General features: G+C 44.8%; 2 protein-coding genes across 2 annotated transcripts; one reads left to right on the top strand and one right to left on the bottom strand.

Annotated features, from left to right (window-relative positions):
- Positions 1-39,952: 39,952 nt before the first annotated feature.
- AKR1D1 (aldo-keto reductase family 1 member D1) lies at positions 39,953-80,677 on the top strand. Its single transcript, XM_048501888.1, has 9 exons — positions 39,953-40,203; positions 64,274-64,441; positions 69,570-69,686; positions 70,116-70,193; positions 71,014-71,136; positions 73,915-74,024; positions 75,226-75,391; positions 76,564-76,646; positions 79,441-80,677. The coding sequence occupies exons 1-9, from the start codon at positions 40,111-40,113 to the stop codon at positions 79,481-79,483; spliced, it is 981 nt and encodes a 326-aa protein (XP_048357845.1). The 5' UTR covers positions 39,953-40,110; the 3' UTR covers positions 79,484-80,677.
- Positions 80,678-83,291: 2,614 nt separating this feature from the next.
- LOC125435629 (protein mono-ADP-ribosyltransferase PARP12-like) lies at positions 83,292-97,612 on the bottom strand. Its single transcript, XM_048501889.1, has 8 exons — positions 97,310-97,612; positions 95,103-95,299; positions 93,651-93,771; positions 92,853-92,949; positions 90,903-90,987; positions 88,918-89,048; positions 85,583-85,734; positions 83,292-83,835 (listed from the first exon to the last, which is right to left on the bottom strand). Exons 2-8 carry the CDS (start codon positions 95,184-95,186, stop codon positions 83,555-83,557), a joined length of 951 nt encoding a protein of 316 aa, XP_048357846.1. The 5' UTR covers positions 95,187-95,299; positions 97,310-97,612; the 3' UTR covers positions 83,292-83,554.
- Between the last annotated feature and the right edge of the window lie 3,751 nt (positions 97,613-101,363).

The following is a 101,363-nucleotide window of genomic DNA, read 5'->3' as shown; positions in this document are numbered from 1 at the left end:
TAATATACTCCACACCAGTGCCTCGTCTAATATTTTCCCCCAACAGCAGTTCTCTGCTCGTCACCGCCTCTCCAAAGAAAGAAGTTACATCTATTGCATTCCATGGGCAGAGAAACCTAGAACTGAGACTGGAGCTGGGATATATGTTATGCGCATGTCCATCTAGCTGTTTTGCTTTTCTTCAAGGAACTCAGGAATTGGCATACATGGCTGCTCCTGCCTCCAATTTTATCCTCATAACAACCTAGAGTTGACGCAGTGAATAGTTAGGTATTGCACCGACATGATGATATCACATCCCGTTTTTACACAGGAAGCGACAGCACTTGTTGGTGTGATGCCAAAGAGTCCTTCCTGATTTTTTTTTCACACCAGCTTATGGAGTGGTAGTGGGGAATGGGGGCCCAGCCATGGAGGTCTCCCCAGTAACAACCCAGTGAGATGGGAAGGTAAAAGTCAGAGGTGAGAATGACTGGCTCAAGAGTCCTCTCCAAGCGCTCCGCTGCCTGGGATTAGTGTTTTGAAGCTTCGGGACTGCTTTGAGGTCCTATAAAGTCCAGGGGTAGAAGGAACTGCAGTAATCTCCAGATGTTCCAGGAACCTTCTACTGGTATTCCCATCAGCCCTACCAGCATGGCCAATTGGCCATGCTGACCCAGAGTGACCGGGGTTAACAGTTCCCTGGCCTCTGGAAAACGCAGATTCTACAATCTAATCTGATCCCTCTAGCCATTATATACAACGGTGCGTATCTACTAGTACCATCCTGTGAATTCTTTCCTGGTAGTAAGCCCCAGTGAAAAGACTTGAACAGGCTTCTGAGTAGACCTGCTATTGAATGCTCTCTATGAAGATCTATGCATCTCTTAGATGAGACAGAATTTGATTATGACGTGTAATCATGGTGAACATTACAAAGGAAAGAACTGCGCACTTTATAATCAATTTATCTAAAAATATTAGAAACATTATTAGTATGATAATAGTATCATGATGAGAAATATTACTTCTTACATCAATTGGGTCCCTTCAGAATGGTCGCAGCTAAAGTTAATCAGTAAACTATTTATATACATTATTCCAATATTTTATCAATTAATATGACATGGTTTCAGATGACTGGGAATAATTTATAATGGTAACTAAACTCAACCTAGGTCTATATTAGTATTAAGTGTGTTTGGCTATTAATTTTATTTTTAAAAAAATAAAGATTTATTTACATATATTCAACTATTTGGCATACAGTTTCCTTTTCTCCAGCTTCAATGTGGAAAAAAATATTTTTTTTGAACAAGAGTTTCTTGTTTTTTAGATGAAGCAGAAGATGTCATTAAATGAAATGCTACTCTATTAGCATTGAGGCAATGATAAAGAGCTTCAGGAGGGATTGGGGATTCTGTTTGATGCTCATAGAGAAGTTCAAATAAAGAGATTCTTTATCCAGTTCAGTGGGTTTGTGTAGCCAGAGAACTAAACTACCCTTCCTGAAGCTAGCAGCTGCTTCTGAAGAAGAATGGGGGGAGGGAAAAATCCTGTCTCCATGGAAACATTTGAGGTGGACCAAGCATGGATTAATCAAAATACAATGAATTCCTTTTTTGCAAGATACTGGATGTTGGAGGGAGAGAGGAATTCATTCACACTTGAAAGAATGGGAAATCTACCGCAGATGCGTCTTGAACATACATTTCAGTGCATTTATAATTAGTACATGGCCATGGACTTCTCAGTGTAAAATGAATTTCTATAATCAAGAACAAAAAATAAATTGCTTCCCTCCTTTTTTTTCCCACCAGTGGCTCATGTAATAAATCCACCCTGTTTAATTTGTAAAATAGGTTTTGAAAAGCAATGCATAGCCTCACTAGTCTCCTGTACTGTTAATGAGTAGAGTCTGTGCTTACCTCAAGTAATTTCTGTTGATGATAGTGAAGTTGAACTTGCATTTTAAGGGATTCTGTTCTCATTGTTCAGTCATGTCTAAAATTGTTGTGAGGGCTAGCAGCTCTCAGTTTCCAAGTTAGCATTTTTACTTCTGGTTTAATGACTGTAGCACTGGAATGTTATAACATTATTATGTCATAGCAAGTAGCAATTACTGATTTTTTTAAAAAAGTCCTCTACCGGAAAATAGGGTTGCCAGGTTCCAGTGGGAGGAATGGGTAGTGTTGACTTAAAGGAGGAAATTCCCCTCCATCTCAAGTCTTCAGTGCCCCCTCAAGACATATGTACATGTCTGGAGGAATGTAGACCTGATTTTGCAACATCATCTGCACAGCCTTATTGATGTGATAAGACACAGCACAAGTTTTATAGAGCTGAGGTTGTATCTAGACCAAATTGGAAATTCCCACCAATTACCACTTCTGCAGTAGATGTCTCCCTCATCTGGTTTATTTTGATATTGTTTAGTACTGTAAGCTGCCTTGAGTCTTTTTTAGGAGAAAGGCAGGCTAAAAATACCTAAAATATATACAAATTGTGATAGCTGGAAATCCTATTTGGATTTTCTGGCTCAAGTGGCAAAATAAGCCGGGTTAGCAAACACTATTATGGTGCCATCCACTCCGGCACTATCATAAACTCTGATGAAGGAATATTGCAGCAAATATATGCATATAATCAGGCAGTGAATGAGAGCCAGCACGGTGGCCAGTGGATTAAGAACGTGAGTACCCTGGAGAACCAGAGTTGAATTCACCCACTCCACCTGAGAGCAATGACTCGTGACCCTTGGCCAGTCACGGATTCTCTCAACTCCTGGAGCATACTCTCAGACCACGCAAAGACAGGCAATGGCAAACCACCTCTTAATTTGAAATCCCTACAGCGGAAGTCCACCCATAAGATTGGTTGCTGACGACTTCACGCTGGCTTTATGGCTCCATCACAAGGGCAATGAACACATACATAACTTACTGCGCCACACTAAATCAGATCATAATGTTCTAGCCCATTGGTGGCGGAACAGCAACGCTCCAGCGTGTATAGGACTACAATTTCCCATCGGCCCTTGCCAGCATGGTGAGAAATTGGCCATGCTGGCTGGGGCAAATAAAGGAAGTATCAGCCTGCCTGAATGCTCAAATTCGCCACAAACTTTAAACCTATCAGAGACCATTAATGTCTGCTCCTGACTGGCAACAGTCCTCCAGGGTCTCAAGTGGAAGTTTTCACATGACCTTATTACTAGGTCCTTTTAAACAGGAGATACTGAAGAGTGAAGCTGTGACATTCTCAGTGCAAAGCAGATACTCTGCCACTGAGCCATGCCCCACCATGTCACTAACATTTTCAAATGTCGGAAATGGGAAAATGGGGGGAGGGAAGTTTGAACCAAGGAGCTGGTTTCCTGCTTAGCGAAAGATTCCACCGTTAAAGAGAGACAACAGTGGGTAATAACCCTGGTTCTTGATCCCACAATCCCTGACGAACCCACTGAGTCATGGAAAGCTGTTTCCTGAAGATGCCAAGGACCCGGCAGAGCATGAGTGCCCGAGGGGACATGTGAGGCTCCACATGTAATCCTAGAATGCTAGCCCTATGGGGCCACGAAGAATCAAGGTAAAGGTGGGCCAGGCGAAGCAGGGCATGGTGGAGGCCGGCGGGTAGATGGAGCTGTGCGCAAGGAGGGAAGGCAGCACACTGGGCCTCTGACTGTCTCCCGCATCTTTCTCTGGTGACCTCCCGGTCACTTCCCACTGGAGTAACTCCAGGTATTGCTGGGGAGGGGTGCAGGGTGGCAGCCAAGGAGCCCCAGAGTGGCAGGAGTCAGCCTCCCTCCAGCCTGTCCATAGGGGAGATGCAGGAGACTGGCCAAGACCCAGCACTGAAGTGCCAATGAGACGCAGGGGACGGGGAGGACTGGCCACTGGGGCCCAAGTGTTGCCCGAGGTAGCTATTCCCACGCTATGCCTCTCCAAGGAGCCCTCAGGATTGTACAATGAACCTGTCCACTGACTGATCATGGATGCAAACTAGGGTTTAGTAAATTTTAAAGTATACCTTCAGTTACCAGAATATGTAATTATTTCCCTTCTTACCCCCATTACACACGCACATAACAGGCTATTGATTGAATTCTGCCACCTTTTTAAAAATTGAATCTCACCTAATTTCCCTTCCTTCTACAAGCCCATCTCACATAGGGCTGCCAAGCCCCCCCCCCCCCATAGTGGGGAGGATCCCCTGCTCCCAGGTCCAATTGTGGGTAGCTTCCAGTTAGCTCCAGGAATCACCAGGAGCTCTATTGTAAGAACTTTGAAAAATAAGCAAGTCTTTTTTTCTTTTTAATGTTTTTTAATGTTTTAATGTTTTAATGTTTTTCCCAATATACTCCCCCCCCACACACCCTTCTCACTATTTCCCCCTCAGTGCTCAATTCTCACATGACTCTTGTTCATGTAGAATCTCTGATCCCATTTTGTATTTTGGATGGGCAAACAGGAATTGTGCTTTACTTTTCATAAGCAGAAAAGCTTTTCTCTTTCCCCTTTTCAGTGTTTATTTTTATTTATCTGTCAGTATCTATCTAATATATAGTCCTCTTGTATGGCGCTGTCTTTAGCATCCCGTTGATTATTCCTAAATGAATACGGCATATTTATGAATTTGTCAGTGAAAACATTTCTCAGCTGCTGAATGACACTGGAGCATGTAATATGGACTTTCATGAAGAGCCATCTACAGTGGTGCATTTATATCATCGGCTGACTACAAGCCTATAGAGGACCTAGTTCTTACCTATGCACAGAGACTTGTATAAGGTGGCTTAATAAGATGGGAGAGCTCCCATTTTGGAATGCTCCTCCTATGTATTGACTTCCTGTAAAAGCCTAAAACCAACAAGCTTGCCCAGCCAAAGGGAGGGAACAGTGCCTTTGGAAGGCTTTGCTGTACAGAGTGACTATTTGCATGCACTTTTTTAGGAAATAGAAGCAGCCTTCAGAGCTGGAATCCACCCCCTGAAGTCTGAAATAGTTCAGACCTTCACCTACCTCAGCATACTGCCATCATTCACATCTCATTCTACTCAAGGCTACTCACAAAATAAATACAAAACAATAAACACAACATAAAAATTATCAATAATAAGCTATTAAAACAAGCAGTTTAATCATTTCTCTGTTCCCTGCATCTCCATATGCTTTCGAACCTGGGAGTAAAGAAACTTGGTAACTTCTAGTTTGGTAACCATAAGGTGAGTGATAGATAGCGAGGTCAGAAATAATTTATTCCATTTCTGATCTTGTTTTTTAAAATAAAGATGGAACTTATGTTTTATTTTCTACTAACATATAGGTTAGGTAGGAACAAACTGTATTAGGTAGAAGAGTAGGAATTATAGCTATATTTTGTATTTGTGTCTGCATGGGTCCTCTTTGGCTCCATGGACAGAATCTCGCCTCCTATCCCTGGGACATGTCCCTTTCCGATTTGTAAAACCTTGGAATGGACGTTGACAAAAGGGTTTGGAAGAAGCCTCCCGGCTGCCTTAATCCCACCAGCAGGCAGATAAAGGGTGCGATGTCGTTAAGATTAGGTTTAGTTTCTGACCCCAAAGCACCCCGGGACTCCTTTCGCGTTTTTCCTGCCTGTACCCTACGTCATTGCCTCACCCTACTTCAACAGCTGGCGCGAAATTCCAAAAGGAAAGGACTGCCCTCCTGGATTCACTAGTGGTTTACCTATGTATTTGTAGATGTATGATTTGGTTTCCCATGTATTTGTGAATGATAGATGATTGTAGGCTGTCGTGTATGGCTTCCCAGGACTCCCGAGGCGGAGAAAGATAATATAAGAAAAGTGGTTGCTTAAAGCTGCTGGAGGCCAGTTCCAGTTGCCGTGGTGTGGAGGTGCTGAGCGCGTAAGGTCAGCCCATCTCAATAGAACTTCTTTTTAACCATATTTCACTATACTTTTCGCTGTGTTGGGTTTCCGTTTCTGTTCCTCCTGCGGCTGCGAGGAAGCTGGATTTGAGTCTGGAACTGCTATTAAAGTTACCCAGGCAGCCCACGACGGTAACTTAGTAGAGATCATTTCAATCACAAAGATAGGCAGCCCAATCCAAAGTGCGGGGAGAGTAGAGAGGCAACCAGGGACACTGCACCACCACCTCCAAAGGAGGAATTGGCAGCACGGACACCAGAGGAGAGGGACCTCTCCTTGGGTAGCCCATTCTGCCAATTGTCTTATGCCACCTTTCTTGGTAAAAGTAAGTCCCAACTTTACCACTAGGAGGGTGTTCCCCAGAAATGCCTCCCTCCCTTTACTGGTATAGAGAATTTGCGAGTGGCGAAAATATGCCATCCGCCCGCGGGGGGCCCAGCTTCCAGATTTGAGTGCTGCAGCAGCTGGCTGTTGGGGTAAGTCCCTCAGCACCATGCCAATTTACATGGCAGTGGTGACATGAATGCCACTGCAACCTTTCAATGCAGCTTCAGCCCTCCCCCCCCCCCCGATTACGCATACAAAACCCCTTAAAACATCTTATAGGCCTCAGACAATTCACTCATTCATTTTTAGTTATTTGTTTGCTCCATTTATACCCCACCTTTCTCCTCAACACAAACCCAAAGTTACTTACATTCTCTCCTCTTTTGCGTTTTCTCCTCACAACAATCCGATGAGGTAGGTTAGACTGAGGGACAAGCTAGACAATGCAGTGTCCCCTGAGGATGCACTGGGGACAATTTTACCATTTAACCACTGGAATTCCTTCACTCTACAAATTCCTTCACTCTACAAATGCTGAGGGGTCCAATTGGTGGAATCTTTTCACGTGATTGTATTGGTATACTGATTGACTCTTTTCAAAGAGTCAGCACTAAAATATTATTAAACTGACATTTAAGATAAATAGCATTTGTTCAAGTCAAAAGCTTCCGACGTACAGAAAAATACAAGAGTCATATAAGTAAATTCGTAGGTGAACAGACAACAGAAACTTGCAACAGTTGTGTGTTAGTGCCATCAGGTCCCTTTTGACCCTATGAATCAATATCCTCCAAAACGTCCCATTGTTCACAGCCTTGTTCAGGTCTTGCAAACCAAAGGCTGTGGCTTCCTTGATTGTGTCAATCCATCCCATGTTGAGACGTCCTCTTTTCCTGCTGCCTTTGCCTTTGCCTTTGCCTTTTCTTTCTTTTTCTTTTTCTTTTTAGCATGACTGTATTTTCTAGAGAATCTTGTCTTCTCATAATGTGACAGATAACATCTAGGGGATTCACTTATGTAACTTGTTCTTGCTTGCAACAATTTTGTGATAAGCCAAGTACAACCTCCCTACTCCATCAAGAATCTTCCAATTCCCTCACAACAGGGCTTGAATGGGACACCACAGAAACCAGGCTATAATCTTCACCTTGGGCTCCTATCATGACAATATGATTCCACTAATAATTCCAGTTATAGTGAATTTAACTCCTGCCCCTTCACAATTAATCCAGCATACATAACTTTCAGTTACCTTATGAAAGGTGATAAGAACCCAGGAAATCTTATCCCGCTCCCCAGCAAACAGGCTCTGCTGCTAACTTTCATTTGCAGATGGCCTCTTTGGGGCTAAACCAAGCAGTTCTTGGGAAGTTATATAGGCAAAGCAAATGTTAATGTTTGCCAGTTCCATTCAAACCAGATATTTCAAATGAGTTATGTTGTGCAATCCAGTTGCTATTGAATAGGCTCAGTTGCCAGCTGAAGTTTGATCAGGGGACAGTTGTCTATTTTTCAACAATCAAGAAGCCAAAACATTATTGGAAAAGTGCCTCAGTCCTCTTCTGTCTCTTTGACAAAGAGCCAAACAAGTGGATGGGAAAAAATAAGCCCACATAGGGTTGCCATCCTTCACGTGAGGCCTGGATCTCCTAAATGTACAACTGATCCTCGGACTACTGAAGTCAGTCCTCCTAGAGAAAATGGTTGCTTTAGAACAGGGGTCTCCAACCTATGGCCCTCCAGCTGTTCATGGACTATGATTCCTATCAGCCCCTGCCAGCATGGCCAATTGGAAGAACTGGTGGGAATCATAGTCCATGAACATCTGGAGGGGTCAAAGATTGGAGACTTTAGAGGATGGACTGTATGGAGATCTCCAGTTTCCACAGCTGGACTTCTGTTGAGTTTTGCTACAATAGACTAACATGGCAATCATATACAGATTCTACAATGATATTGTTTCCTGGTACAGTGATCCAGTGATGAGCACAAATTTTATCAACTGAATTTTCCTGGTTCAAGATGCCTGCCACAGGGAACTGAAAAAACAACAGCAACTTGACAACTCTAAGCTGATTTTTTTAAAAAAGAAAAATGATGTTGCAAAATGCTGAAGACTGAACATTCTCTGATTTTTCTACAAAGCAGAACCCAAAGTTCAGCATCAAAGGGGATGCTGAGAACTTGTTATCAGCCAAGCTGACCTGAAGATTAATCAAGATCTGCCAATGTCTTTGATGGATGTAACCTTGGTGTGGTGCACCGTTCCCTACATTTCTGACTGCTGAAAGACGAACTCTCTCTTTTTTAATGAAAATGTATATAACTGAAGGCTCAGCTTACCCCTCAACCCCCCCCCCCAACCAAAGGGGTATGCCTTTTGAACATCATGGTAGCCGCATGTGCGGCTTACAATAATAATTAAAATGTTCAAAGTTAAAATCAAAATAAAACAACAAATGCCAAATCACAGAATCATAGAGTTGGGAGGGGCCATTCAGGCCATCTAGTCCAAACCCCTGCTCAATGCAGGATCAGCATAGAGCATCTCAGGTAAGTGTTTGTCCAGCTGCTGCTTAAAGATTGCCAGTAAGGGGGTCCTACTGTTGAACAACTCTTACTGTAAAACATTTTTTCCTAATAACCACCCGTTACATTTCTGCCCATATTTTAAAACTACTCCTTCCAAAGATGCCATCTATTCACAGTACATTGTATTTATATTGTATTTTATTGGACTTTTTCCCCCTACTTACCTCTTCCCCTTCTCTTACATAGCCCATGAACAAGAAAAGAAAGTAAAAGGAAAGGGGTACATGTACAGGCAGCTGAGCATACAGAATTGTTTTAAAGGGCATGAATAGGGGAAGAGTCGAAGACAGATAAACAACAGATGAGGTATCACCGGTCAGATAGTTACAAGACATTTTGCCAGATGGAGGTAAAAATCTCAGGAACTTCTGTATATGACTCTGTCCTTATACATGATGTAACTTATCGCTAACCCAGTTATCTGCAGTAGGAGAAATAGATTTCTCCTACTGCAGGACTTGGCAACCAAGGTTCTATGTGTATTTATGTGTCCGTGAGAGAGCATGTGTGTATGTTTTGTGTGTGCGCGCACGTACATGTGTTGGTCAGCTGTTTTGGCCTACTCTGGGACTAAGAGTCAGAACAATCTTTTAAATAACCTTAACATTTTAATTTCCTTTCTTTTGAAATATGAAGTCTTTCACTGCACAATTTTTCAGTGCAAATTTGTTGGTGAGAAAGAAACAGCTCAGCTTATCATTGACTCATGACTGATTAAAACTAAATTAATCAGATCTTCTTAATAATTTTAAAACTTTTGTTGACTGAAGAAAAAATGTTTACCAAATTAAATCAATTTATTCTCTTTTAAAAGTAAACAAAAAGTATGGCATGGAGTTCATTCTGGTTGGGCAAGACTACATGGGAAATAAGGTCCACCGGCATCAAGTGGACCAATATATCCAATTCTCAACATGGCCAAATATTTAGATATTTAAATTGAGTCTTGAACAGACCAGACAATTGTAAGCCACCTCAAGCACTACTTTGAAGAGGTGGCATAGTAATATTACAAACAAACAAACAAACAAACAAATGCAGATGTATCTACACATGTGAAACAAACAAACAAATAAATGCAGATGTATCTACACACCTGAAAAAAATGTTCCAGGTTTGCACAAAAATCTGAAATCTAAACAAAACACACACACAAACAAAACACTGGGAATTAGTGCCCCCCCAAATAACAGAAGCAACACCTTTTGTTTAGCCAATAGAAAAGTGAAACAGAAATCCTAAGCAGAGGCGTTCCTCCTATTGGACAAAGTGGGCAGTTGCCCAGGGTGCCCCCTTGTGGGGGGCGCAAAAACTGCAGGTTCGTTTGTGGGATTTTTTGTATTTTCAGTGTTTTTCCGTTTTTGGCCTGCAGAAGATGCAATTTTTAGGCTAGCAGCACCAAAATTTCAGGGTTGTTTCGGGAGACCCTCCTGATGCTATCATCCAGGTTTGGTGAAGTTTGGTTCAGGGAGTCCAAGGTTATGGACTCCCAAAGGGGTGCCCCATCCCCATTGTTTCCAATGGGAGCTAATAGGAGATGCTACACCTTTGAGGGTCGATAACTTTGGATCCCCTGAAACAAATTTCACCAAACCTGGAAGGTATCCTCAAGAGAGTCAGTTACTGATACCACCCAGGTTTTGTGAAGTTTGGTCCAGGGAGTCCAAAGCTATGGACTCCCAAAAGGAGTACCCCATCGCCCATTGTTTCCAATGGGAGCTGACAGAAGATTGCGGCTACACCTTTGAGGGTCCATAACTTTGGACCCCCTGAACCAAACTTCACCAAACCTGGGTGGTATCATTAGGAGAGTCTCCTAAAGATGCCCTGAAAGTTTTGTGCTGCTAGCTTAACAATTGGAAGCATGCCCGTCAACCAGAGCATGCAGCTGTGGAGCGGAAAAATAAGACATCCCCTGAAAATAAGACAGAGCGCATCTTTGGGAGCAAAAATTAATATAAGAGACTGTCTTATTTTCGGGGAAACATGGTAATTACATGCTATCATATTGTTACTTCAGCCACAACGTGGTTCTTCTTTTGATGACTGTTCCTTTCCATATTGCCCAGTTGTGATTGCTCTGGCTTTAGGGGTTATGAGTAAATGGTGTAATACTTTTCACTTAGCAAGGAAGAAAGGGAACGTATTCTGGTAGTTTTACTCTCATTACTTGTATCTAATAACCTACCAATGGTGACTGGTCAAATTTTTTATTTATGTACGATTAAACATAAAATTAAGTTCGAAATGTATGCTGCATCTCTCACTGACTACAGTATGATGGCACACATCTCTCAAGGACGGAGAATTCAGACAGCACCTACCTTGTTTTCTGATAATGAGGAGTTCCAGAACAAATGGATTTTGATTCTTAATAGATGTTCATTTGAGCTTGTGTTATTAATTATAGACTTCTCCATCAAGGAGGCAGACAAATTAGATGTGGAAATCAATTCAGCTGAACAGCAACTTAAAAATACCATGGCCCCAGACTCCTTTGAGGGTCAATTTTTACATGGAAACACTATCAGGACCTGCTTTATTTCGCACCAGATCCACCTTTACATCTACTAGTGAGAATCAGTTTATCAAAACCATTTACAATCTTGTAATAAGGGATATTATAACAACTCAAGCCAATTATAAAAGGAAAGGGCACAATTTTTCCCATGAGGATTGGCTGGCTATTAAGAAATTAGCATCTGACACCTCTGTTATCATTAAGGAAGCTGACAAAGGGGGTACTATAGTTATTTTAGATGCAAAGAATTATGATGTGGAGGTCACACGACAATTGAATGACAACTCAGCATATTGTTGCATATTTAAAGACGCCACAAAGCATGTAGCATCTTTAATCCATATAGTCATCATAGGAGGACTTGATATGAGGTATATATTAGTGATCATATCTATAGATAATTGCATCATGATATCCCTGAGTGTTTTTTATGTTCTCCCCCCAAATCCATAAACTGAGGAGTCCTTTATCTGGCAGACTGATAGTATCTGGCAACAATTCACTTGCTGAGCACATTTCCTGATTTGTAACATGTCTGACATTTTTTTACCACTACTACAAGTTCATACATAAAAGATTGTCCTGTGCCCGGGGCAGGGCCCCCGCTGGGACCCCTGTTGCCAACCCTGCCCGGCTGCTGGAACTGCCGGCCTCACTCCCGTTCTTTGGGGAGTGGACTAAGTGGGACAGCCGCTTTCGCCACAGGATGGCCTGGCTGCCCACAGCTGCCTTAGGGCCCGCAGGACGTTAGGAAGGGAAAGTAGGGAAGCCTCCCTGCTAGCCCCTGGGTTGGTGGCTTCTCCCTTCCCCACAGCACCTGCCCCCTCTGACAGACTACCGCCCTTCCTCCTCTCCAGGGCAGTCACCCCTTCCGACCTCTCCTCTCCTCACCTTAAACACCCCCTCCGTTGGTCCCTTCCCTGCCTCTCTTGGTCCCTTTCTCTTTCCCCCTTCACACACATGCTCTTCCTCCTTCCCTCTTTCTCGTCCTTCTCCCCCTCCTTCCTGGGCTTTCCCCTTTTATCCCCTCCCTTGCCTGCCAAGCGGTTGAAAACCCCACCCCTGCTCCCCCATGCTCGCATCCGCCTCTCATCTTCAGCCCAACAGGGCTCAGATGTTCCTGTTCTCCCAGCTCGCCCCTTCTCCCGCTGCCGTGGTGATGGGGCTCCTTGGCGTCTGGTTCCCCCGTTGAAGGAACGATGCATCTTTCCCCATCGCCGGAGCTCTTGCCCGTCACGCTGGCCGAGGGGAGAGCGGAGCACCGGTCGAGTCTCCCGTCGATACAGCGACGGGTCTCCCCTCCAGCGTCCTGCATTGCTGGGGCACCACCCGCCGGCTGCGGGTTGGGAAGCAAGGCCGGGGAGGGGTTGGGGGCTACCCCCGCTCCTGGACACAGATACTAAGGATTTCATATCTAAAGTGGAAGAGAAACAAGTACTGAAAAGAGCAGTAATAGCAACCTTAAATGTCACTGCACTATATACCAGTATTCCTTTAGGTGATGTTAGGGTGACATTCTTGATCAGAAAACGTTCTTGTTCAAAGAGCTAATTTAATGCTTCTTACATACTTGTAAGTGGTTATTAGTTTTGGGAGTTATTAGTTAGGGAGTTAGTGGTTATTAATTTTGGAGTTAGTGGTTATTATTTTTGTTATAAAGATGTGCTTTATTTACAAGCAAATGTAGTGGTACTTGTATGCCATCGGCTGCCAACATTTTTTATGATTTATTTTGAAAACAAATTCATTTTTGATTCTAATACCAATATTTTTGAACACAAGGGGTACATTTTGTTTTTTATTTTTGATTCTTTGGAGAGGTCAACATTATTTTTGAATTGGCTTAATGTGGGAGACCCCAATATTAAATTCTCAGTGTTTATTAACACACATGCTATAACATTTTTAGACATGGAAGTTTACCTATGTTCTGATTCAAGAATTCATTTGCAACACTAAAGGAAACCCATGGATCAGAATTCCTCGTTACATGCCCATTCATTTCACTCTTCACATTTATTCCCTAATTTACCTTTAGGTCAGTTTTTATGCCTAAAAATAAATTCCACACAGAAACAAAATTATGCAAATACAGCTAATATATTACATGCTCAGCTCAAGTAACAAGGTTATCCTGAAAAAGTCATTCAGACAGCAAAAGAAAAAGTAAAACACATCTCTAGGAGATAATTTCTTTTTAAAAAATCCCATACAGTTAATAATCATGTTGCCTGTGCATAGATCACACTTTGATGTCTCAAAACATCAAGAAGTTTATTTTAAAACATTGGCATGTAGTCCACAATTTACCTGGATGTGGTTTAAAGAGAACAAGGTCTTTAAGGGACATTTTGATTTGATCTGATGCTTTAGCTACCTCAACTTTTAAGTCAGTTATTCAGGGATACAATAGATGAGCTGGATGCTCTGTTTGTCATTTGAGCTTGGAAACTAAACTATTTGTACATCCTAGGATTCAGTTCAGATTTGATATTAATTTTAGTAATTGTAATTAGGCATGAGCACCAACAAAAATTATCAGTAAATTTCAGACATCCGTCAGCTTTATTTGGCTATTACTGAAAATATTCAGATTTTAAAAAATTAAAAAATTAAGTCCCCCCTGCCCTTGGGGACTTGGGAAAGCATCAGTGGGAGGCAGATTTTTCATCAGTCTGTCTCTCACCCTTGGAGGGCTTAGAAAGCATTGGCAGGGTGTGGGGTGGGGTAAGGTGGAGGTAAGCTCAGTGTGGCATGGAGATTTCTTTCTCTCTCCCCCCTCCACTGGCTCCTAAATGCATGTGACTTGGGAAACAGTTTGGGGAGATTTAAAAAGCTGAAAGAGCTTAATGTTATTGAGATTTTTCAGCCTCAGGTGAATTTGGCTTTTCAAATACACCTGGGAATCTTCTGTGATTTAAAGTTTACTAATTCACCAAGCTAACTGTAATATCAAAAGAGCGATATGTATTGTGTTGTGCCTTTGCGACTGTATTTATGTGGGTATGAGCCAAAAATCTTTAAAAACCTGAATTTGTAAGCCTCAATTCCACATTAAACAGAATTGCTGATGCACCCCCTGTTAGTCACTGTGCTGAAGGAGGTTTTTGGTTGTATGGGTCCTTTGACCACACTTAATTCTACAAACATGCTATTAAACTTGACTTGCGCTCTTTGGACTACCATATAATAATATGGACGTCAGGAATATTCCGGTTTCCAACTACCCTTAACACCTCTCTCAGACTGACAGGAAAGGAAACTGCCTATTGGGAATTGTCTTAAAGGGGCAGGGGCTAACTAAAATACTCTCCCTTAGAAGACTTAACAAAGAACTAAAACCATGCTAACTATAGGGAAACTGAAGCTTAATGGGGAAATAACAAAAGCCTCTGTGGGGGCATAACAGTTATAGCTGTGTTATGTAAGAGCTTTATCTCTCAACTGATATACGCATATTAAGCAACTCAAATTCTATGTTCTACTAATTATATTTTACCTTATTGTTACTTCAACCACAACATGTCTCTTCTTTTGTTGATTGTTTTTTTTTTCATGTTACCCAGTTGTGATTGCATAGACAAATAGATGGCAGGGAGAAGTGCTCCAGCTTAGTTTTTTCCCTGGCATGCTAGTTTTCTATGCATGCTATATGCAAAGATGTTTGCACAGATGTTGATGCAGTGCTGTGCCCCCAAAGGTTGAATAAAACAGGAGAGGGGAACAAGCTGAAAGCATGTGACAGAAACTTACTTGAACCAGCAGCTGTAGCAAAACATGTACAACACTTAAACATGTATTTTTCATTCTGTCACTTGTCCCCTGGTGAGCACCATACGATCAGGAACACAGTGGTTTTGCTTTTCAAAAGTTATACATTACCACTATAAAGAAAACTGAACCTATTATCAGTTTTGTCACTTGAATTTCTACCTGCTGCATAACCATTTTAAACCCAGAAATTGTCTAGAGAAAAATGTCCTTTTAATTGAGGCCGAATAGGACCGTATTTACCATTAAAAGTTCAATTATTCATTTCCCAGTGTAAACCACTTTTAAAGAGACATGGTTTTTTTCTTTTTTATTTAGTATATATTAAATTATATTAAATATAATAAAATTATCTATTAAATAGATAGATAATAGATAGATAAAGAGCAGCAGTGGCGTAGGAGGTTAAAAGCTCGTGTATCTAATCTGGAGGAACCGGGTTTGATTCCCAGCTCTGCCGCCTGAGCTGTGGAGGCTTATCTGGGGAATTCAGATTAGCCTGTACACTCCCACGCATGCCAGCTGGGTGACCTTGGGCTAGTCACAGCTTCTCGGAGCTCTCTCAGCCCCACCTACCTCACAGGGTGTTTGTTGTGAGGAGGGAAGGGCAAGGAGATTGTAAACCCCTTTGAGTCTCCTGCAGGAGAGAAAGGGGGGATATCAATCCAAACTCCTCCTCCTCCTCCTCCTCCTCCTCCTCTTCCTCTTCCTCTTCCTCTTCCTCTTCTTCTAAATATAATAAAGATACTGAACACATTTGATAAAAAAATTGTCAACCAATGCACGAACAGGGAATTCTAGGGAAGAGACTTACTGTGTATATAGGTCGATAGTTTTTTTTAATCAAGTATGCATAGTATTTTTACTGAAGCCCTTGGGAAACCCTATGAGATAACATTGTGAGGATAAAATGGAGGAGATGGAATTATGTAAGCTGCTTTGGGTCCCCATTGTTGAGGAAGGTGGAGTATAAAAGAAATAAATAACAAATACAGCTGAAGATGAGGTACAGATAAAAAGGTAGGGGATGGGAAGGAGAGAAGTAAGGAAGGAAATAGGATGTAGGGATTACCACCAACAGGAGAAAAAGAGGAAATAGTGTGGGAAAAGGCACATTCTTGTGGTTTCCCCCACCTTGCAACAGGGCCTGGTTTGGGGCCAGCACCATGAAATTAGGTCAGATTTTTACAGGGAGAGGCTACCAGTGGGAGGGAAGGAGGGAAAGACAGGGAGGGAGTAGATAAAGATAAGTTATCTGGTGAGTGGGAAGGAGAGAGAAGGAAGCAGGAAAAGGGAACAGATATGGGATCTTTCAGGGAAGAGGCAGACAAAATAATGGGGCAGGGGAAAATGAAACTTTACTGAACACCTATGTGGGTTTGTGAAGAAAGGAAACCACACAATCCCATTGCCCAAAATGGCTGCCTACAGTATTTTCAAGATTCTCTTTAGCAAACTCTGCTAAGGACAATTGTGAACAATTCATCTCCATTCTGTTCTGCCCAAAGCTTCTGCAATGGCTAACCATTTCAGGAACAGCCTGCTAATTTCCTCTTTGTAGTGTGTATACCATTGCCAAGAGATTCATCTGATCAATGCTGCCAGTAATTTACACAATCCTTTTCTACTCAGTTCATATCACATTAATAATCTTTAAAGGAAAGAGCTGTGGCACAGCATCTGCTTTGCATGCGAAAGGTCCCAGGTTCAATCCCCAGCATCTCCAACTTAAACAATTAGGTTGTAGGTAATGTGCAAGATCTTTTCCTCAGGTCCCAAAGAGCCTCTGTCAATGAATTGACCTTGATGGATCAGTCATGTGACTCAACAGAAGGTTGCTTCGTGTATTTATCAGCTTGTTTTCCACACTGGTCAACCAAATGTCCTCAAAAGGCCTATAAGAAAGATATGGAGGCCAAAACCCCATATTCTTTTTGACCCCTCAGTAACTGATGTTCAGATGTAAACTCCAAGCAGGGAAGTTCCATTTAATTATGACAAATAATGAACCTGTCCTTCTTAAATTTGGCTAAACCTTTCTTAATGCAATCGATGATAGAGGCCATCACTACATACCATACAGTGTTCCACTAGTAAACTGTGTCAAGCTCAATGTATTGTCGAAGGCTTTCACGGCCGGAATCATTAGGGTGCTGTGTGGTTATGATCCTCTGAAGATGCCAGCCACAGATGCAGGCGAAACGTCAGGAGAGAATGCTGCTAGAACACGGCCATACAGCCCGGAAACCACACAGCACCCTTGTGTGAAGCAAATTCTTAATCTACTGCCTTCCCTTCTGGTTCTCCTTATGTAGTTCATCAATGTCTTCTCGTTTGGGACTGTCACTAATTTGGGACTTGCTCACTGGAACTCCAATCGTATAAGGGCTTTGAGGGTGTTGTCTCCTTTCAGTCAAACAAAATAACAAAGGAAAATGCTTGGCTCCCCCCCCCCCCTTAATTCTGCTGTTGTTTGGATGGGATATGGTGCACTGGAGCCAGGATTCTGCAGGACACTGTTTTCTATTTTTTTTAAAAAAAATCTTGCTGCTAAGGTGGTTGTAGTGTTGTTCTGGAAAAGTAAAGTAAGATTAGTAGTACATAAATGAAACTTTCCATGTAAACGCCACAGTTAAGGCAACATATGTAAACATAAAGTGCAGTATTTCTAGATGGAAAATGAGGTCACTTCTCTGCCTCCAGGCTTTTTCCACACTTCCTGTGGCCTCCTTTGGTTCTACATTCAAGGATAATGAACAGCTGGTGTATGTTGCTGGGAGTAAGGGAATCTGACAGTTGCTGGGGTAGAGTCAGGTACCACAGATCTCCAGAGGATTATTGGCACGCAAAGCCAATTTGCTTATTCAACCACATTGGCCAAACAATCCAGGCTAACAGATTTCAAGGACTACAAAACACAGAGAGAAGAGTTGATATGATATGCAGAGTTGATATGCAGCCTCTTTGATGTTAAGGAAGCTTGGGCATGAAGGCAACTGGGAGCTCAAGGCAGGAGTTTCATGCCAGAGTGGCTCCTTACAGGTTTTCTTTTCCTTCTGTTCAGAATTTGGACTTCCTATACATTTCTGATCCATCTCTTCCCTCAAAGGAAAGAAGGGGAGATTTCTATGGGGATATCAACAAGGCCAGCACACAACGATTAAGAAGAACATAAGAAAGAGCCTGCTGGATCAGAACAGAGTCCATCTAGTTCAGCACTCTGCTACTCGCAGTGGCCCACCAGGTGCCTTTGGGAACTCACATGCAGGAGGTGAAAACAATGTCCTTCTGCGGCTGTTGTTCTCAAGCACCTGGTCTGTTAAGGCATTTGCAATCTCAGATCAAGAAGGATCAAGATTGGTAGCCAGAGATCGACTTCTCCTCCATAAATCTGTCCAAACCCCTTTTAAAGCTATCCAGGTTAGTGGCCATCACCACCTCCTGTGGCAGCATATTCCAAACACCAATCACATGTTGCGTGAAGAAGTGTTTCCTTTTATTAGTCCTAATTCTTCCCCCGCAGCATTTTCAATGTATGCCCCCTGGTTCTAGTATTGTGAGAAAGAGAGAAAAATTTCTCTCTGTCAACATTTTCTATCCCATGCATAATTTTATAGACTTCAATCATATCCCCCCTCAGCCTCCTCCTCTCCAAACTAAACAGTCCCAAACGCTGCAGCCTCTCCTCATAAGGAAGGTGCTCCAGTCCCTCAATCATCCTTGTTGCCCTTCTCTGCACTTTTTCTATCTCTTCGATATTCTTTTTGAGATGTGACGATCGGAACTGAACACAGTACTCCAAGTGCGGTCGCACCACTGCTTTATATAAGGGCATGACAATCTTTGCAGTTTTATTCTCAATTCCTTTCCTAATTATCCCCAGCATAGAGTTTGCCTTTTTCACAGCTGCCATGCATTGAGTTGACATTCCCATGGAACTATCAACTAAGACGCCCAAATCCCTTTCCTGGTCTGTGACTGATAGCACTGACCCCTGTAGCATGTATGTGAAGTTTGGATTTTTTGCCCCTATGTGCATCACTTTACATTTTGCTACATTGAATTGCATTTGCCATTTCTTAGTCCACTCACCTAATTTATCAAGGTCCGCTTGGAGCTCTTCGCAATCCTTTGTGGTTCTCACCACCCTACATAATTTGGTATCATCTGCAAACTTGGCCACCACGCTACCCACCCCTACTTCCAGGTCATTTATGAATAGGTTAAAGAGCACTGGTCCCAAAACGGATCCTTGGGGGACACCACTCCCTACATCTCTCCATTGCGAGAATTTTCCATTACCTATTTCTGTTTGTTTGTTTGTTTGTTTGTTTGTTTAATCAAGCATCTCTATCTGGGGTCTCCTGGTCAACTCTTTGGGATGTGGCTTGTGGATTCCCACAGAGATTGATTTTATCTACTATGCTGTTCAAGATTTAAGATCTTTGATTGAAGACTATTCCTTTGGAGTTGAATGTCATTAATAGACTAATGACACCCAGTGATATATTTCTTTAGCTCAACCATCAGAAGCAGCTGTCTCTGTTCTTGACCAACTTGTAACCAACATGATCAAGTGGCTGAGAGCAAAACAAGCTGGAGCTGAATGTTGACAAGATTTATGTGACATTAGTTGGCAAGGCCGATACATTAGAGGGAGTTATGCTCTTCTGGCTGTGACAACGAGTGTAGAAATATGACTCGAGTCATAACTGGAATCCAGCAGAAAGAGGGCCAGAAGAATGATGAGCACAAGCACTCCATGGTGTAGTGCCGCACCAAAGCAAAAGCCCTGCTCCAGTAGTATAAGAGGGCTGTGGCACACAACATCAGGTTGGGCAACTCTCCAGCTACCTGCCCTTTCCAGGAAGAGCTCCATCGCATTTTGAGAGGAGATCCCGTCATTTGCCCAAAGCACAAGTTCAGAAGCCTCAATCTTTAATTTGCTGTTGAAGAGTGGAGGCCCGTTGTGGGACCAGAGGAACTCTTTACTTGTGCTCTGCACACTGTCAAGTCCAAAGACATCAAGTATTCCACACCTATTGGTAAAGGTAAATTTAGCAGCTTTGGCACAATTTTGAATGTAAACCTGCTTGTCTCCTATATACGGTAATTTTCATTCACAGCTGCCCTAACTCTGCCTCTTCCAGCCTAGCAGAGACATCAAGGCACCATTACAAGGAATAATGTTTTGCAAGAACAGCTGAAGGAGACTAGGATAATAGAAAACATGCCTCAAGAAGATTTGTGGGGATCGGGGTGGGGGCTTCCACTTGATTGCTTTTAAAAAGGTTAACTGTGGCATAGCAGGTAAGAACAGAGGACTCAAATCTGGAGCACTGGGTTCAATTCCACACTCTTCCATATGAAGCTTGCTTCCATATGACCTTGGACTAGTCACAATTCCCTCAGAACTCTCTCAGCCCATGTGGAGGAAGGGAATGGAAAAACACCTCCAAATGTCTCTTTTATCTTGAAAACCCTATGGGGTCACCGTAAATCAGTTAGGCAGCACTTACCGCTACCAGAAAAAATTGAGTTTCATATGCAGAACCACACCATGCATTATGCTCTCTTGTCTCTGCGGTCCTCATTTCATAAACACAGATAGAAATGTAAGACGTTGGAAACATAAACAATAATTTGGAAGTATTGTGTGTATCTCCTGGGCATCCCAAAAACAGTGCAATAAAAAACTGTTTGATGAAACAATGGAACTGTATTGCCCCAGCTAAGCACTCCCTCTCCAACAGTCATCCCCAAAAGTGAAAGCATTCCCACAGCACAAAGCCTTCTCAAGCTACCCAACTCTCTCCAAGGTCAGAACTCAGATAAGGAACAGGTGTTGTCTGGCTGGGCTGAGAAAGTTTTGTTGCTACTATTGTTGTGTCTGTTGTGGGGAGAGGAACATCTCTCTCTCCTTTAGAAAACCACATGCTCCTGTCTCCACTGTGCATTTGGACTGTCATATCTTTTTTTAAAGTTATATCAAAGCTACAGTTTTTGCATACTGAGTACCCAAATGAAATTAGTAGGAGTTACTTCTGAGTAATTAAGCATAGGACTGGGCTGCAATCTTATGTAGTTACCTGGGAGTAAACCTTATTGTATTGGCATTAACTTGGTTGGGAATCCCTTGCCATCAAACAGGGAATCCTGCACCAATCACACCAAATGCACCAATCACAATTCAGCACTCATCACTGCCAAATAAATGCCTGCAAGAATTTTAAAAAATTATTCCTAATAATACTAGTTTTCAAATCTGATACCATGTTAAAAACAACAACACAGAGCTCTTTGAAGAGATGGAGTTCAATGTTTCTCCTAACACAATGTTTCACTTCAACTGTGGACAGATTGTGAGTCTGGAGGCATTTTGTAACTGCTCCGAATAGCAATATGGTGGTGTGGTTTCTACCATACGCCTTCAGAAGCTAAAGGTTTAGGGATAGAACATATCACGAAGGCAGCTGCAAAACTTTGTAAATAGCAAAACTGAGTCATGGCTGCACTGTCATCAAGCCAAGAATATTGTCCAATAATTGCAGGCACATTACTTTCTGTGATTCACCCAGTATGGGTCACTTAGACTCAATACTAAAGCCCTTGTCTTGCCTGCAGAAAGTTCCAGGTTCAATCTCTGCCATTTTCAGTTAATGGACCTTTGGTTCTGAGAAGGACCTTTCTCTACCTGAGAAAGCCTTTGGCTATTTCTTTTTAATGTATTTTCCCCCACTTTAGGAGTATGGGACGAATTTAGGGATGCTGTCAGTTCTCCATGATCATCGCTAATTTCTTTCATCAGTTTAAAATCGTGGCGAGGTCCTCTTTATGTGCAAAATAGGGAAGCTGGATTTAATGACTTGTTATCGGTTGGTCTATTTGCAAGGTTGCAAGCTATCAAACACCCAATGAAAGAAGGAGGCAAATTTCAGGAATGCCTGTGTCAGCTGTATAAGATCAAAGCTGGGATTCTGTTTTCATTTTCTGTTGTCAGCATAAAAGCTTAGGCAAGACCAGAATCTCTTTCAACAAAAGGAGAATGTTGGGAGCCCTTTTGTCAGCTATATAAGATTCAAGCTGAGACACTGTTATAAGCATAAAACCCTTAGATGTGGCCAGCGGCATGAACCCTTTGTTAAGCATCTAGGTGCCCTTGGCTTGTAGTTGATAGTCTTGGTTGAACTTTCAACTGGATCCACTAGCAGCTCAAGATGCAGCTTATTATACCTTTTTATCCTTTGCCTGTTTATATTATACTAGCAGTAAAGCCCAGTGTGCAAATAAATACAATGAGCTCTAGAAAACTATTGGGGAGGGTGCTCATGAGCTTCCTGCAGGCCTGGTTGGGATGGATTATTGCCCAAAGGCCAATAATCAATCAATCCTTCCTTCCTTCCTTCCTTCCTTCCTTCCTTCCTTCCTTCCTTCCTTCCTTCCTTCCTTCCTTCCTTCCTTCCTTCCTTCCTTCCTTCCTTCCTTCCTTCCTTCCTTCCTTCCTTCCTTCCTTCCTTCCTTCCTTCCTTCCTGGTAGTGAAGAGGCCTGGCTGCATGCCCCCTTCCCCCATGTTTGCTAAGGATGGCACCTGGCCCTTCTCAAGGCAGTCTCCCCCTTCCCCATTTGCAGAATTGACATCGCTCGGGGTGGAGGAGAGCAGACAGATTTGGTAGATGCTGTTTCTAATGGTCTCCTTTCAAGCCGGGGATGTCAGAGGAGCGGATCTGAATAGCCACTGCAAGCAAGCCTGACCCCAGGCACTTTCCCCAGCCAGGGAGACTGGCAGGGGACTTTTGAAAGGGCATGTGAGTGGGGTCGAGACTTTGCACACAAGAGAGAGTTGCATTTCTTGGGGAAAGGGGAGAGAAGATGTATTGGTGATTACTATGTTGTTAAAACAAAGGATTGTGGGAGGTGTAGTCCAATAGGCCCCCTTTGCTTGGGAAACAGTGCCCTTTGGACTACATCTCCCAGAGTCCTTTGCTTTTAAGAAGTGAGTGGTCAGGAACACAGCTTGCCTTTTCTATAGCAGGATTTTTGTAAGGCACTTCAGCTCTCCATTGTGGGGAAAAACAGTAGGAAATAGATTAATAAAAGGAGACAGTAATTGGTTTCAATATTTTCAATCCATAAACAACATAAATATTTGAATAAGTCTGCAATCATGATGAATTCCCTGATTCTGAGAACATATTTATAAACAAAAGGAAAGCTGAAGGTATATGATTAAACAATTATTATTATTACTGTTATTTTTCTGAACAAAAGCATAAGAAGCCTTTTCAACAAAAGTAGGAAAAGATGCTTAGTTGTTTCAGAATCTGTTTTGTTTGAACACATTACTAAACATTCAGCAACTTCTGTCTCTGTGAGTATGAAAGAGAATTACTGACAGATACATTTAATGGTGCGGGGAAAACATCCTTTGTTAAACTGATGTTTCATTGGCCAGGATGACTGTCTAATGTTTTATCAGTGGATGAATTCCCAATGGTTTGTAATCTATTTCACTGATCAAAATGTAGAAAGACAAACCAACGTTAACTAGAGGGTAAAGGAGGGTCGCTTACATAATGAAAACAGGTGATAAACATGATGTTGATGCCAATAGGAAGAGGAAGAAGAAGAGTTTGGATTTATATCTCACCTTTCTTCTAAGGAGTCTCAAAGAAGCTTACAACCTCCTTTCCCTTCCTCTCCCCATAACAGACACTTTATGAGAGAGTTCTGAGAGAACTCTGATTAGCCCAAGGTCATCTAGCATGCTTCATGTGTAGGAGCAGGGAAACAAACCAGTTCATCAGATAAGAGTCCACCACTCATGTGGAGGAATGGGGAATCAAACCTGCTTCTCCAGATTAGAGTCTACCGCTCTTAACCACTACATCATGATGACAGTAAGGTATACTGTCTTAGAGTTGAACTTTGGCCAGAGATGTTAATTCAAATCCTCGCTCATCCAGTATGTTAGAAAACAGAAACCATTTGAACTAGTTCTGCTTCTTGAATTATGATAAGCTGGGAGCTTCTAGTTAAAGTTGGCTAAAAAAATGTGCAGTCTTAGATGTCCACAACTGCAGTAGCTGCTCTCTATTGTAGGGGGTAGTGGATTCACAATTTGTTTCTGGAATGCTTCTGTAATATATTGGGGGGGGGGAGGAAAAGACATTTGAACTTTCCAGTGCCATTTCACTCAAAGGCAATACTGTGCTACCACATTGCCTCTGGAGCTTGTCAGCACTGCAGGAATCAGACAGTCCTCAAGTGGAAGGTACCTCATATAAAAAACACAATCTATAACGGTGATAAACATGGTATTGGTGCCAATGAGCACGGGGCCCCAACCTTTTTTTGCACCTGTAGGCACCTTTGAAATTCTGACACAGTGTGGTGGGCACAGTGATAAAAAGACTTCCATAAAATAATTGCTGAAGGAAATAGACACTTATCTGCAGTCATACAATCAAAATCCTTCTGCTGTGGTGGCAGCTTCTACTAAAGCAACATTTTTTTTAAAAAAACTGCACAACCAATCAAATCTTGAATTTATTTATTTATTTATTTATTTATTTATTTATTTATTTATTTATTTATTTATTTATTTATTTATTTATTGTTTCGATTTATAAACCACCCCATCCCCTGGGGGCTCTGGGCGGTGAACAACATTCACGTATACAATTAATTAAATCGATAACAACAATATAATACTAAAATCCATTAAAAGCTACTTAAAAACAGCGGTTTGTATCATAATAGGTGCCCTATTATGGCCAATTCAATTAAGATCACCCCAGTAAAAAGAAAAGGGAGGGTTCCTCTCTGGGAGGATAATAGGTGGTAAAGTGCATCAGATGGTATGTGCAAAAAGATGCAGGGGGGAAGGAGAGGGGGAGGGGGAAGGGGGCGCCACTCAGCGACTGGACACTCCAAAGGCCCGGTGGAACAACTCGGTCTTACAGGCCCTGTGGAACTCACCAAGGTCCCGCAGGGCCCGGACAGCTGGAGGAAGAGTGTTCCACCAGGCTGGGGCCAGGGCCGTAAAGGTCCTGGCCCGTGTGGAGGCCAGCCGCATCATCGAGGGGCCAGAAACCGCCAGCAAATATGGGGTAATGCGGTCTCTCAGATACGAGGGTCCCAGGCCGTGTAAGGCCTTAAAGGTTAAAACCCACACCTTGAAGATGATTCGGAATTCCACTGGAAGCCAGTGCAGCTGGCGTAGCACAGGTTGAATATGATCACAGAAGGCGCCCCCTGTGAGCAAACGCGCCGCTGCATGTTGGACCAGTTTCAGTTTCCGAATCAAGCGCAAGGGAAGGCCCGCGTAGAGCGAGTTACAATAGTCAAGCCTGGAGGTGACCGTTGCATGTATCACAGTGGCCAGGTCTGCCTGAGAGAGGAAGGGGGCCAGCCGCCGGGCCTGCCGAAGATGGAAAAATGCAGTCCGGGTTACAAGGGCCACCTGGGTCTCCATTGAAAGAGACGAATCCAGGTGGACCCCCAGACTGCGGACAGAGGGGGCCGGCGCCAAAATGGTCCCCCCCACTCCGGTACAAGGCTGGAAATCCCCTGCCTCCCTCTTGCGTCTCCAGCTAAAGGATCTCCGTTTTCGATGGGTTCAGTTTCAGCCTGCTCTGCTGTAACCAACCAGCGACCGCCTTCAAACAGTGAGGTAGAGCTGCAGGGGCCGTGACAGCTCCCCCCTCCATCAACAGAATGAGCTGAGTGTCATCAGCGCATTGGTGACAAATCAGCCCAAAGCTCCGTACCAGCTGAGCAAGTGGTCGCATATAGATAAAGAATAATAGCGGGGACAGCAGCCCCTGAGGCACCCACATTGAAGTGGGCACCTCCAGAGAGGCTTGGTCCCCGCATCACACTTGCTGGCAACGGTCCCGAGAAACGAGGCAATCCATTGAAGGACAGTGCCCCGTATCCCGGAAACGGCCAGGCGGGTGGGTCAAAAGGTCGTGATCGACCACATCAAACGCCGCGGTAAGATCTAACAAAACCAGCAGCCGATCCGCCTGGTCAAGCTGCATACCGGAGCGTGCATCTGTGACGGGCGACGAGAACCGCCTCCGCCCTGTGCCCATCACGGAAGCCGGACTGGACGGCGTCAAAGGCCGATGTGTCATCAAGGAAGCCCTGAAGCTGCTCCAACACCACTCTCTCAATTACCTTCCCCAGAAATGAAAGATTCGAGACGGGGCGGTAATTGGCCAGATCCCCTGGATCTAACGATGGTCTTTTCAAGAGTGGGCAGACCACTGCCTCCTTCAACCCATCCGGAAAAACTCCTTGCTCAAGGGAGCTATTGATGATATTCAACAGATGGGGACGTAGCTCCGCCCGGCAGGTTTTAATAAGCCAGGAGGGGCACGGATCCAGAGGGCAGGTAGTAGGTCTAACAGCAGCCAGGGCCCTGTCAACAGCGGCCTCGGAGAGCAGGGAGAACTGGGCCAAACAAGGGCCGGAAGACGGCAAGGGAGCCTCCAGTTCACTCATTGTAGTCAAAGTGGAGGGAAGATCCTGGCGGAGCGACGAGATTTTGTCTGCAAAGAAGCTCATAAATGCCTCACAGCTAATAGCCAATTGATGATTTACAGAGCTTTCCGATAAGGAGGTCAGGGACCGAATTATATGAAACAATTGTGCTGGGCGTGAGCTAGCAGATGCGAGAGAGGAGGAGAAGAAAGTTCTCTTCGCCTCCTTCGTCGCCATCTCATAGGCTTTCATAAGCGTCCTATAAGATGTTCGCGTGGCTCCGTCACGAGATTTCCTCCACACTCTCTCAAGCCGTCTGAGTGCCCGTTTCATGTGGCGGAGCTCCTCCGTATACCATGGAGCCCGCCGAACGCGGGGACGAGGGCGCCGGGGGGAACAACATCGATGGCATCGGAAAAGCCGGGAATACCAGTCATCCACCTGCTCATCGAGTGTGCCGAGCAGGGCAGGATCCCGCAGAGCATTCAGGAAGCCAAGTGGATCCATAAGTCTCCGCGGGCGGGCATAAATCAGCCCGTCGCCTAGACGGGAGTGTTGTGGCAGGTCCAGCCGAACCCTCAGGGCGTAATGGTCAGACCATGGCACTCTATCGATAGAGGACACGACCATATCAATCCCCAGCCCGAAGACCAAATCTAGCCTGTGACCGGCTTCATGGGTGGGGCCAGAATTTACTAAGGAGAGGCCCAGTGTCGCCATGGATGACACTAGGTCCGCAGCAGCTGCACACGAGGCCATGTCGACATGGACATTGAAGTCGCCCAAGACTATAAGTCTAGGGTACCGCAATGCCCAGTCTGCCACCACCTCCAGCAGCCGCGGCAGGCTGTCTCCCGGTGCGCTAGGCGACCGGTACACCAGGAGAACAGCCAACCTCTCCAAGGCCAACCACTCAAAACCGACACATTCCATGCCAGAGATCTCCGGGACTGGGGCAGCCCTGAAGGGGATAGAATCACGGATGAACATTGCCACCCCACCCCCCCGGCCCCGGGTTCGTGACCGGTGGAGGCACATGAAACCTGGGGGCGCGACCTCGCCCAAGGCGACGGTCTCACCTTCGCGCACCCAGGTCTCGGTGACACAAGCCAGGTCCATCTGCTGGCCTCCGAGAAAATCTCGGAGTATAGCGGTTTTATTATTAATGGACCTGGCATTTATCAACACCAGGGACCTAAGCGGAGTATTCCTGAACCCTGCCATCCTCGCTCTTCGAGATAGGTCGGAGGTCAGAAGGCTTAACGAGCATTCCCATATCTCGTCCGGCCTATAATCTGGCCACCGCCTACCGCTATATTTACCCCGCCCCATTACCACCGGGATTCCCAGTCCCAAAGCAGGCGCCCCCATTTCCTACTAATCTCCCTCCCTCTAAGCAGCCCGACAAACTCCCACAAAAATGGGTCCAGTCTCACTAATACTAACTAACTAACTAATACTAGCCTACAGAGGCTGAGAAAGGGCCCAAACTACAACTAACAATATGGTATAATCTTACTCACAGAAAAACTTAACATTTATACAATGCGGTCTATAACAGCTAAACATTCCTATCCTAATGCTATCTACAAAGTTATAAGCCACACCAGAAATCAGGCACAGGAGGACAGTAGCGGGCGCTAGATGGTCATGAAGAAAACTGCTGCCACCAGATTCTTATGTGTCTTACTGAGACAGACTGAATAGATATCACACAGTTCTTACTGGAGACAGTAATGCAGTTGTTGTATTGGCCGAGACAGTAGGCATAAAATGTCGCTATTGCACAGACAAGGGCGGCCAAAGTGGGGTCCTTCTGGGTAGAAGCTTTCTAAAAACATTTGGTGGGCATGAAGAAAGGTGCCGCAGTGCCCAGACACACCATGTTGGGGACTCCTATCCTAGAATGTTGAATGGTGAACAAAGAGGCATTGTATTGTCGAAGGTTTTCACGGCCAGATTCAACTGATTGTGGTGGGTTTTCCAGGCTGTGTGGCCGTGGTCTGGTGGATCTTGCTCCTAACGTTTCGTCTGCATCTGTGGCTGGCATCTTCAGAGGTGTATCACAGAGGAAAGTCTGTTACACACTGTGTCCAGTGAGAAGGGAATGTTTTAGTGATGTATAAATTGTCATGTCCCCAGGTGGGGAACCAATCAGTATGTGTTTGGGTGGAACTTGCTATGCAAAGGTGTGGTTGATAGTATAGTATTGCAGGTGGGTTTTTCAGTCCAGGGAATGATTCACATTTCTTGGCTCCTGAACCAAAATGAATCCTTTTAGTTACGTCTGGGGTGCAGGTGGGGAGTTACTAAAAGAACTCGGGTTGGCTTCTGAGGAATCCTCAAAAGCCAAGCTGAGTCCTTTTAGTTAATGGTGCAATTGAAGGCGGAGTACAGTGACCAAGTGGCCAGGAAGAGAATAGGGGTGAAGACAAGGCCAGGGAGGGCACCCATTTCCTGGCCTTGTCCTGACCCCCAATCTCTTCCCAGCAGTTTGCCTCACTCTAAATTAAAGGTAATTGAGCAGCCTGGGGAAGGCGGCGGCAGCAGCAGCAGCAGCAGCAGGTGGGTGGCAGTCAGGGTGCTCCCAGTCGATTGGCACCTGAGCAAGAGCCTTGGCTTGCCCCATCCTCATTATACCCATGCCCACTGAAAAGCCTGTCCATTTTCCCTGCCTCTGTGCCATCACTCAACTTCTCCCTTTGTTCCTGTCCCTCACCTCTTTATTTTTGTCATTTTGCGCAGGGATTTGTTGCTGTTTTGGTAGAATCAATGAAGCATTGATTAAATGGATCTACAGAACATCATTTCATCGAGTAAGCAAAAAAAAAAAGGTTTAGAATCTCTCACGGCAGCCATGTAACATTTGGAGGAGGTGAGTGGAGGCAAACATATAGCTTGCCCGCTATATGAAAGTCCATTTCAAGCATTATGTTATTGATGCTTGTATATTTCATATATGTTTCAGCGTATCTGGGCTAAGCTTCAAATTGCTGCATGTCAATTGACAAACAACAATGACATCTCAATGACGAAGTAGACAAGTACCAGTTCCGTTTTAAGTTACTGTTCCTGTTTAGACTGTTTTATACACTACAGTGGACTTGGCTTGTATTGTGTGTACTTACCTGGGGCATTCATCATTCTAGATCTATTGTTGTTGCTATGTTTACATGCAGTTTGCTTTGTTTGTAGGTATCATGTCTTTGTGCATACCTCTACTTTAATGTGTATTTATTGCACTTGCTCAATTATAGTCATATTAAATTTGGCACTATTCCAAGGCTTTTTTGACCGTTGCCTGTAGCCTAGATGTAGTAGGTTTGCTATAATGTTTGACTTAGTGATGAACAAGGTGGTCTCCAAGTTGCAGCTGATTTATGGCAATCCTGTAGGCTCGGTTTTCAAGGCAAGAGATGAACAGAGGTGGTTTGCTATTGCCTGCCTCTGGGTAGCCAAGCCTGGACTTCCTTGGTGGTCTCCCGTCTAAGTAGAAAGAAGGATGACTTTGCTTAGCTTCCACTCTAGAGAATCCGGCCATTTATTTATTTATTTTTGCATGGACTAGATTTCTCTTTTGGCGATACATTTAGCTGGTGATCAAGGTTACATTTAGGACCATCAAAAGGATGGTGTCAGGAAGGGAGAGCAAAATTCCGCTAGTCCTGGTCACCAGTAGGAGAATGATCTGGCAAGTCATGTGGTTTGCTTTTATATAGGATTGCCAACTTCAGCTTGGCAAATTCCTAGAGATGTAGAGGTAGCGACTGGAAAATCTGGAGTCTGGGAAGGGAACTCAGCAGGGATTCCAGAGAGTTCACCCCCTGATTTCCTCTTGCAGAACTAATCTTAGTAGTTTTCAGATCACTTGTAATTCCATGATCCTGCCTGGTTGTTGAAACCGATATTTTCATATGATGTTTAGGCTTGATCTGGGTGGTTTGAAGAGGCCCAATCTTTATCAAGGGGCCCATAATAGTATCTTCACAGTTGAGGTCAAATTGACCTAAAATGGTCACTGAGCAGGTGGTGTATAATCCAAGAAAGATTGTTATATTCTGAAAGGAAAGAAAATTGTGATTCTCTAAACAGTGAGTGAAGGTGGCACAATGACATAGGAGCACAAAAGAAGATCCCACTTCGAAAGGACTGCTCCAAAATCAAGAGGTTTGCCCTTTCATGTCAATTATCCCAGTCTAATACTTGTGCCAGGTTGTCATCTGGCTAGCTTTAAATCAACTTGACATTTTTATTTGCCACACAGCTGGGCTCCTTTATCTCAGTCTCATTGCAGACAACAGACAGTTTAAAATGATCATCCATTGAGACCATGATCAACAGAACATTCTTCTCCCTTTGGGTAAATCAGGCACCATCAGCCCAGAGACGGAATACTGGGCTTGGGTAAGCAGCATTCACAGCTCAGAGCTGCAGTGAATTATTTGCGTGCCCTCAAGCATGTCTTTGTAGTGTGATTTTCCCAAGCCCTAATGAGGCTAACACCCATATGGGACTCCTAACGAGTGTGCAGTTGGGACTGCTGTTAAAACGTAGAACATATATCCAGCTTGGTAATTGCTCTATATTACAAGGTTTGAGGGTACGGAATGAATGAATGAAAGAAAGAAGGTGACTTTAGAGATGTACATTTTTTTCAATAATCTTGAAGCCATAGCAAAATGTGGGTTATTTCTTCTGGATTTTAGTCTGGAAAAAGCACCCTACAATAATACCAATATTTGCTTTCTTATCAAACCTGAAACTATTTTACTATCTGTGAGAAAGTATAGTGTATCATTTGTAACTTTGCTAGTATCTAAAACTGGGCTGCTTAGCATTTATTTTATTTACTGAGTTTCTTGCCTACCTTACTCCTAGAGATTCAAGGGAGATTACAAAGTTATAAGAGGCAATCCGAAGAGCTCAAAAACAAAAGCACCGTAATGCTACATACAGGAACAATGCAATAAAATTGGGTCACACTAATTAAAGAACAATGGAATAGAAAGCATATACTATGTCACACAAACTGGATTTCGCAGTAAGAGTACAGTGATTCGGCAAACAGGATTTTATAACTATACAACGCTTAAGTACAGGGAGTATAATACATCTAGTAAAAAGTATAGCATAATTAATGAAAGAAAAAAACTATCTAAAGATTTCACAGGCAATTAAATCAATATCCCACTACCTAATAGACAGCACCTTTCCTACAGAATTCCAATTTAATACATCTGCATTCTTTTTATTAAAATGTCCTTTGGAACAGTTCTGTTTTACACATTTGCAGAAATGATAGAAGTGTGGGAGACTTGTCAGGTAGGTTATTTCCCCAGGTTGGGGGCAAGACAGAGAAAAGTCAGGTACGGGTGGCTAGTGCTTGTACCATTTTGCAGGCATACACCTCCAGGAGCTATCTCAAGTGCAGCACATTGAGAAAGGTGGTCCTGTAACTCAGTGGGCCCTAGATCATGAAGATAATAACCACAAGTGAAATCAGGAGCCAACTTGAAGTGAAATCAGAAGCCAACTGGAGGTCAAAATATGTATAATCTGCATAGTTCATATTAACTCTCAATAGTAAACAACCTGTAGCATTCTACACCAGCTGGAGTTTTTGAGTTATCTCCAAGAGCAGACCACATTACACTAATCTAGCCTCATGGTTACCATGTCATGTGTTCATGCAGTCAGATCAAGGTAGGAAGCCATCATCTTGGCTAAATGAAGATGGAAGAAAGCATTTTTCATAGCAGAGTTAACTTGCTTCTCCAGCAATAATGCCATGTTCAGAATAAATACCAGGATGTTAACTGAGTCAGCAAGAGTCAACTGAACACCATTAAGTGTAGGAAGCACAATACCCTCCAAGACCTCAATCTTTCCGCCCATCAGTATCTCTGTCTAGTCAGGATTCAGTTTCAACAAGCTCATCTTTAGTCATTTAACCATAACAGCCAAGTGCTTGTTCAGCATAGCTACACTAAATTCAATCAACAAATATACATCTGGATATAGTCAATATGTTAATGGCATGTATCTCTGTTGCTATGAATGATCTCTCCCAAGGGATTTACATAGATAGTGAACAGAACAGGAAATAAAACTAGGCCTTGCAGAATCTCACAGCACTTATCCAAAAGAAATGATCCCCATCATCAGTCTTCTGACTCTCATCTGTAAGGAACTATTTAATTTTTCTTTGATATCTACTGCTGCCTCTAGCCATCTTAACACAGTGACATGGGCCAACCAAGAATCACACCCCTTGTATACACAGAGGCAGAGATAATTAGCCAACACCGTGTTAATGCAGTCTCTGCCCCACAGCCAGGTCTGAAACTTGACTGAAAGTGGTCTAGACCAAATGGGACATCTTGAAAGACATAGCTATGAAATTAGCACAAATAAATAAGTATAAACATTATCCTCATGAAAGGAGAAGTAGAAATATTTTGAATAAATAAATAACATAAACATACCACTATAAATGCTAATGAGTATCTCAGTCTGTTGAACCCAGGCACATAAATTTTTTGTAGGAAACAAAAGATTCATTGCTTGGATTTAGAAACAGTTTTCCTATGGTTATTGTATTAAGGGCTATTGGCAGTTTTATACACTCTGCTGGAAATAAACAGTGAAAAGGTCGACCCCTTCAATAACTTGTTTGCATCATACACACTATAAAGGTAAAAAAAGTGTGCCATCAAGTCAGCCCCAACTTATGGTGACCCCCCACCATGAAGTTTTCAAGGTGGCTTACCTTTGTCTTCCTCTGCACAACAACCCCTGACATTTTTTGTAATCTCCCTTCCAAGTATTAACCCTGTTTAGCTTCCAAGATCTCAGAAGACCAGGCTAGTTTGAGTTACACAGGCTGCTCACGTGTGATATTAACTGTGAACAACATGAATCACAATTAAACAATAAACCATGAAAATATATTCCACCCTCCCATAGTATAGACTGGGTTGTGGAATGGCACAGTTTAGCCCAATCTTGTCATATCTCAGGAGCAGTATTTAGGTGGGAGACTGCCAAGGAAGACTGACCTAGAGTTTGGCTCATAGTTACTTGTGCCCAGCTGCTACTGGAAACCTCCCTCCCATTAAATCAAAGGGCCTTGTGAACTTACCGCTTGTAGCCCAGCTCTTTGCTTCAGGTGTCAAACTCGGGCCCTCCTGATGTTCATGGACTATGATTCCCAGCAGCCCCTGCTAGCATGGCCAATTGGCCCTGCTGGCATAGGCTGATGGGAATAGTAGTCCATGAACACCTGGAGGGCCCACAGCATGGTCTTCCCACTGTTTTCTGTTTACAGGGGAAGTCTGCTGTGGAGAATCCCCAGCTGTGCTGATCCAATCTGCCATTTTGCCCACCCACTGCTTACTTTTGGTTTCATGCAACCTTTCTCTGGCTTGAATCTATTGAGAATGTCAATGTCAATTTGTTGCTCCTGTTGCTCCACTGATTGCTCCACTGATAGAGCTGCAGCCAAAAATTTAAAACACAGCCCTTTTGATCCTGATCAAAATATCTGTAATGTGAGCAGGGAAAGGCCTGGAGGAGCTGGAAAACGAGGTGTAGTGCATTCGAATTCCCTTCACCTTTCCTGCAAAGGGAAAGAAAAGTTGTGCTTTGCCCTGTTTTGGAACTGTGGAGCTTCTCTGATCTGAGAGCGTGGTGATGTCTGAAAAGATCAAAATGGGTACATAGTCAAAAATCCAACCTGAAGAAAATGTGTGTTCAACATGAGGCAAACCATAAGTGCATAAAGGGCCCGAGGCTCACAGAAACACATGAAAAGGAATTATTGAAACAGTTCTCAATAGGTTCTGGTGGGTTTTCCGGGCTGTGTGACTGTGGTCTGGTGGATCTTGTTCCTAACGTTACGCCTGCATCTGTGGCTGGCATCTTCAGAGGTGTATCACAGAGAAAAGTCTGTTTCGCACTGTGTCTAAGCGAGAAGTGAAAGTTTAGTGTGGTATATTGTCCATGACTCTGGGTGGGGAACCAATCAGTAAGTGTTTGGGTGGAACTTGCTATCCAAAGGTGTGGTTGAGTACATTGTATTGCGGGTGGGGTTATCAGTCCATTTTTTAAGTACTGGGAGCCACGCTTTGCTAATTTTCAAAGTCTCTTCTTTCTTATTGAAGTTGTCTTGGTGTTTGTGATATACCTCTAAAGATGCCAGCCACGAATGCAGGCAAAACGTTAGGAACAAGATCCACCAGACCAGGCCGCACAGCCCAGAAAACCCACCAGAACCAGTTAAATCCAGCCTTGAAAGCCTTCGACAGTTCTCAATAGGGTTGCCAACAGGGCTGGAGAACAAAAATATCCTGCCCCTTAAGAAGAGAATTGGTGTAGGTTTGGCTGCTTCTCAGTGGAGCCAGGAAATCTCCTAGAATTTCAACAGGTCTCCATATGACAGAGATTGGTTCCCCTGGAGAAAAAAGGCTGCATTGGGCTTTATGGCATTACACTTAGCTAAAGTTCATTCACTCCCCAAACCTCACCCAATCCGGGATCTGCCCCCACTCCTACTCCAGAGTTGCAGCCCCAGCTTGATGTGTGGAAATAGGCAGCTGATGTCTTTCACAGCTTGGAGATAAGTAACATCACCTGGTGAATTTCATCCCATTAAGCCTCTATTAGTGGAGCAGTACTTTTTTCCCCAGGCAGTTGGTGTCAGGACTGCAATCCCAGCATGCACCGGCTCCCACCTTTTTCCAAAAAGAGCAGGAAAACAAACTGAGAAGCTACATCCCACCAGAGCTTCAGAACCAATGAGACCAGGAGCTGGGGGGAGGGGAAAGCTGATTGGTTGCCACCTGGTTTTGTAAATAGTATAAATACTGGAACTGAGGACAAGAATCCTCAGTTCCAGCACCCTGTACCTAGGGCGACATAAGTCAATAAAGTTCTTCTTTTTTAAGCTGCTTTGTTTGAGTGTGTTCAGCCTTACATTGTGCTGGAACTCACTCTTATTGTTCTACTACGTGCCCAGACCTCCTATAGGCATGGCTGGGTCAGGAGAACAAACCTACGTCTGCTATCCCGGACTCTCCCAGCAGGACGAGGGACCCCGGTGAGGCGGCCTACACCCGAGCGAGTGGGCGAGGCAGACAAGCAGCAGCGTGCTTATGAAGCACTGCGACTCCGGACAGAGGAGGTCACTTGGGAGAGGGGCCAGCTACAATCTGACCTTTCGGACCTTTGGCAGCAAGTGGCGTTCCTGATGGCTGAACGAGAAAGGGAGAAAACGGCCCTTGAGCCTTCCACAGTGGAGGAGGGGGTCAAGGGGGACGACGTGGAAGGTGAACTGAGAGCCAAACTGCACTCCCTCCAGGGGCAGCTGGCTGACCTTACACTGAACTGCAGTCCCTACCTCCAGGGTGGCGGGTCAGTCACCGCCGGGAGGAGCGCTCTGTCCTACCAACGAGGCCCTATGTCCCAGGGAGGGCCTCGGAAAAGTTTTAAGGTGGACTCTGATGGGAACCCTGACGAACTTGCCTTTTTCTTGATCTAAGTGGGTTCGTACATGGAGATCCACAGTAGCAGCTTCTACTGAGACCAGGAGAGCGTGTTGGAGATCGGGACCCAGCTTCAGGGAGAGGCTGATAATTGGCTTGTGGGACTAGTAGAGGAAGACGTGCCAGAACTCTACAACCTAGAACAGTTCCTGCTGGCCCTACGCCAAAGGTTCGAGGACCCTTTGGCGGAAGAGAAGGCTCGGGGTGAACTATGGCAAGGGAACCGCTCGGTCAGTGAGTTCGCTACTGACTTCCGCAGGCTAGCCAGCCGCTTGCGGGGGTGGCCTGAGTTGGTCCTGGTCCAGCTCTTCAATGACGCTCTTCACCCCAAAGTACTACAATGGTCCACAGCAACCCCAAGACGTTGATGGAATGGATCAGGCAGGCAGGGGATGCCAAGCTGCAGGTCCAGCAAGTGGAGCAATTGGAACACTGGTGGAACCTCACCCAACGCCAGCCACTCCAGTTGCTAGAGAAGGCCGTGGACAACAAGAAGAGACAAGTGGGGCCCTCCGAATCCATTTGTGGCCACTGTCGCCGTTTGGGCCTGTGCCCGCACTATGGAGAAGGTGGCCACCTCATTGCGTCTTGCCCTGGTCATTGCACCCCAGCAGCTGCTTCCGGAACCAAGGGCCCACAGCACCCGGAAACCCCCACGAAAGGTTCCCAATGGTCCCGCCCCACCACATCCGGAGCCACCCTTAACCTGGCTGCCCTAGCCAGGGACTGGAGCATTGGATGCCCAGGACTACAGTGCACCAGCGGGAAACGACAATGACCTGGCTGAAGGAGCGCCGGTGGCCAGGTTGTCCTTGCAGGTGCCAAGGAGTGTGTGTGTGCTTTCTCCACCAAGCCTTCGACGAGGGTGAGTGCGACCACCTGCCCCCCCCCACCGCAGAACCGACTGCTTGATCGAACTGGTCCCTGGGGGCCCAACTTCCCAAAGGGAAACTGTATCAGATGAGCCCCCGTGAACTGGTGCTGCTGCGGGAGTTTGTCAACAAGAACTTGGCAAGGGGCTTCATTAGAGCTTCCAAGCCTCACATGGGGGCCCCCGTCCTTTTCCGCAAGAAGGATGGCTCCCTCCGCCTCTATTCGGACTACGAAGGCCTGAATGCAGTGTCCCTGAACAATAAATGCCCTCTTGATCAAAGACTTGTTGGGACACCTCTCCAGAGGCAAGGTGTTCACCAAATTAGATTTGCGGGAGGCGTATTTTCGGGTCTGCATTGCTGAGGGACAGCTGCTTCCGGAACCACTAATTTAAATGTACTGATGCTCACTGGCGCTTATTTCCTGGTAGGTTTTTTGGTCTTAGAGGCAAATAATGCCGATCAAACCCAAGAGAAAAAGAATCTTTTAAAGAACAGGTTTTACATTAATATGAAGAAGAAGAGCTGATTTTTATACCCCATTTTTCTCTATTGTGAGGTGTCTCAAAGCAGCAAGCTCCTTGTGAGGTAAATGGGACTGGGAAAGTTCTGAGAAAACATTCAGGTTCTGAGAAGGTCATGCCACAGGCTTCATCTGGTGAAGTGAGGAAGAACACCATGTTCACCAGATCTGCCAGTCATGTGGAGGAGCTGGGAATCAAACCCAAATCTCCAGATTAGAGTCTGCCACTCTTAACCACCAACAGACTAAAAAACAAAGTTTCAGATCAGTCCAGTGGGACTACTGCAAACATGATTTACAGATCAGCCCTGAATAGATTGTAATAATCCATTTAGCACACTGTAGGGTTACCTATTACCCTACAACTGGGACTTAATGGCATGCTGTTGACCAGCACAGTGTTCTGCAGTAATGAGCAACTCTAATTTCTGACAATGGATGCAAATAACACTTGGTAAATAACATCCTCTTTGGCTGTTGTGAGCTTTCTGGGCTGTTGAGTCCAGCCGTGAAAGCCTTCGACAAAACATCCTCTTTGTGTGTGTTAAGTACCATCAAGTTTATTCCACCTTATGGAAACCCCATGAATTAATGACTTCCCAAATGCCCTATTGTTAACAGCCTTGCTCTGCTCTGGCAAACTGGGAGCAGTAGCTTTGTTGATTGAATCTATCTGTCTCCTGTTGGGTCTTCCTCTTTTCCTGCTGCCTCCAGCTTTTCCTAGCATTATTATCTTTTCCAATGTCAATAATCCTAGTTCAGTCATTTGGGCTTTTAGGGAGAGTTTAGGCTTGACTTGATCTATAACTCGCTTAGTTATCTTTCTGGTGGTCCACAGTATCTGCAAAGTCCTCATCCAACACCACATTTCAAAGGAATCAACTTTCTTCCTGTCAGCTTTCTTCACCTCTATTAAAGGGACAGCACATTTTTTTCTGCAGCCTTAGTTACTAGAAGCATGAAGCTGGATAGACCCAACCTTGTGAGCCCCAAGGTCTCCTGGGAACTGTAGCTCCTCAGGCCGTTTTTACTGAGAACAGGCCTTTTGCAGCCTGAAAAAGTTTTGACAAAGGAAAGGAACTAAGGTAAGTGTGAGAAGGGGGGTGGAGGGGCGCCGAAAGTGGGGAGTGTGGGCATTGGGGGGAAGGGGAGGGGCCTGGGGGCGATTTTTTGCACCCCCAGGCGTGTGCCCGGTGCACGGCGCACCTCCATCCCCTTGTAGCTCCGCGACTGCTGTGGGTTCACCATAAATCAGCTGCAACATGAGGCCAAATAAGAAGTTAATGATCATAGTTTGGAGGTAAATAACATTGTTAAGCAAAAGCTGGATAAGCCTCTTTTAAATAGGCAGGACTTGTTCTCCTTCCAGACAGTTGGATAACCCTGTTGCTCTATCAAGGTCAATATCATCTACTTGGTATAAATGCTGAGCTACTGATGTTGGTAGAATGTGCAATAGGTGTAGAGAAGAGACAGTTCCTGCAGGTTCAGGATGTGATGCCCTGCTTTGGGTTTTGGTTTAACTGTACTTGACAAAAAGTTCTTCATGTTAAAGGCATCGGAGTCCTGGCTGTGTTTAATAGACTGGGGCTGTAAATATGGGAGTATTGGGCCATAGGGACATGGTCAGTACATGTGTTGTGCAATACCTATTTGTAAGTAGGATCAACAAAAATGGCACAACACATTGGGCAAGTTTTGAGTGTCACAGAACTGTGGGGAGCATTTTAGGACAATGTGTGGCAGGGCGCTTGAAGTGTCTAAAAGAGGGTTATAGACCTGATTGGATTAGAAGAGGGAGACACTTTAAAATGCTCATACATACATATACACGTGTGTGTGTGTGTGGGGGGATATACACACACAAATAAATGTATGTATGCACAAATAAATACAAATACATACACACATGTGTATGTATAAACACACATACACACATTATATACATTACACACATTATATATAATTACACATTATATACATTACACACATTATAAACACACATACACACATTATATATATGAGAGAGAGGGAAATGGCTGCCAGAGGAATCTTATTTAGAGGAGGGCTCCCAATTCAACAGACTCTTTCGAAACACACCTGTCAGAAGATGGTGTGCAGAAGACGCAAGGAAAGGTCGCGAAAGCCTCCCGTTGATCATGCAAAGGTTGCATTTGGCAGGCTGGCTCTGCCCAGAGGAATCACCTTCTTTGCTATTGTTTTGCCCAGGAGCAAAAGACCACCCCGTCTCCCTCAGCGTTGCCATTCCGCTAGGGTCACGGCTTGCTAACTCGACCCACCCACCTCTTTTGTGCAATCCAGGGGGTGGTTGCTCCTGCCCTGCCAATCATTCCGGGGGACAAACTCCCCAGCCCGGCTGGCATTTAAATAGATGGCGAGCGGCTGGTGGGTCCACAGCAGGTTGAGACGCGGCGGATGGTCGCCGGCCGGTCCTTGCTCTCTCGCGCCCTCTACCGGCTGGAGAAGCTGCAGCTGGGAGCACGTTCACTCACACAAAAGGCGACTCAGCTCTGGCTCCGTGAGGATTCCCGTGCACAGGAAGAGCAACTGCGCGCATCACGATGAACCTCACCGCTGAAAACCACCGCGTGCGGCTGAGTGATGGGAACAGCATCCCACTGATTGGGCTTGGCACCTATGCTGACCCCAAAAAGGTAACAGCCCGGCCGGGGGCTTGTCGGTGCCATGGCATGACCTCAACCGCTCAGAAGGATTTTCTTGCTTTTAATTTCCCCCCCGCCCTCGCCCCAGTCTCTTATGGACGTGGGACCCCTGGCTTGCAGAGCGGACCTCAAAAGGAACCTCCTCGCCATAGGGTGTAATGGGGCCTTTTAATGTGGGTAGGAGTGTACTTCGGGACAGTGAAGTCTGATCTGCCTTCATCTCAGTGGCCTTTGACCAAAGCTCTCTAGGCAGAAATCAATGCAATCAAAGGTGAAATGTATTTTTTCCCCCTAGCCTTATAGCCTATGCCTGCTGTCTAAAGTAATTCTCCTGGGTTCAGGGGGATTTATTTCCTTCTGCTGTCCTACACCTGATTATCCTTTCATAAAGCTCAGGGTTGAGTTCCCCGGGATTCCATTCAGACTCTGGTCAACCCCAGAAACTGCTTAGATTCACCAACAGGATCTGCATCCTTATACCTTCACAAGTCCCTACAGTGTGTCTCACTTCTGAACTGAGGGTCAGGCTGCAAGTGGAATTTAGGAGCGTGGTGGAAAGATGTGATTTGAAAGTGTATGCATCGCTTACTCTGGTGAAAATCAAGGCATATTCAGCTTGATGTGGATGGATGACTTTCTGCCCGGAGCATTGAGCATGAGGCTGGGAAAGAGACTGCCAAATTGGCAGTTGGCTCTTGGTAACATCTTCATCGCAGGGGTGTCGATTTGGGTGAAACGGAGGTAGTAATGGCTTTGGAAATATTCTTCTGCACATCACTGGTATCTTGCTACCTGCCACCTGTGACGCTTCTGGAAATGTGTCTGCAAAATGTTCGTTTCGTCTTTGACTCCAAACAACTGTCCTGTGTCATGACTAAGCTTCCTGAATCTGCAGTTCTAAGTTCTCTGTAAAAAGAATGTGACTCGCATCTGTATTTCGGCTGTGCCACAGATCAGTCTGTGCCTGTTCATTGGGTTTCAGAATGTTTCTCAAACTTAGGAAAAAGAATAATTTCCGGCTGCTAGTTTCTGTGTTTTTGTTTATGTGCAGCATAACCATGTGAGGTGGAGCTGTCACGTGATAACTGTTGTAGATAAAAGGGTCATTAATTTCTGGTTGGTTGTTTGGCACATGATGTGACTGGCAGCTAAACGTTGCTCCAGTGAACAGCTTCACAGCTTCATTCGGTCAGTGCTGTTTGATCTAGCATAGTGTGAAAGTCGCCCACCTTGGCGCCATAGCCCATCATGTGATAGACGAACCATGCGTGAAACAGCTTCTATGTGTGTGTTTGTGAGGATGCTTTTGTACGCGTGATGCATCTTCCAGGTTGTAGATTTTATTTGTTTTAAAAGAACAAATTTAGCGCTCCGCTTTTTGGCTCGATGAAATGAAGTCTGTGAGTGGACGGACTCTGGTAGTAGAGAGGAGGGATTTCCTTTCGCTCTGTCTAAAGGAGGCAGATACACGGTTTTGTTCCTGTAGGTTCTGTGCTCCCCTCCTTTAAAGAGCCCTTTTTAAAAGACAGTCCCCACCCCCCACCCCCCACCCCTACATACACACTCAGATTCCAACGACAAGTGAGTAAGAAAGAACTCTTGTTCCTTTTGGATTTTAAAGGTAGCACCAGTAGCACAGCGGTCAGGATGTTCAACTTGGGAAGTTTTTCAAAACTTTAAAATATCAAACATATCATTATTGATAGGATATGGTGGTAACACCTTCCTATGCAATTTTGTGAGGGGGTGAATTACCCCTTCGCCCTCACCTTGCTGCTATGTATGGACAGGTGAAGCTTCATCCATTCCTTGATTTCTGTGGCAGGAAAAGGGGTCTCTTCATAATGTTGTGTCCTAGGCTCGCCTGCTCTCCTCAGATCTCAGAAGATAGGCATGGTTGGCCCAGGTAAGTAGTTGGGTGGGAGACCACCAAGGAATTCCTGGGTTGCTATGAAGAGGAAGGCAATGGCAAATCGCCTCTCTTATTCTCTTGCTTTTAAAACCCTGTTGGGTTGCCATAAGTCCGCTGTGACTTGACAACACTTTACACACACACACAATAATGCTGTGTGCACTAGGCTGCTGTTAAAGGCACAGGAATGGGGCCAGAAAAAACCTTGGCAGCTTTCCTTATCACGACTTCTTGAGTTGGATCAGAGGTGCCTGTAACACTTTGTGTCAGATGAAACAGCACCAGCTTTTTGAAACCGGTGATAGCAAACAGAGGCAAAATCAAACTTTCCCCCCAGAAGGAAAATAGTGTTGTTACTTCCCTACAATAACAAAAGAAAGCTGGTTGAGCAGCTGCTACCCATACACTTATCTCTCCCCCCCCCCACCTCCAACTAATCAGAAAAGACATACATATGGACCTCATTCTCTGGGTGGCAGCCTGCCTGCTATTGATTTTAGCTAAAAGATGCTAAATGAGGAAGGAATCTGAGAAGGAACTCAGTCTTTTTAGCATCATCAGCATCTGTGGTTTAGGCTGGTGTTCCTAGAAATCTGGACTGCAGTCCCCAGGTTGTAAAGTGCAGGGAAACTGAAAGGTGATAAAAAAAATCGGCCTTCTGGCACAGACATTGCGCGACATCAATTCAGAAAACATATTTAGGGCTGTCTTTGCACCCCCCCCCCCCCCCACACACACACACACATACACACATTGGCACCAAGGCCAGGAGAAGATTGTAAGCATCTTGGGGCTGAGACTTCCCAAGGGTCAAGCGCTGTGGACCAGTGTCTGTTTGGGCCAGAAGGAGATCTCCCTCACCTCCCATAGCCCTTACGAAGCTCTGCTTTGCCCGTCAGTCAGTCCTGCTGCACTGAGCAAATATAAAAGATAAATAAATTGTGCGAGACTTTGGTACAGCTGGCTTAGATGTTTTCAGAGGAATGTTCCTGCCACAAAAAGACTGGATTCCAAGAGCTCAATTCCCAGGGCTCTGGGATCTTCAAATAACAGAACCAGCATCCGTGTTCCCCTTGATGTCACATGCATATATTTTTAACCCCTTTTGCTGATCTAAAATCAGCATTCCCGATGCTTATATTCTGCTCTCGCTTCACCCACATTTCAAAATATGGCTTAGATTAGACAGCCTGAGTGCAGGAATAAGGGGTGAAAATGCAAAGCGCAGCAGCATAGCTAGAGGCGTGCACATGCACAGGAAGACATTCAGATAGGATTTTTAAAGCCAATCTTTGGAGTTGGAGGAGCAGCGGGGGGGGGGGGGGGGGCTAGAGTCCCAGGCACAACTTCCCACAGTCACTTGGTGGGTGCATTGTAGGGCCACCTCCCCAACAACTGCGCCCTGCCCCCAAACTGCACCCAGAATGGCCAGCCAGGTTCACTCCACCTCGGAACTCCACATGGAGTTCGAGAGCAGTGTGGGCTCACTTGATGCTGGCTTCAGCTCGCCCAAGCGCCACTGATTGGAGATGGAGCTTAGGGGGCAGAGCCAGCACTATAAAACTAGAGTTGGTCAGTCCAAGAGCTCAGTTTGATCAGTTTGATCCTGGCCTCAGCAAGGCTTAGGTCAAACTTTAAACTGCAGACTGAAGGCCTACAGTTTAAAGCTGGACAGGGGTGAGCTGAAATCACTCCCAAACTCCACGTGGAGTTCGGGGGTGGAGTGAGTCTGGCTGGCCTCGCTGGCCAGCGTTCAATTGTGCCCCCTGCCCCAAACTCCATGTGGATTTGCAGGGCAGGGCATAGTTGCAAAGGGAAGCCCCAGGTACCATTTTAGACCACTACTCCCCTGGTTGCAGGTGGAGAGTTTGGAGCAGTTCATTTCTTGTGGCTCTCAAACATTTAAATTTTATTCTATGTGGTTCTTACATTAAGTAAATTTGGCTGCCCCCGGACTAGGATCTTGGAAACCCAGGTTCAAATTGTCACTTCACTATGGAAGCTGACCTTGGGCCAATGACACACAGTCTAATCCACTTTGCAGGGCTGTAGTAAGTATAAAATGGAGGAGGAGAGAATGATGGGAAACATTGTGGGTTCCACTGGACAGAAAGGTGGGGTAAAAATGAAGTAAATAAATACATGTTTGGTGAATGGATGAGCCACCCTCTGAACTTGCCTTTCTTGTTCATGGGCTCTTTCACACACGCTGAATAATGCACATTGATTCCAGTGATTCCACTGCTTTCAGTGCACTTTGCAACTGGACTTTACTCCATGAAATTATGAAATCCCCTTGCAAACTATCTCAAAGGTGCATTACTAAGCATCAATTAAAGTGTTCTGTGGGTTCTGCTATATAGCTGTTTGTAACCCTTTTACCAGTGGTGGGATCCAAAAATTTTAGTAACAGGTTCCCATGGTGGTGGGATTCAAACTGTGGCGTAGCACCAGTGGGGCTGGGCAGGGCACGACGGGGGCATGGCCGAGCATTCCGGGGGCGGGGCATTCCTGGGCGGGGCTGTGGCAAGGACACAGCCACTGCGCCGGTCCTTGGGTGGAAAACGAATACACGCAGGCACAGGCTGCCACACACGCCAGTGCACCTCCTGCTAGACTGCTTCAAGTTCTGCGTGCTACTGCTGAGAAGAGGGGCGTAACTAAGGCAAAAATCACATGGCAAAATCACCAATTAGTAACCCCCTCTCAGCACACACAAATAATTAATAACCTACTCTCGGGAACCTGTGAGAACCTGCTGGATCCCACCTCTGCCTTTTACGTTTATTTATTGACAATTAGTGTGATGTAGTAGTTAGAGTGTTCGACTGGGATTGGGAGACCCAGGTTCAAATCTTCACTTGGATGAGGACTGCTGGGTGGCCTCTGGCCAGGCACCTGTTTTCAGCCCAATCTATCTTGCAGAGTTACTGTGAGTCTAAAATAGGACTCTGAGAACCATGGATGTCAACCTGATTTTCCTTGGAGGAAACATAGAATGAAACTGTGATAAACCTCTCCCCATCTTGTGCCTGGAACTGAACGCCTGAGGGCAACAGGACAAAGAAATGTTAAAATGCACGCTTTCTGGTATTTTTGATCCCACTCACTTTATCTACTATTCTGGGAACAATGCATGCGTGTACTGGAGCATTTGCCAGCAAACACTTCTGGGTAAACAAGATCAAAGCAAAAGCCACTGGGTGGCTGAACAAGAAAGAAAGAAAGCTCTTACTTATTCCAGAAAGGTGGTTGCTTTGGTCTGTGAACAGTGAAAACAACAAGGTATCTTCTGACAGATTCATTGTGGTGTGCGCTTTCATGGAGTACAGCCCACATCTTTGGTTGGCAGTGAGCCCCTATAAACAAAACTTTATAAACCTGTCATTCTTCAAGGTACCACAAGGGTGGTTTGGGGTTTCTAAAGGTTTTATTAGAAATAACCCCTGTCCGGCAGGCAGTTGTTTGATTATGGTTCAGCACCTCTCCTGCCCTTTCCTCGCAGTTCTTGGGGGGTAGATCAGCGGTTCTTGGGGGGTAGAAAGAGTATTCTATTCATAGTGCATCTCTGTATGCCTTGGCTGAGTAAACTGGATTGCACCATCTGTGAGGCAGGAAGGCACTTCAGGGTGGTTGATGGAAGCAGGCAAAACTCCTTCTAGGATGTATACTGCCCAGCAATGATGCTGTGACAGCTGTTTGGCGGGACCCACAGGGTACTTTCCTTGAAGCTTAATAAATCACTTTGAGGATCATTTGCAAGGGGATTTCATAATTTCATGGAGTAAAATCCAGTTGCAAAGTGCCCTGAAAGTGGAGTCAAAGTCAGATGTGGATTTTCCTGTTGCTTTATAGTCATGCAAATACTGCATTAACTGACATTTTTAAAATTAGATTTATAAGCCACCTCACCCCCGAAGGGCTCGAGGCAGGTCACAAAATGGCTGTACTTTAAAACAGCAAATCAACAAATCAACAAAACAACAAGTCAACAAGAATGCAACTTAATTCGTTAAAAACTTAAAAACTTAAAAAGTTTAAACAGCAATTACAAAGTTACATACAGGTTAAAACAACAGAGCGCCCGATTTAAAGGTCAGCGGAGGGAGGGGGTAGGTAGGACCCAAGATGGAGATCAGGACCCAACCAGGTGGAAAGCAGGCAGCCTCAGTGGGGGGCGGTAGAACCCCGGCCAGCCCCCCCAAAGGCCCAGTGGAATAGCTCAGTCTTACAGGCCCTGCGGAATGAAGGCTAACTTTTCACGCACATAACGTCCATCAAGACTGATATCGGCAACCCTGTAACTCTTCTTTTGGAAGGATGAATGCTAACTTTTACTGATCCTTTTCTTGTGCCTTCAACAGAACCTCAAAAAGTTCAAAGTGTGGTTGGCAAAAGATGTTTCTTCACCTACTGAGTCTTAGCTTTACTCAGAAGCAACACTTACTAACTGTAATGAACCCTCCACTCACACCATTTTGCCTATTTTCATTTTGTCCCAGTTTTGTATGCTTCTAGCTACAGAAGTGAAGTGGGTGGCAACTAGAGATAACTTATTTTGTTTGCTCTGAAAAGCTTTTCTCCTGAAAGCTTTCTTGCCTGGCTTCTCCTCTGTTGTTCTCCAGGGCACCAGAAGTTTAATCTGCCTAGGCTTTTACTTGAGATTTTTCTTGCCTGCCCCTTTTACTGCCTGTTTTTATTACCTTGTCAGCTAATCTTAATGTTACTTGGTTTGTCCCTTCCTATGTGTACTTTGATTATGGTTTTTATTTTATTATATTGCTACTGCAGCATTTTTGGGTGTGTTTTCTATTATATGTTAGTATATGCTTATTTTGTGATTTGTTGCTGTGGTTTATCTTAAATTGCTATTGATTGTTTTATCACTAAATGTGTTTTAACATGTTGTAAGCCACCTCAAGCTGCTTTCCATAGAAGTGGCTAAAAATAGTTAAACTGAACAATATCTGAGATGCTCAGTTTTTAAAAGGGAGGTTTTAATCTGCTCAGATACTGATCAGCAGAGATTGTCTCCTGTGAGTGAAGAGGTTATGAGGGTAGCCTTTTCCCAGTACAGGAAATGACTGTTAGAAGAGAAGAATCTTTTGAGCTTCATTAACAGAAAAAGGGGTGTTTGGAACCTGTGGGTCAGGGGAACCTGTGGGTCAGTAGACAAATTCTGTGTCTACAGAATTTCTCATGTTGTATTTATGCTGGAAATGTCATGCAAGGGTAGTTAATTGAGATTTAAACCCCCTTGTTTGTATATGAACAAGAATAAAAGTAATCAATGTCTGGGACCTGGGAATCTAATCCAGACCCTTAAACTGAGGAGGACATATAGTACTCTGGCTCTTAAAACCTATAATGAAATTAGTCATCAGACTTAAACCCACTTTAAATGGGCAAAATAGGCTTGTGTTTGGAAACACTTCTTTAAAATTTAACCAATCTCTCCAGCTTCCCCCTTCCTCATGTAAAATGTGTCCCTTTGATGATAGCACAACAGATTTTCAATATGTACAGCTCTTCTCATTACTGTACCAGTTGGATTCCTGCTTGTCAAGGAGTCTGCAGAGAAGTGGCAGCCAAAACAACTTTTTGGGCAATTGGTTGTTTTTCATGGCAGCTTTTCAAATAGCAGAATGCTGAGGTGTACCCTCTCGAATTTTATTTTGGTTTAATGTACTTGATTCCTTTCTAGGTTTATTTCATTCTCCTCTTAAATCTTCCACTTGCCTTGAAAATCTCATTTATCAAAGTGGAATTTCTCAAAATTACATAATCATGCAGAAAGGTAGCCAATAAATCTTTTCTGGGAGGCAGGGAAGTGATGCGGAAAGTTTTCATATAAACATCTATTAAAGGCACAGGAGCCCTGCCAAGAATGGACTGGCAACGCCACCGGCTTGTGTGAGTTATTGCTTGAGGCATCTGAAGATTTTCTCATGTATTACAATGCTTAGGTGAATAAACATTGAAAGAACAATGAATATTATCTTTGCAGTTGAGGGATTGCACAGAAACCTTACAACTTTGGTTTCAAATTGCATGAATTGAGCAAAGGGGGGGGGGTCAGGGAGTAGAGATTGTTTAGATTCCAGGGAGATTAAAAATATTGCTAGTTGAAATTCTAATATTACTAACTAGCTGAAATGTTAAAAGCAGGCAACCTTTTAAAAGGGGGAGGGGCCAAGAGTAAATTGTCTGAATTGGAATGTGACTTTGCAACTTGAGTACTGAAAGGGGCCCATTCTAGTACTTCAAGGAGAATGTGAACAGTCTTTTAGGGGATACCTCCAGATGCACATATTTTTGAGCACTCATACTGCCATGGAAACACATTTGCCAGATTTTAACTAAACATTTGTCATTTTAAAAATGGGACCCAGGCTGGCTGAAGTATTCAAGGAGAAGCAAGACAGACTACTGAAGTTCAGTGCTAAACAGAGTTGTGCACTCGCAAGTCCATTGAACTGAACAGGCATAGACGGTTGTAATTCAGTTTGCAGGGCAGGTCTATGAAACAGACTGTGAGGTAATGAGTGAGGATTGGGGTTTCTCTTCAGATCATATACATCTTTTGCCAATCTCCAGGTGGTGCCTGGAGATCTCCTGCTATTACAACTGATCTCCACATGACAGTGGGCATTATGCCTACTGAAATTCCACCCCTCTCCAAATGCCACCCTCCTCAGGTTCCACCCCCAAAATCTTCAGGTATTTTCCAATCCAGAGTTGGCAACCCTAATAAGGAGACAAGCTGAAGCTGCAGAAGAAAAGTGTAAAAACCTGTAGGTATGTCTGGATATGCTCTGAATTCTGTTGGGACAATATGCCTCTCTAAATCTCCTTAGTCTAAGGCCGAGGTCTTCATCCCTTGGACAGAAGCATCACCTGGTGTGTCTTGAGCTGCCACTTTGTAGCTACTTTTTTTGAGAGGTCCAAGTTGCTAGTATGCATGCATAAGGAGTAAGCGTGGCATGCCAACTGCTTTCCTTTGCAGACATGCTCAGGGGATCAATAGAGTGTCAAGGCAAGGTACTCAACGGAGGATAGGATTTCTTCCATAGCGTTAATCCAGGGTTGGATGCACCATGACTCATGAGCTGCATGTGGCTCTCTGGTACATATTGTGTGGCTCGTGGTTGGGGAGGCTTGAGGTGGTGCAGAACTCCTCTTCTCCCTGTCTGTGGATCTTGACCTCTGGCTGCAATGCCATGCTTCATTAGAGAGGCAGGGAGGCCGCAATAGGCAGCAGCAGCCTGAGCATGGGAATAGGAGGTGAAAGTGACTAAGCCCCCCTAGCGGAGCATGGCAGCATGACCAGAGGCAAGCACGTGCACAGGGAGATGTTCGGGTAGGAATTTTTTAGCCAGTTTTCGGAGTTGCTGGTAAATATCTCCCACAGTCCTGTCATTGACCTTACTGCAGTGGGAGAGCACCAAGGGGGGATGCGTCATGCACCGGGCGCACGACTGGGGAGTGGAAAATTGCCCCCAGGCTCTCCCCCTTTTCCCCACGCCCCCGCAGCCCGCCTCGTGATGCTCCTCCATGGCACACACCGCCCCCCTTCCCACACTTACCTACGTTCCTTTTCTTTTTAAAGTACTTTTTGAGGCTGAAAAAAGCGGCCTGTTTACAGTTCAGGCTAAAAACTGCCTGAGGAACTACAGTTCCCAGGAGACCTTGGGGCTCACAAGGTCTCCTGGGAAGTATAGTTCATCAGGCAGTTTTTTCCCTGAACTGTGAAGAGGCTGCTTTTTTCAGCCTCAAAAAGTACTAGAAACAGAAAAGGAACGTAGGAAAGTGTGGGTAGGGGGCAAGGGGGTGCTATGGGGGGCGACGGGGGGGCCCTGCAGAGGGGCCATGGGGGGCAGAAAGAACACACTGCACACCGGGCACAGTTTGGCCCAGCTACACCTCTGCCTTACTGCAATCATATTCCTATCATATTCTTCAGTGAGTCTTGTGCTCAACTGGTCTTGAAAGACTGAAAACTGCTGGTATGAGGGGACAACATAATTTCAGACAAGAAGTTAATCTAAATATATATACTATCCTCATATAAGAGCTTGGCCCAGCCTCTTTGTCTTTTGGGCCACTTCTTTCTTATGCCCTTGGGTCTTTTGCCTACTGTATTACTTCCCTTTAGCCCTGACGCAGATAGCCTCAGGCTAGCCTTGTCAGATCTCAGAAGCTAAGCAGGGTTGGCCCTGGGAGACCTTCAAGGAATATGGAGGCAGCTGACATGGGGTCACCATATGTCAGCTGTGACTGGATAGCAAAAAATATCACTTTCTTTTGGCCAAGTTGACTCTTGGTTAACTTCCCCACAAGTCCAATGTTTGTGGTTGTCACTTTCTGTAAACAAAATTATCCGCTTCTTTTCTTGGATATGAGTTCTTTTACTCCAGGCATCCTCTGTTTTCTTTTCCCTGCCTGTTGCCTTTTCACTCAGTTCTTTTTGTTCCTTCACTGCCTGTTCTATTTTCTGAGCTTTCATATCTCCGGCAATCACATCCACTGATATTTTAAAGTAGTCATGTCTAGCTAGTGTGCAAAGGAACTGAGAAGAAGACCCAGCAGAGGCGTGCAAGTGGCCAGCTAGACAGAGCTGTAAGATTAGAGACCCTCCCATCCATCTGTCCTTAGACTGATAACCTCAGGTCTAATTTCCTCCTTCCTTTCAGAAGTCCCTTCTTCCTCCCTATTCTTAGCCAGTTAGACAGTGAGTGACTCTCCGTTCCCCAGCTTTCTTATCTGAAATGTAGTTCTGTAAAAAACATTTAACTTTATAATTCATCAGTGAGTCTGCCACTTCTCTGCATAATTAGCACTCTGCCAGCATTGGTTATGCGGCCCAGACTCAGCTATACTGATTAAAAGAAAAGTTTGCCCGTGGCTCAGGAGAGCAAGCAGACAAAGAGTAAAAATCCTGCCCACTGCTGAGCAGCCCCCATTGGACTGAATGGACTTACACAACCTTTTGGCAGCATAAGTCGGAGGCCCAGATCACGGATGTAATGTCGATAAAGGCTGGGAGGGAGCTGACTAATGTTGGTTCATCCCCTGGCCAAGGCCCTGGCTTGCTTCTACAATGGTGGCAGGGGCCCTGGGATGCTGGCGTAGCATCCATCGCCATGTCCCAGTACTGGGGAGGGCTGGGTTGGCCGCATGTTGGCAGAATTGCCCTTCTGCTGGGGCAAGTGCCCCAGGGAAGGGTGAATCTACTGGCACAACCACCAGCCACTCCCACAAGCACATTAATCTGCCTTTGAATGGGGCGGGAAATCAAATAATCAGGAAAAGGCATTGAAGAGGAACTCTTTATCTTGATTTCATCGATACCTCTTCCTGAGAGCTATAAGAGTCATGGGACAATTTTACAGGCTGATTAAAATCTTCTGTTAGCTGAAAGCGTTAAAGAATTGGAAGAAGAATGCAGCAGGAGAAGTTTTACACAGGGAATAATGCTCTAAAGATCTTGACTGTACATGATTAAAAAAAACAGCTGAAGTGTCATGCTTGTGGGAGAATGGGTCCCTCTGCAAATGAGCACAAACAGAGAGAAGGCCATTGCTTTCACATCCTGCATATGAGATCCCAAAGATATCTGGTGGGCCACTGCGAGTAGCAGAGAGCTGGACTAGATGGACTCTGGTCTGATCCAGCAGGCTCTTTCTTATGTTCTTATGAGAGGGGGGGTTATACTGGTGGTCACCATGAAGCAACAGGTCATTCTGGCTATTTGCCTTTTCAAACAAACTAGGTCATAAACAGGACTTCTCCAACTGCAGATAGCCAAGCTTGGACTACAGATAAGCAGATTTCATTTAAAAATCATATTAAAAACCAGGAGGAATGAAAACAAACACATGGGTCCTTGATAATGTATGTACAGCCCATTTATGCAGACAGAAAAAAATTTATTTGAATTTTTGGATGAAAGTAAAAGGAAATTCTGTATGTTGCTGATGGCCATCCTGTAGAAGCATTATGTGCTTGTTGCCAGGAGGATTTGTGAGAGAAATCAATCACAAACTGCCATTTATAATCCGCTTGATTACAGTGAATGCTTTAGTAGACAAAGGAATGGTTATTGCCTTTCTCCAAAAATGCTTCTTCCAAAAGGAAGGGACACAATTAATTGCACAGGAACTTCATCACATCTGTCTGTCTGTCTGTCTGTCTGTCTGTGTCTGTCTGTCTGTCTGTCTGTCTGTCTGTCTGTCTGTCTGTCTGTCTGTCTGTCTGTCTGTCTGTCCAGAGTAAATCTTATGTCAAAAGAAGCTATGAACACAGAGGTGCAGCCCACCATCTTGAAAGCCAGGATTTAACTAAGAATATGCAAAAGTTGAAATTTGCATCAAAGCAGAGGGTGAGAGGCCAAGTTTTTCAAAGCTCTCAAGCAAAAGCAGAATCCAGTATCCTCTGGAATTAATACACTGATATCTGTGGACCTTTCAAAATGCAAATCCTATCTGGGAACAAATATTTGCTAACATTTCTAGATGATTTTTCAAGGTATACTGTGACCATTAAACAGAAAAGCCAAGTACTGGAGAAGTTTGAGGTTTATATTGCACTAGTTAATGATCGATTTCAGAGAATGCCAGTTGCAATATGCACTAATAATAGGGGCAAATATGTAGAAAATGAGATGAAGAACTTTTTAAGTGGATATGGAATAGAGTATCACCTAACTATTCAGTTTAGTCCTGAAATGAATGGAGTAGTAGAGAACAAAAATTATGCTCTGAGAAGGCTGGATGCATGCTGTATGAAGCAAAATCGCCAGAAAAATACAGGGGAGATGTTAACATTACAATTTACCTGCAAGGCAAACTACCTACAAAGAATGTAAGCAGCACACTATTTGAACAGTGGTGTAGGCACAAATCCAGTATGAATCATTTGAGAATGTTTGGATCAAAAGCTTTTGCTTACATCCTAAAAGAAAAACACTCCAAGATGGATCTTAGAGCTGAAGAAGAGATTTTTGTTAGTCTATGCCAGTGGTGGCGAACCTTTGGCACTCCAGATGTTATGGACTACAATTCCCATCAGCCCCTACCAGCATGGCCAATTGGCCATGCTGGCAGGGGCTGATGGGAATTGTAGTCCATAACATCTGGAGTGCCAAAGGTTCGCCACCACTGGTCTATGCACTGGGATGCAAAGGATATATAATTCTTAACCAAGAAGCAGATGCAATAAAAAGAGGAAGCAGATTCTAGTGAACCTGTGTCAACAGAACAAGAGCAGTCAGATGCAGTCTATCTTAGTACTATTGACAGTGCACTTGAAGCACTTGCAGAACAGAGCACCATGGACAGCACACATGAATCATTTACACAGCCTGTGCAGCCATAAGGGAATATAGAGCCAAGTATCAGACACTCAGCAAGATCAAACAAGCGAGTACAGCCTTTGAACTTACCTTGCAAAAACAGCAGTAGTTCCAGAGCCCTCTATGTGGGAAGACATTGCAAGAATGCCTGCCAGAGAAGCAGAAAGGTAGAAAAAAGCTGCAGTAGAAGGAATGTGTGAACTGATTTAAAACAAAACATGGACACTTACACAATTGCCACCTGGAAAGAAGGCAGTGGGATGCAAATGGTTCTTTAAAATCAAGCATGGTGCAGAAGGGAAAAAAGAAGAATACAAAGCAACACTAGTTAAAAGGCTACTCTCAAAAATTTGGAGAGGACTGCGATGAGACTTTTGCCCCAGTGGTGAAACACACTTCAGTGAGAATACTTTTTAGCTGCAAGAAAGGTTCCAGTGGAGCATCTAGATGTACAGACAGCCATTCTACATGGAAAATTAAAAGAAGTCTACATGAACAGTTGCTAGGGTTTGAGCAACCTAAAAGCAAGCCACTCACATGCAAACTGCAAAAGACCATCCATGCACTTAAACAAGCTGCTAAATTTTGGAAACAGGAAGGATTTGAGAAAGGCAAAGCAGAACCTTGCCTGTACTCAAGATACAGAGACAGAAAATGGACTTACATTTTGACATATGTGAATGATCTAATTCTAAGCTATGAAAGCAAAAAGGACTGTGAGGAAATAGTTCAACATTTGAATCAACATGTAGAAGTGAAACAACTTGGAAATATCCATTATCACCTTGGAATATAAATAGAAAGGGAAGAAGATGGGAGCCATCTTCTTAACCAAAAGCATAAAATCTTGGAATCCCAGTATATTATGAATAGAAAAGATGCTAAACAATTCATAGCTCCTATGGGAAAAAAATTACTTGTATCAAAAAGGAAGCAGTGAACTTCTATCTGACCACAAGCGCTACAGAACAGGGGCATAGTGTTATATGGGTGGACGAGCAGCAAGTGGCTGTGGCGGGTGAGTGGCTGTGGCAGGTGAGTGAGTGGGGCAGGTAAGCAAACAGTGGCCATGGCCGTGCAAGGGGGGTCAGCGAGCGGCTGTGGCAGGCAGGCAAGCAGTGGCAGGGACAGCACCCAAATGCGCCCCCACTTGATCAAGGTGAGTGGTGCCTGGGTTGTCTGCTCCCTCTTGCCTCCTCTAGATACACTATTGGTATATCCACATGGCACTAATTATCTGAAACCAAAGTTGCCAACAAGCGAGAATCCCAGTCTGGTGGGATACGTGGACTGGGCAGGAGATATAAAAGACAAAGTCAGCAAGAGGACACATGTTCTTATATGGAGGCAGAGCAATCTGTTGGAGCAGCAGAAAGCAAGAAAATGTAGCTGTGTCCGGGCTCGGCCGCAGCGCCCGGACTTGCCCTGCTGGATCACGCACGGGCTGGCACTGTGGGAGATGGGAAGGCTGCAGAGGAGCCTCTTGCAGGGACGGTGGAGGCCTGATGTCCATCTGAGCCGGATGTGGGAGATGGGCTGGAGAAGCAGCTTAGACCAGGCAGGGCCCGCCTGCTCACTGCTGAGGCGGAAGTGGGAGATGGGCTGGGGAAGCAGCTGGGACGAGGGAGAGAAATGAGAGGGCAGAAGGGATATAAGGAAGTGGGAAAGGGAGAGTCAGAAGCTGCCGCAGCAGCAGGTCATGTGGGTGGTGTTGTGAACAGACAAGGGAAAGGGACAGCTCAATGGTGGGAAGAGGGAAGGAGGGAAGAGGACCCTGGAGCCCAGACCCCCTACCAGAAACTAGAGCACTGTTTAGGCTGGTCCCATCCATGTGCAGTAACAGGGTGGGAGTCTTTCACATAGGCTGGAAACACCTCTCCCTGTGAGGCAACAGGGGAGAGCCAAACCCCAGGAAACTCCTCTCCCTGTGAAGCAACAAGGGGGAGAGAGAAGGAGGGTGCGAACTCTCAAGTCAGCCAGGGAAAGGAAGGTGGAGAGATCTGCTAAGAAGGGGGCGTTGGCTGTGTAGGGAAGGCCAGGAGGTACCCTCATGCAGGCTCCCTGTGGGCAAGGTTGTTTCTTGGCCCTCTGGGCTAAGGTGACAAAACACTGTCTGGGGAATCCAACCCCCAGGTCAGGGAAGGAGGGACGACACACTCACCTGAGGACACCGGGCAGCTAGGGGAAACGCCACAAACTGTGAAATCAACTGAAGTCAATATGTGTCTGCAGCTGAGGAATGCAAACAACTTAAATGGATACTACAGTTGATACAAGACTTTGGAACAAATGAACCCAAAGCCACACAACTTTTTGAGGACAACCAAGTAAAGATGTAAAGAATCATCTTGTGAGAAACATGTCTGTCACAGGCTTGTTGATTTGCAGTACCGTACTTTTGTACAAAATAAATTATTGTAGATGTATTCACTAAGCCCTTACCTGGGGACAAGTTTGAAAGTCTACCTAAGGAGATGAATTTTGTGGATTTTGCATACCAGACCTTGAGAAAGGGTGTTAGAAGTTAGCAATGTCTAGTGTGCAAAGGAACGAAGAAGATCTAACAGAGGACAGGCAAGTGGTCAGCTAAATAGGGCTGTGAGGTATAGAGACCCTTCCATCCTTTTGTGTCACCTCTTGTCTGCCCTTAGACTGATAATCTTGGGTCTAATTTCTTCCTTCCTTTCGGAAGTCTATTCTTTCTCCCTGGCCTTAGTAGTCAGTGAGACAGCAGGAGTCTCGCTGTCCCCTAGTTTTCCTGCCTGAAATGTAGTTCCCTAATAAATATTTAACTTTATCCTTAATCAGTGAGTCTGTCGTATCTCTGCCAACACTGATATCATAGTATGCTTTTAACATCTTTTCCTCATATAGCTTCTTCTACCGGCAGGGCCACATTAAGCTAATGCAGGGCCTGTAGCATATGTTATAATGGGACCCTAAATTTAAAAACCTGCACAAAAATATTAAAACAAACATTATTAACTTGCATAGTAAAGTCATTCAATTTTTTCACTTGCTATACAGCCGGATAATAAGACAAATATCTGACACATTAGAAACAATACTACTTACCATGTAGGTATCAATCTCAAATGTCAAAAGTAAGAAAACTGCAATTTAAAAGTTATGTTTTTTAGATTTAGCATAGGTTCCCAAAAGTATAAACAACACTCTTGCCAGATATTGAGAATATAGAGAGATTCTGATTTCATCTGATGGCTTGCAAACATTTAATGTGGGAGCCGAAACATATGCTACTAGGTCAATCCGGCACTGATTTGTGGTGAGAACTTTTCAGACAAGTCAACCTTTCACAAAGCTGGACTGTTGTGAATATTCTATCATTGATAACTTCTCTCGGAAGATGCCAGCTCAGGCAACGGATGCCAGGGGTCCATTCAACCTAATATGTGAAATTTGGCAACATCCTCCTTTTCTACTATTGCTTTCTGACCATTAATTAGTACACAACTCCTGCTGAAATCAGTGGGACTCTCCTGAGTACACACAGTTTAAAAACAGAGTGTAAACAGAACCTGTACCTCTCAAGACCAAATCAACATTGGATGGATGTTCTGTCACATCATGTGCTTCTGTTCCATGTAAACTTGATGGGAGGGGGCAGGGAGACACTGAAAGCAGCAGCTGTATTTGGTAAGAGGGGGGGAAACACAGTTGACCAAAGAGTATTCTGGCACCCTCAGGTATTGTAATCATGCACCCAGGCTGTTAGGTTCAGCATTTTGGGGAGTGGTTAGGAGATAATTCTGTTCCTTGAAATATCAGTTTTTATGGGGACTTATTTATATGGGAGGCTCTTCACCAGTCCAGGATGGCCCAGACTTCTTAGTGAGGGATGAGATTGCCAACCTCCAGGTGGTTGTGGAGATATCTCCCTTTTTCAACTGATGTCCAGACTGCAGAGATCAGTTCTTCTGGAGAAAATGGCTGCTTTGGAAGGTGGGCACAGTGCTGAAATCCCTCCCCTTTCCGAGCCCCACCCTCGCCAGACTCCACCCCTTCAGATGTCCAGGAGTTTCCCAACCCAGAGCTGACAATCCCAGTGAGGGCTTAACTAGACATTAAGAATGTCCAATCTGCAAAGAGTAGTGGGGAGAAGTCGGTCCAGTTGGATCTGTGGCAAGGAGTTTATCCATTTCTTCTGTGACACTTTGCAATCACTCCTTTTGGGCTTCTTGGGAAGGAGATATATACCACATAGACATATAGGTATAGTTCCCCTTGCCAAAAAAAAGTGGGTGGAGGATTAAGAAACCCTAATCATGATTATACCCACCCATCCCGCCCCCCCCCCCCACTCTCGTAGTACCTGCTAGTTTTGTACTTTAAAAATTGATGGAGATTTATTTATGTATAACCAGGGACATACTGCCTATGGGGAATAGGGTAACCCATATCCCCGGGCACACATAGACCTGGGCGCTGGCACCAGCTCCAGGCCGTAGACCTGGATGCCAGCAGTGACTCCAAGCAGTAGACCTGGACGCTGGCGTCAGCTCCAAACAGTAGACCTGGACGCCAACACGAGCTCCAGGCAGTAGACCTGGATGCTGGCGCGGGCTCCATGCAGTAGACCTGGACAATGGCATGGGCTCCAGGCAGTAGACCTGAGCTCTGGGCATTAGACATGGGCACCTATGGACAGGGAGCAGAAAATTCAGATTTTGTCTCTGGGCTCCATTTTTCCTAGATATGCCTCTGTGTATAACCTGTCTAGCCTCAACAGTAACTTCATATGAAGATGCTTTATACAGACAAGGGGTCTATCAAGGTCAGAACTGTCTACTCTGACAGATAGCAACTGGTCAGGATCTCAGGGCTTTCAATCACTTACATACCAGACTCTTTTAGCCAGATATACCAGGCATTGAAACTGAGAACTTCTCAATGCTCGCTCCACCCCAATCTCCTCATGGAGGTTGGGGGTGGGGCCAGCCAGCTCACCTCTCCCCAATGCCCATGAGGAGGTCGAGAGCAGCAAGGGCCCGTTTGAGCCTGACCTTAGTCAGAATCACGGAGATCAGCTGTTGTTAACCTTCTAGCTTTATGCTGTTGGCTCTGCCCCCAGGATCCACCTGACCAGAGTTGAGAGAAGGCACAACCCTGCTGTGTACCTCTAGGAAGTGGTGTCCAGGGCTGGAGCCCCCTCCCAGAGCCCCCTAACTATGCCACTGAAAGGAGGGACTTCAATGGGGAATAATTTCCTAGAGTCCACCTTCCAAAGCAGCCACTGTCTCTACAGGTGAACTGATCTCTTTCACCTAGAGATTAGTTATCCTAGCAGGAGATCTCCAGCAATTACCTGGAAGTTGGCAAGCCTAGTTTAAAGGCGACTGCTGGAGCTAAAGGGTCTAAGATGGATGATTCTCTGAAATATTCATTTTCAACTCTTCCCTGTCTCACTCTCCCCCCTCCCATAAAACAGTTTTCTAGGTTTGCAGCCTACTCTCATTCCCACATGCTGAAATGAAGAAGCTGAGTATTTAAGAGCATTTTGTGAACCTCCCCATTGCTAGAAAGAAGGAGATCAAAGGCTAAAAAGTATAAGGCGGAAATGGAAATCTGCCCAGAGTTTCCAGAAGTCCTTTTGGATCTGGGTCTCATTTTATGTTAATTGTCCCCAGCTGTTTGACTTTGTAGCCCAGGGATTATGGCTTCAGGTGAAGCATTTTGGTCAAAAGACCAAAGAAAGGACCTCTTTCATGAAGAGATCTTAAGAATAGAGCTGTATTTCAGCAGCTGAAAAGAATAGATTTTAAGTAGGTGACCTACTACAAAAATAAACTTTATTTTATTAAAGGAGGATTGGGCAGAGTTCTGGGGCTTATACTCAAGTTACTAACTTTTAAATTGGCCCCTCGATGGTATTTCAGAATATATGTTGGCGTGTACAGTTTAATTTTTTATTTGTGTCTCTATACAACTGTGGCCTGGTGACATTAGTTGTCTTTTTAGCAATGTGGGTGGTTTTGTGAATGCTTCAAATAGTAACAAAACATCTTCTTTACATGCAGAAAGTCCAGGGTTCAGTCCTCAGAATCTGGTTAAAAGGATTAAGTGTGGGTCACATGAAAGATCTTCACCTTTCTTAAAACAGTACAATTAATTGCCACCAGTATTTGCTCAAATTCAAGACATGGTTTTCCCCCCGTATGCCACAGAAAAACCCAACCTGGAGAGCTTGATCCAATAGTGTACCTAAGGAGGCATGAAAGGGCTCGAGCCCCAGGTGCCACTCACCTCGGTCACATGGGGTCGCATTTGACCCCAGCCCCGCCTGCCCTGCTCACTCGCCCCACTTTTTCATCTGGCTCACTCTGCTTGTGCCCATCCAGCCGATCTGCTCACCATCCACCCGATCTGCTTACTCGCCTAGTCCACCCTGCTTGCCACTTGCCCACCCTGCTTGCTCCCCCACCCCACTTGGCATTTTGCTGATTCCTGTTGCCAGCTCCTGCTCCCTTATGACCTCATTCACTTGCTTCCTTCACACACTCCACTGCTTTTCCCCCACCCACACCTCCGCTGTCTTATTCTCCCACAGCATCTCCCCCTCCCCTGCTCTTGAGTTCTAGTGGCTTAGAACATTAATCACCCCGGGCACTAGAAGGAACAGAAAATCTGGCCAGTGGCCTCCCTTTCATACTTGCATCACCTCAAACCCACTGGCCAACTCCCGTAATAGCACAGTGGTTGCTGTAGTTCTTTTACAGCAGTGGCGTAGCAGTGGCGGAGAAGCAGGTGTAGTTCTTCTACAGCAGTGGCGTAGCAGTGGCATAGGAGCAGCAGTGGCTTAGGAGGTTAAGAGCTCGTGTATCTAATCTGGAGGAAACGGGTTTGATTCCCAGCTCTGCCACCTGAACTGTGGAGGCTTATCTGGGGAATTCAGATTAGCCTGTACACTCCCACACACACCAGCTGGGTGACCTTGGGCTAGTCTCAGTTATTTGGAACTCTCTCAGCCCCACCTACCTCACAGGGTGTTTGTTGTGAGGGGGGAAGGTCAAGGAGATTGTAAGCCCCTTTGAGTCTCCTGCAGGAGAGAAAGGGGGGATATAAATCCAAACTCCTCCTCCTCCTCCTCCTCCTCCTCGTTGCTTATCTCTGGGGGACAAAGAGGGGAGAAAATGTCATTTCCCAGCATGCCCTCATCTCTCCTGTCCTGTCTGGAGCGGCTGAGGCACTCGGTGTGTGCTCAAAGTGGGAGCGGCCAGAATGAGATGAGTGTGAAGTTACCAGTCCTGGTAAGAGATGGACTTTGCCAGAAGCTCCAGTGAATGGTTGGGCATTAAAACGTGGGTGGGGTGCGGGGAGAGAGAGAGTGGAGAAAAGCAGAGCAGGACAGTGTGGATAAGTTCCTTCAGTCCTGCAATCCCATCCTTTTGGGGGGTTGGGAGGAGGTGCAGAATCTGGAGGCAGAGGCAGCCGCATACTCCAGTGTCTCCTCAGGGCATCCCTCCTCTGTCCCCATGAGGCCAGCCGCCTCTGATCCAGATGTGGTCAAAGTGGGAAGCCGAAGGCGATGGCATACCTTCAGTGGTGGGGGGGGGGGGCTCAATTTCAGAACTTGCTCTGGGTGCCATTTTCTGTGTGATTAGAATGAGCAAATTGCCCCTTGGTGCCTGGGCGAGAGCTCAGCTTGCTTTTGCAAATAATGCATCACCATAAAGTAATTAAATTGACATTGCCCACTTTACGGCAGTGTGAAGTTTGCAAGTTTTGAGAAAACAAAAGCAATTATTTCTCAGCTTTGCTACCATGTGAAGCCAGCTGTCAACCTGGACCTGCACAAGATTTAAATCCCTGTTAATCCAATAGTTTCCCCATCCCACTGCCAAGACTGGGCTTTGGCAACGGCAGACTCCCAAGTACGGAGAGCACATGAGCCTTTCATTAAATTATTATCTTTCTCCAGGAAGGCACAGAGTGTCCTTGGGATGACAGACTGCTGTTTTGAACTGGCTGAGATAAAATAGCCCCTGGACACTCAACCAAAAAACAGTAATAAAGAAAATCTCCTCTTGCGTATCCTTGGCTAAATCCTAGAAAGCAGCAGATCTGGCATGTATTTTAGCCACTAAAGATAAAGATAAGATTGTGGCTTGGTAGAGAAGGTGTTTGCTTTGACTACAGAATGTCCCAGGTTCAATTCTAGGGTTGCCAACTCTAGGTTGCAAAATACCTGAAAATGTTGGGGGGTGGAGGCTGGGGAGGGCAGGGTTTGGTGAGGGGATTGACCCCAGTAGATTATGATGCCATACAGCCCATCCTCCAAAGCAGCCATCTTCGCCAGGGGGATTGACCTTGCTTGGTTGGACCATGGTCTGCAATTCCATGAAGATGGATTCCTGGCAAGGGATGGGTTGCACCTCACTGCTGTAGGCAGAACATTTTTTTGCTAGGAGGCTCCCACACCTGATCAGGAGGACTTTGAACTGAGTTATGTGGGGGAGGGAGACAGTATTCAAGCTGCCAGGAGTTCATCAAGTATTAGAGATAATAGTCCAAAGGTTATAGAGAGGACTAAGCGAATAGGTCAGGAACTGAACAGCGGGAGAGAAAAAGCTTTAAATAAGCAGCCAGGGGGAATAAATCATAGCCTTAGATGTCTCTACACTAATGCACAGTGCATAGGAAATAAAGAAGAAGAAGAAGAGGAGGAGGAGGAGGAGGAGGAGTTTGGAATTATATCCCCCCTTTCTCTCCTGCAGGAGACTCAAAGGGGCTTACAATCTCCTTGCCCTTCCCCCCTCACAACAAACACCCTGTGAGGTAGGTGGGGCTGAGAGAGCTCCGAGAAGCTGTGACTTGCCCAAGGTTACCCAGCTGGTGTGTGTGGGAGTGTACAGGCTAATCTGAATTCCCCAGATAAGCCTCCACAGCTCAGGCGGCAGAGCTGGGAATCAAACCCGGTTCCTCCTACACCACTGCTGCTCCAAGACAAACTTGGAACTCTTAACATGGCAAAGCAAATACAATATAACTGGCAGTATAGCCCATTGTAGTAAAGAATACAGTGGTTTCTAGACAGGGCTGGGGAGAAACTGGGTGGGCAGGTAAAACAGCGGGAGGTGACAGAGGCTGCGGAGGCCGAGTTGGTTGCCTGGGGCCCATGCAGCAGAGGGAAAACAGGTACATCCTTCTGGTTGGTTTTTGTGGAGGAGGGAGTAAGGGTCAGAAAGTGGGCTGGCTTGATCTGTGCCGGGTGGGAGAGGGCAGGCAGGGGGATGAGGAGACCCATGATGGGCTCAGCAGGGCAGCTGATGAAATTACAGTTGTAAAACAATGACAACGTAAATGGGTGGTGGTTAAAGATATTAGTCAGAGGAAGAAGCATTTGATTAGTACAACACTGGTCAGGCAAGCACATTAGCACATCCATTGTCTTCCTCAGGGCGCATGGTCCAGTGCTGGAAATGGAAACTCTCTCCAGGGCGAGATCGTTGTGTTTACTCAATCCTGTCAGGAGGAGTGTGAGAGAAGTGTTTTGCAAGGCTGGTTAGGAGGGAGACTAGTCCAGACTTGTTCTTTCTCCTTGTGGGTACACTGAGCCAATGCAAGGAATGGGCTCCACATTTCAGGTTATGCATTGCCAGGCACTCCAAGGGTTGACTGAGATGGGTAGAGACACTGCTGTTCTCCAAACAGGGTTCCCTTGGTCCACCATAAGTTGGTCTGGCAACACAGCCTTCCAAATGTGTTATATATTTTTTTAAAAATTAGTAATCTGCTTAAAAGTAATAAGTTGAATGAACACTACTGACCTTGACAGACTGTGTATCAGGCAGCCTCCAGTGCTTATATACAATAATACAAGCTGCAAGATCAGTTGTGTAACTAGTTGTTCTAATGCATGTGCCCAATGTGTGTACACTAGCAGTGCTATCTGAGGGTTACTGTTTCACCGATCCATGCCTGGGGAGGAAAGAAACAGGCACAAATAGAAGGATGGGGTTAGCCAGAAAACACCGTGAACAGGTTTGCAGCAGCTTCCTGGAATTTTTGCTGCCCACCTTTGCTTCTCTATGTCTCAGCCAGATTTCTCCCTCTTACCGTAGTTTCCAAAGACTTCTCTTATCCCCCTTGATCAAGCACTGACTCTTCTTTCTTGGTCATGGACATTTCCAATGCAATGAACTCTTTGGGATAAATGGAATTCAAATCAATCTTTAACTCCCCGTTTGGCAGGGCTCTGGTGTTTTCAAAAATTCTGTACGTTAACGACTGTTTGTTTGGTTGGTTCTGGCAGCTTTTCTTCAACCTGATCCCTGACTCAGAAATCTAAGCAGGTGAAAGGTTTTTTTTTTTGGCCTGGAGATGGTGGAAGAAGAAGTTATTCCCTCTGAAGTTCTGCATGCTGGCAGCTGTTACAGGCAGGAAAAGGACATGGTATCTAAAGAAGACTGCCATTAAACTTTTCATATCTTAAATATAGCCACCAGCTGGATCCAAGGCAAGGGCTAGGGTGCTGGCAGAACTGCAGGCGAGGGAGGGGGGGGAGTTGTTCCCTGGTTGATTTACTAGAAGCACAACCTACTCAGAGGATCCCTCCTTACGGCAGCCACCCAATGAAATCCTCCCTTCTTTTAGAATACCAGACATTCCTTTATTTGTTCAGAAAACCTTCTGGGCTGCACTTGACTTTTAGTTCACTGTTTCACTAGCTGGCTTTGTACCACTGAATCTTTTTGTCAAATTATAAGAGGCTGAATGGAGGAGCTGCGAAATAAATGCAAAAACAAACCTATAATATTCTTATTTTTCTTTTTCAGACCCCCAAGGGCACTTGTTTAGAGTCTGTGAGAATAGCCATCGATGTAGGCTACCGCCACATCGATGGTGCCTATGTGTATTACAATGAACACGAAGTGGGGCAAGCCATCCGAGAGAAAATTACTGAAGGAAAGGTCAAGCGAGAAGATATATTTTACTGTGGCAAAGTAAGAAAACCCTTATGATATTTTTTTTAAAGTGTGATACTTCATTTACTCTCCTTATACTGTGCTTCTCTCCAGCCTCCATGGGGACATAAAGAGGCATACATTGTTCTCCTGTCTTCCATCTTTGATTTTGCTCTCACAAGAATCCTGTGAGGTAGGGTAACCCGAGACTGGGCCAAGATCACCCAGTGAACTTCCATGAAGAGTGGGGATTCAAGCCTGGGGTCTTTCAGAGCCCAAGACTGACCCGCTAACCACTATACCATGCTGCTGATTCTCTGTGCATGTTTCTAGGTTGCTTAATGTGGAGTGTGTTTCCTCCAGATTGATGGTGCAGATTCAGGAGTATAGATGAACACAGTGTTTGGGTTGCCAGTCTCCAGGTAGCACCTGGAGATCCCATGCTATTACTGTTGATGCTCTCCAGAGAAACAAGATTTGTTCCCTTGGAGAAAATGGCTGCTTTGGAGGGTGGACTCCAAGGCATTATATCCTGCTGAGGTTTCTTTTCTTCCCAATCTCCATCCTCCCCAGGTTCCAACCCCAGGTATTTGCCAACCTAGAGCTGGCAACCTTAAGTACTAGGAAAATGCATTGTTGGTAGTCTGGGGGACAGCTGACCTCTGCTCAGTCTGAGGCCCAAATAGAGCCCCTTTTAAAGTCATCGGCAGAATCCTGCTCTCTAAATTGCAAACATAGATCTTGTTATATATATCTGAGGGTATTGTGCCTTTTAGTTGCGATTGTTTGGACCTCTTCAGCCCCTTCCAGTTTGGGGAGTGGAGGAAAAGAGAGGTATTCTCTCTGTTAGCAAAAAACTTGCTCAGGATCAAGGTCTGTTGAACCTGATCTCTTACCCTCACCATATCCAGCAATTCTGCAGTATACAGTGGAGCTTGTGTTTCTGTCACACAGTTGCAGGGTAGTGTCCATAAAACAAACTTTTGTGGAATGATCCATTCTTGATTCATTTAGCCCAGGGGTAGGGAACCTGCGGCTCTCCAGATGTTCAGGAACTACAATTCCCATCAGCCTCTGTCAGCATGGCCAATTGGCCATGCTGACAGAGGCTGATGGGAATTGTAGTTCCTGAACATCTGGAGAGCCGCAGGTTCCCTACCCCTGATTTAGCCCAAGTGTCATTTTAGGCTAAAACATTTTAGTCATACCAGTGAAGCACACGGTGTAGTTCAAGGTACGTTGCAGAGTCGTGGACCGGAGTGTACGGGTACCTTAACTGTACCTGTAAAAAAAAACTCAGCCCTGTGGTTTGTCAACTTCTAACAACTCCTTGCAATATTGAACTAAAGGCGATCTATCAAATTCAGTTCCGTTTGACATGAGGTTTTCTATTGGCATTCACAGATTAAAAAATTAATTCAACAATGCTTATATTGTTAGAACAGGCAGTGGGGAAGCCTCCCAGATAACTGCATGGGTATTTAAAAATGAATGGTAGGTATACATTTGGTTCCAATTAACCTTGACACAATCATTTCAGACATTTTGAGGAAGAAAAGTAGGACAAATAAAAGCCAGATTCTGTTAAGGCTCCATTTCTGAAACTGTTTAGTGATCTGTGTCAGAAATGTCTGCGTTTGTAGACTGCAGGAAGTTGCTAATTTCATATGCTGATGATGTCAAAGGCTTGATTTTTATTTATATTAAAAAGAGAAGAAGAAGTCTGTAATCGTAAGAGAAATACTTAGTGTTACCTCAAACAAAGCTATGCTGGAGAAATGCGTGCCAAAGCTTTGGATAGAACAAGAAGTGTTATTGGAAATTCTGGACACTTAATGCAAAAGCTGACTTAAAAAAATAAGTAGTCATCTGACTTCTGATAGAATGAATGAGTTTGTTAGCGTTGGTTCAGTTCCCGACATTCCTTTACATTTTATTGTAAACTTGGTGAAGTGGTCCCCAATCTTATTAAAACTGAGGGAACATTTGGAATCTGACAGCTGGCCATTTTTTCTCCCTTTCAGTAAGCTTCATGCTGCTGCAGGAAAGAAAATGGCAGGCGCAGCTGCACAAAAACAAAAGTATTTCTTTTTCAAAATTTTTTAAACTTTATTGTTAGTAAAAAAGAAACCATTATTACACATAATAAAAGCAAAAGTGTTTCTCAATGCACTTTTATCAAAGTTCCATGTTTTACAGCGCAAAGAATAATGGATTTGATGAAGGCAACGCTTAACTAAGACTCCTAAATGCCACAAGAGAATCTGGGCTTTTTTCAAATGTGGAAATGTGCTAAATTAACTTCCGCCAATGAACGCAAGACCGCACTTAGATCTTTTGCTGGAAACAGGTATAACTAGGGCAGTGGTGGCGACCCTTTGGCACTCCAGATGATATGGACTACAATTCCCATCAACCCCTGCCAGTCCATAACATCTGGAGTGCCAAAGGTTCGCCACCACGGAACTAGGGCTACACTTCTAGTTAACAAATAGAACTAACTAAGCAGGGACCTCACCCATGAGGCTAAATGATTCATTCAAATATCAGAGGGGGGAAGTAAAGTGTTCCACCGAAAAGGTTATTCTTGGGATCATCAGATGAACTTGAACTCTTAACACAGCTAAGCAAATATGATATAATAAGCATCACTGAAACCTGGTGGGATGAGTCTCATGACTGGAATGTAATAATTAAAGGATATAACCTATTTCAGAGAAACAGATCAAACAGGAAAGGAAGAAGAGTAGCATTATACATCAGGGATAATTATAGCTGTGAGCAGGTCCATAACTTAAATCCTGGAAGCTATGTTGAGAGCATCTGGGTAAACGTTAAGGGAGAGGAAAAACAGCCAGTCTGAAGAGCTGGATGAAGCCTTCCTGGAATAGATGACAAAACTTTCAGAAAGGAAAGAAGCTGTAGCAATGGGAGGTTTCAATTATCCTGATATTTGTTGGGAGTCAAACTCTGCCAAGACTATCAGGTCCAACAAATTTCTCACTTGCCTTGCAGACAGTTTCATGGTCCAGAAGGTGGAAGAAGCAACAAGGGGAACAGCTATTTTAGATCTGCTTCTAACCGATAATGATGACCTGATTAGTGGAGTAGAAGTGGTAGAATCCTTAGGTGGGAGTGATCATGTTTTCCTGGAGTTTGTTATACAGTGGAAAGGAGATACTAAGTGTAGGCAGACTTCAGTAAGCTTAGGAAACTACTAGGTGTGATCCTGTGGTTAAAAATACTGAAAGGGAAGGGAGTGCATGATGGATGGGAATTTCTTAAAAGTGAGATCTTGGAGTTTCAATGAGGAGGAAAAATGGGAGGTGTCTAAGGAAACCAGGACAGATGTCTAAAGAACTTTCAACTAAGCTAAGATTTAAAAAGAGGAATTCAAACAAATAGCAATAACATGTAGGGAGAAAGTCAGAAAAGCTAAAGCTCACTATGAACTTAGGCTTGCCAAAGAGGTTAAAAACAACAAAACGACTTTTGAGGGTATGTCTGTAGAAAAAGGAAGAAAAAAGATAGGATAGAGCCGTGGGAGCGAACCTATGGCACTCCAGATGTTCATGAACTACAGTTCCCATTAGCCTCTGCCAGCATGGCCAATTCCCACCAATTGGCCATGCTGGCAGGGGTTGATGGGAATTGTAGTCTATTAACATCTGGAGTGTCATAGGTTCGCCACCACTGGGATAGAGTCATGAAATGGAGACGATGGCAACATGCTAACGGGGATGGAGAAAAGGCAGAACTACTTTAGTACTTAACACCTTGAGCTCATCAATGGCTCATCTTTATCCTGGAGAGAAGTGACGTGCCACAGGGTTCTGTCCTGGGCTCAGTGCTATTCAATATTTTTAATCAGTGACTTGAATGATGAAATAGAGGGCATGTTAATCAAATTTGCAGATGACACCAAATTAGGAGGAGTAGCTAATACCTCAGAGGACAGAGTCAGGATTCAAAATGAGCTGGAGAGATGGGCCAAAGCTAACAAATGGGTTAGAGAGATGGGCCAAAGCTAACAAAATGAACGTCAACAAAGATAAATGAAAGATGCTCCACTTAGGCAAAAAAAAAAAAAATGAAATGCACTGATATAGGATGGGTGACACCTGGCTTGACAACACTACATGTGAAAGGGAGTCTTAGTAGTCCGCAAGCTGAACATGAGTCAGAAGTGTGATGTGGCAGCCAAGAAAGTCAATGCAATTCTGGGATGCATCAATAGGAGTATAGTATCTAGTTCAAGGGATGTAATAGTACCTCTTTATTCTGCATTGTTCAGACCTCACCTCGAATACTGTGTTCAGTTCTGGGCACCGCAATTCAAGAAGGGTCCAAATGAGGGCAATGAAAATTGTAAAAGGTCTGGAATCCATGCCCTATGAGGAGAGACTTAGGGAGCTGGGTTTGGCAAAGAGAAGGTTAAGGGATGACATGATAGCCATGTTTAAATATTTGAAGGGATGTCATGTTGAAGAGGGAGCAAGCTTGTTTTCTGCTGCTCCAGAGACTAGGGTAAGGAGTTCAAGGTGCAGGAAAAGAGATTCCATCTAAACATTAGGAGGAACTTCCTCACAGTTAGGGCTGTTCAACAGTGGAATACATGTCCTTGGAGTGTAGCGGAGTCTCCTTCTTTGGAGGTTTTTAAATAGAAGCTGGATGGCCATCTGTCAGGGGGCTTTGATTGTTCCTGCATGGCAGAGGTTGGACTTGATCGCCTTTGTGGTCTCTTCCAACTCTATGATTCTGTGACTAAAAGCCATTGGGGAGTCTACAGTGAGGAGATTATTGGGCAAGATTGAGTATAAAAACTGGTAGGCTAACCTTTATTTCCTATAAGCTTTCTTATTAAATAAAACTGTCCAATAAGCATGAGAACTGGTATGGATAAAACTGTATAACAAGAAAATTAGATGGTGTGTAAGGAAACCCAATTACATAACCTAATCAAGCTCTGACTCAAATCATGTCTGTAGCTCACCATAAAAACAAAGATCTCAAGAACAGATCACAGGCTAAAATGCTGTTTAAAAGTAATCCCTCATTTGAAAGCCTGGATGAACAGAAACATGAACATGAACCGAAGCAAATAAATGTCCTGGTACAGGATAAGAGATTCCGCATAAATATTTATCTCTTTCTTGTCTCCTTCTAGCTGTGGAACACATGTCACCCTCCTGATCTTGTGCGACCAACTTTGGAGAGGACCTTAGATATTCTGAAACTTGACTATGTTGATCTCTATATCATTGAACTGCCAATGGCTTTTAAGGTATAAAAAAGACTTGTGTTAGAGCTGCTCCTGGTATGCACCAATGGGAATGGAGGACTACTTGGAATCTTATTCAGATTTACAGACCACCATTCCTTTTTCTTAATTAATCACTACACGTGACAAAGCCCTTGTGTTTGTGGATGATCTCAATGACTTTGGATCAGTTGTGTGATTGAAGTTTTGTGCATTGAGCCTCCCTCCTGGATGTGTCAACAATGCTGTTCTTTCTACACTGGGCAAATAGGACAGTCCTTTCCCTGTCTTCTTAGTAAAGTTATTTAAGCTAACCAGCAGCATCTGTGATTATTCACTGTGCCAACTATCATAGATTTTTTATACCAGCAAAATCCCACCCCTGAATTTGAAAGGTGAATACTTAGTACAGTGCCAGTCTTGTCTCCCTCTCTCTTGTCCTTTTTTTTTCAGCCTGGAGAGGCCATTTATCCTTTGGATGAAAATGGGAAATGGATCTACCATGAAACAAACTTGTGTGCCACTTGGGAGGTTAGTTGTCGTTCACCTAAAATAGCAGTATGGCTCATAATTGTTTAAATTGTGGACATGTATACTCACGTATTGAACACTGGACAATGGAAATAACTTAACTTGATGGGGACTGTTCAGAGGGTGGCCTTGTTGGTTTAATAAAAATGTACCCATACCGAATGAATCACAGTTTCTTTTCCACTATTCAAATTGCTTAAACCCTGAACAAATAACTGCTTTAGCAAGAGTTGGTGGCAAAACATACAAAATGATCGTATATATCCTTGTAAATGAGCCCTTTGGGGATTGGGCGGTATAGAAATCCCATAAATAAATAAAAAAAATAAAAAAAATGTATCTGCAATACTGCCTTCAATTTTTAAAATCACAAATGTTTAGTCTTGAGCTCAAGTGTGACACCTTGAATCATGGGTAGGTCTGCTCAGAATCCTGCTTTGGTCTATTCAGTGAGGATTAGTTCTTCCATGAGGGCCCAAAGTAGATTACCTCGATCTCCTCTCCCCAATTTTATCTTCACTTCATCCCTGTGAGGTAAATTAGGATGAGAGTGTGTGACTGTTCCAGGTATGCTTCCACGGTAGAGTAAGGATTCAAACCTAGGTCTTCCAAAGCTTCAGTGACTACATTTCACTGGCTCTCAATCTGTGCTTGTTAGACTGTTGAATGTTGAGATCATTCCTTTGCCTTCTCATACTTCTCTATAGCCCCATTTTCCCTCCTGGATCAGCTTTGCTAATTTGGTTTGTCCTGACTCAGTAAATAACTGTGAAATTGTTTAAGGGACTCTTTTCTGTGTTTGTCTGCTTTACCATGGCAGGCTTTGGAAGCATGTAAAGATGCTGGCTTGACAAAATCCATTGGTGTGTCCAACTTCAACCGCAGGCAACTGGAAATGATCCTGAATAAACCAGGACTTAAGCACAAACCGGTCACCAACCAGGTAAGGGTCATGGCTTGTATCTAACCGCTCCACTCAGCAAGTTTGAAGCCATCTTCCTGTGGAAGTGTCCCTTCCACCAGCAGCAACACAAAATGGGGAATAAGCAGATGAGGGATCATGTGGAAGGGTCATGGCTAGAGACAGAGCTTATGTTTGCTCACAGAAGTTTCTAAATTCAGAGAGCTGATGATGGTCAGAGAGGACATACGAAGTTAGATGGCCTGCACTGTAAGGCAGATTCCTATGATCTCTGCACATTGCTGAATTTTCTTTCTCTGGCACTGAAATCTGAACCAGGAAATGGCTTCCCTGCTTCTTTAAACCTGCTGCCATTATTTATGATCCTGATGTGAATGTCCACTGCTAAACCTGTCTTTGACACATACGGACTCAGCATCCTGAACTGTGACTTTTGTTGTTCTTAAAGGAACCATGTGCCTGCAGGGACTGGGTTGATCAGACCAGGTAGTGAATGAATACAGTGCGCTCAATTGGTTGCAGATATTTGGTTTCGTTGCCTGTTAATGTGAAACAGTTAAGCTGGGAAAGATGCTTTTTATAATTTGTTTGTGGGTCTCATTATCTGATGATGAATTTCTAAGTTCTCAAGACAGAATCCACTATAAGGGCTGGAACATGGTTTTCTTGGCAATACGAGAGGGCCAGTGTGTTCTACCAGCTCAGACTGAGCTTGGAATTGAAACACGTTGACTAACAGACTTTTTCCAGTGTGAGCAAAAGCAATTTAACAAAAATTGGAACAAATGCTGAGCTAGGGCCCTGCGTTGCAACAAACTTAAAACCATTAGTTGTGGGGTAAAATGAGTCAGCTTTGTAGAATATATTCCCCTTTTCAGCCACAAGACTTTGGCTTGGATAGAGAATTAATGGGGTCAGCAAGAGTTCTCAGAGGCCCAGAGCAAAATTAAACCACTTTCCTCCATTCTGGATTTTCAAACTGAAGTCAGGCCTGTTTTTGAGACCCTTGAGTGTTGCATGTTTTGGTATTTAGGCCCCCTGGTTGCAGGTGGATTTTCAGCCAGTACTAAATTATATCCCTCCAAGCTCTCTCCACCTTCTGAAGCCTGGCCTCTGCTCGAATGTGAGGGTGATCTGGCTGTGACATCTGTCACCCCATTTATTTATTTATTTATTCCATTTATTCCCTACCCTACACTGAAGTCCCAGGGCAGCTTACATTTTGTCAGGGTTGAGTCGGATGATCTGGCTGGCTCAGTGTTCCCTCCCTCCCTCACCAAACCATGTACATCCCTCCCAAAGCTGTGTACTTGGTGAAAGAGGACAGCCATCCCAGAAAGAAAGAGTATACCGTTCTTCTGTCTAGGGTATACAATAGCGTCAGTCCCTTGCTTAAACCTCCAAATAAGCCATAGGGTAAGATCCCTCATTAACCCTCTGCAGCAGGTCAACCTACAGTTAAAATGAGTTTTGTCACCCAGCTGCCTTGTGGTAGGAGAGAGTAATGCCAACTGGATTAAGATCAACTGATTTTTTAATTATTACTATTACTAGAACAAGAGTTGGCTTTTATAAACCATCTTTTTCAACTTTCAGGGAATCTCATAGTGGCTCATAGTCTTCCCTTCTCCTCCCCACAACAGACACCTTATGAGTTTGGTGGGCTGAGAGAGTTCTGAGAGAACTGTGTCTAGCCCACAATCACCCAACAGACTTCATGTGTAGGAGTGGGGGGAAAAAATCCAGTTCATCAAATTAGAATCTTCTGCTCATGCAGTGGCATATTTGTCTAGGGATGAGGGGTACCCTCTGTCCCCAGCTGCCACTAATCTGGTCACATGGGGGTACAAAATCGGCCCCCCACGTGACCAGGAAGACGGCAAGGCAGCAGGAAGTCCTCAGGTGCCCTCAGCCCCGTTGTCTTCAGGTGCCCTCAGCCCCACCCATGTTGTCATCGACATGGGTGGGACCAAGGAAGCCCGGCTGCCACACTCATGGCTCCACGCCCCCCCAGGCTCCTGGCTCCCAGCCGACAGCTGGCAGTCCCTTCTGCCTTCCCCTCTGGGGAGAGCAAATGTGACTGCTGTCCTCCCGTCCTCCGAGAGCTGTTTTTATAAGCAATGAGGGTGGGGGCAGGTCTTGGGGAGGCATGGACACACCCCCATGGGTGGGGATGAGGGTGTGACCACACACACCCTGAGCCCTGCCCCTGGCCTCAGTACTTATAAAAGCAGCTGTTAGAGGACAGGGGACGGCGTCGCTTCTGTTCTTCCCAGAGGGGAGGGCAGAAGGGGCTGCCGGCTGCCGGCTGGGAGCCAGGAGCAGGGGAGCCAGGAGCAGAGCCCCACCCCACCCCCAGGCGCAGTGGGGAGGAGTGCCCAGAGACAATTTGTCTCCGGGCACCATTTCCCCCTGATACACCTCTGTGCTCATGTGTAAGAGCAGGGAATCAAAATTAATGGTTCTACAAATTTGTGTCCACTGCTCTTAAAAACTACACCATGTTGGCTCCCTTGTTGGTAGTCTTGCTTACTCTTCTGACCAGTGCCAGAGGCCAGAGTGTCCTTTCCCATCTTTTCTACAGTTTTGTTCCTGAGCAGTTGGAATGTTCATGAATATTCTGTTAGAAATCATCCGAGGCTTCACAGCCAAAACAGTAATATAATATAGATGTTTAGTGCTTTCTTCCACCTGTGCAATGGGGCTTCAGCAAACATAGGCTTAACTTTGTAAACAATCTCAGTCTTTTGCCAGTTCATTTTGTTCTCAGCCTGGTTCATCTCTGTTTTTCCTACGCAGATTGAATGCCACCCATATTTTACCCAGCCCAAACTCATAGAATTTTGCAGACAGCATGACATTGTTCTTGTGGGATACAGCCCTCTAGGAACATCAAGAGATGAAACCTGGTGAGTAACATGTATCTCCAGAGATTCTAACTCCTGTAATGGGCTTGCTGAGTCTCTTTTTTGGAAGTTGACCAGCTTCTGACAATTTTATCAGACAGGGAGCTACCTGAATGGGCATGCAGCTATGTACTGGGATTTTTAAAAAGATCACCCTTAAATTAGTAACTTTATGTGGAGCGTGGGGGTTGAATCAACCTGTGGAGGCATATTAGCTCATGCTGGCAGATTTGCCCTCCCTGGGACACTTACCCCAGCAGAGAGGCAAGCATGCTGGCAGGAGGCTGCTGCAGCCCTTCAGGATGCATGGAAGCATTCCCATGCCTCAGCTGGCCATTTTGGCACAGCAGGGGTGCTCCTGGGGGCAGGCAAACCATGGCCCGGTGCTTGGACTCCACCTTGTGGGTGGAGTAAGTCCATCGATCCCTATGGAGGACTTTCCAATGGTGGGGAGTTTTTTCTGTATTTTCTGCTTCCTTGTGTTACTGGAAAGCACAGGATGTGGCAGGGTGGCATGGCAGTGGCCCCGTCCCTGGTCACCTTCAACTGTGGATTGCACTGCCCAACATCAACATGGGGCTCTGCATAAGTCTGATGTGTTCCCATGCCATCCAATACAGAGGCAGAAATGACCTTGCAGGAGGTTGTCCGCTGTGTCTGTGCATGATTTACTGCTCTGGGTTGGTCTCTTCCACATCAGCCTCTAATAAAGGCTGCACCCATACATTGGTTCCCACTGGATCAGTTATTCATCCCTAATTCACAGACAGAGCAGGACCCTTCACTGGATAATTCCTGTTTGTCCAGGTGTTTTCACACTAGCAATCCTGATGCTCTTGGAAGGAGCAGGTCATTCTTTTCCTTGCCCACGCTAACAACTGCCTTGGACTTACATTGCAGAAAGCACAAGACAGGAACAGTGTAGATAAACATGCCCCGTCTGTTTGAAGGAATGCCAAAAGCAAAGCTTCATAACCTGCCTGCTAAAAATAAAAGCCTGGTTATTACCATAATTTGCATTAGTTGTCCTGATACAACTCCATGAATCAAACACCTGCAGGAAATGGGATCAAAGTGACGTTTTCAAACCTTATTGTTTCGTTCAACTTTTCTTCCCTTTTCTTCCCTCTCACTCTCTTCCCCAAATTGTGATAAGCGTCCTATGTAAGAAAAACCTATTTTGTTTCGTTTTCTCCCCCCCAAGGGTCAACGTATCTTCCCCTCCTCTCCTGGAGGACCCGGTGCTGAATGCCATTGGAGACAAGTACAACAAGACAGCTGCACAGGTGGCTCTGCGCTTCAGCATCCAGCGAGGGGTGGTGGTCATTCCCAAAAGCTTCAACTCGGAGCGTATTAGGCAGAACTTCCAGGTATAGCAAAGAGGAATCTTGTGGCTTGCCACACCTTTTATTCCAGTTTTATTATTCACTTTTTATTACAGTATGTGATTTCATTGACCTAGGTTAGTCAACTCTCATCAGATTTTGGAAGTTATGCTGGATTGACCCTAGTTAGTATTTTGATGGGAGAACACCAAGAAAGTCCAGGGTCGCTAAGCTGAGGCAGGATATAGCCAGAGGTGGGATCCAGCAGGTTCTCACAGGTTCCCGAGAGTAGGTTACTAATTATTTGTGTGTGCCGAGAGGGGGTTACTAATTGGTGATTTTGCCACGTGATTTTTGCCTTAGTTATGCCCCTCCTCTCAGCAGTAGCGCGCAGAACTTGAAGCAGTCTAGCAGGAGGTTCACCGGTGTGCGTGGCAGCCTGCGCCTGCATGCATTCGTTTCCCACCCAAGGACCGGCGCAGCGGCTGCGTCCTTGCCACAGCCCCACCTAGGAATGCCCCGTCCCTGGAATGCCTGCCCATGCCCCCATCATGCCCTGCCCAGCCCCATTGGCGCTACAACACAGTTTGAATCCGACCACCATGGGAACCTGTTACTAAAATTTTTGGATCCCACCACTGGGTATAGCAACAGACTTCTGGAAGCCCACCATCTGTGGGTTTAGAGGACATATACATTCTCTTGAGGATAAGATACCAGTAAGGTATAGTGCTTGGTCCTTCACTGGACTTGGCCCTTCAGTTGAGTGGATCACTCATCTAACCTACCTTCCTTGGTGGTTGTGAGCATAAAATGGGATAATTCCCCATGAGTTTCTTGGAAGAAGGCACATGGAGCCAGAGAAAAGGGGCAAAGAACCCCAGTGCCCTTTCCACAGGCAAAAGTGGGGCGGGACGGAAACCATCAGCTCCTTCTCTCCCCCTGCCATTTGCAACATCAAGTGAACAAATGCTTCTTAAAATGAGAAGCCCCAAATATATATCTGACTGCAAGTCTGGTCATGCATACACGACTTAGCACATGTCGAAGGTATCGTGTAACTTCACCCTTGGATGTAGAATCCACGAGAGCAGAAGTGCTGTTCAGCATCTGTTTCTTTTGAAGTTCTGAGATCTGAAACTTAACTTCTACACCTACTCACCCAAAAGCAAAACATGGTGTTTCTTTCTCCTTTTTTCTCATCCTCCTACCACTAGATCTTTGACTTTTCCCTCACTGACAAGGAGATGAAGGAGATTGAAGCACTGAACAAAAATATTCGCTATGTGGAGATGTTAATGTAAGTACCGATCTGGCACACTGCTTTTTGAAAGGATGGGGCGGGGGGGAGACCCTTGGGATCTCATTCAAAGAATTGTTGGTAACGTGCCTAATTTGGCCTTAAGATAGCTCGGGGCTACTGCAGTTTGTCGAGAATTCCCCGGAGTGGCAGCTGTGGGTTTTCCACAGCCTGATATGGCCTACATGATTTCTAGGAAGAATTTATGGCCAGTCTCAATGAAGCTTGAAGCACACAGTATGTGATATTTTTATAATGTTGTTAAATTTTTCCAAGGGAATTGCACCGCTCAAGTGTTTTATTGGCAAATCCACAGCAAATGAATTTGAATACAGTTGCATCGATAGATGCCAACTTCCTATTTAAATAGGCTTCTAGAAGGAATCCGTTGAGGACGTTACTGTCCTTAAATAACCAGTGAAGGCATCCAGAATCCAGCAGTTCAAGACTCAGAAGTTTAATTAGAGGGGGGCAGCCAGGTCCCATTTGAATTATGGGAGGGTTCGCAGATTCAGTTGAAAGAGTGGAAAAGGGGAGGGGGGCAGAGAAGACAGCCAAGTTAAAAAAAAGCAGATCTTATTCTTTGCCAGCTCCAGGAACTAAATTAATTCACTGATGTTTCATTGGAAGTCCTGCTGCATGAGACCAGGATATGATGACGGAAACCATATTGACATACCATTGATAGCCTCAGTTAACAATATACTGCAGCCCTCGGGGCATATCTGTAGAAAATGGCACCAGGGCAAGTACTATTGGCTTCCACATACACACACATCAATTCCACATGAAGTTTGGGGCAGTTCAGCAATGGTCGTTTGGAGGCTGCTGGGCACAGGCTGGTCACCCCTTCAAGGGGTGGTGCCCACGGTATGTGTCCTACCATGCGCCACTCTAGATATGCCTCTGGCAGTCACAGCTATGGAGAGGCAGTCCTTAGTTGGAGTGTCTCCTTAGTTGGAGTGTCATGCTAAGAGCCCTGAGACAGACTCAAGCTCAAATCTCAGCTGTCCCTTTTTCAGTCCCTGAATAAGTCACAGTGAATCAGCTTAATCTACATAAAATGCTGATCAGAGGATACAGCAAAGGAAGTGAGGCCTGCATATGTTATCTTTGGAGGAAGACATTTGAAAGACTTGTATGCATTATTCTTCCTTATAATGAGTCAGGCCATAGTTCTCCCCAAATCAGTATTCAGCGGCTTTCCACGCAAGGGTCTTTCACGTTATCTGACCACTTAAACCAGAGATGCTGAGGACTCCAACTGAGACCTTCTGCATGCCAGCCGGCTTCTCTACCGCTGAGCTGAATTTCCACAACTTTGGGTGTCAGTGTAATGGAGAAAAAGAGAAAGATCCTAAATTATCTGCTTTCTATGGTTGCCATCCATATTGTGTCCATTTGAACATCTAGCCTTTGTAAATGGTGATAGTTTCAGAGGGCAGCTGTATTCATCTGCAGTAAAACAGTCTGATTCAAGCCCCATAGGACCTGAGGGACCCCAAAATTTTGTTGGTCTGTAAGGGAACTACTGAACTCAAATCTAGCTATCCATCCTTTGTTCATTTTACCTCCAAGAACCTATGTGGTTTTGCCCATCTTCATTTTGTCCCCATAGTATCACTTTGCAGCAGGCTAGGTTGTAAGGGCGGTTGACCTTGGGTATCTCCATGAAGGTCATGGCTGCATGAGGACTTTGGACCTGGATCTCCAGATTTCTAGTCTGATTATCTTACCAACTGTATTACAAGAAAAACACTTTATAACTGTGCTGTAGAAATATAGTTCAGCAAAACTTGTTTAAAAGAACAGCAAAGAAATACATTTTTGTATTGTCGAAGGCTTTCACGGCCAGAATCACTGGGGTGCTGCGTGGTTTCCGGGCTGTATGGCCGTGTTCTAGCAGCACTGTCTCCTGAAGTTTCGCCTGCATCTGTGGCTGGCATCTTTAGAGGATCCTCTGAAGATGCCAGCCACAGATGTAGGCGAAACGTCAGGTGAGAATGCTGCTAGAACACGGCCATAAGTCCGGAAACCACACAGCACCCAAATACATTTTTTATAAGGCCAGTCACAGTATATTAGCATTCATCGAAAGAAACTGCCTGTATGCATGGGCATTACACTCAGTAGTGGGATTCAGCCTATTCACACCAGTTTGGTAGAACCGGCAGCTAATTTTTTGTCTAGTTCAGAGAACTGGTTGTAATTCCACCACAGAGTCCTTTCAGAACCAGTTGTTAAATTATTCAAATCCCACCACTGATTACAATCCTCCTGTAGTTTGACCTCGAGATTTTACTGAAGGAAGTTCTTGCAGCCTAATTGGGCTAGAGCAGAGGTCTGCAACCTGCGGTTCTCCAGATATTCATGGACTACAAATCCCATCAGCCCTTGCCAGCATGGCCAATTGGACCCCTGGGCTAGAGCTATGCCTAGGAGAAATATTTTGGGTTTTGAAGAGGCATGCAGGGACAGGAGAAACTCTCCGGCAGTCAATGCAAGAGTTGGCTGTTACCAGTGTCTGACTTCTATGAGCCATCGCTATAATACTTCACTCCAACCAGATTTTTAAATCATGCTTTTTAAATGTATAGTTGTGCTAGTGCTGTGCTAGATGCAAAAATTACCCGGTCCTACTTCCACAAGGTGGCTTGTGCAGGGAAAAAACTTATCTGAGGATTATGCCTCCGACAAACAGAATGGGTGTCTTTTGGCTAAGGAATAGGTAAAATAGTCAACCACTCTTCTGGAGTATATTTTGAATATAATTATGCCTTCCGATTTTTTATAGGTGGAAAGATCACCCTGAATATCCCTTCCATGATGAATACTGAAACTAGGATGCTTCCAAGGATATATTCTCACTGTAGTTGACACTTTTTTTCTCATTTTCGTTTCTTATACTGGCAAAATTGTACTCTCTCATCATAACGCGCAATCATTCCCTCAATACGATCACTTATGAATATGTAAACCAAGGTGCCTTCAGAAGAGCAACCCAGTTTTCACGTGCACCTAATTTTAGAGATTATGGCCCTTACTCATGGAACACTTACCTCAGGCCTTTTAGCTGCATGGTGGGGCTGTAGTGTGACCTCCTTGCATTCCTCTGTTTACACGCAAGGAGGCAGCTCAGTCCTCCTTCGCAGCTAGTCTCAATGGGCATTTGTTTCCTGGTTCTCTTAACTCTGCCCCTCTTAAAGGCACAGATCTCATAACACTCAGTAGTCCCAATACTACAGAGCTGATATTTTCCCCTCTCCTCCGGGCTCTCTCTCAGCCTCTCTCTCCCTGCTGCTGTGGGCGAGAGGCTTGGTTTTTTTTTTTAGAGTCTTGTCTGAAAAAAGGTTTTTTAAAACTCTCCCAATAATCATGGGGAGGTGTGGGTTGGGGCCAGAAACAGACCCTGCTTGTGCTGTTCCTTGCAAAAGCCAACTGTGTTATATCGATACATTGATATATTAAAATGAGCATTAGAGAAGCAGGAATGAGCCAGCAACAATGGGGTAAAGGGGAAGCCATGAATGACAGTGTGAGGAGTGGGAAGTGTGGAGCTAGGCAGGGCAGAGGGAAGAGGTCCACGGCTAAGCTGTGCTCACTGGAAAATCTCCCTGCTCTGGGGCAAACCAAAATTAAACTCATGCTACAAGTGGTCTTGCCTGCCCCAAGACTAGAAAGTACAAGCAGAGCTTGAGGAAATACATCTGTACAAGAAATCTTGCTGCAACAGACATTTGCAACAGACATTTGCCCCCATTACAGAGCAGATGTTTTGTGCATAATCAGCCTGTGACTCACATTTTGAAGAAAAGGGGATAAGTCTTCTGCCTTAAACGCTGGATTCTACTTTTTCACTACTTTTCTCAAATACATCAGGTGCTACAAATTTTTAAAGAATCTCTCTGTTTAAACTGTCAGATGCAAAGTCAGAAAATGTTGCTTGAGGTAGCGGTTACTCGAAACAAATGGTATGATTTTGGGAAGCAGAATTCTTTAAAAGAATAAAGGTATCTTCTTCTAGGTCAAAACGTTCTGTTCTGTTCTCTCAGCCTCGGTGTTCCTCTTTACACGGTTTAAGAGGAAACTGGCTTACGAAAGCCTTTGGCAGATCTACATCTGTTAACAACTTATACTGCTAGTAGTGTGTCTTGATGCAAATGGCAATTCAGCAAGACTCTGATGCGCTGGTATTGTCTGCTTCTTTTTGCAATCAAAGTATATTACTGAAAACCTTCCTTTAAAACAACCATTAATTTACCAGAACAAGATTAGAGTCATTAGAAGATGATGAGTTTGTACTGAAACATAGTCTCTCCCATCTTCCTGCCCCATCTTCTTCCCACTCCCAGCCAACTTACTTTTATCTACCCTTGGACCAATTCTGAACCAATTTTTACCCCAGCAGCCTCTCCCTGGGAAAACTATGTCCCAGTTGCATAGTGCCATTGGAGCTAGGCCTATTTGCATTGGGGGAAACCTGCAAGGATTTTAGGGAACGCATCTCGCTTTCTCCTGCATCTCCTCCCAACATTATTCTCTTTTCTTCCTCATAGCAAGATCTGTATCTTCACTTTTCCCTACTTTCTTCTTCCACGCGCACCTTTTATCTGCCCCCACCTTATTTTCTTACTTCATTTACACCCTGCCCTTTTCCACAATGGGGACCCAATGCAGTTTACACCATTTTTCTCTCCTCCATTTTATAACCCTATAAAGAAGGGTGGGTTAAGAATTTACAACTGATCCAAGGTCACCCATTTAGTTTCCATAACAGAATGAGAACTCACATTCCTAGTCCATAACTGTAACCACTACACAACACTGCCTTTATTGGAGTGGCTATTGCTGAACAGCAGCAAGCAGCCAGGCTTGGGTGAGTTAAGCCATTTGTGTGGTATCAAGTTGCCTAGTGGTAGCTGCCAGGCCTGGCTGCAATGAAATTTCCCTTAAGGGTCAAAACAGGCTGCTCCCCTGCCTTTTACTGATAGTAATCAAGCTTGTTGAGGTGGACTAGCAACAGCCTATGAAGGGCTTCTCCTGTACTTATTAAAGCTACAGATGCTCCATTTATCATTTTCAGAGGTTTTTGAAATTGCCCAATGTATTTTTTTAGATTCCAGATTTTTCTGCAAATTTGGGGGGTTTGTTGAAAGATCCCTCTTCTCCATTTACTGCTCCTTTCTTTGGATTTAAGCATCCTCAGATTTGGCCAACTTTGCTATTAGTGGGGGCTCCACAAAACTAGTATGGCAGAAATCCCATCTTTCCCCCAGCCCGGAGTAGCTCCCAGAATCCTCCACCAATGCTGCCAGATCTGGAGCAGCTCCTAGTGTATGCTGCTGCCATGGCTGGAGAACAGTAGCAGGAGCCACTGCTGGACCTTGCTCCAGCTTAGCAGCAGTATTTGGCAGGATTTAACCCACCCACCCCCAGTGAGTTTTGTCTCTTCTCATAAAACTCAGGGGGTCTCCCAATTTTGCAGAAAACTCTGTTTGGAGTAAGTGGGGCCCTGGTCTGTGGATTTAAATATCCACAGACTGGGGGCCACACTTAGGAAATATATAAATAGATGCTAAAAGCACAGGAAATAAGTGTTTATTATGTATGTCAAGATATGCCCAGCCAGGCTAGAAAACTCAAGGTGGGGCCTTTTAACACTTTAAAGCATATGGTGAATCCTACTCTTAACACATAGCACCAATCAAAGCCAGCTTTCACACAGTCAGTCTCCAACCAAAGAAAAGTCAATCAGTTATTCTCAATGACTTAACAGGTCATCATTGTTGGCAGCTGGTTTGTTTGCGAGCCATTTTTATTTGCCATTTAATCCACTTGCACGTTTTTGCATCTAGGACAATCCACTACAAATTGAACACCATGCCTATAGGCCTCAGCATTATGCAGGGGTGAAGAGAAACCATGAAAGCCACTCTCTTTTCAATGGATTAAACTAACAACAGAAGTTATGTCCTCATCACTGCAGTCCCCGACTCACTAATTAAAGAGGCAACTTTGGAATTTTAAGTGCCTTCTTTGCAGATGCAACCAAGCCAAGACTATGAAAAAATCTTGCAGCTGATCAGGGGATGAGTCAAGGCCAGATCATATCTGGCTGCCTACCTACATAGAGCCATACAATTATAATCTGCATTAACTCAGGACATTCCTTATATCAGTGGTTCTCAACCTTCCTAATGCCGCAACCCTTTAATACCTCATGTATTCCTCATGTTGTGGTGACCCCCAACCCTAATATTTATCCATTTTACAGATGGAGATCACTGATGCAGAGAGTCTTAGGTGACCTCTGTGAAAGGGTCGTACGACCTCCAAAGGGGCCGCAACCCACAGGTTGAGAACCGCTGCCTTATATTCACTGTTATCACACTTCCTCAAGTCACCTTCTGGACCCAGATCTACACCACTTTTCTTCTGTTTGGAGCAGACCCTATGAAAACTACATGCCCAGCCATTCCTCAGTTTTTAAACTAAGGAGATTCTCCTGCGGGAATTTAACACTCCTGAGCACTCAACTTGGATTTAAAAACAAAACTGAGCACTCTGCTGCTTATTGGCCAAGGGCCACACACATCATTACCTCGTTTCATGATTTCATCTCCAGAAAACAAGGAAACAGATTTATGAAGATACCAGTTTAAAGTTTATTTCTGTTCAGAAAAAAAAATCCAGCCAACTCCCTTTTGATCATAAAATAATGCCAATGATTCCAAAAGGGATTTGGGTTGTCCAACTAATAGCATTTCAAGCTCATAAGACATGGAAGTTTTTTTTTTAAAAAAAGTCCTGTACAGTCTATTAAAATATTTTCTTAAGTCCATAAAAAAAGATGCAAAATCTATGCCTCTTAGAGGAAAAAATACAAATGCAGATATACTGCTGCCACTTCACATGATTGTGCACTGGGATGCTTGTCTGTATTCTATGATGTATTCTGGGTAAATCTGATGCTTCTCAAAGATGACAAAAATGGAAGGATCCAGAAGGATATCCACACAGCTGTCATAAAAGCTGTTGCGCTGGTCAGGCCTGTGTGGAGGGCGAAGGTAAGCCACATTCCCTTGAATATAGTCTCCGACTAGAACTCTAGCTACAAACATCATCTGGAAGCGGGAATCTGACTTGCAGTAACGGTGAGAGTAAATGGCATCCTTCGCAAAATAACTTCCTGGGGGAAGAGAACATCAGTTAGACTAGAGCCATGCTTTTCAAGCTAATATATAAAGCCAGTGTCCATTTGACACGTTGATTTTGCCAATTATAGTATACAAATTGTGCTAACTGTGGTTCATTGAATGCCCCATGCTGCTGATCATATTGATTTATACTTGACTGCAGTGAACAATTAAAATGTCATTATTTCGACTTCGGCCATTTTGTATTCTGCTGCTTATGGATGAGCAGAACTGCACTCTGTTGCTTCAATGGTTAATAGACCTTCTTTTCCCCTCCCATTCCCTCCCCTCCTATTTTTTGTTCTTTTTTGGACCTGCACGTTCTCTGATGTGGTTGGTCTCCTCATTACCAATCCTTTGGCCCAATTTAATTTATTTATTACAGCTCCACCTATATCGGGAGGCTGTGGAGTAGAGGATGCTGTCTTGCATGACTAGACTAGGAATGATAGTTTTGGGTGCTGTGTGGTTTCCGGGCTGTATGGCCGTGTTCTAGCAGCATTCTCTCCTGACGTTTCGCCTGCATCTGTGGCTGGCATCTTCAGAGGATCATGCCAGCCACAGATGCAGGCGAAACGTCAGGAGAGAATGCTGCTAGAACACCCTTAACTCCAATCACAACCTAAGATTCCGGCCGTGAAAGCCTTCGACAACACAATGATAGTTTTAATTCATATATTCTTTCTATATTTGCATATTTATTTTGCGTTGTAAGCTGCCCTGCATCCAGCCCTGCCAGAAAAGGGGAGGATTCAAATCAAATCAAAATAAATCAAGTGTCCCCCTTCACAATGGCATAGGTATAATGAGCAGCATTTCACAGAAATTGCTGTTTGCATGACACATTTCATACTTATTTATTTGTTCATTGACACCGCACCTTTCTTCCCAACAGGGATCTAAAGCAGTGAATGTCATTCTCTTCTCCTCCATTTTAGCCTCACAACCCTATTAGATAGGTCAGGCTGAAATTATGTGACTGGCCCAAGGTCATGCAGCAAGCTTCATGGACAAGCAGGACTTCGAACCTGGGTTTCCCAAATCCTAATCTAACACTGTAACCACTGTACCACACTGTTACTAGTGTTAGTAACTTCCATGTGAAGCCCAAAGTTCTCCTGGACGACAAGTGATCTCCATACTACAGGGGGAATTAGCAGCTTGGAGGATCAGAATCTATGATATCACATGCCTCCTGAGCTACTGCCCAGACTGCACCCGTTCCCAGGTAGTGGCTTCCTTTCCTTGGTGGCTTTATGACTATAGCCATCAGCACTTTGCCACAATACGAGGCAACTTTATTTATTGAAGAGCCACATTGATTGTAAAAAGTAACAGTTAAAATTTAACTTTTTAAAAACAGTACTTTTCCACATGTTAGCCAATATGTTTTTGTAGTTGCTCAAGAATCACACCTGGTAAAACTATCCTCCTTGAGCGTTCGAAAAGAAATTAATGCTTCACGAAAATTTCACCGCCATTTGACCAGCTGAATGTTCACCTATATTCAATGTTCATCTGACCTTAATAAAAGACCAACTTGAGGAGAAGCAGGCTTATGCCCAGATTTACACGGAAAACATCAATTCTTGAAAATGGTTCGTCTCAGAACATCAACCTTCCATTTTTGAGATTTCTAGTAAGAGTTGAGACCTGAGAGATGTATTCTCCCTGTTTGGCCTGGCTGCAGAAGAGAAAGATCCTGAGCAGCTCCCTGTTAACACCCATCCCCTTCAGCACCTTTTCCATATAAGGTTCCATGGGTCCCACAGATCCTCCAGTCAAAGTTCTGCCCACAGATCTCATGCAGGTGAGACGTACTGGTGCCGTGGAACAAGAGCCTTTCATCTACCTCTTTCCCTCCATTCTTCTTCTTCATCTGTTCTTTCTGCCTAGGAACAGAAATATCTACATTAAAAACACTGAAACTAAAACCACAAACATGTATTTAGTTTATTAGCTTTATGTGGGCCCAGGGCAGCTTCCAAAACTCCACAATACATCAAATAAAACCACAATATACCTCAATATTTAAACCTAATCTAAAATCCAATGGCAACAAATATACACTTTCAAACTCAATGCCAAATGGGAAGAGGAATGGGAAGGGAGGGGCCAAATGATGGGGGGGAACGTAGCTGCCTCAAGCATACACCTGACGGAACAACTTGGTTGTACAGTAGGCTGACCAGATGTCCCGCTTTTGGCGGGACAGTCCCGCCTTAAAACAATTTGTCCCACGTCCCGCGGGTTTTTTCAAGTGTCCCAATTTTTGGAAGGCTGCTGCACTGCCTTCTGGGGCATAAGGCAGTGCGGCAGCCTCCCGCGCACATGGCCGCAGGAGCGCGTGGCCTTCTGGGGTGCTCCCGTTTCCCGCCCTGTGACAGGGTGGGAAACGGGAGCACCCCAGAAGGCTGTGCGCTCCTGCAGCTGTGCGCGTGCGCGCGTGCGTGTCCCGGTTTATAAAGGTGACCATCTGGTCACCTTATTGTACAGGCCCTGCAAAATTCCATCAGATCCTGCAAGGCCCAGTCTCATTGGACAGAGCATTCCTCCAGGTTATTTATATAGCCCTACTTTTCAGTAAACACTGGTTCCCAAAGACATTGACACCCATACCATTTCTCCTAAAGGCTTGTTTGTATATAGTTCTGCTGTTTTGCTTTTCACCTAAAACAGTAATTAGAAACAGGGATGGGTAGGGGTACACTCAGCTGGAACTAGTCTGACAGAGGATCTCAGTTGTCCAGCCCTTGCAGAGAACTGTATCGGAGTCTGAAGATAACCAGGAAGCATTTCCAACACATTTGCAAGCGCAATTCAATACAGTGGTCACTAATTTGTGTTCAAAGTAGTAAACAAGCAGCTCTTAGGAAAATATTTTATGCACTCTCTTATTGACTCAAACACTGAGAATTTTCAGGAGCAATACACCATGGTTTAGTTTCATTTGCAAGAGCCAAATGCCATGTGAAAACTAGGGAACAGATGTTGCGAGTCATTCACTGGGGAAGATGCAATAGCAAGGGTTGCTCCTCTGTGACCAAGCTAGCTTACCCAGCCATACAGGTGAGGGAATGATTTGGAGGGCCTCTACTTGACAAGGGCACTGTGAGACAGTTCTGGAGCAAAGGCTCACCTGAGAGACTGAGACTTATCCTTCCATTTAGAATTCACAACTTTAATCTCACCACTGGTGTTCTGGTTAGGCAGGGGAGAGACTACGACAGATCACAGGTCAATGTCTACTGTACCACTCTGCGCCTGCTGCGAGTTGCTGGGAGTCTTCCAAAGAATGCTAGACTTTGCTCTAATCTAGCAGGGCACTCCTTAGATTTTCAAGAAGGCACATTTATGGTCATCTGACATGGATTTGTTCAGCTTCAGCTATTAAGATGTCCCAAATTTAAACATAGGAGGTCTTCTAATTTAAAAGAAGTGGACTATATCAGCATGAAGTGAGCCAAGTTCCACCAAACACTTAGGACTAGGTATTTGCCAGTGCTCTACCATACCCTAGTTCCCAATCCTGGCCTTCTAACTCCATCCCTTTCCCACGCTGAGCTTGGATCCAGCACAAGGGTCCCCAGTCATCTCAGCTCTTCCATGTAGCAGCCATTTCTGACCCCATTATATTTAATTAAATGGTTGCAGAAGTAATAACTGTGTGGGTTGGAGGGGGAAGGGTGCTTAATGGATCCTTCCAGCCTCTTCTGGTAGCAGAGATCTGTTCTGTTACATCCTTGAATCTTGTTCCAATAACCAAACTCTGGTATATTGCTCAGTAGCCTTTATTATGGATACGCAGATCAGGTATGCATGTTTTAAGTCAGTTCTAAAGAACCTGGTTAATTGGCACTCATTTATCCCCAACAAATCCCCCCTCCCATTTTCCCAGAACAGAAAATCTGGCAATAGTTACTTCCAGTTGTACCAAGTACCAAAGTTGTTCTACCAGTAACAGATAACTACATTGAGCCACCTGGCTGCCAGCCCAGCAACTACTGTGTTTCCCCGAATATAAGAGTGTCTTATATTAATTTTTGCTCCCAAAGATGCGCTATGTCTTATTTTCAGGGGATGTCTTATTTTTCTGTGTTCTGTTTGTCGGGCATGCTTCCAAACAAAAACTTTGCTACGTCTTACTTTCGGGGGATGCCTTATATTTCGCACTTCAGCAAAACCTCTACTATGTCTTATTTTTCGGGGATGTCTTATATTAGGGGAAACAGGGTAGATAGTAACAATTATTTGTTTCCAGGGGGCTGACATGTCAGGGGAGGCCTAGTTGTCTAGAACAGGGGTAGGGAACCTGCAGCTCTCCAGATGTTCAGGAACTACAATTCCCATCAGCCTCTGTCAGCATGGCCAATTGGCCATGCTGGTAGGGGCTGATGGGAATTGTAGTTCCTGAACATCTGGAGAGCCGCAGGTTCCCTACCCCTGGTCTAGAAACAGCAATTAAGCCATAAACTTAGGTCAAGACAGAACACACCGAATGCAGTTCAAACAGCAATTGTTACATTATACGGAAAGCATACAAATGCACAGCCCTGACATGCTCACACAAAAGGCAGGAGCTAGTGACCTCACTCACTCTACATGGGGCCTTCTGCCCCATGTGGCTATTACTCCATGCAGTTCCTCAGGAATAAATGCTTCCTAGGATTGCAGATAGCTGTGGGAGAGATGGAAGAGCCAGGAAGATTTGTGGCATCGATGCTTTCAGCTGATGGATTGTAAGGTACAACTTTATTTGTGTAAGCCCTTTTATTACGTCTAAAGCTTGCAGTATCTACTTGACTAGAGTAAAAAAAACTTAAACATCCTACCCAATTTTAGTCTGGAAAAAAAATTATCTGTACATAGCCACATGGACATCAGGTCATGAGCCCTGACGCTTTCGTAAAACTTCCACAAATTATTGGAGAAAGGAAAAGAAGAAGCTAGTCAGATCCAGACCAGTTAACAGCAGCCAAGGAAATGGGTGCATTATTATTAGTCTTCCCAGACTGAATTGTCATAAAATTATCATTCATCCCAAGAGCACTGTGAAGTAAAGATCTAATACAAACCACTGAAAGACTTGCCAAAGAGAAGGGTTCTGATTCCTTCGGAGCCTCTGGATCACAAAACCTTCCATCGTCTTCTCAAATAGCTCCTTAATTTCATTATATTCTTTAGTAGAATTGGAGACGGCCACCAACTAAATGTCAATCAATAGCACAAATAAAAGATCTCTTGTGAAGTCCTCCATGTTTGTCATTTTTCACATTCTAACTAAGACTACACATACAAGTCAAAAGCCAACAGAAGAAAAAGGGTTGGCTTTTATATCCTGCTTTTCTCTACCTTTTAAAGAAGAAGAAGAAGAGTTGGATTTATATCCCCCTTTCTCTCCTGTAGGAGACTCAAAGGGGCTGACAATCTCCTTGCTCTTCCCCCCTCACAACAAACACCCTGTGAGGTAGGTGGGGCTGAGAGAGCTCAGAAGAACCGTGACTAGCCCAAGGACACCCAGCTGGCATGTGTTGGAGTGCACAGGCTAATCTGAATTCCCCAGATAAGCCTCCACAGCTGAAGCAGCAGAGCAGGGAATCAAACCCGGTTCCTCCAGATTAGAGTACACCTGCTCTTAATCACTACACCACTGCTGCTCAAAGCACCTTACAATTGTCTTCCCTTCTCCTCCCCACAACAGATACCTTGTGAGGCAGATGGGACTGAAAGAGTCCTGAGAGAACTGTGACTAGCCCAAGGTCACCCAGTAGCTTTATGTGTAGGAGCACAAAACAAATTCAGTTCACCAGATAATACTCTGGTTTCTCTTCAGATCGTATAAATCCAGTTCACCAGATAATAGTCCTCTGCTCCTGTGTAGGAGTGAGGAATCAAACCTGGTTCTCCAGATTGGAGTCTACTGCTCTAAACCACTATACCACGCTGGCTCCTGTGGTTAAGAGCAGTGGCTAACATACTTATAAAACAAGTGAATCAGCCCACAGCACTCAGCTCATGAATGTGTTCTATTCAAGGCAATCCATTCTGTGTACAAGGTTCGAACCACTAGGCAAGGTGTCCACAAGTTTTTTAAGTCTGCTCACTGTGATACAGAGTGATACATAATGAGAAGGTGCAGTAGCATAGTGGTTAAGAGCAGAAAGGGAGGGAGGGAGGGAGGGGGCTCAGCATCTGGACATGGCCCACCCAACCTAGCTGAGGGAGAGAGAGGGAGGGAGGGAGGGAGGGAGAGGTGGTAACCTAGCAGAGGGAGAGGGAAGGAAGGGAGAGGGAGTGAGGGAGGGGACATTTGGAATTATGGGCACATTTGGAATTCTGACATGGCAGGCTGGGCACAGCAACAAAATGGTTTCTGCAGCAGGTAGAGCCAGTCACAAAATGATTGCCACAACTTAACTTTAGTATCACAGTTTAGATCTTTGTATATGGTGGCAGTTGTTGCCAAAGCAACATTTTTTTAAAAAACTGCACAGACTATCTATTTCCCATTTATCACCAAAATCCCTGGGCAGGGTACAATCATAAAAGCACCATAAAAATATAAACTTCTAAAAACCATCCTAAAATCAGCTTAATAAACCATACCCCCCATGTTAGCCCCTTCCTAAAAATACAATCAGTGAACACAGAAATAATAACATATCTAAGAATGAATTGTCCTTATGTAGCTGACTTCAGTCGTCTTTCCATTGCTCTCTGTCCAAGGTTATTTCTGAACCTCCAATCTCCAATAGTCAATCAGAAGCCTTGCTGGGCAAAAGCCCTACCTGGCCCTTCTCACTTCCTAAAAATACTTGGCAGGCGCCAGAAAAGATGTAGGTGGGGAGCATGGTACCCACTGGCACCACACTGGGGACCCTTGCTCTAGCCTGATACAGAATTACAGGTAGGGAGCTCTTCCCATAGCAAGCCACTGTCTGCCATGCTGTGGTTATTATATTGACAATTGACATGGGATAAAATCCCCATGAGCCAGACCTCTCCCACTTGCCTTCATCAACTTTTTTAAGTAAGCAATGCTTCTGATGTATATCAATACCTTGTAGCCTATATCTGGCAGTGCGGAGTGGTCCCAGCTTGAAGGAAACAAATGGAAGGGAAGAGATGATAATTCCAATAAACACCTGAAAATGAGACCAAGAAAGAAAGCCCATTGCATTACAGTGGCATTCTCTGGACAGACTGTTCTCAAACACTGTGGCTTTGTAAGAGCTGTGTTGGAGACATGACCAGGGAACATGGCTCTGCTATGTTGAAAGAGATAGAAAACCAACCTGTCACGCAGAAATGAGCAGAGCAGCACTAGCTAAAATCACTCTCCCGCAAAGGAGCAGGTCTTTGTCTCCTTTTGTATTTAGGGACCTGACCTTGAAAACCCCAAGACCTGATAGCCCCAAGGATGCATCTTAGCTGCGACAGGGACTTAATATAGATCAGAGTCAAGAAAGGGAGAGGATTTTCCTTCTTAAAATATCTTTCCTCTACCTAGTTGTATCTTGCCAAACTGAAAATGCTTAACCCCCCCCCGCCCCCCCCCCCCACATAGCTGACTGCTTAAAAGCTGGGGGGAGGGGACAGAGATAGGCCCTTCCCCACCCAGATTTACATCAGGGGCCTCCTGCCACTGCTTTTTGCTGTTAAGAGCCAAACCTGGCAACCCAACCCCAGATTCTGAGTATCAAATGTGGGCTGGTCCTTAGCAATCCTTATTGCAAGTCCATTCAGTCCTGTGTCTCTCCAGCTTGTATCCAGTGATGGAAACTTTGTCTCTCCAAAGCTTATACCTGAAAACCTCAGTGCTACCAGATTCCAATCAATCGCCTGAAAAGCTGGGCACCCTACGACACAGTCTCAACAACACATTGCTTCTCAGCATTATTTCAAATCAACCAACTTTGCCTACTGAACTGGCATTGCTTTGACTGCCTGGGGGAAAGAACTGAACAAGAAATCTAGCACACAGAACAACGAGCAAAGAGATATTTCCATGAGAACACATTGAGTCTATTCTGCAGACTTAGGATAACCAGAGGAACAAAAACTGCAGTCTACCATGCAGGAAAAATAACATCAAAAACTTGTGCTGCTGTGGAATCCATGACCCAATTCTAGTTGTGGCCAACTAGTCGTACATTGGTGGCAGAGGATGCACATATTATGAGCGTAAGGAGGACATACCCAACCAGGTCAAGGTTGTGTGTTGAGGGGGGAGGTGTCTAGGAAAGTCAATATATTTTTGTCCTATAGCTTTATATTGCTACCATTTATTCAGTGTTTTGAGATATTTTCTCATTGCTTTTTCAGTACTTCTGAAGAAAACCCTTTTGGAACCTCCAGAGGCGTAGCTCCAAGGGGACGGGGGGGGGACGACGCACCAGGCACACATCCTGTGGGGGCGTGGCGGGGATGTTCTGGGGCAGAGCGGGGGCATTCCAGGGCAGGGTGGGGGCAGAAGGAAGTGTGGCAGGGGTGGAGGATGCCCAAGTGCACCAGGCACTTTCCCACTTTGCTACGCCTCTGGGAACCTCTCTTTTTGTTCCCTTGGCTTGTGGCAACACCTTTTTGGTTGATGCATGCACAGGATGCGCTGTCATGGCCCAAGGCCAAGGTCCTTTTCTAGGGCATCCTTTGCACCAGGCATCACCAACCGTTTTGAGTCTGCAGGTTCCTTTGAACTTCTGACACAGTGTAGTAGGCACACCACAAAATGGCCATTACAGTTTACCTTCAGTCACACTGTGAAGATCCTTGTGTTTTGGTGTCAGCTGCTGCCCAAACAGTGTTTCTAAAGCTCTGCCCAGCCAATCAACTGGCCAATCAGAAGTCATGCTGGGCAGAAGCCCCACCTGGCCCTGTTCACTTTCTAAAGACACTTGAAGAGCACCAGGAATGGTGTTGGCAGGCAGCATGGGGCCCACAAGCGCCACTTTGGAGATCCCTGCTCTATGCACACTGCTTTATCATTAGAGCAAAAAAAGATATCCCTTACCCCTTTCCATGTGTTTGTTCACCTCCAAAAAACACAAGTCTGGGCCATCGACAGACTTTTCTCTGGGTTCGATAGTACAGGTTTCTCTGGACCATGTCTGGAGGAAAAACAGCAAGGATTAACACTAAACAACCCACCTCTGGCACCAAATGACAAGTCTTTTAAATGCAGAGCATTACGGAACAATATAAAGCTTGCTTTCTCATGACATCTGGACCATGGTTTGGATTTACACCCTCCCCTTCTCAACCATAAGGAGTCTCAATGTTGCTTACAATCACCTTCCTTTCCCCTCCCCACAACAGAAATCTTGTGAGGTAGGTGGGGCTGAGAGAGTCCTAAGAGAACTGTGACTACCCCAAAGTCACCCAGCAGGCATTATGTGTAGGAGTGGGAAAGAAAACCTGGTTCACCAGAATCCACTGCTCATGTGGAAGAGTGAGGAATCAAATCCAGTCCTCCAGATTAGAGTCCACTGCTCTTAACCCCTGCACCAAGAAGGGGGAGGCCAGAGATGCAAATCTCTACATAGCACAGAGCTTTCATGAGAAGGGTGATGAAGCACAGAGTGTCAGATCAGGACCAGGGAGAAACAGTAGCCAAGAAGCTCAGTGCCTTGGACCAGGCACCTCCTCTCAGTTTAACCTACTCTGTAGGAATATTGTGAGGATTAAAATGGAGGAAATTATGTCCATGGCTGGTATTCCATGGCTGGTAGTTCAAGAGACATTATTTGAAGGAACAATACAGAGGTAAGAGTAACTGATAATCATTAGCACACAGAGACACACACACTACCTCGGAAGTTGAGTTCATACAGCTGAGACCCTGCACGAAAAAATACAATGCCTCTTTGGTCAGCTAGAAAAGCAGCCTCCAAGTCAGAAGAGGATACCGTGGCAGGACAGTGTTCTGAATGCTGCAATGAAATGCAGGAGTGGGGAGAGGGAGTGGGACAACAACAAAAATCACATTGTTACTTTTGGTTGTTGTAATTCTACAATGTGCAACAGACGACAGCCCTAAGCCACCATGCACGGTAACTGACCAGAGGTAAAACAAATATACAAGCTGTGCATCAGGAAGTCCCATCAGGTTGCTTCAAGCCACCCTGTCTTGAAATACTATTTATTAAAACACCCAGTAAAGGTCTTCGAGGTAGCCAGAACAGCTCTTCCACAAAAAGAGCAAATCAAGCAGGCAACAATAAGATAACCGTCAAATCGAACAGCGATCAAATGCCATCTCAGTGAATTTTTTTAAAAAAATAAAAATGACACCTTCAGAAAACTAAGTAGGTGCCTGGAAATATACTTAGTGAGAATGTTTCAAAATTGGGGGTGCTACCACAGATGAAGCTCTGCCTCCGGTAGACATTCTTCCAGCGAACTAAGCCTCTGTTGAGATCTTAAAGGAAAGTCTGTTCTCCCTTTTTGAGAGATAATGTAAAGATTAAACTTAACAAGCAGGTGGCCTGCAACAAGTCACAGGAAGAAGGAACAATCTGGAAATTCCGACCCACCCCTGGGAATCACCTGCTCCAGAACAAGGAGAGGAGAGTTTATGTCTTTCCTCCTCCCCCTGAAATTCCATTTTCTGATCAGAAATAGCCCCATGGATATGCTATTTGCCTCACCTAGCAAGTTAACTGTGCATTTGCCACAGTGGGGCAAACAGCTTTTGGGGGCCATTTCAGACTGGAAAACCCTTGATTCAAAGGATACCTGACTGGTATGGAACCTTTTCTCCAGTTTCTGACACTACTCAGCCGCTTATTACTAGCCTTTTCTTCCCACTTGCTCATTACATGAGGAGGTTACATTTCAAGCACAGACGGATGTGGCAAGAAACACAGGAATCCCAGCAGGGCTTTGCCACATAGCCAGTTAATTAAAAGGATTTGCTTAGGCCACATCTAACCCAATGCAGAGGCTTATGAGAAGGACTCTCTAGAGCCGGGGCACCAAACAAAAAAAATCTGTATTTGCATTGTTTATGATTCAGGCTACTTTCATACCCTTTCAACACCATTCAGCAGTTGTTTACAACTGTACTTTCCTGTGTGAAACAGCAAAATCCACTTGCAAATGATTGTGAATGTCCATGAAACGTGCTAGAAAGCAGCCTCAGTCAACATGCACGGCTTTCTGCATTCTTTGAATGGGAAGACATTTTCAAAATTTGCGTAAGATGTTTTGTAACTAAAATATCGCTGCATGAAAACTACCCGGATTTGTGTCCCCAGCTCACCTTTTTGCCATATTCAATCCAGTGGCCAGTACCATCCAGCCAATACCAAAGGAATTCTATTCGGACAATAGAATCCAAACGCATGACCAAAAGTGTCAGCCTTGCCTCCTAGCTCCAGTCATGGTCTAAAGAAATCCTGAACCGCAGCAAGCACATGGGAAAGGGTTACGAGAAAGCTGCCAATCCAGACTTTAAACCTAAAATGCAAACCAAAACACACAATCTTATTGGAGTTGACGAGTTTCTTGGCTTTTGAGGGTTCCAGTGAAAGAGCCGAAGTAACCTGAAAGAAATTATGGCAGAGAAAATGTTGGTTGGCATGAGGAACCACTGTATCTTTCCCATCTATAAATGTTGTATTGCCCTTCCTCAAAAGAGCCAGGACCATACACATGCAGGTTTCATTACAAAATGGACCAATTCCCTCAATAACTGAAATTCCCCACCCCCCATACACAATGGTCTTGCAGGCTTGCTTCTTCCTTACTTTGGGATTGGCTGGGGATGCTCTTGGTTCACTTGAGCTGCCTGTGTTTTTGTATATGTGGGTGGGGGGGGGGCAGCGCCAATGGAAAACACTGGCTGCTTTGTGCAGGAGGCATTTCCAGGGTTTTGTGTGGCTGGATTGGGAAGCGCTGCCTCCTCCAACGCCCGCCCCCCCCCCCCAAGACAGAACACCCATGGTTGCTGATTGATGACGGGGAGACAGAGGAAGTGGGAGGAAGTGGCAAGGCCGGGAAAATATACTGGGTCTGCTTCTGTGGTGTCACACAGGGGCATTTAAAAAGAACCGCCAATTTGGCAATTTTTGAAAGTCACGGGGCAAGGGAAAAATAGCAGGGCAACCCTGGGACAGACCCTGTTTAAGAAAGCAGAAGTGTTTGGGCATATCCAAGAGGCCAAATAGCACCCTCCCAGAACGTTGTTGGTTGGGATACTGGTAAGCAAGCAAGGTCTCTTTTCCACATATATAATAATCCATATTATCCATCCATTTTCCAATAATCCATCCATTGGAAGGGAAGCTGGCGGATCCTGACCCTCCAGGTGGGTACTTTCCACAACGATCAGGTGGTAGCAGCTGTTACCAGACAGAGGGGGGATCACTCCAGGAGGAGATGGGAACCCTTGGAAGAGGGTAAGGGGTGGAATGGGACCAGCCAATCAGACAGGCCCATTCTGCCAGACCCTGCAACCAGGAACTGGAAAAGGAGACTCAGGATAGCAGGAAAGTAATTTAAAGAGTTTAGCTTGGAGCAGAGGAGGGAAGTGCTAAGCAGCAAGCGGAAGGTAGGAAAGAAAGAGCTGTCAGATCAGGATACACGAGTGTGGTGTAAACAGAAAAGACACTAGCAGAGAGATTGTCCAGAAAGAGAGAAGGAAACAACAGGGCAGATGGTCTCTGCAGAGCAGGAAAGTGACTAACAGAGCAAATGGCAGAGCCAGATGGCTCAAATCAGCTGTAGTTTCTAGGAGTGTTCTGTATAATTTAATCTGGAAGGTTCCTAAACTGACTGTTCAGTTATTTTTGGACCTTTTCGGTTTTAACACACCCTGTTCCAGGAACTGTTCCAGTTGTGCAAATCAATGGAGACTTCACAAATAGACAGAGAGGACAGTGCAGAAGACAAGAGAAGAAAGGAGTGGAGGCAAAGCCAGATGGGAAAGGATTTGTTCACGTACTCTACTATAACCTTGTTTTATGGTCATGTCTGAATGTGGTGGAATAAGGTACCATTGCCCTTTTTAAGAAGCTGAACATCTGACTGAACAAGTATCCTGTTACTACACTGAGCAGGGATCTGCAGTGGTGTAGTGCCCAAGGGAAGGGGGGTTCAATGCCCCGGGCGGAGCCGCAGTGGAGGCATGGCCAGGCTGTGGCGGGGCCATGGCGGGGGGGTTCTGGGGGCATTCCGAGGTGGGGCAGGGGAGGACAGCAGTTTTCCCTCTCTCCGTCTCTGGGGATCTGTTTCCTGGTAGACAAGAATTAATCATGTATATTGACAGTATTACATGAAAGGTAACGGGAAATTCCTGCATAAAATAAGGACTCCTCATAGTCCCCTCCCCCCTCTCCCACAGCTGTCTCTCTAAACTGTTCGGTTGCTCCCGTAGCAGAACCGTAAAGACAAACAAGCTTTAAAACAGTACTTTTGTCAGATCCTTAAGAGCACACAGCTAAGAGGCATTTGTCAAACAGCTCTTACCTCTAGCAATCCGTAGAGAAATCGAGTAGTGACTCTTTCGCAAAAGCAAAAAAAAAAGTTATTCTCTGTGAAATTACTCTGTTCCAAACAAGCCTTATTCATAGCTTCAGGCCAACAACGGTTAAGAAGTTTAACACAGAGACCATTTTTAAAACAAAGGGCAGGAAAAACTACTACCAAGAAAAAACAAGGAAATGAACGTTCAACAGCTCATCTTTACAGGCGGCATTCCACATGGAAGCTCCCACAATGCAGAACATCAACATTCCATTTTTTTTTGTCTGCACTACAGGTTAAACTCCACCAGGAACTAGAAAAAGAAACCGACAGCCTCTCTCCAGTCTCTTCTGATCAGCTCTTTCGCCCATTCAGCCCAGAAAGCACCGCCTCCCGGGCCTCACTTTTTCCTGCTGGGATAATCATCACCTGCCTCTGAGGCAAAGACTCACCTCCTTAACCCTTTCCCAGCATTATCCTTGGATCTTCCGGAAGTTAGATGCAGTCATTACAGCTGATCTCCAGATTACAGCAATCAGTTTCCCCCAGAGAAAATTGCAGCTTTCAAGGGTAGATACTATGGTATTATACCCTGGTGAAGTTCTTCTCCAAATCCCATCTCCCCCTGGCTCCATTCCCAAATCACAAAGAATTTCCCTACCTGGAGTTGACAGCTGTACCTGAAATGGTTCCTGGAAACATTAAGGCCCAGATCCAGCCATGCATAAGCATTGCTGCGTGGGGGGGGGGGGGATGCATGCACGCACGTACATGTGGATGTGAAATAAAATCACCAAGCTATACATATACAGCAGCCTGTCAGCTGGTGAGAAACCATGCACACAACACCTCTTTGTGTATAGTGGTTCCTCTTGTCATTCAGGATACCTGAGTTCGTAAACTGAACTGGGCAGTCAGTGGACAATTGTCTCTACTGTGAAGCACTTCAGACAGCTAACAAGCGCCAAAGGTTATCTCAGGGCTGGCAGATCTTTGGACCACCAGAATACAATACTTGCTGTGCATGTGTAGGCCTGTCCTTTAAAATAACCTGACATTCTTGTACAGCCTGCTGCATTTTCTCTGGGGCTAGCCACATTGAATACATCCACAGTAGTGCTATTCTGAACACACCTACATCTTCGAAGTCCATTTAAGCCAATGAGCATAGAAGGGTGTAACTCTACTTAAGACTGTACACTTGATTACTAGGAAAGGATACACATACTAGGAAAGGACACACACACACACTTGTTAATATGTCCATAGTTCGATACCACAATAAATCAGTGATAATTGAAGATGTTTGTCTTCAGTTCTGGCAGGTCATGCAAGGGAAAGATGGAAGGTACTCAGTGAGAAAGCAAGGCCCTTTGTGCACTTACTGTTTGCAGTGTGGCTGTGTGCTTTGGAGCAGGGTTTCCACACAGTTTTCCATGTTTAGAGGAACCCCCTGCTGCAAAGTCTTCCTAGTCGAGCCAATCTTATCTGCCATTTTGTCCACTCTCCTTTGCCTTGCCTGCTTCCTCACTGCCTCCCTTTTAGCACCTTTTGTTTGTTGGTCTCCCATCACGGATCCAGTGTTATTTTCTTGGATTCAAGAAGGTCCAGTGATCAATTCCAATTGCTAATGTTAATGTTAAGAATGTTTAAAGGGAAGCCCTTCAGATTGCTCTGTATGGCGCAACTACTGCCCATTTTCCACTTCTTGTTCCCGTTGCCTGCTACTTCTTTTTGCTTTGCTGACTTTAATCTACTATTACTTTGCTGGCAGGGTCCTTTGCTCCATTGAGAGACTGCTAACCAAACAAAAAAAAAAGCCCTTCTAATTGATCTGAAATGGTGGAACTAGAGCAGGGGAAGGTAGGGAGGAACAAGAAGACCTGAAGTGAGAGTGTTGTATGGTCACCCCCTTTGCTTTCCCTGTGGAAGCAGGGGAAAATTCACACTTTTCCTACTTTTGGAAAATGCAGGGATTCTCTCACCTGCAGCATGATGAGTTTGGGAGCAGGAGAAACATATGCACACTCAAGAATCTCACCTAAAGTTAATACAGGCTCACTGCGGACTTGCCTTGGTGGAGTGCTGGCAGGCTACTTTCCCCTCCCATGGGATCATTCTCTCTATTCTCTCTGTTCTCTCCCAGCTCTCCCTTTCTGGTGCTGCTCCCCCTTCTCTCTTTCTCTGTCTGTCCTCACACAGTTCTTCTCTGTCCCTCTTTCACAGAGCAAACATTGGGGTTTCCCTGCTCTGATTAACTATGGGGTTTTCGAGATCTTTGGCGCCATAATGTAAGCATGTCTGTACACAAATTTCTATCATAAAAAAAAAAAATTCCTTGCTGCACCAGAGAGCAGCAGTGTATGATCGGCCTCAGAGTAGCTTTTCCAGAGTCAGTTTCCTCCCAGGAAGAAAGAACTTGAGCCGCAGAGTGTTTCCCTTTGTGTAAACATATTTATTTATTTATACAGTTACAATGATGGTGGAGCTACCAGGTGATGCCTAAAAAATGGGTCAAATCAGACCTTGGCTTCCAAGAAACAAACACACCAGCTTTCCCCTGCTATTCGTTCATCCAGTACCCAAGACCACCAGCTACTTCTGGGAATCAGTTCTTTTATCAGTAAACCCCTCTGTGCAGCCTCCTGGAAATGTTATACATACAGCTTGTGCAGAGCCTTTTCCTAGCATGCAGGTAAGCATTCAGAAAAGCTTCCCATGCTTTTCTGTTGCAGGCTCGTGGTAAATCGTGGCAACTCCGGCTGCTGTTCTTTGCCCTCTTGCTTTTGTCCTGCTTCCTATGTGCTTGTCTTGTTCTTCTTAACGCTCAATTTATCAAATTCTTTATTTATCAAACTTGGCTCGCCACCAATTATGCTTTGCACTCTGAACAGAGCCCCCAAAACGGTTTTTCCCCTGCTGATCTTTGACCTTGTTTTCCATTCTCACATAAGGAACTAACTGCTCAGCTGTCGAGCTGCAGCAATACTAAACCAATCCTCCCCCTTGTTCCCAGTAGACGGAAGACTATGTACAACCTGGCTCATGACAGCTATTGCAATTTGTTGATGAGCCGTAAATCTAGGTGTGTGTTGTCAAGGTTTAGAGTCCATAGTGTCAAGGACCAGTGGAACTTGCATTTTAAGAGCAGTTGGACTCAAAAAGGAATCAATGAGTCATAGAGTCCTCGTGCCAACAGTCTGGGTATTTCTTACCTCTCCAAGTGTCTAGTAGGCTGTTAAACTATGACAAAAATGACACACCCTCATTCAACTTACCTGAAAATATTTCAGTCAGTAGAAAAACTGATGAGGTGGAGAAGATGGGTTGGTGATCTCACAGGCATTAGCCAATAGTCACCTATGAACAGTCTGCAAAATCTGCCAGAGCTGGCTCCCTCTTCAGAAGGAAAAATGTACAAATGCTTTGCTGATGGCAGTGATGGCAACAAATTGCCCATGCTGCCTCTTAAAATGGCATGTCTGTTGTCACTCAAGACCGATTACAAATGAGTAATGAAACAGCAGCTTTACCAAGCAACTCCCTGTTCTATCATGAAACAAATATGGAAAGACAGAACAATTCTCAATAACTTATCTAACTTTTGTTTTATTTCAGTCCTTTATGTGTTTAATTGTTGATTACATGCTGCCTAGGTTCTGGTCTAATAATAAAGGTTGCAATCCTGGCCAAACCAGCTTTGATAGAAAATCTTCCATTCAACTTAGATGGAATAATAATTTGTTCCTTCAAAAATGCTTCACATAATGTAATCTTGATAAGTGGTGGCGAACCTATGGCACTCCAAATGTTCATGGGCCATGCTGGCAGGGGCTGATGGGAATTGTAGTCCATGAACATCTGGAGTGCCATAGGTTCGCCATCATGGATTGCTAGACCAATTCCATAGACTCCCACCTCCTATTCTGTACAAGTCATTATTGATCAACAACTACAGTAAAATTCACAGTGTTTGTAACAGGTACCTATATGTTATGCTGAAAATACTAAACAGAGAAGATTTAAGTTGGTAATGGAAATTAGCATAGCAGTTTTA

This window comes from Sphaerodactylus townsendi, linkage group LG06 (genome assembly GCF_021028975.2).
Source record: "Sphaerodactylus townsendi isolate TG3544 linkage group LG06, MPM_Stown_v2.3, whole genome shotgun sequence".
Classification (NCBI taxonomy): Eukaryota; Metazoa; Chordata; class Lepidosauria; order Squamata; family Sphaerodactylidae; genus Sphaerodactylus; species Sphaerodactylus townsendi.
The sequence above is the reverse complement of the archived record's forward strand: the minus strand, read 5'-3'. Positions and strand labels throughout refer to the sequence as shown.

What these genes read in the sequence shown, in the direction of transcription:
- AKR1D1 (XM_048501888.1), top strand. Translation starts at nt 40,111, where the DNA reads ATGAACCTCACCGCTGAAAACCACCGCGTGCGGCTGAGTGATGGGAAC. An exon ending in ACTTGTGTGCCACTTGGGAG is followed by an intron (nt 70,194 to 71,013) that starts GTTAGTTGTCGT and finishes TTACCATGGCAG; the next exon opens with GCTTTGGAAGCATGTAAAGA. An exon ending in CGCTATGTGGAGATGTTAAT is followed by an intron (nt 76,647 to 79,440) that starts GTAAGTACCGAT and finishes GATTTTTTATAG; the next exon opens with GTGGAAAGATCACCCTGAAT.
- LOC125435629 (XM_048501889.1), bottom strand. Translation starts at nt 95,186, where the DNA reads ATGCGTTTGGATTCTATTGTCCGAATAGAATTCCTTTGGTATTGGCTG. An exon ending in GAACAAACACATGGAAAGGG is followed by an intron (nt 90,988 to 92,852) that starts GTAAGGGATATC and finishes TCTCATTTTCAG; the next exon opens with GTGTTTATTGGAATTATCAT. An exon ending in TGGAACCTTATATGGAAAAG is followed by an intron (nt 83,836 to 85,582) that starts GTGCTGAAGGGG and finishes CTCTTCCCCCAG; the next exon opens with GAAGTTATTTTGCGAAGGAT.